We start from the raw sequence: 119,238 nt of genomic DNA on the forward strand, positions 1-119,238 counted from the left end.
AATGGAAAGTGAAGAACAAACGGAGCAAATGGTTCAAGTTTTTCGCCCTAGGTACAATGTATGCGTTTGTCATGCTGTGGGGCGGTCAGGAGGTTGCGTCGTTTTCATTCGTAGTAGCATCGCGGTTGTTGAAAATGTGTCCACCTGCGATAGCGGTAGGCTGGTTGTGTGTGATTTATTTTTTCTGGGAATGCCTTGGCGTGCCGTGTGCATTTATGCACCGAACAGAGCGCACGAACGGGAAGAATTTTTTACGGCGGTTGAGGGGTTTTTAAAAACAGAAAGAAGTGTTGTGTTCCTAGGAGACTTTAATTGTGTCTGTAGAGCTGAAGATAAACGACGAATATCAGTGTGCGTGATAGAAGCGCAGAGTTGTTGAGCGCAATAGTGACCGAGAGAGAACTGGAAGATGTCGGTTACGTAATGACGCGAGAGGGCCAAGTACGGTACACGCATTTTCAAGGTCAGTCGCATGCAAGGTTAGACAGATATATTTGTCGGCGAAGTTGGTACCTCTATGCTCATCCTATGAAACGCAGCACCTTAGTTTTAGTGATCATTGTATGGTCACGGTAATATTGGCGAAAAACGAAAGGCTGCGACGTTTAATTGGTTTCTATGGAAATTTAATGAAAAGCTACTGCAAGATGAAGTATTTGTCACGAAAACCAAAGAATGTCTTACAAATGCCCTTCGTTTAGAAACCAACAACTTCATGTGTGTGTGGGAGCAGTTTAAGTGTGATGTAAAGATGGTTGCCATCGAAAGAGCCTGTGTATTACGTCACAAGGAAAGGCAACAAGAGAAGCAGTTACAAAGTGAGCTGGATTACATGTTAAGCGTAGAAAACGAAGCGCCGGGAAAGTTCAAAAAAGAAATAAGGAGGTGAAAGCAAAGCTCGAATTGATCGACGGAGATAAGTACCGCGGAGCAATGATAAGAGCACGCACTGAACGATTGTGGATAGGCGAAACGCCCACTAAGCGAGTGCTCAGTGAAGAAAAGAAACATGCAGCAAACAAAGAGATAACTGAAATACGGTATCGCAATCACACTACACGTGATCGTGCAGAGATAAATCTTGCCTTTGTTGAGTTTTACACGGAACTTCTGAGCAATAAAATTAACGACCCCAAGCGCTTCAAAGAGGACTTTCTGGCCCTTATGCCAAGATTGGAAGACTCTGAGAGGGAGTTAATAGAAGCAGAAATTACGGTGGCGGAAATTGAAGCAGCTATAGACGGTCTAAGTAACGGCAAGTCACCGGGGCCGGACGGCCTGGGTGCTGCCATATACAAACATTTTAAGACAGGAATGGCAGTAGCATTACATCGAGTTATCACAGAATGCTATGAGAAGGAACAGGCACCTCACTCATTTAGGACTGCTCACGTAGTATTGATACCCAAAACTGATGATCCTGCAAAGTTAATTTCAGTAGAGTCTTATCGGCCCATTAGTCTGACCAACACCGACTATAAAATATACATGAAGGTGTTAGCTACACGGCTCCAAAGTGTTATCACGTCCCTAGTCGGCCCACATCAGACATGTGGTATTAAAGGCAGAACCATCTTCACGAACATACACATAGCCAGAAGTATCCTGGAATGCTGTGACGCAATGCATGACCGCGTGGCCATGATTCAGCTAGATCTGCATAAAGCGTTTGACAAGTTGTACACGAAGTTTTGTTTTTATTGTTGGAGCATGTGAATGTTGGATCTGTTATTACCGAAGGTGTTAAAATGGTGTACATGAGTGTACGGCTAAGTTAGTAATCAATAAAGAATTAACTGCTTCTATTCCAGTGCGCTCGAGCGTGAAACAAGGATGTGCTCTGTCGCCTCTCCTTTTCGCGCTATACTTGGAGCCATTTTGTTACGTATGCTTGCAACCCCTAGTGTAAGAGGGTATTCCTTTTGAGTAGTGAAACCAGAATATTAGCCTATGCTGACGATATTGCCGTGTTCTGCACTGACAAAGAAAGTGTGCAAGAAGTTGTAAGAATAGCTACAGATTTCTGCGCAACGACCGGTAGTGCAATCAGTTGGCCAAAGTGCCTTGGCTTTTGGCATGGCAATTGGCAGAGCACACCTGAGGTTTATTGTAATATGAATTGGAAAATCACGCCGGGAAAGTACCTCGGCGTTCCTTTAGACCATTACCGGAATGCTACTGAGTACTGGTCCGAGGAAAACAAACGCATCAAAAATTGTACCGACAAGTGGGTGGCCGCAATTTCTCGATGTTTGCAAGAGCGTCTGTTTGCAATGTATTTTTGATTGCCAAAGTTTTTATGTTCTGCAAGTGTTAACCATGACCCGAACTTCGGTTCAGAAATGCACCGAGTATTCGCGACCTATATATGGGGATCGCAGTGGGAGCGCACGAGCCGGTGCAATTTATTTCATAAGGTGAAAAATGGTGGCCTAGGGCTATTGCATCTCTTTCTTAAACAGCTGGTGAGCAGATTCGTTTTTGTTCGGGATCAAACTGATATTTTTTTGAGAACTGTGATCCAAGCGCGATTGCAGAATCCCCTACCCGATTTTGTTGTGTCGTCCTTTCTTTTGAAGCTGGACCGCTGAGTCCTTATTTGCGTGAAGTTGTTTCGTCTACACGCCTGCTCAAGGAAAGATTTTCTTATGAATACTTGTCTGATGTCACCAAAAAGAAACTGTATCGTGATCTTCGGGATGTGTTTTTGCCAGTACCATTATATCGAGCTCCGTACAGGCTGGGTCCTGAGCGCGATGTGTTTAAAGCGTGTTAAAAGAATGCCGGTTAGACCCTCAGTCAAAACCTTCTTTTTTCAGGTGCATACCGGCACTCTCCCTGTGTTGCCATGGTTACAAAGTAAAGGGCTCTTTGTACCCTGGTCAGTGAACTGTTAATATGCGGGAAACCAGAAAACGATAGAGCATATTTTCCTCGATTGCCACGATGCTGTATTCTTGTGGGATGTGCTACAACGGACACTAAAAAAAGAATTACCTATTAGCGCATTCGGAATTCGCTTTCTTCCATGTACAGGTACAGGGGAAGTGCCGAGTGACATGCTAATGTTGCTTTGCATGCATAGCGTATGGAAGACAAGAATGGATATCCGACATGCTCATATAGAGGCTCACTCAGCAAGGGACTATTTTGTTGAGAGTATGTTGTACACACGAGACTTGTTCAATGCACAGCCTGAACCTCCAGAGTGGCTACCTGTACTTGATCAATTGGCTTCTGTGAAGCCTTTTTAAAGCATACGCGCTGGCTAAGCTAAGCCAGTGTTTTTATAAAATGTATATATTCTGTATGTGATCATTTTGGTTGTGGTTGTAAAAAGCAATAAAGAAAAAAAAAGGCTCGTTGGTCTAGGGGTATGATTCTCGCTTCGGGTGCGAGAGGTCCCGGGTTCAAATCCCGGACGAGCCCGATAATCTTTTCCCTTTTTGCTGACAGCGCAAATGTAACCATAATGCTTGTTCACTCTCTTCCTCTTTTTTCTGCACACAGTCAAGGCACAACAAAGATATAAATATGCCGCACCCCGCAAATGAAGCCGGCTCGTTGGTCTAGGGGTATGATTCTCGCTTCGGGTGCGAGAGGTCCCGGGTTCAAATCCCGGACGAGCCCGATAATCTTTTCCCTTTTTGCTGACAGCGCAAATGTAACCATAATGCTTGTTCACTCTCTTCCTCTTGTTTCTGCACACAGTCAAGGCACAACAAAGATATAAATATGCCGCACCCCGCAATTGAAGCCGGCTCGTTGGTCTAGGGGTATGATTCTCGCTTCGGGTGCGAGAGGTCCCGGGTTCAAATCCCGGACGAGCCCGATAATCTTTTCCCTTTTTGCTGACAGCCCAAATGTAACCATAATGCTTGTTCACTCTCTTTTTTTCTGCACACAGTCAAGGCACAACAAAGATATAAATATGCCGCACCCCGCAATTGAAGCCGGCTCGTTGGTCTAGGGGTATGATTCTCGCTTCGGGTGCGAGAGGTCCCGGGTTCAAATCCCGGACGAGCCCGATAATCTTTTCCCTTTTTGCTGACAGCGCAAATGTAACCATAATGCTTGTTCACTCTCTTCCTCTTTTTTCTGCACACAGTCAAGGCACAACAAAGATATAAATATGCCGCACCCCGCAAATGAAGCCGGCTCGTTGGTCTAGGGGTATGATTCTCGCTTCGGGTGCGAGAGGTCCCGGGTTCAAATCCCGGACGAGCCCGATAATCTTTTCCCTTTTTGCTGACAGCGCAAATGTAACCATAATGCTTGTTCACTCTCTTCCTCTTTTTCTGCACGCAGTCAAGGCACAACAAAGATATAAATATGCCGCACCCCGCAAATGAAGCCGGCTCGTTGGTATAGGGGTATGATTCTCGCTTCGGGTGCGAGAGGTCCCGGGTTCAAATCCCGGACGAGCCCGATAATCTTTTCCCTTTTTGCTGACAGCGCAAATGTAACCATAATGCTTGTTCACTCTCTTCCTCTTTTTTCTGCACACAGTCAAGGCACAACAAAGATATAAATATGCCGCACCCCGCAAATGAAGCCGGCTCGTTGGTCTAGGGGTATGATTCTCGCTTCGGGTGCGAGAGGTCCCGGGTTCAAATCCCGGACGAGCCCGATAATATTTTCCCTTTTTGCTGACAGCGCAAATGTAACCATAATGCTTGTTCACTCTCTTCCTCTTTTTTCTGCACGCAGTCAAGGCACAACAAAGATATAAATATGCCGCACCCCGCAAATGAAGCCGGCTCGTTGGTATAGGGGTATGATTCTCGCTTCGGGTGCGAGAGGTCCCGGGTTCAAATCCCGGACGAGCACGATAATCTTTTCCCTTTTTGCTGACAGCGCAAATGTAACCATAATGCTTGTTCACTCTCTTCCTCTTTTTTCTGCACACAGTCAAGGCACAACAAAGATATAAATATGCCGCACCCTGCAATTGAAGCCGGCTCGTTGGTCTAGGGGTATGATTCTCGCTTCGGGTGCGAGAGGTCCCGGGTTCAAATCCCGGACGAGCCCGATAATCTTTTGCCTTTTCGCTGACAGCCCAAATGTAACCATAGTTGTTCACTCTCTTCCTTTTTTTTTCTGCACACAGTCAAGGCACAACAAAGATATAAATATGCCGCACCCCGCAGTTGAAGCCGGCTCGTTGGTCTAGGGGTATGATTCTCGCTTCGGGTGCGAGAGGTCCCGGGTTCAAATCCCGGACGAGCCCGATAATCTTTTGCCTTTTCGCTGACAGCCCAAATGTAACCATAATTGTTCACTCTCTTCCTTTTTTTTCTGCACACAGTCAAGGCACAACAAAGATATAAATATGCCGCACCCCGCAATTGAAGCCGGCTCGTTGGTCTAGGGGTATGATTCTCGCTTCGGGTGCGAGAGGTCCCGGGTTCAAATCCCGGACGAGCCCGATAATCTTTTGCCTTTTCGCTGACAGCCCAAATGTAACCATAATGCTTGTTCACTCTCTTCCTTTCTTTTTCTACCCACAGACAAGGCACAACAAAGATATAAATATGCCGCATCCCGCAAATGAAGCCGGCTTTGTTTTCGATTTATATCGAAGCGATGTGCTTAGCGATAACTAAAAACGAAAAAAGTACGTGGCTTCAGCTTGGCGGCAGTGGAAGTTAAGCTGCTGGCATATGCAGATGACATTGCGGTGCGTTGTACGAACAAAGAAAGCGTAGAAGAAATGATAAGTGTTGTGAAACATTTTTGTAGCGTCACAGGGAGCCGCGTAAACTGGGGGAAATCTCTTGGGCTTTGGCACGGAAGGTGGCCTTCAAAGCCGGAACAATTTGCGAATGTGCACTGGACGGAAGCACCGACAAGGTACCTCGGTGTTCCCCTTCAATGTTATAACGGCAGCGAGGAGTATTGGTCGCGTCAAACAAAAGAGACGAAGGAAAAAGCAGACAGGTGGAAAGGCATGAACCTGTCTGTTTTTGCTAGGACTACTGTGTGCAACATGTTTTTTATCACTAAACTGTGGTATGTAATGCAGGTGCTACAGTGTTCAAGGATCAACGTGCAAAGGCTGCACAGAGTGTTCGCAGTTTTTATATGGGGCTCTGAATGGGAAAGGTGCAGACTGACCAATTTGTTCAGGCGCGTGAAGGATGGGGGTCTCGGTTTGGCGCACCTATTTGTGAGACAATTAGTAAATAGATTTTTGTTTTTCCGTGACGTCAAGGATCCGTTTTTGCGTACGGTATGCCAGCTCAGGTTAGGCAGTGCGTTACCAGATCTTGTTGTCACTACGGATAGCCGGCCCGTGACGTAGCGTGGCTATCTCAAGGAAGTGGTAGACAGTGTACGTTTTTTATCTGTTCGTTTTTCGTTGGATTATCTAGCAAGTATTAGAAGAAAAGAATTGTACAAAGATGTATGTGATATGGTTTTGCCAGTACCATTGTGCAGGGCCATATACAGTGGAAGACCGGGACAAAATGTACTGAAGCGGGTGAGAAACATGCAGGTACCTACAGGGGTGAAAACATTTTTCTTCAAGTTACACACAGGAACACTATCAGTAAAGACTTTCACAGAGGAACGGGGCTTTTTTACACCATGAAGGTCACACTGCTTGATATGTAAGAAACCAGAAACAATAGACCATGTTTTTTTGCATTGTTGGGAAGGGGTACATTTTTGGAACATTTTGCAGAGGACAATAAAGACAGGTTTTCCACTGGATCCACATGGGATAAGGTATCTCGCAGTAACGAATGATGAGGGGGTCCCATTTGATGTAGTGATGTTGATCGGTCCGGGTCAAAGTGGTATCCGGCGAATGGCCAGATACCACTTCGACCCGGATGCAAAGCCAGCAGTAATTTATTTCAGGCAAAGCATGTCTGCTTTCATTGAGTGTAGCAAAATACATGAGATCGAGCCAGAATGGTTGACAAGGTTTGAACCTCTGGCAACCCTTAAGTATTTTTAAGAGGACAACATCAGTCCCAATGGGACTGATGGCAATGCTTGTTCTTTTTTATTGTATTATGTGAGTGTGCAATGATTGCCCTGTACAATGTCCAAGCCACGCAATAAAAAAAAAAGAGCAAATGAAGCCGGCTCGTTGGTCTAGGGGTGTGGTTCTCGCTTCGGGTGCGAGATGTCCCGGGTTCAAATCCCGGACGAGCCCAATAATCTTTTGCCTTTTTGCTGACAGCCCATATGTAACCATAATGCTTGTTCACTCTCTTCCTTTTTTTTCTGCTCACAGTCAAGGCACAACAAAGATATAAATATGCCGCACACCTCAAATAAAGCCGGCTCGTTGGTCTAGGGGTATGATTCTCGCTATGGGTGCGAGAGGTCTCGGGTTCAAATCCTGGACGAGCCCGATAATTTTTTCGCTGAAAGCCCAAATGTAACCATAATGCTTGTTCACCCCTTTCTTTTTTCTGCACACAGTCAAGGCCCAACAAAGCAGTGGCGTATCAACTCATTCGTGAGTGGGGGAGGGGGACAGGGGGGGGCTGGCGTCGCTCACTCTGTCCGCCGTCTCTTTCTCTCTCTCTCTCTCTCTATATATATATATATATATATATTGTAGAGAAGCCTTGGGACATGGTAATGGGTTACCCTCTCCAGCGCCTTCTAGTGGGTCATCCTCTTTGGTTGCTTGAAGAAAGAACGCCGCTCGCGCAGGGAGTTCGTGCCTTGCCGTGACTGTCGCCATTACTCATTGTCGTTGAGTGCTGTCTATTAAACACCTTAACAATTTGGTGGAGAGTGCTTTGCTCCCATTCAATGCCCCTGGAGCTCCGATCCCGTACCTTGCCATCTACCATGCCTCAAGACGCCGCCCAGCAAACGCCTCCTCTCGCAACGAGCACATGTCCCGGTGTCCCCCGTATAGGCGACCCACCTATCTTCACTGGCGCCGATAGCACCGACGTGGAGGACTGGCTCGCAATTTACGAGCGCGTCAGCATCCCTAACAAATGGGACGAAGAAGGCAAGTTAAGCAACTTGGTGTTCTACCTCGCGGGCGTAGCAAGCTTGTGGTACAACAACCACGCGTCCGATTTTGCGACTTGGGCCGATTTCAAGACCGCCGTCATCAGCGTTTTTGGCCGCCCAGCAGTTCGTAAGCTGCAAGCCGAACAGCGCTTACGTGAGCGATCTCAGCAGGCCGGTGAATCGTTCACAAGTTATATCGAAGACGTCCTCGACTTGTGTAAGAAGGCCAACGGAACCATGTCTGGGTCTGACAAGATCCGGAACGTAATGAAAGGCATTGACGACGATGCCTTCACCATGCTGCTCGCCAAAAACCCTGGCACAGTGGCCGAGGTCATAACGCTGTGCCAGAGCTACGAGGAGCTCCGCCGGCAGCGTTCGATGACCCGTCGCTCCCCATCACGCGACGCAGAGCTCGCTGGCTTGGCGGCAATATCTGACCAGGCCGCGTTGCTGGCAGAAGTCAAGTCATTCGTGCGCGAGGAAATTGCACGCCAGATCTCCCTCCTCGCCTTTGCCCACCCGCCGCACGTTCAACAGTCGTCGACCACCCTTCTTCCTCCTCTCCGCCGAGCGATTGAGCAGGAAATTGCGGAGGTCATGCCTGAGTACCACCCGCAACCTCCGGCTCCCGCGCCTCAGAGTTACGCTCAAGTTGTCGCCAGGACGCCCCAAGTAGTTCCTGCGGCTGCCCCAATGAGTTACGCCGAAGCCGCCGCTAGACCTCCGTTCTTTGAGGCGGGTGTGCCGGCTACATATGCTGACGCCATCCCTCGGCCCCGACTGCAGCCCACTATGCAGTCATTTCAGCAGCCGACTCGTCAATCACGTACTGCGACATGGGCGGGACCTACCCCGGCGAACCGATGGCGCACCCCCGACAACCGGCCCATCTGCTTTGCTTGCGGTTACGCCGGTCACGTGGCACGTTATTGTCAACGCGTGCAGCCGCCTCGAGTCGCGTCACCTGTCACCAGCCAGTCAAGCCGTGCATTCTACGACCCACCTCCACCTATGTCGCCGACGTCACGCCCACCTCCAGCTACTCGCTGTATCATATCTGATGAAAGCACATGTGCTATCTACAGGCACGATTGCCTCGTGCATACACCTACCTGGCCCTCACCTTTTCTAACCCTTTCCACTTTCAACTATAACTACCAACGCAGAATAAACGATGGGGTTCATTTGCTTCTTGACATCCCCGCTGTCCAGTCTGTTCAGTCGACACGCAAACGAAACATGGTGTCAGAAGTGGGATACAGTCCAGCGTAAGCGAATCGTTTCTGGGATAAGAGAACGCAAGAAGCAACGACATGGAGCACCTGAGGCCGCCCGAACCGCTACGTTTGACAGCTGATGGAGGAAGGAACTGGAAGCGGTTTCGTCAGCAATTCGAGTTTTTTCTGCAAGCGACGGCATGCAAATCCAATCCGAGGTCTGAAGCGGCGAAAACGGCCCTGCTCCTCAGCGTGGCGGGGGACGAGGCCCTGGACGTTTTCAACAATTTTGTGTTCAGCGGCGAAGAAAACAAGGAAGACTTCAACACCGTTATTGCCAAATTCGAAGACTACTGCCTGGAGCAACAAAACGAAATACACGAGCGATACGTTTTCCGTTCCCGCAGTCAAGGTGAGGCGGAGCCTTTTGAGCTGTTTCTACGTGAGCTGAAAAAACAAGCGCAGCACTGCAACTTCGGGACCATGGCGGACGACATGGTGCGAGACCAAGTTGTTTTTGGAACAAACTCGCCAAGGCTTCGAGAAAAGATGCTCAGGGACAAAAGCTTGACCTTGGAAAAAGTTATCGTCCTTTGCAAGGCGGCGGAAACATCAGCTCGTCAAAATGAATTCTGGCAGAAAGGAAAGGAAGAACTCGATATGAACGCTGTCACAGCCAGTAGGAGCACCCCTAGAGGATCCAGGAACGACCTAAGATGCACCCGTTGCAACCGAAGGCATGCCGTCAGACGCTGCCCGGCATACGGCAAAGTATGTTACTCGTGTAACGGCCGAAACCACTTCGCGTCTTGTTGCAGCGAGAAAGAGCGCGTGGATGAAGTGCAACATCAGAGCGACGACTTCGAAGTACTGAATGTCGCCAGCAGCAGCGCAAGCAGAGAACGAGACTGGCGTGTGAACGCCTGCATTGACGGCAAGTACGTCACCTTTAAGGTGGACACAGGATCGCAGGCAAACGTTTTGCCGCTTTCAATGTTTCGCAAGCTCAAGATGACAACCCTGATGCCCAGTAGCGCTGTTCTGAGATCCTACGGTGGCAACATGATCAAGCACATCGGCAAGTTTTCAGCGCTCATCGAGATTGGTGACCGTAAGGCGTGCGCAGAATTTTTTGTGGTAAAGAAGGACCACAGCACGATCTTAGGCTTGGATACCAGCGAGAAGCTTGGAATCGTACGGCGGGCTGTTGACAGCGTGACGACGAACGACACCGAAGAAATTACCAAGGAGTTCCCACGTCTTTTCCATGGAACAGGATGCGCCCCACGTGAATACAAGATTGAGCTGCACAGGGATGCCGTGCCAGTCGTCCAGCCAGCTCGGAGGGTTCCCCTGTCCCTGCGGGAGCCTCTCCGTACTGAACTGGACAGAATGGAAAAGGAAGGCATCATCCAGAAGGTCAGCAGCCCCACAGATTGGGTAAGCCCCCTTGTTATTGTACTAAAGAAGGACGGCAAATTACGAGTATGCATGGACCCAAGACGTATCAACGAAAACATCAAGAGGGAACACTACCAAATGCCGCGCCGAGAGGATATTGAAGCGGACTTGGCAGGCGCAAAGTTTTTTTCACGTCTCGACGCAAATGCGGGATTTCATCAAATCGCATTAGACGAACAATCATCGAAGATATGCACTTTCGCGACGCCTTTCGGCCGTTATCGCTTTCTTCGTCTACCGTTCGGTATAGCGTCGGCTAGCGAAGTATTTCAAAAGGCCCTTAACGAGGTTTTTGATGGTCTTGCCGGTGTACGCGTGTATGTAGACGATGTGTTAATTTGGGGTACGACCAGGGCCGAGCATGATGAAAGGCTGCGCAGAGCATTAGAAGCAGCTGAAAAAGCAGGCCTTACTTTCAATGCGTCCAAATGTCGCTTTGGAGTACAAGAAGTTCTCTTTTTGGGTGACATCATTAGCGACAAGGGTATTAGGCCAAATCCTGATCTTGTTGACGGTCTTTTGAAAATGCCAAGACCTCAGGACAAATTGGCTGTCCAAAGGCTACTGGGAGTAGTTAACTACTTCAGCAAGTACCTACCATCTCTCTCACAGCGTACGTCTACTTTACGTTCCCTCATCAAACAAAGCGTGATCTTTGTTTGGACACCAAACCACGAAAGCGAATGGCAGGCTATATGCCGGGATTTAAGTAATGCGCCATTGCTTGCTATATTTGATCCAAATCTGGGGACAAAGGTAACTGCAGATGCCTCTCAAAGTGGTGTCGGTGCGGCACTTCTGCAATGTCATGGAGACTGCTGGCAGCCGGTAGCCTATGCATCGAGATCTTTAACAGAATCGGAGCAAAGATATTCGCAGATTGAAAAAGAGGCTTTGGCTTTAGTTTTTGGTTGTGAAAAATTCAATCATTTTGTTTATGGCCGCCCCATCATCCTCGAGACTGATCACAGTCCACTGATAAACATATCAAAGAAAGGCATAAGTGATATGCCACCCAGAGTGCAACGATTTTTCTTGAGGTTGATGAAATATGATTACACGCTGACGTATATTCCTGGCAAACAGATGGCCCTTGCTGATATGCTGTCCCGATCACCTGTTCCTGGACTCAAGGCAGCTGCATGCACGAGTGACGTCGAGATCCATGCTGTCACGGTCGTATCAGCACTCGTAAGTGAAACGACAGCTAGAAAACTGGCACAGGAAACAGCTCTCGATCCACACCTTGGCACAGTGCTAAGAAAGCTTGCTAAAGGAGAGCCTGTCGACGGCCCCCTGAAACCAGTGGCCGCCGAGCTATCCTGTAGTAAACGGCGTACTATTGAAAGGCACTAAAGTGGTGATACCGACAAGCATGCGTAGCGACATGTTGAAACGGATACACGCAGGCCATCTTGGCCAGGTAAAGTGCAAAGCTAGAGCAAGACAAATGGTTTATTGGCCGAATATAAACTCAGATATTCAGTCCTTGATTGAAAGATGTCCAACTTGCAAGACATACGCGTATAAGCAGCCATCGGAGCCTTTAATAATGCAACCAACACCAACTCAGCCATGGTACCGTATCGGTGTCGATCTCTTTCAGTACTCGGGAAGACATTATTTGTGCGCATATGACTTGATGTCCAATTTCCCCGAGGTGGAGTTACTGCCCGCTACAACAGCCAGTACTGTCATCGATAGACTGAGTGCAATATTTTCCAGGTACGGCATACCAGCCGAGGTTGCAACTGACAATGGCCCACAGTTTAGCAGCCAAGAGTTTATGATTTTCGCAAAGCGTTACGACTTTAAGCATGTGAAATCAAGCCCGCAGTATCCTCAATCGAACGGGCTTGCAGAAAAGGGTGTACAAATTGTAAAACGTATCCTAAAGAAAACAAAAGCTGCAGGAGAGTGTTTTTGGCTGGGCTTGTTGAATTACAGGGCGAGTCCTGTTGAAGATGGCCGGTCCCCGGGCGAACTCTTGCAAGGAAGGCGGCTGCGCACACCATTGCCGGACTTCAATCCAATGTCGGTAACTCTAGTCAAGAAACACCGGCAGAGAAGTCATCATAGGCGCACCCTACCTGGCCTCTGCGACAATGACGTGGTACGCTTGAATGGGACATCATGGGCAACGAAAGCTAAAGTGGTCGGATCGGCCGGCCCACGATCCTTCTACGTGCGCACAGAGAACAATACCGTGCTGAGGCGCAACCGTCGGCATCTTCTAGCGACGAAGGAGCCATATAGTGTTGATTCATCAGACGACGAAGATATTGCCAACAACCACACCCCATTTCAAGGTGTGGCGTCATCGACCACCGCAGTCTCGCCCGCGGAAGCTCAGCAGCCATCGCCTCAACCACTGAGACGAAGTCGACGACAGACGCGGCCACCAGAGCGTCTGGGTTATGACCAGCAGTTCCAGCAGACAAGCCAGCGGGATTGATTTCTTGAACTGTTTAGAAGGAGGATGTATCATATCTGATGAAAGCACATGTGCTATCTACAGGCACGATTGCCTCGTGCATACACCTACCTGGCCCTCACCTTTTCTAACCCTTTCCACTTTCAACTATAACTACCAACGCAGAATAAACGATGGGGTTCATTTGCTTCTTGACATCCCCGCTGTCCAGTCTGTTCAGTCGACACGCAAACGAAACACTCGCCGCTCTCCGTCTCCCCGACGTCGGTCACTGTCACCCATGCGGCCTCGTTCGGTCGCACGAGAGCAGGAAAACTAGTCGTCGCAGTCCAGGAGGCAAGGGCTGCGACGCTATCGAACTGTGAAAGCCCTCAGCGAAGTCCATCGAATGTAATCGACGTGCTCGTGGACGGTGTTCGCGCATCGGCCCTTATCGATACTGGAGCCGCTGTATCCGTTATGGACGCAAAACTTTGCCGCTTACTTCGAAAAGTGATGACGCCACTTTCTGGGATGTCCCTTCGTACCGCGAGCTCCCAGAGTATTCATCCCACAGCAGTATGCACTGCTCGCGTCGTCATTCAGGACGTTCTGTACGACGTCGAGTTCATCATAATTGCGGCATGCTCTCACGACGTCATCTTGGGATGGGATTTCCTCTCCCGCCACGACGCCGTAATTCGTTGCGCACCAGCCGAAATCGAACTCTCACCGTTCTCACATTTGACACCGACAGACAGTCCATCGGCAATGAGCAAGATCCTCGTCCAAGACGATACGAAAGTGCCTCCAAACTCGTCAACGGCTGTGTCGGTCTACTGCCCCGGTCTCTCCCACACCACTGCACTCCTTTCGCCATCTGCCCGCGTCTGCACTAGGAAAGGGTTGCTGGTACCTTTTGCGATCGTGCGAGTCACTCAGGGCAGCACCACTATTTTTGTTACCAACCCATCCCCGTGCATTGTTACGTTGGTTCGAGGGGAATGTCTCGGCAACGTGGAACCCGTTGAAGACGCACAAGTTCTGGACGCACCCGATGACTCGCACTGTACCAGTTCCCGCACCATCAGTGCTGTTTCCACGTCTGATTCGTCACCTACTGATGTATTTGGTCCCTCCATTGCTGACAACCTTACGTCGGTCCAGCGTTCGCAGCTTCTGTGCTTGTTGGATGAATTCGTCATTCTTTCGATGTCGGGCAAACTTCCCTCGGCCGCACGTCCGCTGTTACGCATCGCATCGACACTGGCGCCCAACCACCACTGCGGCAACGTCCATATCGCGTGTCTCCCACAGAACGCCGGGTAAATAATGAGCAAGTGGACGATATGCTTCGACGCGATGTAATTCGGCCCTCCGACAGCCCATGGGCGTCTCCTGTTGTTCTCGTTACGAAGAAGGACGGTTCTGTGCGGTTCTGTGTGGACTACCGACGGCTCAACAAGGTCACCCGCAAGGATGTTTATCCACTGCCGCGAATCGACGACGCGATTGACAGCCTCCAAGGAGCAGAATTCTTTCATCTCTCGATTTGCGCTCGGGGTACTGGCAAGTACCCATGGCTGATGACGCTCGACCAAAGACAGCCTTTGTCACGCCCGACGGCTTGCACGAGTTCAACGTCATGCCGTTCGGACTGTGTAATGCGCCCGCGACCTTCGAGCGCATGATGGACACCGTTCTGCGTAACTTGAAATGGCACACGTGCTTGTCTTACTTGGACGACGTCGTCGTCTTCGCTCCGGACTTCTCCACGCATCTCCAACGTCTGCGGCATGTTTTGACACGTTTGAGCAACGCCGGCCTCCAACTGAATCTGAAGAAGTGCCGATTTGCGGCACGGCAGCTGACAATCCTCGGCTACGTCGTGTCCAAGGACGGAATCCTCCCGATCCGGCCAAGCTTCTGGCCGTGGCCGAATTTCCCAAACCTACGTCCGTCAAAGAGCTGCGCAGTTTCGTCGGACTGTGTTCATACTTTCGACGCTTCATACGAAACTTTGCCACCATCATATCGCCGCTGACGAAGCTCCTTGGAAGTAACGGACCCCTAAATTCGTGGTCGTCCGAGTGTGACCACGCGTTCGCAAAGCTCCGTCGTTTGTTGACGTCTCCTCCCATCCTACGCCACTACGATCCTACGGCCCCAACGGAGGTACACACGGACGCCAGCGGGTGTAGGCCTCGGCGCTGTCCTTGCGCAACGCAAACCAGGGTTCCCCGAATATGTCGTGGCATACGCAAGCCGTACGCTTACCAGAGCCGAGACCAATTACTCAGTCACGGAAAAAGTGTGCCTGGCGATCATATGGGCCCTTACAAAGTTTCGACCTTATTTGTATGGTCGCCCATTTGATGTCGTCACCGACCATCATGCACTATGCTGGCTGTCGTCATTGAAGGATCCCTCAGGCCGTCTCGCCCGCTGGGCACTTCGCCTGCAGGACTACGACATCCGCGTGCTGTACCGCAACGGACGCCAGCATGCTGACGCCGACGCCCTCTCGCGCTCTCCTTGCCTGACGACAATGCCCCCTGCTCAGTATCTCACATAGCTGTTGCTTCAATCAGCGTTCACACCATCGCTACCGAACAGCGCAAGGATAAATGGATCACCTCGCTGATCGACTTGCTCACTGATCCGACGACAACACCATCCACTCGCGCGTTACGTCGTCAAGCCCACCATTTCGCCGTTCGTGACGACCTCCTGCACCGACGCAATTACAACGCCGACGGCCGCCAATGGCTACTAGTGATACCCCGCAGTCTGCGTTCTGATATATGCGAGGCCTTCCACTCCGACCCCCAATGCGCGCACTCTGGGGTATCCAAAAACTTACCACCGCATTCGACAACGATACTTCTGGCGTGGGATGTACCGCTACGTGCAGAAGTTCGTTCGCTCCTGCCTCGATTGCCAACGCCGAAAACCTGCAACGCACGTGTCGCCAGCAGGTCTACAACCATTACCTTGCCCTAACCGTCCGTTCGGGCGCGTGGGCATTGATTTGTATGGACCACTTCCTCTGAGTTCGGCTGGTAACCGCTGGGCCATCGTCGCTGTTGACCATCTAACGCGATACGCCGAAACCGCCGCCCTCCCAGCGGCTACAGCGCGCGATGTTTGCCTCCTTCCTACTACACCGATTCATACTGCGTCACGGTCCACCCCAAGAGCTTCTCAGCGACCGAGGCCGTGTCTTCTTATCGGAAGTCGTTCTGAAAGCGTGCCATGCTGTTCACCGCAAAACTACTGCCTACCACCCGCAGATGAATGGCCTAACCGAACGCTTTAACCGCACGCTCGGCGACATGCTGTCAATGTACGTCGCCGCCGATCACACCAATTGGGATGCCATTCTGCCCTTCGTCACCTACGCCTATAACACCGCCCCTCAGAGCACTACTGGTTTTTCACCGTTCTTCTTACTGTACGGAAGGCACCCGTCGCACACCATCGACACGATACTTCCATACAAGCCGGATTCATCTGAGTGTGCGCCTATTTCTGACACAGCCAGGCTCGCTCAAGAGTGTCGCGAGCTTGCCAAGACATTTACGACGCAGGAACAAGAGCTGCAGAAGAGCATTCGCGATGGCACCACCACTTCTGAACCCACGTTCCTTCCTGGAGCGCTCGTATGGCTCTCGGTCCCTACCACTGCAAGTGGCCTTTATCAAAACTGCTGCCGAAATACGAAGGCCCATACCGGGTCGTCGAGCGCACATCCCCGGTCAACTACTTGATCGAACCCATCGAACCAGCTTCGGACATGCGCCGTCGAGGGCGCGACATTGTCAACGTGGAGCGCCTAAAGGCCTACTATGACCCACTCATAGTGACGAGCTGTTAGGTCGCCGGACGGCTCCCTTTTCGTACCCGGGGTAATTGTAGAGAAGCCTTGGGACATGGTAATGGGTTACCCTCTCCAGCGCCTTCTAGTGGGTCATCCTCTTTGGTTGCTTGAAGAAAGAACGCCGCTCGCGCAGGGAGTTCGTGCCTTGCCGTGACTGTCGCCATTACTCATTGTCGTTGAGTGCTGTCTATTAAACACCTTAACAATATATATATATATATATATATATATATATATATATATATATATATATATATATAGAGAGAGAGAGAGAGAGAGAGAGAGAGAACTACATTTTCTCTGAATTTGATGTGATTTTTTATATTCATCGAGATGATTAGATCATTTGCTTTTCAAAACTGTTTTCAATCGAGCAAGAATCTGCAAGAACAGATTGTGCAGGCTGGGGCGCCCTATACCGCGACAACACATCAATGTTTAATAACATTTTGGAAATATTACCATAAAGTTTAAGAAGTACAGCCGCATTTGACCTGTTCTTCATCTGAGCATTCCATCTGCAATCTTCACAGCCTCAGCTTGGCGTTGTAAATACGATGAGTACGAAGAACCCGCTATAAATTCTCACTTATTAAACAAAACATGTGGCTGACAAAGCAAGGTACTACGCAGTAGTCTTCAGGATAAGTCTAGTGCCAATTTCTTACTGTTAGAGCCCTCTAATATAAGGTATTGCTAAAGACGAAGACCAAGTTCAGTCGATTAATATTTATGGAAAGCTGATTGAGCTGGTTGTGTATATTTATAAGATTATAAACGACTGTGGATTTATATACTAGGTGTCGTTCCTTGCCCTCCTACTTTTCCCAGCTTGGGTGGAGGCTGGACGAGAACGTGGTGAAGTGGCCCTTTACTCCTCCCCTTCGGCTCCTCCAAGTAAGTATGCCAACATAAGCTATGTAAGCTGAAACTTTGTTTGAAAAAATGTGGGCGATTATAACGTTAAACTACCCCGCATTGTTTCCTTCCGTATAGATCGTTAGCTGTTAATGATCGGTCGAAGTTTTCTGGGTCATGCTCACAACCCCTGCTCGTAACACGACGCAACAAATTACGCGTAAGTGATCCACCGCGTAATTACCACTTACGCATGACTGCGGAAAAAGATAATGATAATAAACTATTTTCAATACGGCGTATTGTTGGTCATTGGTTCTTCGCTCTTCATCAAAAATTTTCGGTGTGACATAAAATCGTCTCCTCGTTACGCAACGTCACAAGTCTGGGAAAGCTCGCGGCGTTGAAATGAAGTGTGTACAATAAGCAGCGCATTACTGTGCTGAAAATAATTTTTTTTTCCGGAATAGCCAGACAGTGTCTCTTTCTGAACGTAATTCAAGAAGGCTGCTTGCCAATCACATTGGCAGCGGCTACTTATAGCAGCGGGTGAGATGGATTCATATAATAGATACTTTCAGTTGTAGTATAACGATGTTGAGGTGTTTTTGCGCGCATACAACTATCTGTGAACTCGTCATTGCTGACAGAGAGGTAGAGAGAGAAATAAACATTATTAGGAAGTTAGGAACAGACAGAATGCTTTGCAGGTGGGCAGCCTCCTTAGTCCAGAAAATCGTAAACACTTATCATCTTTCTGATCAGGTAGATCGATCAAGTTACGAGGCAAACTTGAAAGCTGGGCTTCTCAATGTGCTCGAGTCCACTGCCTTGTTACAAGCCGCCAAGATCGCTGCAGGCTACCATATGATAACCGAGGTGAAGCAGGCTAATCGGAGTCTAAAGTGGGAATCTTTTTTAGCTCTCTTGGCTAGGCACAACTAAAATACTCGACACTTCTACACACTCATCAACTCACAGCTGCTTGGATACGGACCAGTGGCGATGCTATTCATTTTCAAAGAAAGAAACTAAATTTCCTGAAAAAAAGGAGAGCGTTTGATCGGCCTATAAAACGTTTAGTGGCTCCCGCCCATATCTGCGTCGCCAATCACCTAAATTTCAGGCCAGGCACAACAAAATAAAATCATGACAGATTGCGTGTAATGTTATAGAGCCCCAGCTGAGCGATAGCCTCCTCTGCAATGGTCGAGCGCAAGACGCGAAAGCGTCGAATAGGCAGCCCTCACCGCAGAGAGCCTACACTGCGTGGCCATGACACACGGATGACAGTTGTCACAACAGAAACGGGATACAAATGTTATTACATAATTACGCTATTGCTGCGCTCAAGTAAAACTTAGTCTAACTTTTTAGTTTCCCAGTCTGCAGCCGACAATGACCGCTGTCGAAAGTGGGGGGTCTCCGTCCCCCTAACATTTCTCAATGGGAGCGCTAGCGCTCCTCTTGCCCCCCGGTAGATACGCCTATGGCTGAAAAGAAGAAATATTTGGTTCCCGCGAGGCTCAATACTCGAAAGCTAGCATAAAAAGCAAAATAAATATTGAAAGACAATTCACAACCATATCCTTTTCTTTTTTAATGTGGCTGTGAATTGCAGTGAAAAGCCACCAAGCGAATATCACATTCTTCTTCAAATATATAAATGTGAACGCAGGCCTGTTTTGTCAAACTTACTTGGTTCTGTTGTAATTTCACCTTGTAATGTTCCGGTCTTTTTAATTCGAATCCCCATAAGGAGCCAGGTTAGGATTACTTCGTTTATTGTCCGTTTGAAGCGTAGGATAATGCGTTCTTGTATCTAGGATTTTTGCGAAAGCAAGATTGCAGGGGCGTAGCCAAGGGGGGGGGGGGTTGGGGGGGTTCAAACCCCCCCGAAATTTTTCAATTTTGCTTGCGTATATAGGCACGCACACATACAAACGCACGCACGAACATACATTTATACGAAAAATAATAAACTCTCCAGCCACTTTGCTAAAGTTAAACTTTAGAAGGTTTAAAACTGACCCGACGTTTCGGGACCTCAGGGGTGACTGTTCGGCCGGCTCCGAAGCTAGCGAGTTTCTACATACATAAAGTATGGTTGACCCCCCCCCCCCCCGAAAAAAATTTCTGGCTACGCCCCTGCAAGATTGCCAGTTTGTTAGAGCCCATTTTTATCTTTACTGTTACAACTAATATCGGATATAAGGAAGTAATTGATGGTCCCGACGCTACTTCGTTATAACGATGTTCGACTGTATGACATTTAATATGCAGGTATAAGATGTCGCAGATATTATTTCAGGTGTTCGCTGAGGCATACAAGAAAAAAACAACTACGGCCGTCTTTTTGAAGTGCGCACATTGTTTTAATTTTCAAAATTGTGAGCCATTTCATGTGAAGCTGCATCACCAGCGAAGCTGTTTAGCACACATCACAGTGGTGACACAGAATTTTGAGCCGTTGCCAATCATGCACCCTGCCACTAAATCCGAAATGCGTGTGGGACAATTTGTGTGACACACATGTTTTCGTTGACTCACAGGGAAAAAATGGCTCAGGTTTAACTCTTCCAACGTAGTTAGCACGAGCGAAAGGTATGTTTGGCTTGATATTGCGATGACTGTGCACACAGTGTTTCATTAGACTTCTTGTTTTTCGTATCGCTGAACGAAGGCGGCGGCTGCAGTAGTTTTGATGTTGGCACGCTTCCGCGCTTGGTAAGCTTCTGTATAACGTGCAGATATGGCCTCTCTTTGCTCCGATGTTTCAAGCAGGAACTCTGCCTTTACTTGAGATTTCGCAGCCTGCCGTGTAGCTATTACTGAATAATAGGATTCAGCCTGTCGCTTGCGCTGAAGCGCACGCACAGACGGCCCAGACGGCGCGCTATCCATTGCAAGACTGAGCAGTGAGCGACCAATCGCCGACGACGCAGGCGTTAAACCTTCGCCTGGTCACGTGGATGACGACACCAGTGAAGCATCGGGGGGTGCCGCTTCAGCATTGCAAAGATAGCAGAGATGTTTGGCTCGACGAAACTGATAAGATGAAGGAAAGGAGAGGTGGCTGGATTGACCAAGGCCTAGCAATGTTCGCCCACGCTAGTGCTTGTAATTTGTTTTTAGTTGCCAAATATGCGATGTTTTGCAAGTTATGTTCATGGCGACGGTATATATATATATATATATATATATATATATATATATATATATATATATATATATATATATATATATATATATATATATATATATATATATATATATATATATATATATATGGTGTTCAAATTTTGAGCATGTTACTCTGTTAGTCGCACTGACTTCTTTCGTGCGCTTCAAAGTGGCGGATTTTGACATGCTGACATGCATATCAGGCCGCTTGTGCCGCGCTCTTTTTTTTTTTTCACGAGAGCAAAGTGACGATTGCTTGCGCACACTCATTCAGGTGCAATTGGCAAGTGCTCTGCTAGGATTTGTCATGACGTGCTGTCAATGCAGTGGGCAAAGTGTGACTGCGAACATGCGTGAACGGGTTATGTCGTTTCGGTATTGCGCGTGCGTGTTTGTTTCGAATAGTTTGTCTAACCTTACTGAGCAAAAACTTCGGAGGACGCTTGAGCGTCGCCTTCAAGAGTAGAAGGCCATAGCATAATCGGGCACCGTTCGCATCGCTTTCACATTCGATATTCAGGCGTCGCTTCTCGGTGGACACTTCAATCGTGCCGCGAGAAAAGGAACGCTGTGCGCGTAAACAGTGGCCGTTTGAAACTTTCCTAGAATGCATGCCTACTGCAAGTACAGTTCTAAAGTGCTGCTTACGCCATGATTCATCATTTTACGAATTAGCGCAGTACCCACTACGCGTCCGTAAGGCAATACGCGCACCTACTGTATAGCTGCGCACTTGTTGATGCTGTTGCATATTTGCTCCGAACCTCCCATACTTTTAATACCGCATCGCCGTGGCGGAACCAGTGGTGTGGTTTGGGGGGGTTCAAACACCTCCCGGCCCCCACCCCCATTCGGAAATCTTTACATTTTGCATGTGTATATGTCAGGCTCGTAGCCATGAAGTTTTTTTTTTTCTGGGGGGGGGGGGGGGGGGGGGGGGGGGGGGGGCTTCACTATACGAGAAAAACACATATTTTTATTATTTACGGCAAAACAACCCTCTCCATCAAGATTTTGGGGGGAAGGGGGCTAGGCCCCCCACCCCCACCCTCTTGGCTACGGGCCTGGTATATAACGCGTACACATGCAAACACGCACGAGCATACATAAAGTATTTCGGACCCCCCCCCCCCCCCCCCCCCCCCAAACAAAAGTTTCTGGCTGCGCCCACGTCACATTGCCTATGTCTGAGCCTCGTCTGTAATTTACGTCACAAACACAACGAGTCTCCACGCGTAAATCAAAGAACCATGACTCGATTTCTACATGCATCGCACCCAGTCTCATACTTGTGCCTCCATGGCACTTTATGTTTCATTATACGACCATATTTCTTCGGCCTTTCACCCTGAGCATTTGTTCTCGCTTTCCTCACACTCCTAGGCACTTGTATTTTTCAAACCTGGGTCATGAGTGATAGACACGGTGGGAGGAGAACTCATCCAACTATATAAACGTTACTACGGGTGGGACGGCCTGGAAAACTGTTTGAAAATAACGCGCGCGCCGCACCATCTCGGAGGACCTGATTATTTGGTCAGCTTATCCTCAAGAGATGGCAGTGCATGCGCTGTCGTTTTGGCTGCAGCTCCAGTAAATTTTCTACGCCGCGCGTTTATGAAGTTCCGTCCGGACGTACGATTCGATAGGAACGTCGAGGTGAAATTGACGGTGTACAGCGTTCAGATATTCTATGAACTCTTTCAGCACGTCCTCGCAAGTCTACAGCACTCTGAACGCGGCTGGTGCTCACGGCTTCTTCGACGTTGCACGTGACGTCATGGACGCCGCTTCTGAATGTACTGGTACTACACGATGGCGGTTTTGATGACAAACAAATTGCGACAATGTGAGAATGACGTGGCAGGGAGCGTCTCCGTGCGTGCGTAATGAAATAACCTGCATGTGATGTTTTGATAGCATTAATGTGGCATCGCAAGCGTCGCGTCTCCACATGCTGGTGCTCCAACATGGTTGTTTCCGTGACCTCAATGCAAGCCATCTATTAATACGTTTCGAAGACCTTCGTGGTGCTGTGCAGCTATCCGATGCGTTGCCGGCTTCCACTCACCCAAGCAAACATAAAGGAAATCTGAGTTCAACCGCATCACCAAAGCTTTGTCTTAAAAAGATTCCAAGATCAGCTTTAGATCCACAAAATTGACAGTGTTAGGTTGCGACTGTTTGCTTTGAATATTTCCCAGGAAGCCATGATAACATTCCAGAATCAGTAGCAGTAATTCAGCTGCTGGTGGACGAGAGAGTGCTAATCGTGCACGCCATCCACCGTTGTATCACATATCCTACCACGATAAAGTTTCCCGCACTGCATGCGCTAGTCGCAGGGGTGCACATCTGCCTTGCGAAATGTGAAGGCGTCGGCAGTCGTTGTTCTTAACTTCCACCACTGGAGCAAATTTAGGAAGTCTTTGTGGCCCTCTGCAGAATGAACGTAGCTGTGCAGCTTATCCTTTCATTTCTATCGTTCCCGAACGTCGTGACACTATTTTTAGTACCACCTATAAAACTCCTCTTTGAGGGCTTCTGCTTGCAGTTTTCCGCAGTGTATGTTATGCACAGCTTGCACCGCGCTCTTCTTTTCTTCCGTATCATAATGCTCTATGCCTTCCTAACGACGTTGTACTGGTAGAAGGTGACCACTGCATACGCGGGTAGGACTGGCAGGAGGTGGACGAAGCGATTTCGATCTATTTTTGGTGTTCGTTACAGTTTGGTAATAAAGGCGCGAATAAGCTTCTCAACGCTTACTCATTGGATGCCTATGGTTCGAGGTAAAGGGACATCACCCGGCATGGAATTCGTAATTGTCTTTTTTCAAGCCTGATATTTCGCCAAGCGAATATATTTTGCCTCACGCCTTATGCTGTTTGAACCTATGCTATTCCTGCACATTCCAACGGTGTTGTGGCAGTGTCATGTAGCTCTCACACTATACCTGTATAGCGCAGGGGACCCATATACGTGGCCTGTGGGCCTCTCCCTAAAGGCCCGCGGCCCGCACATGACTGTCTTCGTCCCAATTTTTCATTTTCTTTATAAGTATGTTCTTAAGCTACACAGGCATGACAGGTCTAAAGCTTTTTTGTCGTGAGGCATCCCCTGCGGCCACCATGTGTTGATACCTAACCGTGAAACAAAATTCTATATTTCAAAATCGGCGTCCTGATTTTAGTTACGTTGAAGATAGGTATCGATATGTTGTTGGAATCCTGCCGCCAAATACCCTTCAGATAATAATAATAATAATAATAATAATAATAATAATAATAATAATAATAATAATAATAATAATAATAATAATAATATCTGGGGTTTAACGTCCCAAAACCACGGTATGGTTATGAGAGACGCCGTAGTGGAGGGCTCCGGAAATTTCGACCACCTGGGGTTCTTTAACGTGCACCTAAATCTAAGCACACGGGCCTGCTGCCAACACGACCGAAAAACGTAAACGTGCTCAAGTGATATTCTACTGTGTTCTTTGTTCTCTGAGGGCGAATATGGTGCTCTCGCGCACGTGCCATTCAACGGGCGAAAGCCCAGTCTAGACATATCTCCGCGCCTGGGAGCTGGGTCTTTGAAGTGTCAAGTCTGAAGCGTGAGCAAACGCTGCTGGGTTCAGGGCGCCGGAAAAGAAAAAAGAAAATGCTAGGAGGAAAGACGCGATTCGATTTTCAGTGGCCTTGTAAGATGGGGATGTCTATCTCGGCAAGGCTTGACTGCAGCGTCTTTGAGGCGCCGTTTGAATGCGGCCCGACGCTTTGCTCTATGTATAGTCCGGTTAGCTCAGCGCAGCGTGATGGCCTGGACGAAGAAGTTTTTTTTTTTTTTATTATTAAAACGGCACTTTGGACGCCAAGCTCCAGCGCTGCTACCGAATATTGTTCGCACATTGGTAAAATTTCTCTCAGTTGTTTAACAGATTATTGCAGGCGCTGTGCTCTTGGTTGTTAAAACTGCCCCTATGTTTTGTGCCGACCCCTTGCGTCAAGGGGTCTATCCCAGTTGACAGTATAGTATAGCTCCAGAGTGTCATAACCTGGTGGTTGGTATATACAGGAGTTTGATGGGACGCGATGCGCATTCCTCTTGACACTTCATGCAGTCCGCTTAGCACAAGGGAAGAGTCTCGAATGGCTGAAGCTTTCCGAGCGCGATCCGAAGGTTACAGGTTCGGTCCCTGCCGGCGCCAAGTTGTCTTTTCGTTCACTTTACTTTCTTCACATCTATATCACAGTTACTACAATACACTTAAAACAGTACAATTAACGCCCCTTACACCTTCCTTGGCTTCACTGATCTGCTGGTTTTCATTAAGGTTGTGTCAAACAAAGAAACGAGCCCTCAAAATAACCTTCCTTCCTTCATTCTGCGCTTCACATAGTGGCCTTTGTTTATGAGAGACACTGCGTTTGCTGTCACTGGGATTAATGGACCCGTACGGGCGCCGAAAGATAAACTTTTTTTTTGTCACTTCATCAAAATTTACCTTCTTCGCGAGTGTTCGTTTTATTTCACTTAGTTCAGGGAAATGCCAGCGTTGGCGACTCGCATCTTTCGAGGACGAATACGCACCGATGCTGATAGCGAGTAGCTGATGCAAGAACTTGGCGACTGCACTAGATATAACATCGGCCGAATGCGATCGACATGGGCTCAAACTGCACGTGTGGCTGGCGAGAACTGAAGTTCGCGCATTCAAAAACGCCATACCTCTTGCCGCCTCTCCTTTCTCGCCTGCACTGAAAGTAACACCTGGCGACCAGCACAATGTTCCGCGCCAGACACCAACACTGCAGCTTGCGATCGTGTATTCCTCTGCGCTGTCGCGTGCAATTTATTCCTCGCATGCTTCGCGCATGCCCCCATTTACGCCAAAACAAAAAGTACACCGAAGGAGCAGGTAAGGGATGAGGCTTGTAGGCACGTGTGAGAAATCTGCGCCACCCTCAAGCCCGCTGTATTGAAGCAGTGACGGAACTGTGCAGAGGAAAGCACCGAGAGAACTTCGTTGAGATCCGCTGAACTTTGAAAAAAGCCGCAGGAGTCACTTTCGACAAGAACGCGTAGTTATGCAGTATTCTGTACGTGCGCGTAAACATGCATCATTCTCACTTTGCAGACTATTGAACGGTGAAGTGTCAAAAATGTGTTGCTGCCTAATAGAATTTGTTGTTGGCTAGTTGGTACATGCTGTCCTGAGTTAAGACGCAAAACCAACAGAAAAGACTGACAGACAGGGCGCGAACAGGACGCGCTGTCTTTCTTTCCTTCTCGTGTTGTTCTTCGTCTTACACAAGGATGTTGCAAGCGAGTTGCCGCAACGCCGAGTTCCGCGCACTGATTCAGAGGCAAGCAATTCGTCTTGGCGCATACAAATATTGGATGGTTGCGAATTGTGCAGGCTCTGATTCTCACATCAGCTTAATTTAAAATTACCACATTGCAAAGTAAACAAAGAAGAAGCCGCCACATACTGCGCCGACTTAAAGTGACCAATTAACCTTACGGCACTCTTCTACATGCGATGTATCATGGAACATACGAACGAGACAGCAAATTTTTCAAGCTGCCGAACACACTGTATACCATATGGTCTGGCAATGTAATGAGAATCCAGAATCCACAGACAACGCCTATCCAATCACGAACAGAGGGCCAGTGGTAGACACAGCTGAGACGACCAAATCCCGAGGACCAGTTATACAGCTGAAGAACAGGGCTAGGATTAGCTCAAGCTCACGGCTACTTGGGCTGAGGCGGCAGTCCACCTCTCGGGCGTAAACAGTCTGGTGGAGGAAATAAGTTTAATTCTCTCTCTACAATTACAAAATTTTGTTGTACGTCTGATCGTCATTTGGCACAACAAATGACTCAAGCACTAGTGTCCAAGTGCGCGCTGTATTGCTGGGGCACAGTAAATATTGATCTAATTAAGCGCATAGCGCACTTGCGATCATAGCATTGTCAGGTTTCATTTTCTACACAGAAATAATTGACAGTGCGCCTGCCAGGAGACGTGCAGCGATCATATACAGAAAGTACTTTCACTGAATCGCACGTATGGCCAACACACCGGATCGTCTTTCCAACCGTATGTGAGAAAAGGATCAACGTACTCACCGCATGGCGAAAAGCTTTTTGACAAACCGCTGTCAGGCAGCTTCTGGCAGTGAATTCACGTACTCAAATGAATCCATCGCAGCAGATGCCATGGTAGCCGCGACAGCCATCACGTGGGGGGATGTGTTCTGCCAACCAACTCGTAAGGAACTCTAAACTCAGCTAGGGGGCGCTACACGGCAACCAGCGTCATCTATAGCAAAGGGGTCAAAATGAGGTATCCACTGTCATCACCGCCTCACTGAACAACGACAACGCACCCGTCGATTCAGTCGCGTCCAGCGAAGACATCCGGAGGCTCCCGTAGATGCAGGTTTTAATTAAAGACGTGGCATGTATCGGTCGCAAGGCTATTTTAAGAGCATTTCGGACATTAAGAGAGACGTTTTTGTGAGCTTAACCTGAATAAAGAAGAGCAATTGCTCGAGCACGTTTATATATATACGAAATAGGGGTCGACGACACGATGCTATTTTAGTAGGTGCAAAGTGCAAATCGCAGTTCAGTGACCACACTGTTTACGACGCAAATGTTGAGGTAAGTGCGTCATTTTTGAACTTACGTGATCGACGAAACGTACCTTGTTGTAGAGCAGTGGTGTGTGCTCGAAGTTTTCGGCGAAGAAGCTGGCGAGCTTTTTGTGTGCGGAATTCGATCGCTAAGACATTAAGGCAGTCTGTCGTGCGGTTTTAAATACATTATGCGCTCTAGATTGAGGGTCTACATTTACGTTCACGTTGTTTCTTGAGTGGAGGGCAGCATTATAATGCGCAGTGTTAAGTGGCAGACTCCTGCTTGAGCCGAGATTTGTATCAGATGGTAACGACGTCCGACCTTGCGCCATCAGCGCTGGTTTTATTGTAACTTTTGTTGTTTCTGCAGCTCGGTTAGTCGACCCACCAAAGCGGCCGCTGTATATCGGCGGAAACACATGCGCATGCAGGGCCGGAATAAACGCTCGGTGTGAGCCTGTAGCTTTTGCGCTCCTGAATCGACCAAAACGAAGAGAAATCGGCCGCCATCGGGCCTCGCCGGTAGGGCAAGGCATTACTCCATGGGGGTAACCAAGTGTCAAGCCACAGAGGCAACTGGGGTGAGCTTTGATGAATTCGCTTTTAGCCACGTTCACAAAGAGGACTCGGATAGCCCGCTCACACTCTCGAAATGTAAAGCGCCGATCGTCTGCTCGCACCTTCTTTTCATAGAAGACATGCCAAATGAGCACATCCATTAGTTCGTCACTGTCAGTACTTGATAGTTTTGCATAATACAAAAGTCACATTAAGCTGACGCAACCATGGAAAGCGTCACGAGAGGCTCTAGCTCTAAGAAGGCTCTAGCGCTGGAAATTTCGGCGCGAACTAGTTTCAGCATATAGTATGACGCTGGACATATTTTTTGTCTGAGGCGACCGACCAACGGCAAATATTTACGAACAAGGAGCATTGTGAATGCGAACGCAATGTATAGAGCGTTTCACTGTTTACTAACGCAGCCCCTGGACCGCTTCCGGTTTCCTGCGCTGGCGTATGCTAGCAGGATTGGCGGGGGAACAAAAGCCTTGGCGAGTAGCCCGTAGAGTTTCAACACTTTTCTCCCTGTGTCTAGCAAAATATTTGAATTAAATATTCTTCTAAGCTACACACAACACTAAAAGGGTTAGTCTTTAACTATAAGCGCCTTTCTTTTATGTGAAACTGGAAAAAGAGTATTTCCTTATTCTGACAAATCTTAAAAAAACGCTTTACGCTTCGGGGTTGCAGAATAATAAATGAAGTGACCGGAAGTTTCTTGGGGTACACTACGTGCTCCTGCTATCGCAATCTTGAAACCGTCTGTATACTGCGCGTGGTTGCGAAATCATAGTCATGATAAATAAAACACTCCTATACTTCGGTATTCGCCCATCTCGTTGCTCCTTAGCAAAAACTGTGTAACTCAATCATGTACGACCAGTGCCGTAGCCAAGAGGGTTCAACCCTCCCCCTCTTCCCTAATTCGGAAATTTTTCAATTTTGCATATGTATATATACACGCACACATGCAAATACACGCACGATCATCTATGAAGTATGGTTGAACCCCCCCCCCCCTCCAGAGAATAATTTCTGACTACGCTACTTTGTACGGCTAATTTAGGGCGACAGCATTGAGTGTCTCTTCGCTAGAGCGCTAGAGTATTCTTTATTCAAGTGGTACGTTTTTCGCAGGGCTTTACCGGTATTTTCAGAGTGAAACGAAGCTCGAATGTTTAGGTCATCGAAGTTCGTTTCTCGAAGACGACGCCATGTTTTGCCTCTACAAGGTTTTGGTAACATACTCCAGAAAAACAGCGCTAAGAACGGGACTGTAGCTTACAGAAAACATGCACGCGGCACTCGCTGACAACCACTGTTTTTTTTTTTCCCCGTTTTCGTGCGCTTTTTCTACATGCAGCCGGGGGACGAAGGAAACTACAGCGTGCAAGAAAGCCATTGCTCACTGTGCGCGAGAAAGTAACCTCCTCGACTCTATTAAACATACACAAGGAGCGCGATACGCAGACATCTGGTTTTGCTCCCGTATCAATTGCTTCCCATGCCGCTCCAGTGTATACAGTCGTAGCAGCATCGGCCATGGGGTCAGTTGTGAGCGGTGTCTGGGCAGCGTATGACGTATACCTGGGTGACGCGAACTGAAAAGAAGTAGCGCTCCTTCTCGCCTCTGCTGCTGAGGTGACTATACGCGTTCAATCGGGAGCCGTGCCAGTCGACATCAGCTGCATGGCGACAAGCGGGAAGTTCGACGGCAGCTTAAGTATGCGCCCAATTTCTACATCACAGAGGGTTACCTGCGTTTAACACTGCCCCAGTAGGTGACGTACAGGATGGACCACTCTTAGGGGAAATACCTCATCGGTATTCTAGAGCTCGCTACAGCTGGTGTATAGCAAAAATGAAGAAAACTATTATTTCATTTATCTACGTGATCACTATAGCCGTCGTATAAAAGGCACACTTACCCCCGTAAAGTACAGAAGAAATGTTGAAGGCGTGCCGGCTTGAATACTAATGAGACGTCATCGCCCCCTCCACTCCCTCTCTCATGTGGATGGCCCTCACTGTGTTTTCATACCTTTCAAACAAGCGCGGGCATTAACAGGTTCCGTTTGGTGGCACTATACATTGCACTAGAGCAGAGCTTGGGTCTGTCGGGCGCTACAGGGTCAAATGAAAGACAGCTCCACTGGGGGCAATTCCTCTAAACGTCGCATCATGACACAGGACCTACGCGACCGCCCCACGAGGAAAAGTACATGACGCTGACGCGGCAAACAAACAACTCAAGAGGACAAACAGCATGATCCTCCACTGTTAATATATGCACAAGTGGTTAGATGGCAACGCTGCATCAGAAGGTAATTTCGGATGTACGCGTCTGCATACAAGCCGCAGCGGCGGACGTCATCAATTCCCCGCCCATTCCACGGATCACTTGCATCGGCCCTGACCGACCAGAGGTACACACATTGTCCACGATTACCACGAGTACGGAAGCGTTACGACCGCACGAACTGCTTGCGTCGTATACATATACACGACGCGTACGTGGACACCATATTTGAAAGCACGTAAGCGTACGAAGTGGTAGTTTTTCTGCTGATTTTAAATTGCTGTTTTCCGGAATTTTTTTATATTTATTCGTTAATACTCTCAAGGAACTTTAGCGAGAAGCTTTTAAAGTGCTATTGGCCTCGAGGAGTTACGGAGTCGCCCTCTATCGGACGCGCCTCGATTGCGTGCTAGGCAGGATACCGCCGGCGCGCTCCCCATAGGTTTTGCTGTCGGCGCTCTACAAAAACACCTCGCGGAAGGCCTCCAGGGCATTTCTGCAAGTACTTTCGAAATGAACTGTGCTCTTTACTGTCAAAATAATCATTTTCGACGAACTGAAAGCACAAGATAGTCTACAGTCGCTGTCTCTTTGCAGAAAACCGAGCACCCGCTGAACCGGCTTCTTGCGTGAAAGGTAGTCACTTGCTGAGTGCAAACTATGTGAAATATCTCGTTAGAGTAGACTGCCTGTATAACCAAACGGAGCATAACAGAAAGAAGCCCCAAGCCAGCGATCGCACGGGTTCGCGACGACTGACGGTGCCTCTGCACGTATGAGCGTCTGCATGTATGTTCGTACTGATGGTTTCGCTTTTGCTACGAGCGCGTTTTGGCACCGCGCTGTGAACTTTAGGCCGCAAAATATGAGAATTTGTGAGTAAACAAACAACTACTGTTGCGGACGCTATCAGAGCAGTTCAAAAACAATTTCCTTACAACTGCGGCTTCGGTGCGCATGGCAACTTTGTGATCTGCCGTCCCGACGATTCAGTGCTTTTCTTTTTCGGTCTAAATTCGGGTACGTTTCAATGTCATTTGACAAGTTGTCTGGCACTGTGTATTGATCGGTCTTCTCAGCGGGCAAATACCGCTGCTTCTGTTTCTTTATTCAGCACATTCGTTTCGTTCGGTGCTCACACAAAACGTGAGCAAATGCGGTTACCAGTGCAGGCTGACACTGGGCTCCTTTGCGTAAGCGCGGCACTGCGGCACCGAGCCCCATGTTGGAGCCCCATGTTCGTCGCCTTCGGAGGCAGTCACTCTATTACAATGGTTTCAATTGAGTAGAAAATGAGAGAAAACTTCCGAATTTGAAGAGACCGCAGCGCATGTGGGACTTGAAACTCGTTTTCAGAGAACGCGGCAGTGCGCCACAAGCAGCCGACGCGGCCGCGGAGACCACGTGATCCTGCCAAGTACGTCACGCCGACGGTGGCGCCGGCGTTTCCAGTGGTGGGCCTCGAGGCCAATACTAGCCGATGACACGAAAGATGCTACTACAGTAAAACCTCGGTGATACGAATCTCGCGGGGTTACCAAAAATATTCGAACCATCCGAAATTCGTATCACCAGAAAACATGGACAATTAGTATGCGACAATAGAAAGTTTGCATACGTTTTGATTTAGTGTTTCTCAGGGCCCCAGCGATGTCATGAACAGCTCTGAATGCCAATAAAGTTTTTGGACGTCAACGATCATACCTGTTCTCGTAAATATACGGTGCATGCGCGCGTGCGTAATTAATGAACCAGATGTGTCGTGCCCCGTGACCGCTAGCAGCCGCTTCCTAATCTTACTACGCTTTTCTGCATGACACCAGAAAGCTGCGGCGAAAGTGACTTAAGAAGCGCTTTGTACACGAATAGATAGAGGCCAAGCTCCCTCGCCAAAATCGTCGTCTTCGTCTCTTGGGGTCTTCGTCCACGTTTCATGGGACTTGATGACGAACCCGCAGCCCAAGTTTCAGTCTTGTGCCATAAAACGTCTGATTGCGGGGACATGGCTTGCATCGACGTGGGAGGCACTAGTTAACACATTAAAAAGACGCTGCTGCCTCGAGCACAGGAGCACGCGTCAACTCGTCGAAAAAAAAAGCCAACGTCAACGTCATCTGTAATCTAAACGCGAAGGCGCATAAAGGCCTCCAAGATTCGCGTGCACTATCTCGGAGGCAACGACGCACCGCTGATGGTCGCGCAGCGCGCACGCCCGCGCTTGACTGCCGCTTCTTCCGCGACAGCGCGGGCAGCACTTGTTCGTACCTGTGCGCCAGCGTACGTTCGTAGTTCGTATCAAACGTTGCGGGGTGCAAATCGGTTCGCAACAACCGTACTCCAATACATTGCAGTCTAATGGGCCTTGGCCGGGACCACAGAAAAATTCGTATCACCCCGAAATTCGCACGAGCCGTGATCGTATCACCGAGGTTTTACTGTATATTTCTGGTGTTAGATTAATGTTTGACATTTTAATGGTGTCCGACTGATTTCAATAAACTACTCGTGAAAGGGTACGCGCCCTCCTCCGTGCAGCGGCCGAACTACAAAAGTTGGTTGGAAAACAAGACGCTCCCTGCTGTCGCTGGTATCTGACCGCGTCACGGCGAGATGAGTACTGCTTTGTCGCTTCTGTTTCACGAGACGGTAAGGACGTGGCCCTAGAACGCGCACTTGCCGCCACTGGTGAGTCGCTTCTGCTGCCTCAAGGTTAAAAGAAAATACCAAGCTAGTTGGCGCCAATTTGCGACGACTCATTTTGCTCATCATTCTGCGAGTCGGTCCGAAAATTCTGCCCGTCCGTACGTGAGCTGCAAAAAAAAAAAAAAAACAGAAATTGTCGTCCGATACCGAAGATAGCCAAATATCGGGTCATCGGCGATAGAGGTAAAACAAGCTTCCTACTTACCGGACAGTGAGACCGGTATTGAGCCCTTTCCCAATACAGGGATAGAATGCCCAGGTTAAGCCCATTCTGTGCGCTCCTGACAACGGCCGGCAGGTGCGGCGTGATAACGACGTATAGTTACGTACCCCACTTTAGCATCCATAGAATCGTAGTCAGTATACTGGGATCAAACACGTGCAAGATGAAACGCGAGAATCAACTGCAAGACACATGGGGGAAAGAGAAGACTGTGCTCTTATAGCGGGCAGACTTGGCGGTTATGAAATTACAGAAACTGAATTACTTTATGTTGTAATGAGTAATGTAATGAATTACTGCGATCGAATAATTTCAAGAAAATTACTCATTACTTGACCGAATACTTTCGACCAAAATATAGCATATCCGCTTCCCTTACAGCGTAAAAAATTGATCAGAAAGGAAAAAAAAATAAGAAAGACTAGATAATCTCAGTGACAAAGCTCAAACGCGGGCTCACAGCTGGGACGTAACCAGGGGGGAGGGGGTTGAACCCCCCCCCCCCGAAAAAAATTTCTGGCTACGCCCCTGGCTCACAGAAAGGCCGCGTAGCATCCGAACTCAAAGTCTTGAACAAAGTTACTGGAAGGCCACGGCTCTGAGATAGTTATGTGTAATTAAATGTAATTTAAATGTAAATTAATTACTTTTTAGGAGTAATTTTGCCATCTCTGGTGGTGGGAATGAGGAATGGTAGTGACGAGACTACATGAGTTTAATTGCTGACGTTTTACGTGCCGAAACCACGATATGATTATGAGGCATGCCGCAGTGGAGGGCTGCGGGTAATTTTGACAACCTGGGGTTCTCTAACGTGCACTGACATTGCACAGTAAGACTACGTGAGTGTACGCGTATGTATATAAATCTATACTATATATTCAATAACACACGAAAACATTGTACTCTTTCCACAACACGTGTACAAAACAGCCACAGAAACAGCACAAGCCAACGAACCTCGTGCTGTGCATATATTGAGTTATTCCCGTTCAAGGAGCTTCTGTTCAATTTTTTGAAAACGGTAGAACGTTCAAGTAAGGACCTTCAGTTGGAAAATACCTTTTCTTTTCTTTTCTTTGGCGCATGCGAAGAATATTTTTGAAAATGGTCGTTTCTATCATTTGAACACGTCCTCCAAGATTATCAAGAGGAAGTTGCGCTGCAAATTTTGTGTAACTAGTACTTTGCATATTGAGATTAGTAATTCATGCCATGTCTGCCTCTATATGTGTACAAGAGCCATGCAGGCGACAAAAACGAAGCTTGTGGTAGCACACCAAGAAACAGGAGAGAGAGATGGGGGGAGGAGGGAGAGGGAGGCAAAGGAAAGGCAGGGAAGTTAACCAGGTTTTATCCGGTTAAGGGGGAGGAAGAGATTGGCGAAAGGAAGAAGGGATGAGAGGACAACTGATACGCTCGCATGCATAGCAGCGTTCATCGTGCATACCCAGAAGGTTTCAAACCGCGCACTGTCACAGAAACGGGGCGTGTAGAAGAAACCTTGTAGGTGCGCAGTGAAATAACCGTGCTTCTTTGCGGCAGGTGTCATGTCTCCAAGTATTGGGGGCGAAGAGTTGCGGAGTTGCCCTCTATAGGACACGCCTCCCTTGCGTGCTAGGTAGGATAACGCCAGTGCGCTCCTCATGCATGTTTGGCAGTCGGCGCTCTGCTAAAACACCACGCGGATGCCCTGCTGGACATTTATGTGAATACTTTCGAAACCACTGACGTTTTTTTGTGAAGCCTTGGACAAAAAGAAAGTGTATAATTGTGTACAGGCGCTACGTGTTTACAAAATACCTGTTTACAGAGTGGGTGCACATTGTGCGCGGTTGCCGCGATGCGGTATCCCCAAACAAGTCCCTTGCATGAAATGCAGGAACCCTCGAGGGCTAACTATGTGACGTACACTATTACAGTGGTCCGTCTGTATAAAAAAAAAAGTCACAGTTTCGTCGCAACGGCGAAGCAAGGAAGGCGATAGCAACAAATTATAATGTGACACGAAGAAGGGCAAGCAGCTCAGTGCTTGCAACGCGCCGCTCGAGAGCAAAAGAGTGGCGGAAAGAACACACACAGGACGACCACGAACTAATAATGGTCAAAGCTCGACACTTGCAGCGCACTGCTCAAACACAAGGAAGGACACTCGAAAAGAACGCACAGGTACACACAGGACGAGCGTGAACTGTTGCGGTTGTTACTTTGTGTTTGAGCAGCAACCCAACGCTCTTAGACTTCTTTTTCTTTAAAACTGCGGCGCGTGAAGTGACCTCTCCGCGTCTCCTGCCGAGCGGTGGCGTTAGACGCATCGTTTACTCGGCGTTCCACATCGTCAGTGGCTACAGAAAGGGGCCACCTTTTAGTGCGCGTCTGAAGAAAAATGTAGGAGCATTGCTTTAAGTGCGCCCTTCGGGCAATCTCGCGGGTGATACTATACACATACTGAAGCAACTCAGAGCTCTTCGTGCCGTTAGCGTTAAATGGTGTATATAAATAGCTCGCTGTTACTATGCTAAACAGCCGGAGGCGCGTGGCGCTGCGGAGCGAGGGGTCGAAGGTTCGAATCCCGGTGGTGCGCTTCGCGAAAATGATAGGTGTAACCTTAAGAGACAGGAAGAGAGCAGAGTGGGTCAGGGAACAAACGGGGGTTAAGGACATCATAGTTGAAATCAAGAAGAAGAAATGGATATGGGCCGGGCACGTAGCACGTCGGCAGGATAACCGGTGGTCATTAAAAGAGATGGCAAACGCGTGAGGGGGAGACAGAAAATTAGGTGAGTAGATGAGATTAAGAAGTTTGTAGGTATAACGTGGTAGCAAAAAGCACAGGACCGGGTTGATTGGCGGAACATGGGAGAGGCCTTTGCCCTGCAGTGGGCGTAGACAGGCTGATGATGGTGTGCTTCGGGCATCTTTTTCTTCTGATTTAATTTTCTTTGTGGCTTTTATTTATATATACATACATATACATATCCTCGACATGACGGCATCGACAGAGGCGATGGCGACAGCAAAAACCAGCCGAGAGTGTCCATACAATCGCTATCGCAATAATAAATGGGGCGTATTAGAATGAAGCCTCAATTAAGCGATAGTGCGGCCGCAGCACATATGAGCTTTTATAACTGTCAACACAAGTAACCGTTCTAGCGTGGACGTTATCAAAGCTTTTCGAAAATAATTTCTTTAAACAATTTTGCGAAATTGGCGCCTATACGGCGACCAGTGCGCGCCATCAGCAAGATCCCATGTTTCTTTGTTATAAGTTCTTGGACGTTTCATTATCATTATTACTCAAGTGGCGTCGCGCTCTATGCGGTTATTGATCTCCTTAGCGAGCAATTTCCCGCTGCTTCTTTTTTTTTTTTTATCCAGTGCATTCATTGGTTGGGCCTAAGTGAAACGTTATCATAAGCAATGCTTTATTATTTTTATTATTTTTTGGAGCATGACTCCTGCGGATGCATTCTCATTCTAACGAACTTGCCAGTATCTATCATCTGAACATGTATAGAGCAAAGCCTAAGACCGTAGGCTTCGCGACTGCTGTAAGAAAGATAAGCAACCTACGAGGCGAAACATGCGGCATCGTGCAGCGCGAAGGTGAACAATTATCACACAATGTTCGCTGCCCTAGTTCTCTAAACGATGGCAGCAGAAAAGTACTTGCATGAGCTAGGAATCGCAGCGAAAACCAGAGAAGTTATTGCAGCAAGTAGCTGCAAAGCGGAGTATAAACAAGGCGTACAGACTGCAATGGAAAGTTTTAATGCGCAACATTCTCTGGTAAGTTCTCCAGCAATTTTGGTCGCAAGATCGCGTCTGTAACGCAAAAGGCGTGGCACCTCCCCGACAAAAATACATACGGCTGCGTAGAAAACAAATAAGGTTGGGATAAGGCAGCTTGAATCTGGGTGTACATCAGCCTAATTTTGGGGTCGATACGAGGTGGGCCACATATGGGCCAGCTTGCGAGAGAAAGACGTTATTAGCCAGCCAGCGTGCATGCGCGGGCGAGCGTCTCAGTGAGCGCTTTCTGCTTCTCACCGACCATCGCAGCCCCCCACGCCTAAGCAGAAATCTTCCTCGCGGAAGTGCTGGCTGAACGCACGTGTTGTAGCCGATGGCTGTTTACCCGTTCTAAGTTTCACAATCCCAGCTTCAAGCAGCTTCTTACCCTTCGGACACGTGTGAAGGCTGACACCGGGCTCCGTTGCGTACGTCCTGCACTGCGGCGCCCAGTATTAGCCTACCATATAAGACGCCTTCAAAGGCTGCGACTGCATATTGCAGTGCTTTCAAGTGTTGTCAAGCGCACAGCTTTCAAGGCACTTGCATCGACAGAAAATTTTACAGCCCCACTCCCTGCAACTCCCTGGACAGTGGTCTAGCGACAGGCAGCGTTTTCATGTTTTCTCTAAAAAGCACGCCAGGATACTGCGGTGCTGCTCAGTATAGAAACATCGAGGTAAACAGCACACTGTGAGTTACCAGACGTCTCGCAACGCTAGTGTGTTTCCGAACTTGAAGTTGTGCCAGCATTGTTGTAGCGTCTGACTTCACTGGTGTCATCACGCTTGTGACGTATATTTGAATTCTGATGTGTGGGGGTTCTTTTTTGCACTTAATTGATGTATTTAAGTAAACACAACCTCGCCCGACAACATAACCTTCTGCAGCCCGTAGATAGCTTGACATTTACTACCGTTTCCGCTCAGATCAACTACTCAACAATACCGCTATGGTGGGACTCACCCACAGTGATGACTTGGCAGGTGGGTGTGTCCAGATAAGATCGAACACGAGGTCCCGGTCACCATTCCCGATTGTAATGAAATTAACTGCAGGTCTAGGCATTACGCCCAGAACAATGCTTTCGCAGTTAGTTTTGCGAAAAAAAATTTTGTTCGCCTGAAAAAAAATATACAAATTTTGGCCGCAAAAAACGCTTTTCCGCCAATTTCGTGATTTCTGAATTTTGAGCGCACCTAGGAAAAAAACGGTGCACTTCTTCGTCACAATATTTATTCCCCTTAAAGAACAAGTGAAACACAATCTTATGAGGCTATTATTTTCGTTGCTTGTCGAAGCACTTTTGAAGAAAAAAATCACAAACTTGGCAAATCGCACAAAATACCTGTATTTCAGGAATTTACTGCTGCAAGCACGTTAAAGTGAGGATAATAAAAATTGGTACATATTAACTTTGATACTCTCGCTCTCTTTTAAAATAATTTGCGTGGTTTTACCGCGCTCCGTTTTACTCGATAATTGGGCTGAAACGTAAGTGATTTACCAAAAACGCCGAACTTTGAAAATGATTTTCTCAAAAAGGCCATTTTTAATTTTTTTTAAAATCTCTCTGATTGAAGTCAAGGGCGTCATCTACCATTGTGCAGAAAAAACGTTGCATTATTTTGGTTGCTAACAAGTTATAGTGCGTCACATGTGACCATGCCAGCCTAGCGGCCGCGTCGTTCGTTATGTGCTGAAACTCGGATATAAGTTGCTCAAAATACTTGTGCGTGATATAATCACAAATCAGCAGCTCCACACCAACAAATGCGCAGTCCGGTGTCATGGTTCAGCAAGCTTTGTCTTGCGATCAGCCGCTTGACAAACCCGCAGCAGCGGCCGCTCGATACTGCGGGCACTCACGTTACATAAGTGCCGCTTCGACGGCGGATGAGCTCCGCCTGCGCGCGAAAACTACGCTAAGAGGACGAATGAGAGAAGGAATGCATCACTGTGAAAGATAATGGCCGTTAAGTGCCAGCAAATGTCATAGTATGCAACGAAAACACTGCCGGCGATTTCCTAGTGAGCGCCTCCAGTAGTGCGCTCATGTGTTGCTTTCTCTCTTCTGATGGGCTAAAGATAATTAGGTTCATTCTATGAGCAACATATGACACAAAATAAAGCCATTGACATCTAAAGAAAGCTGTCATACGTGCTTCCGATGGTCGAGCAACTCAAACTGCAGTTGTTCATCTCGTGCCAGAACACTTGTGTCAGCCGGCTGTGAAAAGAAGTGTGTCCAAGTCCTTTGCTTCATTAAAGAACCGCTTTTACAATACTGTATTGTTGTGCGTCCACAGATAGAATATTCAACGCAAGTCGAGCGCTTATCACGATATTATGCGGCTTCGGGCATAACAGCAGGGGAAAAAAATACATCGGTGCTGTATTGAAGGCGCTCACTGGGAAATCGCCGGCAGTGTTTTCGTTGCATACTATGACATTTGTTGGCACTTAACGGCCTTTAACTTTCACAGTGATGCATTCCTTATCTCATTCGTCCTCTTAGGACGAATGAAACGGTAAAACGGAGCGCGGTAAAACCACGCAAATTATTTTAAAAGAGAGCGAAAGTATCAAAGTTAATATGTACCAATTTTTATTATCCTCACTTTAACGTGCTTGCAGCAATAAATTCCTGAAATACAGGTATTTTGTGCGATTTGCCAAGTTTGTGATTTTTTTCTTCAAAAGTGCTTCGACAAGCAAGGAAAATAATAGCCTCATAAGATTGTGTTTCACTTTTTCTTTAAGGGGAATAAATATTGTGACGAAGAAGTGCACCGTTTTTTCCCTAGGTGCGCTCAAAATTCAGAAATCGCGAAATTGGCGGAAAAGCGTTTTTTGCGGCCAAAATTTGTATATTTTTTTTCAGGCGAACAAAATTTTTTTTCGCAAAACTAACTGCGAAACCATTGTTCTGGGTGTAATGCCTAGACCTGCAGTTAATTTCATCACAATCGGGAATGGTGACCGGGACCTCGTGTTCGATCTTATCTGGACACACCCAGGTATACATTTTCGTTTCTAACTATGAAGTCGTGAATTACATTCGCAGCCGCGGCAGCCGAGTGTAGATAAAGGCGAAATGCCAAAACACCGGCGAGCTAACGTTTAGCTGCCCGTTAAACAACCGGAAGCAGCAAGACTTTATCCGGTATCCCCCGCTGCGGCGTGCCTCGAATTTGTATCATGGTTTTAGCATGTAAAACCTTGGCATTAAATTAATTAATGTTTTAACAGTCAGGTTCTTAGACGTGGCATCCAGGAGTGCTCGAGGTCGTTTTTTTTTTGTGCCAGTGAGCGTTGCGCAAGCCCTGTCCCGGCCAGTAACGCGCATAGTCCGGGAAGATAAATTGAATAGACCCGTCGTATGTGTGCACAACTCTAATAGGTATCTTTAGTTCCACGCACATAGAAGATTTGCGCCTTTTAAACGTGATAGTTTAAGCATGAGACGCTTATAGTTTCGCGTATGGAACGGGTATACACGGGGAGGGAAGAGTAATTGTACAGGTTCGACGGGACTTAAGATCGCATAAGGAGGCCGGGCAAATCCTCAGCGCTCGTTGCGATCTACCAATTTGTGCAAGCGTCTGTAACTGCGACGCCCTTCCTGATTTTGTTTCTTCTGCTTTTTTTTCTCTGTCCTTGTCCTCGACGCGTCAAGCCTTTATTTCCACACTCCACTGCAGGGTAGCGAAACAAAAACTGGCATCTGATTAATGTCTGCCTGTGTTCTCTTTCGTTGTTTTTTGTTTTGTTTGCTTTTATCTTTGCTAAGGTGTAACTTTTACGTTTCTTCGTTGTAATCGAGGGGTACGATGTCGTCATCATCGTCGTCATCATCATCTGCAAATGCAGCAGCCTCGTTTATTTCTGCTAAATGCTGCCGCGCCATTGGTTGGAAATAGACAAATTGACGAACTTTTTTCGGCTCGATGCCGATCGTTGGAATTAGCAGGGTCAATTAAAACGGGCGAATTAGGTGGAAGTGGGCAACCTAGGCACTTCCACTGGCATGTTACGTATAGACACGGTAACTGTTGGTAGCTGTCTTGTAAGCTTGGTGGAAGCCCGCTAATATGTAAATATCGTTCATGCGCAGTCATTCGAAGTGTCAGCCTGAAACGGTAAAACGGTAGCTCGTTTCCGTACCCTAAAGGGCGCAGAAGCGGCACCTCCCGTCGCCGTCAAATATGAGAGGGTCACCTGACCTGAGCAGAAACGTCACGTATGACGTCAAATGGTAGAGCGGCATGTCTCTGTCGACTCTGGTTCTGGCAAGGCAAAATAGTGACAACCGTATATGGGCACTGCGTAGGTTACTGGATCCCCAGTGACACGGGTCAACCACACTGCAAAATAGCGATACATTGGTGATACATTGGCGAGGGAAAACTCTTCTTCTTCTCTTTCATTCTTTTACATCCCACGTGCAGGGTAGCAAACCGGAGACTGCTTCTGGTTAACCTCCCTGTCTTTCCTTTCTCCCTCTTCTCTCTCTTTTTGGCGGTGGCGTGACGTGTCTATTCAGGTCACGTGATTCCTCGCTGCTCCAAGGTCGCTGCTCTATCACGCCATCGATCTGTCAGTGCAATCTTTGTACATCAGCCGAACGTGTTTCGCAGCGATGGAATTTCCCTCATTCCCTCTGTCTTCTCTATTTCCTTTGATTGGTTATACGAACCCTGCAACAACTTTTTCAAGTAAACGTTAAATGGCTTCATTAAAAGAGCTTATTGCCTCACGAATCGACTGCCGCAAAAATTTTTAGGATCCGTCAAGTACGAGCGGAGTTACAGGGATCTGTCGCACGTTTTTGTACCAGCGAGCGCGCTGAAAGCTACGCAGGGAGGGGGATGGCGAAGGGGCAAGAAGATGCGTCCCTTCGTCAGCGCGCGTCATGACCTTCAGCACTTTTTTTTTTCTTCGAATGCGCGGCTTACATTCAACGTAATCGCGAACGCGATCACGTTGAATGAGGCGGCATTCCGCGGCGGCCACGGTAATTATGCAGCTCAAGATGCTCAAATCGGCCAATGGCCGTGGACTTTGGGTTTATGGCGCGGTCATTTGGCGTTATGACATCATATGTCGAGCGAAGAGGGAAAGATTTCTAGCTGACTTTCGGAATTATTTGTGAATTCCGGGCCGCGTGCTCCACTCTAATATTTGGCCCGCGTGTTCTCAGGAGCCTCGAAAACCGATCGGCAGCGTTTTCTGACCATGCTGAAAAAGTGTTGCAGGGCCCCTCTAATCTCCTTCCTTAAGAGTAGGGTAGTGAATCGGACGCACTTTTGCTTCACCTCCTTGCATTTCCTTCATTTTCTCCTCCTCCTCCATGGATGCGCTCTCTACTGCGATTGACCGTCAGAAATTAATAATAATATTAACGTGCCAAAACCGCGATATGATTATGAGGCACGCCATAGTGGAGGGCTCCGGAAATTTCGACCATCTGGTGTGGTTCAATGTGCACTGACAGAGCACAGTACACGGTCCTCCAGCATTTCGCCTCCATCGAAATGGGACCGCCGCGGCCGGGATCGAACCCGCGACCTTCGGGTCAGCAGCCGAGCACCGTAACCGCTGCACCTCCGCGGCGGACTGCTATGCACTGTCGCGAGCCGCTCTGTAGTGTTATTAGAAACAGGTAGCGAATGCCGGCAGCTCGGCCAATAACGATAAAGTATGATGTCGGCCACCATATACGCGGATGCTTTCAAACACTGCGGTTTGCACAGCCATTACATGGGCCTTGCCATGTAGATTGCCAGGATATTTAGACTCTGGTGTTCGTAGAGGAGAACGCATCGATCGTTGTCCCTTTGTTTTCTCCGCAAGCGGATTCCTCATTTCGGCGCATGTCATCTGCACCCGGCGCCCCGCCGCAGGTATGACCAAGCCACTGGCGTAGCCAACGAGGGGGGGGGGGGGGGGGGGGTTGACTTCAACATTCCCCTCCCCCCGTGAAATTTTTCGATTTTGCATGACGCGTATCTATACATGCGCACATACAAGCGCATGCACGAACATATATAAAAGGTAGTTACTCTCAACCCCCCCCCCCTCTCTGAAAAAATATTTCTCACTTGACCCCGGGCCCATGCGTTCAGGTATCACGATGTAAAAGTCGCATGTCGCCGCTTTTCTTCCTTAGATTCCTGGCACGAATTTTTGAGCGAAGTAAACAGCTGTTACGTACACTCCGTTGGCGTGGATGTGATCTTGTGATGCTGGGAATTAAACTGGAGTTATCATGATGGGCTGTGTACAGGCGGCGTTCGAGCACCGCTCTCAAGTTTACTCCGGTTTCACCTAGACTAGACGAGGCAGCAAGGTGGACGTGCCTGTCGCTCTCTGCACGACGGTGTAACCATGCGTTATGCTGGGCCCCTGGAAACCGCGCCGTGCTTCAGTTGTGACTGTGGCGCGCACGTACACGTAACTTGTTTTCTGAGAGGCGAACAATAAGCCCATTAATGTTACCAAGTACTCGTTATTTAGTCCGTTCCATCTTTCTTCTGAATGATTACGACTTTTCCGAGCGCAAAACTTCCTTCTTTTCTATGTTCAACCTTGCTGATAGACTGGCGAGATAGAACGTCCCGAGGCAACACACGGTCTTCGCCAGCGATTCTCGAATGTGCGCGTGAAGCTTGATGCGCAACCCTTTTCGCATTCTGGCTCCCAACAAAATCTCACGGCCGTGAGAGGGAATCGAACTTCCGACCTTGCTTTCGTCTGCCAAACGCCAAAGCGATTGAACATGTTCGGTGTGGGACAACCGAATGCTTAGTAAATAAGTACTGTACAAAAAAAAAAAAAAAACTGAAAACAACCAAGGTATGTATACGAATCGCGCACAAATAAAAAAAATACGTGGGAAGGAGGTAAAACAGAAATGACAGACAATTGGCAAAATATATTACCTGAATTTCCCAATTAGTATTCAAGCATAATCTTCTAAAAGCTGAGGCTGTGGATATTGGAAGCTAAAAAAATGGCAGGAATACACACGTAAGAACAAAGTGTTACGCTCCTTATTCTTCGGCCAAAATTTTTCTCAGGTTTCTTTGTTGTCCTTCAAGCTTCATCTTTACGGGTTACTGTAGTGACATGGTTTATTTATTTCATTTGTACATATTACAGCCCGTAAGACCGCACAGGGACTGATTAATACGTATGTAAAGCATTGTAGTTCTACAATGAAACACCGCGAGTACGCACAGACAGTGTAATTACAAACAGCGTGGCGCAACAGGGATAACAACGCCAGCACGAAGACAAAAAATAATATATACGCATGGAGTATTGCATCCATGAGACAGCACCGTGAGACAGCTTTAATTCGCATATTAAACTGGGGATGACAAGGTGGGAAGGGGGTTGAGAGAGAGAGCTGTAATTTAGAACATTATAGTGGCGCTGGCGGACGAATGTCAGCTGGCGACGAGAAGTTGCGAGTCAAAGAATTGCGGTAATGGCGAGTGCAAATAAACGGAACGGCTTTCCTTTTCACAGGCTCGAGGAGGTGTATCTTACTCCATTGATGAGAACTTCGAACTGAAAATGCGTATTCTAACAGTAGTCGAATTAATGTTATGAATGGCGCTATAGTTATGTATCTCTCGGAACAAGAAAGAAAGTGTGACGAAGGTAATCAAGCCTATTTATTACAGCGAATCTGTTCAGCTTTTCGTTATGCCGTGGGGCGACGCCAGGAAGCTATTATCATCATGAACCGGCATGCGCTCTCTTCGTTCTCTTCTTTTGTTCGTCCTCTTCTTCGTCTTCTGCTTCGCTACCAGAACACGTGCGCCGATTTGCAATAACTCTGATGGATGAGAGAATGTGTACAGAGAGCTAGACAGAGAGAAAGAAAGAGATAGAAAGAAAGAGAAAGAGAGAAATAGAGAGAAAGAAAGGGATAAAAAGGTAGAAAGACAGTGAAGGAAATAAATGGAGAGAGAAAGAGATAGAAAGAAACAGGCACAATAAAGACACAGAAAAACTTGCAGGACGCTTGAGCTTCGCCTTCAAGAGTAGAACGGGATAGCGTAATCGCGCCCTGTGCGCATCGCCTTCAACAGTGCCGCAAGGAAAGGAATGCTTGTGCGCGTAACATTGGCCGTTTCAAACTATCCTAGAATGCCTACTGCAAGTACAGTTGCGAAGTGCCCACTACGCCATAATTCTTCCTTTTGCAAAGTGGCGAAGTACCCACTACGCGCCCGTAAACTACCACGCGCTCCAGCGCAGCGTCACACTTGGTAATGGTGGGCAGCTTTAAAGGGACGCTAAAGAGAAACAATGAATTGGTTTAGATTGATAAAGTGGGCTCGGAGAACTCTTGTGTAGTTTATTTCACCACCATAGATTTATTATTAAAGGAGAAAACGAAGTTCAAAGTTTCATTCTTAAATTTCGCGCCGAACTTTGTACTTCGTGACGTAAAAGACTTCAAAGAGCATTTAACGTATTTTGGCGCCACTGCCACGACGAAATTCCCACAAACTCGTTATGTCAATTCTCTGGCCCTCTCAGACGACAATGTACTTCGATTTAACTGATTAGGAAGTACGTAGACCCAAGCAGGCACCGTCGAAAATATGTGACGTCATGGCAAATGGTGCGGGAATTTCAAGGTGGCGTCGCCACCTGTATTTTCTTTTTGCGCGTTTTCTCGCTTATTAAGCGTCTTCGCGCAGAAAGCGTGGTGTTTTTGGTATCGTGGAAGACTACTTTACTAATGTGAGAAAAATCGTTTTGCTCTTTAGTGTCCCTTTAAACCACCCACTCGTTGCACAATTCACGCGTTTTGACGTGTGGTGCGATTCTACAATTCTGCCATGCAGTCACATGCGTTAAGGAGACGCCTCCCACTGCATGACATTCTCATAGCGTTTTTTTTTTAAAGAAGCTGCTTCAAGCCGCGGTGTGCCTCCATGGTACAACACCTGCAAGCCACGCAGAAGGTATGGGTTTGATTCTCACTCAATCCGAACATTTTTGTTATTCATTTATTTGCATCTATCTCGAATTTTCGCTCACGGGCAACGCCGATTTTTCGCTCACAACCAACGATGCCGACGCTGACACCGCAATTTCTGCGACACAAGCTCTTTAACATTCCTGCCGGGAGTACTCCTGCCGCACAACTATAATCGTCAACCCCCTCGCGCACTTTCCTCGCGTTATCACCGCGGTCCCGGCACTTCCCGGTCACGAATGATGCGCGTGTACCAGCGTGGCATAGCATTCTTGATAGGAAAGTGACGAGAGCCGGGTTTTCAAGAAAGAAACCGCGAGCAAGCCAGATGACGATTATTGTTTGGCACTCCCCAAATACTCGATTTTTTCTTACAGTGTATACAGCGTGAACTGCACCTATTTTTTTTCTTTGCGGCAGCTACCACTGCCATGTGATTGTGAAGGTCCGTCAACTGATTGCATTCTCTTCGCGAACTGGTTTTTGCTCGCTGCACTCGCTTTGTTCTTCGTTCAGCATATTCCCGACTGAAAATCACCACTTAGCCTCTGTACACACCAAACGGTCTCTATCACAGGTACTTGCTTCGTACCCATCTACATATGGCGCTCCAATGCGCGCACGAGGAATTGACAGCTTGCTAGATTGTTCTCCTCATAACGGCTCATGTGTCAGCGCTTAGTCGTCTTTAACAGCGAGGCAGCAAAAGCCACATCGCGAGTATACACGGTATAGCATCAATAACCACGTCTGAGCAATTGCATCTAGGACGTTGATCCCCATAAATTATTATTATGGGCAATTGCATCTAGCGGCGTATCCTTAATCTGTCTGCGGATAAGGTCGCACGTGGGTATTGCCGGCAACGAAAGGGCGGACCGTCTGGCTTCTCGAACAAATGAGTGCGGCGTTCGGCCTCGAGTTTCCCGTCAACTCGATGATGCTCGTCTGCCGATCCACCACCACTAATAGTTTTAGTTAACGCATCGTTTCCCCCACGTGTTCGTGGGCGTGCATGGTTTGCCTCGCTGGCTCGGAACCACCTTACAGAAGTCTCGTCTTCATATAGTGCGCGTAATGGTGACTTAACGGCTGCACCGACAGCAGCGGGCACTCAGTGAAAACTACGCTTCCTGCGGTTCGTCATAAGCGCCTGGTGATTAATTATTTGACCGTCCTTGCTATAGTACGCAGAGCACTCCACATCACATAGACTATTACCTTTCGCTTGAAACGGCCATGGGCAATGACAAATGACATTGCGTATTCCGCTGGTCGTGCGTCTGGGTGTTTTATAGCACACACAGAGCCCGCTACTACCATTGTAGAATGCGACGGAAGTAGATTCTCGTATATAGCATATCATATTATTCTAATTTAGATGTTAACATGTAGAACATTTGCCGGGCGTTAAACGCTGCCCAACTATAGTCGGTGACAAGCTAAGAATAAAAAGTAAACTGTACCGCTGTCCATTTGTATTATGCGCGTCCAACTACGGTCGCTCTTTACCATGACGTAACGGTCAAGACGATCCAATGAAAAATGCAACATGGCGCCGTTCGCGACGAGAGGCGAAGTACCGCTAGATTCTAGGTGACTCTAGTACCGCTGCACCGAGATCGAGATCCGTCAATTCCAATTTCCTGCGGTGTTTGTTTCTTCCAGAAGAAGCTATTTCCTACTGTTATCCGCACGTACCCAGCATCGTCCTCGCCGGTCATCCGATGCAGTAGAAGCTTGTGACCGTACCGCGTTTGAAGCGCGCCGATGCGGCAGCAGCTCGGAGTACAACGCTTTAGCGCGTTCCGTTGTTTCGGCAGCGTCAAGTTGCAACACGTCGTGTGTTCCCTCCATCGCTCGGATACACCAAGCATATCGCCTAAGGGTCACCACATTGGCGATTGTCGTCGCGTTCATTCGCGTAGCTGAAAGTGAAGTCTGAACGTGCGCGTCTGTGTACGATTTACCGCCCGCAAAAAGCCATGGCATTAGCGTTGCCACATGTCCGCGTGTGTGTATTACTTGGAGCTCTCAACGTGGGAATCTTGGTGATCTATTGTGATATGCGCCTCGTTGTGTACCTATATGAGTGACGTATGTGCGGACGAACCGTGAGAGAAAGGAAGCGACCAACATAACCCGTTAGCGCAACACAATGCGAAAGTAAACAAACCAGGTGTGAAGAATATGCAGTGGTGTGTGATTATAGGAAGATAATTGTGGTCATCATCTGGTGCGCATGTGGTTATGTGACGTGTGCCTATTGGCGCAGTTGCGTCGTCTTAACGGAATTCAGTTCCACCAGCCCATAATGATGTGCTACCTCGAAGTGCCCGTCGCGTAAGTATCGCGCTCGATGCACGAACGCCTTGCAATGAGAAACGCCGTGCGAGGTGATCGTTACCTACAAACCGTGAAATGATGCGCTCGCTATGGCACGTCGATTGCATGGATTGTGATCGTAACTGAAGTGACGCCGCTAAAACTATTATTGAGTGAAAAAAAAAACACATTTTGTTCTTAATGGCGTTGCATCATACTTCACGATATTGTATTTGCAATTATTGTTTTTTGTCTAACGTGCGTTTTTTTAGCGTTTCGCGTGTATAGTGTGCATGTATTACGCAGGGATAATTTGTTTATATTAAACTCGTGAAGCTTATAGTGCATAGACCCTTTTTTTAAGCGCTTATCCCTTCTTGTGAAGCCTCAGCCCCTCGCTATGCTTCACGAACGAATGAGGAGGGGGATCCGGAGAGGTGGGGCTTGACAACGTACGAAAGGAATGTACTTACCGATTGTGTCCACCGAGATTATCTATATAGACATCTATATGTTTTCCTTTTTTCCTTCGAGGATGCACGTGTTTGTTCTGAGTGTATACGTGTGGCCACTTGGCTACTGATTCTTTTTCACTTTTACATTTTTTATTATTTTTTTTTTCGCTCTACCTGCACGGAGGACGATGCTATAAAAGCTCATCGAAGCCTCGTAAATTTTGCTGTGATAAAGATCGGCCTCCGATCAAAACGTGGACAAATAAACTGTCTTTTGAGAAGCGTGTATCCTTTTCCTATTTGTCTTACGGCAACCGATGACAACCTCTTCACAATCTACGTAAATATATATTTACCTTCGCGCAGACACACATATATATAGAAGGTAGGGGCCCCTCTTCTAGCAAAAGTGGGCCCCCCTGCTGTAATGCCCACTGGGGCGACGCAGGTATGTAATAAATAAATAATAAATTAATTAGAAACTTGAACATTCAAGGGCTTCAGGGGTAATGGCAGTCCCAGTGCAAGTTGTCGAAGCGATAAACAATCTCACGTAAAGCTTTTGGTCAATGCCAGTTTAGCCGCGTACATCTCCTTGGCGTGAACGTAACGGCAGCGCATGCAATGGTCCCCACAGTTAAATGCCATGTGTGCTACACGCTTTTATTTCGTTGAAACAAGACGTCGAATGAAGCCTTGGCGTTTTCCTCAAACATGATGACAAGCACGGCGACTAGAGACGCAAATGCGGTATTTACGGCAACACAAGAGTCGAAATTCCCAAAGGCAATCTCAGAGCACTTCGCTAAACTTCGCTTTGAGTCACAGTTGCCATAGTTACAGCAGACAGTGAAGAAAACTTGCGGCGAGAGTTTCGCAAAAACAATTACAAATGACCTTATTAAATGTGATTAATCTCCCTGTTTTGTTCTGTGAAACCGTAAAATAACGATTCCTTTATTTAAGTTTTATGTTATATCTGGCATTCTTTGTTTTAATACCGTAGTAGGCACTGCTCAGAAACATCACCTTTGATATGTACATTACTTCTTCGTATAGACTCCGAGATGAACGCGGCCGGGGGTGCGATTTAAACAACGTATATATCGTTATACTGACGCTGAACTCCATGCTTTCACAATTTATTTTATCTAGCTTTGCTTTCTTTACTTCAATATTATTGGAGTATTGCAAGATAATATTTGTATGCGTGAAAAGTATTGACATTGTCCAGGAACTACTTCGTTTGTAGCGCGGAGGCATGCAAAATATGAGCAATGCGGCCTCGTGGGCGGAGCTTATATTTATTATGAGGCTGTCACCGACTATAGTACATGGAACAAATGCATGTTACATTCTTGTGTATATATTTTTCACCCCCTCCTTTATTTTCTGGAATTTTCGTTACACATTATGTCCCTCTATATTAATATTCTGCCGCCGAATATCCACTAAATTTTCCGCTTTTGACGGAGAAATTTCGACGACGGAGAGATTTAAAGTTTGCAGGTGGTGTGGAGTTGAGACCAAACACACGATCAATAGCCTAACTATGCAGGCATGCACTCAGGAGTCGACTGCCGCAAAAGGTATAACGGATTTCTGGTGGAGAACTTATAGTTGTGCTGTTGGACATAACTATCTGAACTATTACATAGAGGAGAACCGAACTATGCGAACAAAGCTCGCAGATGTCGAAGGGGCCCGATGAAATGATAAGCGTACTGACGAGCGGCGGAGTAATCTAGCGCAATTTCCCTTGATTGACGTCTGTTCCTGCGTTGCCCGCATAATCTCGAAGCACACTGCGTAGAAAAAAGCGACTTGCTCCGCGCGCAAGTCATTCCTTGTTTCCTCCTCCTGGTTCGTCCTAACCAGCGCAGACCCGCGCGAGTGGTCCGCAAAGGAAGTGACAGTTCGACGAAGACGCTGCATGTGTGTCTGTGCTGAAAAGCCTTTGTGCGTCATCTATTGACTTTCCGGGGTGCTCTGCTGGTGACTGAAGCGTCCTCTATGCGCTCTTTTTTTGTGTGTAGTTTCTGCTTACATCCTTTTTGTTTCCACTGGCTTCGCCAACGTTCTCTTTCCTCTCCTTCCTTCCTTCTTAGACTTTTTTTGTTCCATTTGCGCGAGCTTCTTTCCGTCAGAATCATGAACTGTCGGCGCTGAAGGCAAGGACCCTCTGACAAAAAAAAAAAAAAAAGACAGTGCTTGTTGACAGTACCTTTGAATGTAATATACTCATAACATTTTCTGTCACTCCGAGTGACAGAGCATCGAGTAATCTTGAAAGCCGGGGATGGCATCACCATATACGTGTGTCAGGGGCGTAGCCAAGGGGGGGGTTGGGGGTGTTCAAACCCCCCCCCCCCCCGAAATTTTTCATTTTTGCTTGCGTATATCTACACGCGCACATACAAACGCACGCACGAACATACATTGAACCCCCCCCCCCCCCCCCGAAAAAAATTTCTGGCTACGCCCCTGACGTGTGTCATGAGCCGTGGTTAGGGGAAAAAATCAAGTTTCTTTTCTTATTATGACACGAGAACGAAGTGAAAGAGAGAGGTCTGTGGATCGACTTAATCGAGTGCAGTTCTCATGTATTTAGGGTTATCTGCACTATGAGGATTGAGTAGAGAATTTCGTGGCACTTGCATCCCTTCAACTTTTAGCTTGAGAATGTGCGTGGGAAATCCAAAGCCCACAGAGCATGCCGTATGTTGTTGAGTAATGGAATAATTCTAGAATGTAAACAAAAATAAAGTTGCTATTACGCCCCAATTGTGAAGCACCGGTAAGTACTGATGGCGACTTGAAGTATTAGACAGCTACGCGATGTTTCCCAGATCTGTTGGCCGTTTAAATACCACTAAATGTAGCATCCACTTACTAATTAAATTATGATCATGGTGTCACGTACGCACAAGGAAACATGAACAGATCTCACTCGAAGAACGGGAATTCACTCTCCTTGTCATAACGCGGTCGTGATGGAGAACGCCTGACGCGGTAAGCGTAGGGTTCGTGCGGCCTCACGCTTCACCGTGCCTCATTAACTAAATTACCTGACCTGCAACATTAGGTGTGCAAGAACAAAAACGCGCATGAAGGCACCAGCCATCTAATTTCGACGTTAGCATTTTCACCCGCAACGGATCACATCCAAAATGAGGCGCGTGAGCTCATGTGCTCTCGGCCGCGCGGATTGCCATGAGCAGTCAAGGCCTGACTAAAGGAGGGGACGCAGGTTGTCTCTTACAGTGCAGCGTACGGGACCTCCGTTTCCGCTACAAAAAAGCACCATGTCATCATAGTTATACAACGCGGGCACGCAAGAAGGCTCATCAAGCCACCATGCTTGTTGGCTCACCCACGCACCCAGAGCATAAGGCGCGATGGACGCATTTGTTGCGCTTGGAGTTATACGGCATAAAAACGGCTTCGCCGCCGGTGGGGCCCGAACCCGCAACCCTACCGGTGGCAAAGGTGTTTTTTTTTTCTTCCACTTTAAATCCCTTCCATTTATTTCGTAACTGCTACACTATAGTTAAAAATAACAAATAATGTCCCTGTGGTAACCTTGGCTTAATTGTCTGTTCGATTAATTAGGTTATGTCCGCGGCGGTCGCATTTCGATGAAGGCGAAATGGTACATGCCCGTGTACTGCGCAGTGTCAGTGCACGTTAAGGAACACCAGATGGTCGAAATTTCCGGAGCCCTCCACTACGGTGTGCCTCGTTGTCATATCGTGGTTTTGGCACGTAAAACACCGTATATATATGTTATTATTGGGTCGTGTCTAAGAAAGGAAGCGAGCCCCTCGAAATGAGAGTGTTGACATCCTTCTGGAATACGTAAAGTACGCAATGAAAAAAAAAAAAATTAAGGCAGCTTCGCACTAGTAGAGCCAAGCGGGAAGGAAGTGCGGAGCTAGCCGGCCTTTTTTGTTTCTATTTATTTTTCTCTCTCTTTCTTCCTCTCTTTCTTTCTTTTCCTCTATTCTCTCAATTCTTTCTGTCTTTTTTGTGTGTGTTTATTTCTATTTCTTTCTTTCTCTCTATCTAGTTCTTTCCCTTTCTCTCTTTCTATTTCTTCCATTTCTCTCTCTCTCTGTTTCTTTCGTATCTTTCTTTGATTATCTTTCGTTCTTTCTCTTTCCGCCTTTCTTTCTCTCCATGTCTCTCTTCTCATTCTTTCTATGCTATGCTTTACTCTCTCCCCTCCTCCTCACCGTCACTTCCCTTTCCCACCCCATTTCTATACTATACTATGCAAGGCTATGCTACGCTCTGCTAGCGTGCCTGGATAGCCGAGTGGTTACGACGCTGGCCTTCTGATCGTGGGTACGCGGGTTCGAATCCCGCCTCGCTAAGAAAGTTTATTTTTTCGCCCTGAATTTCTTTTCTGTGTGTTTCTCTCTCTGTACTCGTTCTCTCTCCCATCAGAGTTATTGCATCTCACGTTGGTCAAATCGGCGCACGTGTTCTGGGAGCGAAGCAGAACATGATGACGAAGACGAAGAAGAGGACGAGGAGCCCGTTCATGATGATATCCTTTCTGTTCACACGTCATGGAGCAATGCTGGCTTGACCAGTTCCGCTGTGAAAAGGGAGAGACAAAACTAGGAAGCTTGAACAGACGACCAATAACATTACAAAAATTACTTAGACCATGGCCTGAAAAGCATCCTCGGCAACCATACAAGAGCATGCTATGCCGTACGCTATGGTGCACTTGTCGCTGCGTCCGCGTCTTCGAACATGCACCCTTCAGAGCGGCCACCCTGGAAACTCCGCGCGTAGTGTATACACTGCTAGTGTCAGTAAGTCATTTCATTACGTGTAAGAAGGACACCACTTCTACAGTGTTCAGCGGTGGGAACGCGCTACTCGCAGCGGACGGCTAAGATTCTAGCCACCCTAGTATGGCTGCCGGCTCTTTTCGCGCCAGCGGTGGGCGATGGGGGCGCCGAGCTGCGGCATTGTGGTGTGCGATCGGAACGAAAGCTTTAGTCACGTGCTATGACTGAGTTTGATTCACCAGAGATCACCCAGCGCTACACAGTAGAGCAAAAAAAGAAAAAAAAAGAAACGCAGCCGCCACGCGGTTTCATTATCGCATTTAAGTTGCTGAGCATTTCGTAACGAATGAATGAAAACATAGCGTCAAATTTGAGTTGGTGGTTTCTTCGTCTCAGTAGCAAGGGCCCCACTTTCACATGTGGTGAATGTCGCGCCAAAAAAATTAGTTAGCACTGTCGTGACCATACGTGAAAAGCTAATAATATAGTAATTGTTGGCGTTAACTTTTACGTCCCAAAACCACGAAATTATTATGAGGGGCGCCGTAGTGGAGGGCTCCGAAAATTTCGATCACTTGGTGTTCTTTAACGTGCACCTAAATTTCGAGCATTTCACCTCCATCGAAATACGGCCGCCGCGGTCGGGATTCGATCCCGTGACCTTCGGGTCAGCACTCGTGCACCATAACCGCTAGGACACCGTGGCGGGTACTGGAAAAATTATGCAAACCTGAAGAAAGCACTGAACTTCACTTCATTTAGATGCTAACGCAGTGCTGGGTCTGCGTATATATATATATCTTTTTTCACTTGTATGAGGGGGTTCTGAAGGGTTCCTGGCTTTGCCACTTCCCATTTAGAATTGAAACATGAATGTGGTGCCGTATAAAAGCTCGATATCTTGTTAAGCTATTGTGCGAGTATCATATGTCTGATTTTAATAACTATTATTAATTTGAGATAGAAACTGCAGGTGGCATAGGCACGAGCAAGTTCCACGATTGTGGAGTTACGGGGTGCCGTGAAGTTTTTATATCTCCAGGGAACGTCTGCAAAGGACATTCAAACTGCGATGTCGAAAACACTAGAGGAGATGTTTACTTCCCACAACACAGTGAAAATCTGGGTTTTTCGTTTCAAGACAGGGTATTTTACCACAGAAACTGACCATCGCTGTGGGTGTCCCACAACCTCAACAGATCTGGCAACAAGCGACGCTGTACATAAGCCGATTTTTGAATAACCGCCAAAAGGATAGCCCGGTTACTGGACATCTCCCAGGAATGTGTTTGTTTTAACACTAGCAGTAACCTACACATGCGCAAGCTTTCAGCAAAGTGGGTGCTGAAATGTTTGCACAGCTGAACAGATAGACACCAATTAGGGTGTCCAGAGCCGTTTTGGCACCTTTCGATGACACTACGGAATTTTTCGTTAGGTTAGTGACCGAGGACGAAGCCTAGCTCCATATTTGTGATCCTGGCACCAAGAAATAGCCAAACGATTGGCGTCACAGTGGTCCCTAAGACCGACGAAGTTGCACCCAGGAATCGGCCAAAACAGTCGTGGCGTCCATTTTTCTAGGACAAAGGCGGTGTTCTTCTGGTGGGCTACCTGCCCCAGGGCTGTAGTATAACCCGAGGGTACTACGCCAGACTCATCTGCCCATTGAAGGCGGCAGTAAAGACGAAACGCCGGGGAATGCCGACCAAATGAATCCTTTTGTTGCAGCACAATTGTTCGATCATCCGCCCTATTCACTTGAACTGGCCCGTTCTGATGGCCATTTGTTTCCTAATTTGAAGAAACACCTGCAAGATCCTCGTTTTGAAAACGTCGTCGAGGTAAGACATGCTGCAGAAAGCTGGTTTGACGCCCTATATCACAGGGTACTTTTATAGGACTAGAATAACTGAAGCAACGACGTAACAAGGGCATCAGCCTGTGGAGGGAACATGTTGAATAAGCGTGTGGATTCAAAACGCTGACTATTCTTTCCGTGCAAGGTCAGGAACCTTTCGGCACTCCCTCGTAAGCGTTGTTTTCTCGCCCAATGAGCGAAAATAGTTTGCGAAAAAAAACCTAATTATCTTTAACGTAATTTAATGCCGCTTTATAGTGACCCTTCAAATGTGTCACCCGGCGCAATGTTGAGGAGAAATATACGACAGACGTGCATTTCTCCCGCCACAACACCACCACTTTTTTTGTCGATGCCGAAACAGTTGCTTTCTTTTAGCACTGATTTGTTTTAACCTTAGCATGAACTGAAGAATTTTTCCATATGCTTGCGCAGATATTCCGCCAGAGCGCAGAGCTTACGATCCGCATTTAAACACTTAGCTTTCATACGTGAGAAAGCAGCTGTTGCGTGTGCTCATGCAGACTACAATGAGGTGCGCGACAAATAGCTACATATTGTTGGCGTTGCCTTGCATATGTGCAAGGAAACGTCAACTGTTTGCGCTATTTCGCAATACCAAAGCATGCTTGAATCGCACTGCGCCTTTGTCCACACAAGACACAAGCACTCGGTATTTATTTATGCAATACTTTATTTAGGAAACAAAGTTGTGAAGTAGATATATACATGTTTAGACATCTCTGAGTAATATCGGTGGTAGGCATACGTGTGCTTAGGTTAGTGCGCAAAATCGAACTCAGTCAGTTGCACTGCAGATAACAAAAACATACTGGAACAAATTGACTGGACGAAAGTTGTGCCTACAGATCCACCCGGTATGTTAAACACTCACGACGCTACATGCCCTGGGGAGCTGAAAAAAAAAAAAAAAAAGGTACGATACACAGGCGTGCGCCACAAGTGGCATCAATAGGATAACTTCACCTTGGCGTAACAAGATTTTAGTGTCACATCAAGGAAGTGGACGATATATGGTCAACAACGTAACAACATGAAAACACACACACGAATATTCATTCTTGCACATACTAAGCGCGTGACCACATCATGGCGGGCTTGGCCTGCGGACAGCGCACAAAATACAGCACAACAATTTCACATGAGACCAGAGGTGCTTTCTTCGTACCGCTTCTCTGCGATAAATAAGTAGTGAAGAGCAGAAAGTAGGTAGTCAGCCTCGGCAACCATTCGCATACACTTATTTTCTTCTTGATTGCACTTGCTACCAGCAGCCTTCTAGAGACTTCTGGGAAATTATCAATTAAGGCCACTAACACTTCGACTACATTTTCCCTAATGCACGACCTTCGATAAATACGCGAATATAGTCCTACTGCGTGCCACGAACACAACAAGCACAGCTCTTCTGTTTCCTCGGCGAAAGTTTCTCGCGAGTATCACCAGCAAAAAGAACAAATAAATGTCACTTAAAGGTAATGCGAGCGTTCTTCAAGGAAAGAAGGTTGTAGTCGAAAGATCCTGGTTTCGACGATGACATAATAAATCGTAACCAAACTAATTTTACGGCTACGCAAACCCCACGCGTCAGCACGTCTTTAGTCCGGGTACGCAGGTCCAGCAGACGGCATTCACGAGGGCTGCTGCGATGGGCACAAGAGCTATAGGTCTTCACTGGCGGCGTGCTACCCCCTGTGAAAATGCGGTTGAAAGCCGTCCAGCGCAGTGGGGGGGGGGGGGGGGGGGCACGGTGATTCGCACCCCATGCGGCGTGGTGAAGAACGAGGAATATGAGCAGCACAATGGTTGCTTCACAAGGGCCCTCGTGCATGCAGATGCCGCGTGGTGACGTCACGTAGCGTAGAGACAACACCGCGCCGGGCTTGGGTAATCTTTCAGATGGGCCCATGCCGTCGGGGACCGCAGTCGTACGAATGTTCAGCAGTGGTTGCGCGCTGCTGAGCAGTGGCGCACTGCGCTTGAGCGTAGCGAACCGAGGGGCAGACAGAAGAGCGCGGTGTGTTCGGAGCGCGTCTATCTAAATCAGTAGTCGTGCTCGTGGTTGTGGTGGTGCCGTTGCGACGGGTGGCTGCCGTCACCCGTTCGCGCTACTCGCTGGTCGATCATCTCGCGAGTGGGCTTGCGCAGGTCATACGCCCAGCCGATTTTCGCCATGAGGTCGATGAACATCGTCGAGATGTTCAGCTTCCACCCGAGCTCGCTGGTCGAGTAGTCCCACGGGAACGTGTGGTGGTAGTTGTGGAACCCTTCGCCGATGGCCAAGAAGGAGACGATGAAGTTCTCGGCCGGCGAGATGTTTTTGTCGTACGGCTTCTGGCCCCATATGTGAGCGGCACTGTTCACCAGCCAGGTGGAGTTGAGCTGAAACACCCAGCGCAGGATGGCGGCCACGAAGAAGGCGTTCCAGCGGCTCTCGCCCCAGAGCCGATGCGGCACCACGGTCGGCACGAGGAAGCAGAACAGAATCGTCATCGGGATGTGGTACCTGCGTGCAAAGGAAAGAAATCTTAGTGGCTTACGCACTATTCCCTATTGAACTATCCTGCGAAGCGTGGTACACTTGAACTATCGCTAGGAGGCGCAGAAAAGAATGTGGGGCCGGACCCTTCTTTATGGATGCGTGTGTGTGTGTGTTTGTGTGTGCGTGTTTATGTGTGCGTCTATATAAACGCATACAAACTAAAATATCACCAAAATTGGGAGGTGGGTTCACCCCCTCCCTCTGATCTATTTTAGCACCCGAAGCGTCCACGAGCGAAAGCGTTCCTAACTGCTCCCCTCCTCTCTCTCTATCGCCTTTATACCCCTCGCCTTCCCCCCAAGGCGCTTAGCCGTGTCCCCAATATGGGAGACCGAATCAAGCATCTTTTCTTTCCTCTCCTCTAATAAATACCCACTTATTGGCACTTTGATAAGCCAGTGTATTGCACTTGTTATCGGGTCAATGACGCTATCGCTTGTAGATGTGTAAATGTCTGGCGTTACAGGAACGCAAAGTTTCGTTAACGTGAAACATAGACGGTACACGAAATTACACATACACGACTTCGTCTACGCCTGAAAAGTAGTGGTGCCGTTGTAATGATGAGAAGCCAACTAGTCCATGCACCAATATATCCAGAAAAAATGGGAAAGAATATGGTGTCGTGGGTGCCTCGGGCCGCTTTGCCGGACCTTGTCCAAGCTGATTTGGCAACCCACCCACAAGTCACACCGCACCCACTACCGCATTTTCCTGAGGACGCTCAAGGACAGATGCTACGGGAAAAAGAAAGCCTCCGACGTACCACGCGAGCTCTTATACCTCCGTGTGGGTCAGACCTCCCCGGTGGTTTAACCCGCCGAGAGGAGGTTACGTTGCGGAGGCTTCGTGTTGGGGTTGCGCTTACCCCATCCGTGACCACCATTTGGGCGCAAAAGTACCGCGGCCCGTACGGTACATCGTGCCCATTTTGCGACGCCCCAATCAGCGATGTAACTGTCACACACCTATTGTGGACATGCACCGGTCTACAATTAAGCCGTCTCCGTCACCTACGTGCAACACGCCTCAGGCCTGGCCGACCACCCGACCTTGACCGCTGGATTAGTGGACCTCACCACCGCTCGTTACTGGACTTCATACACGAAGCAAATTTATATGTGTATTTCTGAATAAATATTATGCCTAAGGGCAGACTTTCGAAAAAAAAAAAATATGGTGTCGTAAACTAGCCACGAACGACAGCAGCTATGTAAATACCTAATGGTGTGTTTGAAGTCCACATACTTAGATTCATAAATATTAACTGCTTTGGCTTTCATTGCCTTCATCTCACGAATTCTCTCCCCTTATATTTATCCCATTTTACGAAGTGGTAGTTTAGATTTTTAATCACCTATGTCCCATTTTAACGAATGTCATCTCACAAGATGCACGGCTGATTTGTGCACCTGGTTCGAAACGTTCATTTTTTACCCTGCTCACCATCGTACTTAGAATAGTAATCCAAGCCTCTCGATAGGTTATCCTCTACAGCTATTAGGCTTTCTCTCTTTCTTTGCAATGTACGTATAACCAGTAAACTGAGACATGTGGACAAATCGGGATACAGATAATCGGGCCAACTCTTCGGCACGGTATGCCTCGCAGTGTGAGGTGCCCTACGAGGTATTTAGTGCCGAACGGGACAAGGTCAGGCTTGCTACTCTCAGGGGTGCGAAAACGTAGGAGAACCAGAAGCTCACCTGGTCTGGAACTTGACAACAGGGTCGTTGGCAACGTCTGAGCAGTCGATGGCCTTGCCCTTCCTGGTCACCTCGGGATGCTTTCGGCACATAAGCCAGCCAACGTGGGCGAAGAAGAAACCGCGGTTCACGTTGTGTGGGTCGGCATCAGTCTCGGAGTACTTGTGGTGGACGCGGTGGTCGCGCACCCAGTCATAGATGTCGTTCTGTAGAATAAGTAAGAAAAAAAAGTGATAAATATACACACGTAATGGCGGCTGTTGAAAACGGTCATGGTCGATATCGCGCACAAATGCAACACATACAGCAACAACTGCACCCGAAACAGTTCCTATTTCGGGCGCGAGAGGTATGACAAAAGTTGTGGGAGCATGATGTGGTAAGGTACACGTAACGCAATAGGTTACGGCCCTTGGCGCATTACGGCGTTTACACTCGTGATTTTACAAGTAGCGCCACAGCCTCAAAATTTTTATAACAAAAAACGTGGTCCTGATCCTGATCCAAAGCTTGCTTTAAAAACCCCTGTTCGCAGTCGAAGGATGTCTGTTGTGTTTTGGACCACATAAAAATCTGAGAAGACACGCAGTACAAGCTCGTCGTTGCAGTTCAACTGCACAGGACATAGCTCAGTCAGATTACATTTTATGTCGCCACGATCGGAGAATATGCGGTGCAAATGCGAGACTTATCCTGCCACTTAACTTTCAATTTCCTTCACAGAGGAAGCAAAAGCAAGCGGACCGCTGCATTCAACGCGCAAGGTCAGGCTTCGCCTATGGCGGCCTCGGCTGAAGTGTAAATACAAATTCGCCCCCGGGATGGATGTACCACAATGGGCCGTCATCTACTGAGTCCACGTAAAGGTACCATCCACAACACTATATTTAGGCATAAGCATTGGCAATATCCGCAGTGCCCACACGACGCCGTCCTCAATGACCGACCTCCACTTGCTTCTGAAGGAGAAAGCCTGCAAATGACACTCCCGGACGACGCTTCGCACAGCAACTTGCTTCGCTTCGTTGGTGCACGCAACAAACGCTGTCTTCCGCCCTCTTCCTGCTTCGGCTGCGAAAAGCTAGCGCTCTCCGTTGTTTCTACTTGCCTCGGGCGGTATGCCTCAGACCGTGTTGGTCGTGTGACGCCGCGTTCAGCGGATCATGTAAACTTCGCTTTGACCTCATATCGGCGGAACAGAGAGTAAGACAATGACTAGAGTTAATAGGTTTAATTCTTTTTGTCAGGTTTCTGGCGAATTATTCGAAATGAAGTACCAATTCAGGGAGTCTACATGCAAGTGTTCACGTCGCACACCATATATGGTATCGGCTCTTACAAAGCGACAAGTCATGGGGCAAATCTTATACTGCATGGTCTCGCTGTTTAGAAGTTCCCAGGCCACCGAATATGCAACGATAACTGCTGAGGCATTGACTCCTACGACTGGCTTCTCGTGACAAAGAGAATCAGTGTCACCCTCCTAAACTTATCAAGCCTCAATGCACGGTTTGTATTCAGCTTCAATTTCGGAAAAAGGCTAAACGCCTTACAAAACTAAGCAGAAATCCTTCACAAGATCCAGTTCGATACTGGCTTGGTCTGCCTGTTTTTTTATTCATCGTCTGAGCGCTCACTTCTTCTGAAGTTGCCGGTACACGGGCGGCTGCGCTACGGCCTTCAGTAAGAGTAAATATAATCTCTGGCATCTCGCAAAGTGAAAAAACGTAACCGCTTATGCGCCGACACCACAGGTTTCCTCTTTTATAAAAGCGCTACTGCAAAGTCAACGTTCACTTCCTTTGACGGAAACCCGTTGGTTGGAAAATCCTGCCGATTATCAGCATTTTTCCTCCTCTCTACAGGATACACGAGATATATATAAATGGCTCACATTCTCTGCAAAGCCTCCCCCCCCCCCCCCAAGATCGGCGTTATTTCCTCTTTTTTCTCTCCATTCGATAAGAAAACTGGAGACAAGTAACATGACCTAACGGAACGTGCAAAGGCTTCAACGTCCGTTCACGCCGACGCCCTCGACGATAAGCGTCGAGCAAGTTGCGCCAACCACAGCCTTGTCGCGTGAAGCGGGCTGCCGGTTGCCAGTCTCGCAGATCTTTTCGAAGTAAAAAAAAATAAGAGAAAGAGGAAAGAACGGCACACTTTGCTGCATGAAATGGCCTTTCTCTTCCTATAATGTCGCAACAAATTACTCGAAACAAGATGGCCTTCATAGGATCATATTGCCACGCGCGCTAATTTATTCTGATGTGATCAGGCTTCACTCACAAAAACTTACCACCGCTCGGCGCAGGCCGCGTCACTATATGTTTAGGAAGCTTCTCGATTGTTTTAGGCTATTCGGGCAAGATTTCGCGCATGAGTCTATTCTGGAGGCTATTCTGATAAGACTTCGCGCAGTAGTCGAGTCTATTCTGGAGCTAACGCGAACCCCAGCGTTAACGCTAGAATTTTCTATAATTCATGTATAAAAGACTACGCGTTCCGCCGAACACTAGCGCACGTGTTGTGTCCTCCCTTCTCATCCTCGTGTTACTTTGCTCTAAATATCGCTTCACGATCTGCCGACGATTAGATTATCGACCGCCGACGACAGGGCTCGGCACTATCAGTGTACAGCTTGTATTGTATGTACTTTGAGTATTCATTTTCTGCGCTCAAGCTCACCAAATAATAATTTCCGTATTTACCAGTCTTCCTGCAACCTCCTTCACCGTCACAACCCAGCGACAAGCACGAATCATGGGCATCGAGTTATAACAAACCAAATTACGTGTCGTTTGCGTAAGATTTATCGCATAAAATTACAAATAATTATATATATTCCCTACCTGTCCAGCCATACAGTTAAAGAGCATGAGAATGACCCGAAGTGGTAGCTTGGCCTTGTAGGAACGATGGCTCCATAAGCGATGGGCACCAGCGGTCACACTCAGACCAGAGCAAACAATGTAGAAGATGGCTGCAAAAAAAGAAAAGAAAAAAGGACAACAGGATTTAAAACAGAGCTCAGATCATGCGCTCACGTAAGGTGAACAAAGGCAACATATACCAGCAATCAGAGAGCAACGCCCCTCTTGTTCGCTCACTCAAAATACATTCTCGGAAACTCGGTTATGGAAAAGAACCCAATCATGTTTCGCATTTTTGTAGGCTTTTTTTTTTAAATTAGGCGATCATTTCTTCACGCAACATCGTGTGGTCAGAGCACGAATCATTCAAGAATAGCGTGCTTTGGCTCTGATCGCCACTCAGTGTGAGCGGCTCAACCCGAGCAGCATAGACCCTTGCACAGAGTGGCCTGCGGTAAATATGCTCGAAGCCAGTTAATCACGTTTATGCATGAATTTGCGTCCACAATCGACTTGGCCGCAACATGTCACGACGGAAGCCGCAACATGTCACGACGGAAGCCGCGACATCACATGGACGCCTACATGTGACAGACAGCACCCTTCGTCGACTGACTTTGGCATAAAGCCCCCGGCGGGTATCTAGTGGTGGCGAAAGAGTAGAGAAATACTTGCGCGCAGAGGTCTGCTGGCGATGTGCCCGTATATAGGCTGCTGGTTACGGCGTTGCCGCACGGGCCCCTTACGATTCATATGTGTATATGTGAAAGAGACTATCTGTGAAAGGGAGGGCAAACTTTTTCCCACCCCGCCTGGTTTTCCACTACCGCGGGCACATCGGTCAAGGCCGCCTTTCCAATCGCGCGAAGCGCAGGATGAAGGTCGCGGACCATGAAGCCATCTTTCGATTAATTCTTTCCGAAAAACGGATTCCCGAGGAGGAATCTCGCTCGAAAAGCAACGGCAATGTCTTGACCTTGCGACGTCCTGTACCGCTGGAATTCGACCCAGTCATTTTCGTCGCTGGATGGTATACCAACCATTTTGCTATATATACCAAAATCATTTAATTAGACCCCACCTGCTTGCTGCTCATACAAGAGGAAGCTCGCTGAATCGATACTCTTTCTCCATAGTTGAAAGCCTTAAACTGAACGATAGATGGACCAATGGGCAAGGGTAGAGTTAACAGAAAGGACAACGCTAGGATGTTGAAGCAATCTGCTTCCAGCTATGACGCTGCTCTCCGTGACATAATTAGTGCCGGTATGCCGAGCCTGGTGGAAGGCTAACAATAATGTCTGGGATTTAACGTCCCAAAACCACGATATGCTTATGAGTGACGCCGTAGTGGAGGGCTCCGGAAATTTCGACCACCCTGGGTTCTTTAACGTGCACCTAAATCTAAGTACATGGGCCTCAAACATTTCCGCCTCCATCAAAAATGCAGCCGCCGCGGCTGGGATTCGATCCTGCGACCTTCGGGTCAGCAGTCCAGCGCCATAAGCACTAGACCATCGTGGCGGGGCCCTACTACAAAAAGAGCGAGAACTATAAAAAAAATAAAAAAAAGTTTGGTCGGCGTAAAGCGTTAAAACGTGTGGAATGTCAAAACTGACTCGCTAAAGAATTTTCTATTGTCGAAAACGAAACTTGCAAATACCTGTCGTCGGTATCTTCTGAGTATAATAATTTTCTTCCGGAGCTGACAGTACTGCGGTTTCGGGCCTCGGAAAGTGAGTACAAGAGGGGTGCGGGACAGTAGCAAGCGGAAATTCGCGGGCCACGAAAAAAAGGGGGTGATGTCGGAAGGAGGAGGGGTGTGGGGTTTGGCTTGGAGCAACAATAACAAAAGGGTGGCATTCCTCCGCACCCTATTTTTGTCATAGGTGACAGCCTAAAAGCCTAGCGAATGACTTGTTCAAATAGCTCGCGTTGGTGGATAATGGCAGCTTGCTTGCGCTGTCGTTTCCGTCACAGTTCAACAACGATTGCGGGAAAGGCCCGATGGGCGGCAAGAAGCCAAGCTCTTGTATTTCTGGAATGTACTCACTCTCCTATGTGGCAGCATCGACCCGCGGAAGCGCCCATGGACAGTGTACAGCGGAAGTGTCGAAAGGTCAGTGCATTCGACGCGCATCTCGTCATTGTGCATGCGCAAACGTGTTTCGAAGACTCGGGCAGCTTCGACCTGCACCCTGTCGGTGCAACTCTTTGCAGCTTGAGCCATGCATAGGCGGAGCCGTTCAGGGGTGTTTTGTTGAAGGGAGGATGGCTCGTACGTCGTGCGGTAGTGACTGATCCTTCCGTGAGGTTCACATTCTTGGCGCCGCACGGAGGGAAATAAGCTGTAGACACTAAAGGCGCTCTATCGGTTCCGGTTGGGTGACGAGAGCTTTCACTGCTCGACGCAAGCGCAACTTTGAAACCACCTGGAAGACACCTGAACTTCAGAAACCAAAATCGAAAACTAATGGAGTGATCGCCTGCGCTAGCTTGAAATTATATTATATATATATATATATATATATATTGCACTAAACGAGCAAGAGACAGAGAGCGTTAAAACAGTAGAAAAAGGAGATGCACAGTTGAATGGGAAAGGACCCATTGAGTGCTCGATTGTAGTTATCGGTGGCACGCATCTACTATTCTGCGTGGTGAAACGTGATGAATTCCGCCGTTCGCCGCTACAGCGACGGTATGCTGGAAACAAAAGAGTTGTGACGCACATGAAGAAATGAGGGACCTCCAGAGAACGCTCACTAGCGGCGCATCCTTCCTTGTTGTGATGCTCCGCGCTTTACGCAGCGCTCCGGCTGACGCACAGACCAACCGCGGGCGAGCATTCATGCATACTAAGTCTGCTTTCACTGAACACGTCCCACGTGCGGCGTACGTGAGGCCGGCACCGCTTGTTCGCTTTCGCCGTTCTACTTATCGGTTGGGTTGATTTTTGCTTTTCCGGCGCTCCGTGTTTACTATACAGAGACTTACACACGTAGTAGATGCTAAGATCCCCCCCCCCCCCACACACACACACACGCAAAAAGGACAAGGAATGGGTAACCCGTACGTACTCCACGTCGACCTGATGCACCAATATTTGAGTGTCAAGCTTACCGCTTATAACAGTAAGGAAGTAGTTACATGGATAGGAGTCCTCGGGAAAATTCAGCAATCAAAATATCAATCACCTTGTGCACTCTAGGCTTGCTCTATGCCTGCACATAGTACTGTTCACGTTTGAATAAAATGGTTAGATTATACAAATATCTTACGCAATCAGCCTTTCTTTTACTACTACTTAGCTGAAAAAAAAAAACATACTGTGAAAGAATGTTTAACGCATTCGATATGCGATAGGCATGCACTTGGGATTAACAGTGCTGCTTCTTAGCTACCTTTCGTGTGTATCCTTTCCTCAGTACAGTCTATCGCGTGTTTCTGCTAGGTCGCTTTAAATTTGTGAGCATGCTTTAATGTACCTTGTGAATTAAAATTAAAAAAAAAAAAACGGACTACCGAAATTTACCTAAGGGATCATGCTTGCTACTGAGTTTGCAGTTCAAAGAACAACAATAAAACGATGTTTTCTCATTACCGGATTATAATTCAGATTCAATGTTCTAGAATAGCATTCCCGTTGTACCTTTCGCACCGTCATACTGATGAAACTCCATACGAACGTCATTTGTGCGCGGATAACGTATACCGCGCATGCGGAAGTCGCACTTGCTAGGAACTGTAGCGCTAAGACGGAGAGGTAACTCCTCTGGGTAAAAACGATCCGGTGAGAATGCATTTAAAATGAACGCTCAACTAGGTGCATGTCTTATACACGCAACCCCCCCCCCCCCTCTTTGTTTTTTTTTTTGTTGTTAGTCACTAATGCTTTGAGCAATGTTTGAAGTTGGTCCTAAAATAACTACTTCAAGAGCGTTCGCTCTATTCAGCCCGGCTATAGTGCTCAGAAGTATAACGTTAAAAGCAGTATTATTCGCTTTGAGATAACGGATGTTATGGCACGCCTATCGCGTGTGCTTTCCTCTTCGTTAACCTAGAAAGAAGCCGGCAGCGCACAACGTGCAAGAGGACATTGACGATCATTTGAAGTGTTAGCACGCCCACGAACGTAACACGGAACGGTTGGTCGTTGACGACACACGCAGAGACGATAAACGCGCGCCCATCTTTGACAAATAACGCGCATTCAAGGCAAGCCCCGCGGACAAGTATCAACCAAGCAACAAGCGAAAGTATGGCCTTGTAAAAAAAAAGAGAATGATCCGTGTCTTTATTCCTCATCGTTAAATTTTCCGCCTATATTCGATCAGGGAGGGGAAAGATCAGGCAATTTTGGCAAGACGATCATATGGCGGGGCACTTACATCATATAGCGTCGTGACAAAAACGTCAGAGACGCAATACACTTCAAGGACGACGTAAACACCAATATCTCTCACTATGCCGCGGAATAGGTAGGGGGTGTTGTAAAAAAAATAACATATTCTATATGTTCGCTTGTTACACCCCCCCCCCTTATACACAAAGATAGATGAAATGTACAGTGCAGCTGATAAAAACAAATTTCTCGATTGTTGATTCTCGATCTGCGGGACACAAACTTTCACCCGATGGTGGGGAGGTCGTGCCCCGCAGGAATGTCAAAATAATTCATCTGCAGAGCCACACTAGCTATTTCGAAGGGAGCTGCACTTATTGGCCTAAAGTATGGTCTGCAGTATGTCGTTTGTCTTTCTCTGCCTCTTGTGCAGTAGCGCTGGTGAAGTGCGCCATCCACGACAGCGTATCGCTGGAGTCTGGAATTTCGATCTTCGGGAATGAATTTTCCTTTGCGCTTTACAACGGCGTTCAACCATTACAACGGCCGGAAATTCAGGAAGAGAGAAGAAGAGCCGATGGGTGCGACAGGAAACATATGCCCGTACCAGAAGGTATAAGTTATCTAATTCTGTAAGCTGCTGCAGCATTACTGGGTGGAGCTCTTGGTGGAGTCCTATAGAGAAGTCCCCATCCCAGACGCGCTCTTGGTAAGAAGGCAGGAAGCCGATGCAAATCGCGGGGATTACCTCGCTATGTCAGAGGGACGCGACACGACCCGTTCCCACCATCCGTGGGACGAGTGGTCGAGTCTATCACAAAACGGAGCCGCCGAAAGCGGCAAACGCTGTCTTTGACGCTGTCGCGATGCCTAGGAATGACTTGCATCTGACAAACGAGGCGGAAACAAGGTGTCGACATTTTCTCCTTTCCGAGTGAACGCTTGCTCTTCGCGCGCTGTAGCGTCAACGCCCGTTTACGGCAGAGACCCGTCGTAGGAGGGAAAGAATAAACCGAGAGTAAGGTTGAAGTGCGCGGGTCACCTGACCGGGCATTTGCACTCTCAGAGGAAAGTATCGGCGATGTGGGATTGAGGACGACGGCGCTGCGTAATTTCCCTGTGTACTTGCCACTAGCTTCGACAGAAATAGCGCGGAAACCGAATACGTTCGCTCGCTGGATTTTTAAGCCCGTGGCAAAAAAGATGCGGAACTGAGGAGCGACATCGAACGAGCAGAGGATCAAACGATTCGCCTTAAGTTTATAGTAATTTTTGGAAAAACATACCGCTTGAAAACTTCACTGACAGCATGCACATGTTCGTTTAGAGGGTCATACTATACCACAGGTACAGCTTAGAGGTGCATTTGCTTTACTTCCGTCGTGTTGATGGTCTGTTGATATTGTAAGTCTCACATACCGACAGCGCGAATATGGCGAGTCACCGTAGTTCGAGGCTTACCAAATAATTTTACCACCCAGCGTATATTTGGCGTGCAGTAGTATCCCATTACAATAAGAAAAACAAAAGAGTTTGTGACTTTTCGGTGTGCCCTGACTTGCTACGTATATGACTCCTTAAAGAGACACCTTAACTCCCTTTTGGGTGCCACGAATCGCCGGCGACAGTGCAATGATCTCCAAAGAGAGTTCACGTGTCTCTTTAAAGAGAGTCATATACGTGGCAAGTCAGGACTAGCGAAAAAGAAGTCAAAGGACTTTTCTTTTCCTTGCGGGTACCTCAGCGCTCGTCAGTATTCGGCCGCAAGTATCCTGTTGCTTTAAGAAAGCGGCTAAAAATGGAACCTGCGACATCGTACTCAGCGTACATCGCTCTTTCAGCAGGATGACTGAGGTGAGAGGCCCAGCCGCGTTTACGCTAGGTCATCCTCAATCCGCAGTGCAACTGATGGCAGCGCTTGAAATTTAGTGCTAGCATCGTTGAACACTGGAGATTGGGAAGAGTTTCTTCGGTTAGCTCGTTCTCTGCATGCAAGTAAGCGGTAATTCTCTCAATTTGCGAATGTTTAAACGTAGCTTGTGACTTATCGTTAATCTGTAGGAAGGGCGCTTTGGGCCCGCTCTAATTTCATGGTGGCCATAAGAGTGGCTCGAACAAGAATTGCCAAACGGTATCCGAGCGGCATAACGTAGCAGCACTTCTGTGGTTTCTCCGATTGCTCTCACCTCTCACCATAGCGGAGGTTAACGATAGCAGATTAATAATAATAATAATAATAATAATAATAATAATAATAATAATAATAATAATAATAATAATAATAATAATAATCTCTGGGGTTTAACGTCCCAAAACCACGATATGATTATGAGGGACGCCGTAGGGGAGGGCTCCGGAAATTTCGACCACCTGGGGTTCTTTAACGTGCACATAAATCTAGGTACACGGGCGTCAAATATTTTCGCCTCCATCGAAAATGCAGCCGTCGTGGCCGGGATTCAATCCCACGACCTTCGGGTCAGCAGTTGAGCGCCATAACCAGTAGACCACCGTGGCGGGGCGATAGCAGATTAGTTAGTTAAGCAATTCAGCAATAGCGAATGGAAAGCCTGTAAGTCTCATTCTTTAACTAGGCTGAAAGATTCTTCTAGAACGTTTGAGCTTCCGTAACAATTAAATACACATTTTTGGAAAACAGTAAGGTCAAATTAAAAAGACAGCTCCAATTGTCGCGAAAGCTGACGATACGTCAGATACAACTGTAGACATGACAACGCCGTGATGGCAATGTGTTCCGTACCTAACTCGGTCACGCCATCACTGGGATTTTGCATACGCCCTTTCTAGCATATATATACATATTTTCTCTGAATTGTAAGGCGCTGCTAAATTGCTCTTCTTGCAATAACACGGTAGAAACGGTGCGACTGCAGGAGCTCCGCAAACAGCGAGTGTACGGTTTTCATGGCCGTCGTTTTCACGGTGCTTCATCGTGCGTATGCGTGAAGCGTATACGGCGGCCTCGAGGGTTTTTGAAGGACGTTTGCATGCGCAAAAGTGCGCGCCTGAAGTAAGAGGGATGTTTCAGCGACCTTACACACACACACGTGACCGACACCAACTGCAAACATTGCGGTTTGATCTCCCCGCGTGGCAAGGGCAACAAAATAACTAAATGTAACACGACACAAAGCGTAGTTGTCGTATATAGAAATTTCGAGGCTTTTGAAAAGGGGGGCGCGTTTACACAGTGCCTCCATGGAGGTCGTCATGGAGACTGAGCAAAATTTAACTCTGGCCTGTCGTGAGCCGCGTTTCCAGCACCTAAGGTCGTCCTAGTTGGCGTTGCGGTAATTGGCGCATTACTTTCGCGCTCTCGCAACCATTAAATCTCTTGTCTGCTGTACTTTCCACTTGTGTGGTGCAATAAATTATTCAGAGCTATCGCTTGTGATGTAACTAAAGGGCTTGTGATGTAACTAAAGGGCATCGTACAGGCAATGAATATACAGTACGGACGACGGCGCAGAGGTCTGCTGAGGCAAGCAGGCTTCTGCGAGCTGCCGTCCTCAGCGTGAAGCACAACGAGTTGCAGTGGCATATAAGATCGTCCCAACGGACGAATTAGTGTACGTACGCATCGAAGGCATCGCGGCGCTTAAGACCCGGATGGACGTAGTCGACAGAAGTTGCAATGCATAAAACGCTACCATCTCTAAAGTGCAGAGCTACGCGCGCACACGACACAAACTTGCATGAGTGCTTAAACATTGGGGTAGTGCAACGCTCACGAAGAAATTAAAAACGGAGGAGAAAAAACAAACCAACAAACAAAAACAAAAAGAATAAAACAGGACATATGTTGCTTAATGAGGTGCTTAATACATCAACACTCATGTAATGGGAAATGCCATACGACTGTTTCACCATTCGAAAGTTGGCAACGGCGTGGCTCAGTTGAATGAAAGAGGAATGATGGCGCATTACCTAAAGGCTAATTTTGAGTCAGCTTAAAAGAATGGTGAAATTAACTTACTAAAGTGAAGTGTCATCCACTTGGCATGGAATGCCGCCACGTAGAGACCGTACAGGGCCATCACGTGGATGACGAGGATCTTGAAGACGTTCATCCAGATGATCTCCATGGGCTGCGGCTTCGTTGGCATCTGCTCCATTATCTCTTCTTCATTGGTGGTGGCCGGCTCGAGGTCCACCTTGGAGCGAGCCTCGGTCGCCACGATGGTTGCAGTCTCGGTCCGGGGAGCCATGGCTGTTTGCGCAAAATGAATCCTGCGCCAAAGAGCGGCAAACAATCAGCTGGTATGCGACGGTCGGCGTGCGCAGGACAGCGTATCAAATTCGAAGCTAGCTGCGCATAAACGTGACCTACAAGTCCGAATGGAAGCACAGAAGCATTCCCACTGGCGTTATCGGAAACATTTGCGAAGGCGCTGCTTTCCTAGATTCGATAAAACCTCTGCTTTACAGAAGCTGTGCAATCACGTATGCGCCTCATATAATCTGTCGAGCGAGACCTTGAGTGTTTCGAGCGTGTATGTAACCGGTGCACATCACACCGTTATTCTCAAGTAGTATAGCACGACATGCCCCAGTAGCCAATCAGGCAACTACACTTTTCAAAAATGAGCAGTCTCTGACTCGTAGGGTTTCTGCCCATGTCGTGTCATAACATTTACAGAAAGCTGCCGCTATCCTGCCTTTAAATGTTTCAGTGGGTAGTTGGGCGGGGCTGTAACGCCTCCGCAAGGACGCAAACGCGAACCGCAGACACTAGGGCACGCACACGGGAGCAGATCGTGCTAACGATGATCACCGGCTGTCGTCGAATGGAAGGCCACCGATCGACCTCACGGGATGCCCATTGAAGAGGAAAGAGTGCTAATCATTTCTGGCCTTCGCCGTATGCGTCGGCAGTTCATATATTGCTGATCTATCCGTGACGCCCCTAACGCGAAAGGTCCGAGGGGACTTCTTTTCTGCGCTCCCCTATACTTGTAACCGACCCGAACGTCGCGCTGTCTATATTCGTTGCGGATGGACGCTGCCTGTCCTGCGAGCGTAATTAACCGTGCCGGCGGCCTTGGTGGGGCAGCGAACCGCCGGTCATTGCGGACTCGATAGCTTCCGCGCAGAAAAACGAAGCAAGCGCAAAAGGTGTTTCTTTTGTTGACCGGATGCTTTACAGAGCCCGCAGATAAAGTGCGACAGTCTATGATTGGTGCAGACGCGGGCACCTGACAACTTGAGTCTGACTGTCTTCGCTCCCGGCTACAGCAGCGCAGTATTGTTTGATGACTCGCGTTTTACTTAGACACGTACCTATGTTCTGAACAGTTCGGTTGCGGCTGCTCATAGCTTATTCACAAATGCACCGCGTGCTTGTTTCCCGAAAACGTTGGAGATGTATAGCGCTAGTGCAGCCAAGTTCTCCATTGTGCAAAGTCGAGGTTCCACTGCCTCGTGACGAACCCTTAAGAATGGGCGCATCGCCGTTCTGAAAGAATCTTAATATGTAGCAGTGGATATTAAGAAAATATTGTCGGTAAATAATTACCCAAATTTTGCGCTGCAGTGGTGAGAGAAGTCGATGCCAAACAGTCGTCAAATTTGGCAAAGTTGATGCCGGTGAATTAGACTACTGCACTCAAATTTCGAGAAATGTCGTGGAGTGCCCTCTGAAACGGTTCAGCTGCATAACATTCATCGGGGAAGAGTGTCATTGCTTGCGTAAAATGATACTGGTGAAAGTGCGACACGCGCCGTTTTATTTTCCTAAGTCTGCTAGCTGCCTTTCGCGTTTTCGGATATCGCCATTAATTTTGCTTTTCTCGTTACGCAAGCGTGAAACACCTGTTGCCGGAAATCCAAATTTCATACATCGTCCGGATATGCCGAAAGCAAGGAACAGAGAGTGTAGAGCTTGCGAGAGTCGAGTTTTACGTTAACGGATATAAGCCGAAACACGCAGTGGGTTGCGTACGCGAGCTTTTGCAACGCATATAATCCACACGAAATCGAAAGTTGCATCGTTGAGGGTCGCACGATTCCTCGTTTCGCCAATATCGCCGAGTCGCTGTGCGAGGGAGCGCGATTTCGAAGAGCGATTCAATACACGCGTCCCCCCCACGGTCACGGGCGCGCTGCAGCGGCCGATCGGATACGAGACCTCGATAAGGCCGTATAAATACCGGGCAGGTATATACTGCTTTGCTGCACTTCGACGGCGTTTGGCATCAGTGTTTTCCCTTCGCCCTTGTTTTCTTACCTCACCGCGTACACGCAACCAACCCGTCTGCGGCAGCTTTCCGAACACACTTCCTGACTCGATTATATACTGGTCCCTGCGCATCCGTCTCGCGGGAGATGTCAGCTCGCGATAAGGCACCGATCGTGACGTTGTATAGGGGGGGGGGGGCGACGAGCAGTTTCGTCACGCAGTGCCCCGCATAGCCGTCAGCTGATCTGAGTGAACTTAACCTCACTGTATATAGCGAGGTTTGACATTTGAACTGGCGTCCTTTTAAACACCTCTCCGTCAGCTTCACCCCTGTTTGACAAAGTACAAATTTCGTCTATGTGCTTCAGCCAGACCACGGCTTTGTGGTGCGCATTGGTGGTATTCCTGAAGGCACCCGACAATTCAGTGCCGAGACGAAAACTCCTTCAACCACACCACCACCTCGGACTCGCATGCAATGCAAGAGTATATAAGCATGAAGTTATAGGAGCTGATTTTTTCTGTTTTTATGGATTCGCGGCGGCGAGCAGCACGATTTCACCACTTTGAGGCTAGCGATGAATGCGTGCTGGCGCAGCTGCAATTTTTCTACCTCCTACAGTTTCTTGATAAACAATATTCCGAAATAATATCTCACAAGCTTGCAGAGAAACTGACTTTTACGCTGGAGTGAAACGCTAATGAAACGACAAATAATCGCAAGTAATGCATATAGGCGAGCTCAATGTTCGTGGAATCGTTGCTCGTACTACCGGCACAAAATTAGACAAAACAGAGCACCCCAAACGATTGACCACAGATTTACCAAGTGCAAACACGAAGCGCTGATGCACTTATTTTGAACAGTGGCTTCATTTTCTGTACTGTTTGATCTTGCACAAGTAACATGAACCACGAAACAGTTTTTGTTAGAGATCGGTTGTTTTCGTTGTTCTCATTTTAATGAATGAGGGGGACGCTGCCCGTGTTGGGCTCTACCAAGCGCACATAAAATAGAGCGATATAAGAGGACGGACATACGAGTAGGAAAGTACAAACAGTACGGCGATAATATGAGTTTCTGCGATAATATTGAGACGCCAATTTCACGCAAGATCATGATGCTGTTGCCTGCAAACACTGGAAATAACTTGGTTCTCCTAACAAAATGCTTCAGTTAACTCTTCAACACGAGTCCTGCATTTAAGAATTGGTTTAGAAATAAGGAAATTAGGCACGACACTTTAGTTTGACCAAATAGCACAGCAGAGGCTCCCTTACGTTAAAATAAGAGGAGAAGTCAGCGCCCTTGGGCTGCTTCGTCAAAGAAAAGTATTGAAAAGAACACAGAACCGTATTGCATTCACCGGGCTGTTGCTTTCGCAGATTGCCCCAGTAGGTCTCGCGTGAAGACCACGAGTCAGCGAATGACATTCCCACGACTTAACGAAAGAGCACACACGAATGCAGTGTACATGCCAGAATAAGTCAAACCTTGTTCACTGCATTGTGCATCAGTAACAAACAGCACCCGCTTACCGATAGACCGGTGTCAGCAGCTGAAGATACTAGCCGCACGTGGGGCTAATGAGGAAACAGTACTATTATATATATATAAATATATATAATATATACTGCGCGCGAAGACGGCTCGAAGTGAGTCGCGCACTGTAGAAGCTTGTAGGTGTTCCTCTCAGGCGTTTGGGCAAGGGTAAATCCTCAAGTCTCGACGACAGGCCGAGGCGAGCATCACAAGCGACAGTCACTGGTGGGGGCAGGCACACGTGCGGCGACGTGCAAACGCCGGGGCTGCGCTCAGAAGTCGCAAGCAGTCCGAGGGTACACAAGCTCGCCGACGACGCCGAAGGGTTTGCACTTCTGTCCGTGCTATAGAGGCGGTACTCGGGCTGTCTCGTGGGGGGTTATTGGAAGACCAGGAGCTGACTGCCTTTCTTAAATACCGTTTCCCGACGACAAGCGACGAGAAAAAGGGCAAGAACCAACAGAGAGAAAAAGTAAAGCAAAAGCCACAGGCTAGAACCCTTCCCCCCCACACCGCCCCTTCTTGAGTGACAAAACGGAAGGAAAGCGGACAGGTAAGGGTGAAGGAAAAAAGCGGAGGGAAAGAGAAAGAGCAGTACGGTGACTAACATCAGTAAAAGGAGGTGTGGAAGGAGGGATCGCGCGTACGTCTGTGCGGGGCTTTCAGATCCGAGAGAGGAGCATGACGGATTTTTGTTTGCCTTTGGTTTCCAGCTCTCTCCTCCTCGCGGTTGATCGAAAGCGAGAAAGAAAATCATCCGCACGCGCTGCGAAGGGCTTTCGATCGGAGAGGACTTCTGTCGAGACGAGCCTGGTCGCTGCTTGTTTCGTGGGAAAGGGGCGGAGGAGGTTATCGCATATCGGCGACGCCGCCAGCGCTAGCTAGGCCCGTTTGCGGCCGCTCGCCGAAGGACCTTCACCGTGCTCCCACCCCCACCTATACGGTGGCTGCTGCTTCCCCCTCAGCAAAAGCTCACCGGCGCGAGCGACGCTTTCGCGTGCGTTGAGAGAGAAAGAGGAGGAGGGATTACGGAGTGTCCAGAGGCATTTTGCTCCGCTAGCATTCATCTCGGCTTTTGAAGCTTTCTTGCCTTATTTCATAAATGCCAGAATCGGGAAAAAAAAAATCGTTCCCGATTGTTCGTAAGGTATTCACCAAATCATCATTACAACGTTCTGTTTCATTTATATATTTTTGCTTCTGCGTGCATGAATGGGCTCGCGCCGTTTGCGAAGAGAAAGCGTCTACGCGCGCGCGAGTGAGGAGGAGTGTGCGCACGCTTTTTTTCCTTTTTCTTGTTTTTTACTCTCTCACATTTCTTTCATTGCGCGGCGAGGGCTGGTTTGAGTGGCAGAGAAGCCGAACTTCGGGGAGTGGTCGGAAACATCTCGCGAGAAGAGTGTCGTCGGGCGCCCTCTCCAAGACGCGGAAAGTCCCGTCGTCGACGTCGCGTTCGCGTCGTCGGGCCGATGGGAACGCAGCGTCAGACAGAATTGGCCCTCGGTTGCAGCACGGCCGTCTCGCCAGAAAGCCGACGTGTCAACTCGGGCATTCCTCGCTTCTCCTAAGGAACGCGCGCAGGCCAACGTACTACGTGGTCACCTGCGGGTGTTGTTTACCGCGTTGTCCGCGGCGTAAGCTGTAGTCACCGCCTCTCCCGGTAACTTGGGTCTTCCCTACGAATTACAAGAGTTAAGGCGACGAATGGGTGTGAAAGCTGCGTAGTGCCAAGTGTTCTTGGAGGTGGCTTGGGACTGCGGGGTTTCGGGTTCGAACGAATTGCTGTGTTTACGTTCCCAGTTTAGACAATGCGCTAGAGGCGGGAAAGCCGCTATGCTTCACTGTAGAGAACTTACTGTACGTACTTGCCCGCCTAAAAGTGATTCAGTTCGTCCTACACCACTGTCACGCACTCGCTTTTATCGACCGCTGCAATCAAATACTATTAAATTTCGAGATATTCATTGATTGAATTTCACAACCTTGCGCATAAGAGCAAGTTACGCACATACGAATTCAAACGGCCTTTGGTTTTTATGATCCTTGAACGCGTGCGTATTACTGCGGCGTTAGACGAACGTAAATTATTGTGATTTCTCTTGTGCGCCGTCTTGGATTCTAGATGCGCGGCAATGAACTTGAAGGAGTGAAGAAAACGTGATGTACGTCGCCATGGAGATGACGCCGAATGATTCCCGAACGGGTTGACCGCCTTTTCTCTCCCGATCTAGTTTACGCAAATACCGCCGCTCACCTTGGTTTCTGCAGTTTATCTCGCGAGCCAGCGTGAGTGGATACTTCCAGTGGATCTCCTAAAAGCACACGTCCACTGCTGACTCATAGGTAGGCAAAAAATGATTGTTGATTCCTCTTTCATGGGACTCTCGTTCTTATCACGAAAGTGAAACGTGCCTCCATAGAAATAGTTGCGGCTGTGTTGGACTATATATTGAAAGCGTTGCGCTTCCCACTGGCTCGTGTCTCGCTGGCCCAACGCAGTCATGAAAACCCCTGTGCGCGGGACGTTGGCCGTTGTAAGCTATCCATAGGGCGCCTACTGCAAGTACAGTTGCGAAGTACCCACTGCGCCATATTCACCGTTTCGCCAAGCTGAGAAGTACCCACTACGCGTCTGTAAGACCATTCTCGCACCTACGTAGCCGCGCGATTTGTTCATGCTCTGTCTGATTATGAGTCATGGAGTCACCCCTTTGTAATGAATGGGTGGGAAGCTTTAAGCTACCCACTCGTCACATTTCACATGGAGTGTGGAGCGACGCCTGGCGCGATTCAGCGCTCCTGCCCCGAAATACTGCATCCGTCAACGTGACTCCTCACCCGACATGATGCCCATGTAGGTTTTTTTTTAAAGCAGTTTCAAGCAGTGATGTTGCTCTGCGTTACAAATCTGTACCGGCACGCAGAATGCATGCGCTCGATTCCCAGGTCGGGTATTTCAGTAAACTACTTTTCCGAATTTCTGATCTACCCACGTGCCCTTCTATTGAGGTCACATTCGGGACGGAAAAGACGCGCTTGCTTCAATTCTTGGTGGACACCGGCATAAAACGCTTTCGTGTTAATAAGCGAATTCCATGCAGGATCGCAGCGTATTTAGATTCACTTGTAGTGAGGCTCACCAATAGCAGACCTAGTCACGTTCACTTGGACTCGCACGCACCAGAAGAAAACCCAGTTGGCCATACGCACACTCGCGAAATCAGACGACGGACGTTTGTGGCTCAACCGTACTTCGGATAATCTGCTCACTGAAAGGCCATTCAGTTGCGGTACTCGAGCAGCGATATTTCAGAATCGAACAAGAATATTCGAGAAAAGCGACCTTCAAATATAGAATTAAATACCAAATATTTCCGCTTTCTAAACGACCTGCAATAGAAGTGTTCTGTGGAGCCTGCTTGGAAATAAAAATAAATCAAATTAAGTAATTCAATCCGCATGATGTCGTTAACGGGATTTAAGGTCAAGTAAGAAACTCATACATTTAATCTCATGAACCATGACAATCACCGCAATCAAAGAGGCACTACGCGTGATCAGATTAACGTAGTAAAGTGCAGTGCTCTTTGAAGGAGCTAAGCGCGATACTGAAGTATATCGTTTTATTGGCCGCGAGATCGAGCAGAGTCGGCGCCTAGCGGCGAGCGGACGAAGCCCTGTGGTGGGGATGGCTCCTTGCGTCGTCTGCTAGCCACACCGTGTTCGCACGTGTGCGTACATCATGCACGTCCTCAAATTACAGCTTATTCCGTTGTGCTAGCACAGTATCAAAAGCTTGTACGTATGCCTACATGATATACATAAGCATTTCGCCTTACGAGACTTGTATGCACTCTAATAAGCGAGTGCATGCACGTGTCGGTATGGCGCTAGATCAAACCATCGTACCGCACATTCGCACAAAATCATTTCAATGTGGGTACCACTTTGTCGTTCAAGCACATCACATAGTGCATTTGCGTCGTCCTAAACGAAAAGAAAAAGTACTAAATGTCGAGGTGTGAATGCAGATTTTTAGCGACACCATCTCGTGAAGTGTTGGCGATTTTGAAATCCTTGTGGTCCCGCAGAGCATGAACTAGCGTCGGTAGAGGCCGGTTAGCGGTAAAAAAAGGCCTGAAGCCACGCATTTCTATAGCGGCACGCGTATTCATGCAAACAGAAAAGCGGAGTGCACAATGTTCTACTTCATCTAATTACGCAGAAATACAGGCTCTCCTTTTTTGTAGCCACTAGAGCAAGAAGTAAATACTTAATTGGCTCAGTCGCGCAACACTATTTATATTGTGGTATATAGGGAAAACAATTTAAACACGTGCAAATAAAGCAAGAAAAAACATCGAGCACAGTGCAAAACACGAATGTGACCGAAGGCCACCACCGCAATGATTTGCAGATTGCGCTTCACTCACACCTAATAGGAACGTTCGGTCGCTTTAGTGCATTAATTTGTCAGTGGAGGGCGTATACATCACAAATAGGCTGCATGCAGTCAACGCGCTTTATTCCCGACAATCGACTCAAACCGCCTACGGCGAAGCGCCGCTGCGTACGTTTGTATACGCGCCGCCGACCGCCTATCCACACAAACGCGGCGACGGGGCTGCCACATATAGTCCGATCTCGCGGCGAATAGAAACGACGTTGCCTCAGTCGAAACAGCGAATCAGCAAGTTGCCAAAGGCGAGAAATACCATTTAGCGACTCTGGAAACTACTTCGCAGAGATTACCACAGCGCGTTCGCTCAGTAACTGGTTCATACATTCGCTCAACCACTCTAGCTTTCATTGAGAAAAATTGTGTGTCGATTGCACATGACGATGTCTTATGTTTGAATGAAACGGCGTCCGACAACCGTGGGCAGTGCAAATGCAATATAATAGCAAAACATTGCAAATTTGTATTTTATATATATATATATATATATATATATATATATATATATATATATATATATATATATATATATATATATATATATATAGAGAGAGAGAGAGAGAGAGAGAGAGAGAGAGAGACGCGCAGGACACGGCGTCAAGCGCACCAGAACTCCGTCGCTATCATTGCATCAAAGTGAACTTGAGTTCATCGATTCACTGTGGTTGCGATGAAATTGCGTTTATTCCAAGATGTTATCTTTATCTTGCGCTGTGGCAGGCACTGTTGCACCTTAAATCAGAAAGAATAACACTACACATACGAAGAGTGTAACGCAACTCACGCGTTGCTTCCTGTGCGCGTCCCGTGTTTTTTTTTTCCTCGCTAACTTGACGTGCAACAGTGCTTACATAAACGCAACAAAGATGAAGCTACACCAACAAGACATATTTAACAGTTTGCTTAATTTAGTCATACTACTACCTGCTTATGTAATACAGATTCATCGCGAGTGCGACGCCTTATCCTTGCGCCCTTTTTATGCACTCTTTTTTGCGCTACTTTCCATCATGTCGACACCCCACCTACTCCAGCGGAGCACCTTGCTGAAAACGTCGCACTGGCGCAATTCGCTTCCGCCAGTCGTGCTCGTTACACACGTGCGCTGGTTAGTTTTCCTCCAAAACACGATGCTATGTAGCCCATACGACTGCTAGCAGTTTTAAGCCTCATGACCCGGTACACTCCGCAACTTGGATTCCCAAAACTGACGCTTTCAATGCCTATCAGCTGCAGGCATACGCACTTTGGCAGCCCAAAACAAACTGGCGGCTAAATGGCCAGTGGACCGGGTGCGAGGGTATGCGTACGGCTGGCCTGGTTTTGAGGCTGGTGGGCTCTGGTTTATGGGTAATGAGGCATGATGATTACGCAGACAGCACGCCGGAAACAGGGATTACACTGAGAAACACATTCTTAAAAAAAGATGAAAACTTGATATCCGAATGCGCAGTAATTCCGTGCCGATGTTGCGAGCGATCCCACTGCACATTCGAACTCTGCGCTGATGGAGTGGCCATTTTTATGTCGCCGACATCAGCACGAAGGGCTCCACGCTGTTACATTGAATGCCATGTATAGCTCCGCCTGTGCACACACGCTCATGAAAACGGTCGTGACACCGGCAGCGTTGGCGGCCACGGCCATTATCGCGACATCAATGCGCGAAGTCGTGATGGCTTTCCCCATGTATTCTTAGCCGCGATTACATGAACACGAAAGTATTGTGCTGTTTTCTTTCTTTTTTGGTGCGTCACACCATCACTTATGCCAAAGGGTTCTAATGTGGCGCAGTCCTCTTAATTAGAAACAAGCCGGAACCTGTTTCTGGCGAATTGCGTTCCGCCGCTGAGTGGAGCTAAGAACCACGCAGTGAAACCCGCTTTCAACTCTTGCTTTAGTGCGATACGCTATGGTGTTTGCGTGCACCGTTTGAGACCGCATCTCTTCTCGACCTGACCAGAAGAAGTAAGTCTACAAGGGAACTATGATTTATGTTCCGACTCGCTTCCCTGTACATATATATGCATATATACCCCATCAAATCTATCTCTTTCTCTCTCCTCCTCTCCCTGTCCTTCACACGTCTCCTCCCACGCCAACTGCCGTTCAGTTGACAGCTCCTCTCGCTAGGCAGTTATAAAGCGGCAAACGGTAACATATTTTGTTCATCCCCTCCGTATTGTGTGTATATTTTAACAAATAAACAACCACTTACCTACTATCATTACTCCTGTAATATCAATGCCATTCGTATTCCTAGCGTAGTATACACTTTCACCATTCCGAGATAGGCTGGATATTTCTAGATTCTACTGCGTTGGCAGAATTGTGAGAAACGAACGAGGTCCAGCCGATTATGTATTGTACGTAAGGCAATGGATTATGTGCTCGTGAAGGAAGACGTAGAGGCGTGCTCGCTGACCCGCCTTCATGTTCTTGTTTTTAGGCATATACCAACCCTATGAAGCATTTCAAGAAATTCGAAGCCTCATCACTTCGCCTCCAATACTATACGATATTTCGATCCGTCGGCACCAAGCCACCGTCTGAGACACATACGGACGCTAGAGGCGTCAGGTTAGGCGCTATTCTTTACCAACACAAGTGTGTCTTCGAAGAGTGGGTTGTTGTGTATGCCAGCGGCACCCTTTCTAAAGCCGAGACAAACACTCAGTTACAGAAATAAAACGTATGTCTGGTATTTATGCGAATGGTCTGGAAATTTCGCCCTCACCGGTACGGGCGTCCATGTGACATATTGTGACCGACCACCAGCATGCGCTATGCTGGCTATCTTCACTAATAGATCCAACTAGTCGGGTCGCTTGTTGACATTACACCTGCAATAATTTGAAACCCGCGTTATTTATAGCTCAGGTCGAAAGCGTTCAGACGCAGGCGTCGTATTTCGTTCATTCCTGCCTTCCAAGTATGTCTGCTCGTTTCTCTGCAATGATGGTGTGAGCCCTCAACATCTTCGATATGCCGTCCGAGCACACAAGGATCCCTGGGTTTCTTCGCTTCTGCACTGCCTAACCGGACCGGCCTAATCATGGTGCCTATAGAGCAGTAAAAAAAAAAAAAATCTGCTGAGTGCCTCATAGAACTGCTGGACACGTTTTCAGACCAGGGCTGTTGCGGACAAGTCATTGTGCAAGCGTTCCGGCTCAGTATCATCTTCCACTTTTTTGCCTGCGCCTAGATCGCCAGGATTGCTCCTTGTTTGGTGGGGATTGATCGTACTGAATGATGTGGATACAGTGCTGAAGGAAGAAGACAAAGACAGCGAAGCGTGCTCGCTGGTCGGCCTCCATATTGTCCTTTTTTAGGCCTTTAGATGCCAAACTGCGTTAAGTGGCTCCTGTAACATATCCCCGTTCTTTTATGTATACATGTCGCGTACTTCTTCCCATATGAACTAACCTGTCCTCCCCTGCAAACAGTACTTGTGCAAAGGATAAAATGATGCAGGAGATGATGCACAGGTGCCCCAGAAACTAAAAGGAACGCGCGAGTGGTGGCCGAATCACATCTCCGAGGGCTAGCGGCGGCAGCGCGTACTACATGACAAGCGCAAACATCATTTGCGGCGGTCATGCGATACGTTTTTTTACAACTGCCTAATCGTCGGCCCCAGAGAAGAAGCGCTTCTTCCAACCGTCGGTGATAGGGGCGGTTTCCGAGCTCGCAGCAACTCTTTATCAACGCCAAGCAGCTCTTGCGGGAAGCATTTGCTTGATACACGCGCGGCGCCTGTCACTGTCCGATGTTTGTTAGCGCTGTGATTTCCGTGGTGGCCATGCCGCAGTTCGGCGATCTGAAAGAGCGATCGACTTTCATCACGTCCGGCCAACTAACACGTTTTATTCATAAAAAAAAGGAGGGGGGGGGCAGAAATTGTGACATATTTTGAAGATAACCAAGGTAAATTAACCTAAAGGCAAGAATATTTGTTTACGCGAACGAGCTAAAGTCAGCGGCGTGTCATTGCTCCATGCAGAGCTATTATACTCACCATGCGTGAATGAATGAATGAAATCACGTTTATTCCACTTTCAAATCACATGCGGGAATGAACAGATTGAAACAGGCTATCTACGTAACCAGGTATCTGGTGCAGATGGCCACATTGATATTTTTAACGGTTCGGCAAGTGTGGTCGAGTGTTGCCGTGTTCATATTCATTCGTGCTAGGTTTGCTTTCATGGCTCTCCAAAAGTTCTCAGTAATCTTGAGGTCAGAGCCCTTTGGAGTTCAATCTAACACCAGGACCGCGAGCTCCTCCAGCATCACCTGGACGACCCTGACGAAAGTGGAGTAGCCATTCTAAGAGCAGCCGGTGCCAACCTCTCTTTTAATGTTATAATAACAAAAATGAACGTTGGGACTTGCGATGTCCATTCATGAGGTTAAATCTCGCGTGCAAAAAATAAGGCGAATGCATACATCGAGTTCAGTTGTACACGATCTACATAATCGCTTAAATCCAATCATGTGCGTTTGCCCCATAAAATGTTTCTACGCTGGATATGAGGTTGCATTCCAGTGGAGAAAAGTAATCGCAACGTTTTTTTTTCCCAGCTCCCGTAAAGTACGGCCTGAACAGCCACCGCGGTGGTTTTGAGGTTTTGCTTAACTTGCAGACCACCGATTCGATCGATTTCTATTCTCGGCGCTTGCGTTTGAGCTCTCAGAGAAAGCACAGAAATAATTCAAACACGCTATTTCATGCAGCAGCACAAGAAAACTGGGCACGGGTTGGCCGGGACGTCACCACATCGGAACGCGTTTTGGCGAGGATATCGGTGGAATTCGATTTCGTCGCTATTCAGGCGCATCGCGACTTCTTGGTAGTTAAGCTGCCGCCGTCGCTGAAGCGAATCGCATTGTGCGAAGGCGTGCCGGCGACAGCATTGGCAGACGGAATCAACGACATCATACATCTGCGTCAATGTGGTCACGTCAGCCGAGCATACAAAAAACAAAAACAAAAAAAAAACTTGAGAGCGACGGACGAGGCAATTAAGAATGCGCAAGGTACTGCTCGGGACGCACGGGCACGGAAACAAATGCACGCATCTCAATTAAAAAAATATGTAGGTAATCCCGTAATGCCGTATTGAAAACGCCAGCAGTAGCTTTCATACCAGTGCCATAGATAAGCGTGGTATTAAATAAAGTATACCTTTTGCTCACACTGTCGCTCTATATTGATTTGATGATTATGGAAATAATTGTGGATTTCGTCAGGGTTTTCCGCAACATTTGATTGTCAAATGAACAGATAAATGGCACCAAGGAAATCACGCGCACGCATACATAAAAAAACCAGCACTTAATTATTTTTTTATTTGGACATCTTACCATGGCACATAACATTCTGTGTGTCTAATTCTTATATCGAGTGCTCTCTTCAGTAAAATGAGGTAAGCAACTGTTGTAAACGCGTTAAAGCAACTGATGCAACAGCCTTGCCATTTTTTTAATATAGCGCGAGCGTATGCACGGCGTGTCAATGCCTTAAAACGGCTGCAGAATACACGAGATGAACGACAGTTTTACGCAAGACGACTCGCTGCCCGAATGCTGCCTTCTACACTGTTCATTTCGGGAGTGCAGACGTACTTAGCTTTGTTATCACCGACGCTAAAACATTTGGAAGGCCAGCTTATTCGTAATCATTGCATGTGCACTTTTTTATGCGATAGCTCACGCGTGCTCATTTATATTTTTATTCGTGCCCTTTCTCAGGTACAAGCTCGGGTTGCAGCAATACAAAGAAGAAATAGATATTACACACCATCTTAATGCACTGCATCTATTCTACAGCGCGTTGGCTCTAACTAGCTTGTAATCCATATTATTACTTCAGGGTAGAATTTAGAATAACTATCGACGCTAAAGCAACAGTCGATATGCCTGTACCATTCGCGTCTTTTTTGATATTTGAATCTGAGCTTATTTTTCCACAAGTACACAGCATACGTAAACAACGAGGATGGCAGGATAAAAGCTGAATAATGGCAGCTTGGCGAGTCCCACCTCTCCTACTGCGCTAAGAAGCTAGCAGTAGTTATTTTCACTCCATCTATTCGCATGTAACCTTTGCCGCTCGCGCATCCTCCTGGTTCGACCAGCGCATCAGTCGATGTTAGCACCGGAAAATGCTTTGTGCATTTGCCCATGCCGTCGCTCACCTCGTCGTGTAATAACAGCGTGCTCGGTCGATGCTCGCACGCTGTTATTACAAAAATTGCAAGAGTGTATAATAAAAGAAAGATAAGTAACCGAGTATTTAAAGGGGCCCTGCAACACTTTTCGAGCATGCTCAAAAAGCGCTGCCGATCGGTAGTGGAGGCTCCCGAGAACACGCGAGCCAAATATTATAGCGATGCGCACGGCCTGGAATTTACAATAAATTCTCAAAGTCAGCTGAAAATCGCTCCCTCTTCTCTCGACAAATGATGTATTAGTCCGCAAAATATGACGCGATTGTCGGCAGTTCCACCATTGGCTGATGTTATAATCACGATAACACCCTCATTATTACTTTCGTTGTTAATTTTGAGTTCAATAAGTAGATAATATGTATGTTTATATTATGTTATCGCGTTAAAAACACCGATCAAACATTAATATTAGCACTTCCGGTCTCACCGACAGCTCGTCTGCTCGTAGTTGCGTGGTTCCGTTTTCTTCGCCATGCGCAGTGCCGAAAACGTGAATATTTCTGTGCTTTTGACCATCGCCGGTTGCCGTTGAGAGTGGCAGCCGTTCGAGTGTTGCCTCGTCAGCTGAGAACTGAATCGTCGGCACGTTCTCACGACCGACCGAGGCACGGGCGCAGCGTGTCTCCGATAACAATGCTGGCGTCCGTAATGGCGGCGCTTCGGGGTCGTCTGCCAGTGCCGTCTTACGAGGCGGTGTATCGGAGTATGGGCCGAAACCGATCTCAGCTGTCATTCGTTCCAAACGAGAGCGCAGGTTTGCTTCCATGGTTGGCAGAGCGATGAAAACACTACGGCGTTCGAGGTGCACACCCAACATTACCAAACCGACGCGCAGTTTTCAAGCACGCGCGATACACAGAGTGATCGACTCCGCTCGACGAGAACGACGCAAGCCGACCGGAAGTGGCGGCACAGACCACGTGGTTGCGCCCAGACGTCAGAGAGAAAAAAATGAAGAAAGAAACTCCGCCGGCGCTCTTGGGCGGAGCCTCGCCTCTCTGCGCTCCCCCCGTCGACTCGCTGCCTAGGCAGTTCCGCGCGCTCGCGGCGTTGAGTTGAGGGTGAAAGCTGCGGAACGTGATCTCTATAATTTGGTAACACCACTTAGACTTGACGGATTCGAAAAATTTTTGCGGCATATGACTCGTGAAGAGTCATACGTCAATAATGAGACTATTCCAATATAACTAAGAAAGGTGTTGCAGGGCCCCTTTAAGAAAGAAAAAAAAATAAAGAACAGCTGCCGTTGTAGCGCAATGTACCAACTTAATTCATTTTTGCATTTCACCAGCACTTGGATGTAGTTTAGCACCAGTGGACAACAACAGAATGGAGACGTACAGGCAACATCATGCGCCATGTAAGTACACAGGCGTCCACTGTTAAAGGGAACATCGGAGCGTGTGGCGGCAGCTCGGCGCCACCGCCGGCCAGCGGCTGCAACGAGATTCGCGCAGACGCAGTGAGCGCCGTGCCCGGTGCTCTTTCGTCGCGTCAGCTGTTCGCTTCGCGACGATTCGCAGCGCGGAAGCAGAGGGCAGCAGACGACGAAAGAGCACGACTAACAGCACGCACTGCGCCTGCGCGAAACTCGTTGCAGCCGCTGGCCGGCGGTGGCGCCGAGCTGCCGCCACACGCTCCGATGTTCCCTTTAACAGTGGACGCCTGTGTACATACTGTCGCACACCGCATGCCTGTATATAGGCACTACGGCTAACTGCGGCACTTACCTGCAAACTACAGTAAGCAATTACGACCCTAAAACGTATTTGGAAAATAGACGCTCACTAAACAAAAGTAGTGGTCTAATAACGCACTTCAATCAAATCAAGTAGGCCTAATAATTTTGGAATACATACAGACCTCGAATGAGTATATCTGTATGATTTCCTGCTTCTGAAACCGTACAAATATATTTACAAAAATCCACACATTAAGAAGACTGCAAAACAACACCAATTCTTCAAAACATGCAGTCCTATGGGTGGAAAATTCGTTCGGCTGAAATGGTATCAAGTGTACAGGCGCCCCAAACGTAAAACGGAGCATGCAAGCTGTGGCCAAACTACGCGAAACTGCGTGCCAGCGCGCTCTACCAGAGAAGTGGTTCTTTATTTATAAACGGAGATGATGGTACTATCTTCTGGCACATTTCCGTTTATAAATAAAGAACGTCCTCTCTGATAGAGCGCGCTGGCACGCAGTTTTGCGTACTTTGGCCACAGCTCGCGTGCTACGTTTTACTTTTGGGGCACCTGTATGCGGTCACAATCAGACTTTTGTAGAATGACTGCGCGGCTGGTAGCGCACACGGGCACAATGAAATAGCGTGTGGCATGATCATGCGTGATATCACTGCGGCGTAGGCCGCGAATTTTTTTATTATTCCTTTTTTTTGCGTAAGACGGTGTTAGCGTTTCAGGTCCAAGGTATAGATATGACCAAGCAAAAGACGACGGCCACCCCCTCCGACTGGCCTATGATTAGGAACACTGCAAAATCTGAGACTTCAGAATTCCAGATTTGTTTGGAGAGCGCACTCGAAGGGAAGCCGCATCGACCGCCTGTATTCCTGGCCATAACCGAAGGTACGAGTAAGAAGTTTGTAGTACATCGCATGGAGACTGAACATCAACGCTGTCTTACGTCCGTGCGCAGTGCGCCAAATTATGCAACATGCTGAGCCTAACCATCGGCAAGCATAGGCGGGTGCAGGCGAAATGGCGCCCGCATTCGCAGACTGAACAAGTGGATCGAGCTCGCAACAAAAACGAAAAGAAAAAAAAAATGAAACCGATACCGTCCACACAGAGAATGTCAATGACCTTCACCGTGGTCGCAATGACCAGAGGTGATGGTGTGTGCTGCACAGCACCTCAGATCAAGCTGCCGTAAGAATGAAAAAAAAAAGAAAAAAAAAGCCCAACTTGCCTCACCGAGTATTTGTAGGGGCAATGCTGTTCCGATGGTATCCGCAGTGCAAAATTGAAGAAAACGCGACGAAGAACGATGCGACGGCCAGATGTTCTTCCAGGTTATTTTACGTATCTGTTGCGAACCTTCTGGGGGCTGCCGGTAAACTTTTCGACCGGAAGCGGACAAAGAATGCCCCCTGCAGTAGCTGACTCCTTTCCGGGATTTCATCCGCCCCCTTCTTTTTAAAAATTTCTTTTCCTGTTCGCCAATCGGAAGCGCAAGGGGCGGTAACTGACGAACTCCGGGTTCCTGTAGCCGCTGGCACACTGGCCTCGTCGCGCTCCCTGTCCCGTCTTGATCGCACGCATGACTTCTGGAAGGAAGCTTGCATTTTGAAAGAAAATCCTGCATAGACTGCAAACTTTTGCGGATAATCGTGTTTTTTTTGTTCGAATCTTGCGGCGTCCTTGGTGGCACTACCAAGAAAGCATCCGCGTTTTATTATCACGCACCCCCTCCCGGCATGTATCTTCTTTTTCTTTGTGTGTGTGTGTGTGTGTGCGCGCGCGCGCATATCTGCGAGACGTTTGTTTCAAGTGTCCGACGCTTGTCAACTGGCACATTCCATTGCGCGCGCTATCTCATACGTAAATAAGGAAACGAACTTCGCTATCACACGAGGCAGAATATATGAGTCTCTCACATGTGGAGGCAGTTACTGAACGAGTTCACAATATAACAGCAACACTTTCGTATTCGTTTTCTGTCGAAATTGTCGCCCTCGGAATTACGTTTTCTTTCTTGCTAGCTAGAGGGCAGGTTGTGTGCACGTCCGCCCTGCACTCACCCAGCAGAAGGTGCAGCCAAGCCTTTGCAAAATGGTCGCGCAACAGCGGATGCTTCGAGTAGACAAACGATCGATTGCCGCCAGCTTGTCGCGTTGGGTTGACGACGTTCAACGAGCTGTTCTCGCTGTCAGCAATACCTACGGCTTGCTTATAAGACAATACGAAGAAGCACGAAATTTTTTTACTTATTTAGGAGTCATAATATGCATGTAACGAGCTTCTCTTCTTCGTCTTGGTTCTCAACGACTGTTGCCCATTCTGTCGAGTGTCATTCCGCTAAAGGAACCTTCCTTTTTGTCGAAAATCATTAGTTTTTTATTATTATTACACCACTGAAGATGGTTAGTATTCAATGCCTCTGTTTGTGAAGCTGCGAAGCTACGAAGACGTGGCCGGCTCGAAAAAGGTGCCAGACCTTTCGTTTGACCTGGGCGAAATGCAACAACATTTAGGGGCACGTTAAAGAACCCAGTGGTCAAAATTACTGCGACGTCCCCCACTACGGAGTGCCTCAGTCATTTCGAGGGTTTGGCCCGTAAAACCCAAGAATTTAATTTTAGGCAACACGATCATTAATAATGATGTTTCTCCAGTTATGTTTTATTGCTGGCTTTAAGAGGCATGTTGGGTATTCCACAATAAAAGTCAGCCGGCATTCAAAGCATAACACTCTGCTCAAAAGTATGTGCCACGTACTGGTGGTTCCAGTAAACAAGTCCTCTCTGTCGGAAAATCTACGGAAAGTTGTGAGCTGGAACAGCTGTGCCTTCTGCAGCGCACTTTGAATACACCTTCATGATGCGTCAGAGAGTGGCGAAAGAGGCGCGGCTCTCTGAATGTACACCCTTGCACTTTTTAAAATAATGCAGCACGAGCGCTGACTCCTGGACATGGTAACGCCTAACATAGGCGAGAAGTAACGAGATTTTCTGCATGGTGCGTAGAGAGCAAACTCATTGTGCGAGCGCTGTCTGCTACGTTGTTCGCTTGGAGATGCATGCACAATATCAGCCTCAACTGTGCTACCGTTTGTTCAGAAAGCCGGTGTGATGCTGATCGTCGTATCGCTGATCTCGTTGCTTCCCGCCAATATTAGAAACTACCCTATCCTGGGGTGGACGCTCGTGCGATATCATTAAAAAATTGCAAGGCTGTACGTACATGAGCAGCAAAACAGCATGATGATTGAGCCCCTGCAGCACTCGTTAAGGTGATTTTGATTGATTGCATATGTCATAATGATTTCTTTTTCCGGTGCCCATGGTTCAGTACAAAAAAAAATTAAATAAGAATAAGCTGGTGCTCGTCTCCGCGCTACCGATACCAAGGGTGGGTCAGGCGAGAGTTGACCAAGACTTTCGGTAGGTCAAGCCGAAAGCTAGGTGCGCCCTCCCGTAACCCACTCTTTTCCGTTGACACTGGGCGCTCCTCCGCGTTTGAAAACGGATAAGGTTGGACCTCTGCAATCGTTTCTAAAACGACCTACTTAATGAATTTTAGAAATAAAGTACGCAGGTGTGTCTAGGCGCCCAAAGCACCTCGGCCCGCTTGAGTTCGCTATATGCCCCTCGCGTTATTGCTTCTTACTATTCGTACAATAGAAAAACGTGTTAGCGCTAAAATATGGCGCCGGCTACTCCTTGGCTCTTCAATACGCGCGAAATACAACGTATACACGTCTATATTATACAAAGACGCCAGAAAAAAAGAAGAAAAAAAAAAGCGGCACATACCACACACAGATACGTAACGTACCACTACGTTCTTCAGTTTCCTCGGCGATTTGCGTGTGACGCTAAGTTTAGGTGCTAGGTATCGGTTAAGCAAAAAATTAAAAATAAAATCAAAGATCTACTACAACCATCCCCACAGCATCGTCTCGCACATACCACGTGATAGCCGCTCCACTGACTTTAGTGACGTGCGTCAAGATGCCACGTTTTTATTAGGCGCGCGCTTTGAAATCGCAGCAATAAGTTATGGTAGTACATGTAATATAATAATATCTGGGGTTTAACGTCCCAAAACCACGATATGATTATGAGAGACGCCGTAGTGGAGGGCTCCGGAAATTTCGACCACCTGGGGTTCTTTAACGTGCACCTAAATCTAAGTACACGGGCCTCAAACATTTTCGCCTCCATCGAAAATGCAGCCGCCGCGGCCGGGATTCGATCCCGCGACCTTCGGGTCAGTAGTCGAGCGCCATAACCACTAGACCACCGTGGCGGGACTATGGTAGCACATGTAAGCGAAATGACTTCATCCACCCGTCATTAGCACGATGCTACAAAAGCTTTCCCGGTTGACGAAAAACTTGTCCTGGTTCGAGTTTCCAACCCGCACCAGCGCCTTTCACGTGTCGTGACTCTGAACTAACTAGGAAGACAGCAGATTGCAACTTGAGACCCGCCACGGTGGTCTATACCTGGCGACAACTTTCTGTGGCAGCACAGCCAAGGCTACGGAACCGAAGCACACACCTTTCTTACTACGCTGCTGCATGTAGTCCGGGAACGTTAACTTTTGTAGACTACGTAGCATAAACGAAAACATAAAAAGAAAAGAAATAGGTATTGTGTTCAAGACTTTTCGCATTTTAAGCAAGAAGGCTTATCCCGTGAAGAATTTTCGTTTTTTGTTGTTTCTGGCTTTCTGGTGTCGATTTCACGTTTTCCTGCGCCCGTAGACAATCGCCCGCAAACGGACTACTTGGCGTAGTAACACATGTGCAGAAGCTCCGCCCTCGTAGCTTTGACTGTGCTGCCACAGAAAGTTGTCGCCAGGTATAGTGGTTAAGGTGCTCAACTGCAGACGCGAAGGTCGTGGGATCGAATCCCGGCCGTTTAGCCCCTCATCGGGTAGCTTTCTTTCTGAGAAATACGTGTGGATCTTCTTTGTAGCTTCGCGAAACAAACTAGTGGATGACAGGATTTCCCTTTCATGAACCTTTTTTACTTCATCTTGCGCACTTCCCAAGTACTGATTCAGGGGCGTAGCCAGAAATTTTTTTCGGGGGGGGGGGGGGGGTTCAACCATACTTATGTATGTTCGTGCGTGCGTTTGTATGAGTGCGTGTATATATACACAAGCAAAACTGAAAATTTTTTTTTGGGGGGGGGGGGGGGGTTGGACCCCCCCCCCCCCCCTTGGCTACGCCCCTGTACTGATTTGCGAAATGATGGCATTCATTTGCAGCGTATAGTATACTAATTAAAGGCGCGCTTGGTGTTTGCTGGGGTGGCAGCTTCATCTTGGGTAACCAGTCAAAAGAGACAGACAAAGAGAGAAATCGTAAGAAGCATCGGGACAGGCCCTGTCTCGTTGCTTCTTACCGTATTTGTCCTTGTCTGCCTTGCGCTGCTACACAAGCTGCAGCTTAACCAACTCAACCGAATGCCACTTCTGCTAAACTTTGTTAAGAGTCGGTAGTGGTCTATCTGCGCAATAAATAGCTATAAAAATTTGCGCTACAACTTCTTTCATGTTTGCGCGGGGTGAAGAATTCACATTTCTGGACAAGGGCGTAGCCAGACATTTATTTTGGGGGAGAACCTTCCGAGTTTTCCCTCTGGCTACGCGAATGTTTCCGGAGCATATTAAAAATACCAAACACATGTAGTGTCGGCATCGTCATAGGAATGGAGGCACCACCATAACCACCGTAGCAACAAGTAAAAACCGTACCTGCTAAATGTCCATGTAAGGGACCCTTGAATCTGCAATACAAAAAAGAATAATAAAGTCACGGGATTTTACATGACACAACGTACCACAAAGTGAATATGACGCACACAATTGCGGGGGACCCAATGATACGTGCATGTTGTGCAGTGTTGCGTGACAGTATTGCACGTCATGCATTGCGTGTTTTCCGCTGAACAGAATTAAATAATGCTTATGGAAATGACATCATTCGGCGAGTCGGTGTTGATTACATGAATGCGCGTACACTATTTGTGTTTGTCCAGCTATTTCTTATTTTCTTGCTTGCGTGACCAAGGAGCAAATGTTGAATTCGAAGCCGGCCGTGAAATTCGTATCGTCTTGCCGCAACTCATGTGCCATCGGGTTCTCGCAGTGTGCCGCGAAATACGCTGGCCTTGCAGCTATCAGATCCTCGAAACCTGTCTTCACCTCGAGTCGTACTAAACTAACTGGGATGCCAGTGCTTTCCCTGGCATATTTTGTTGCACCGAAAACGAAGCCGTTCTTAGGGTTTGTTCCAAGTGACGGGACTTCATTACACCTCGATTCGTACAGCGACGTATCCAACGATGAAGGTTAACATTTTCCTTGAAAAAAAAATAAAGAATGAGGGAAAGAAAGATCAAATCCCGCATGTTAATCTTGCAGGTATATTTCCTTGTCAAGGGATTGACAGGGTCTTGAAATGACGCATGTAGGGCCGCATTGGTCCACATGCCTCCTGGTGATGATGACTTGATTGAAATTTGGGATGCGCTTTGACATGACCTGCAATGCAGCGCTAGGTAGCTGTCAGAGGCGATCTTTGAGGCAGCGTGCGCTGTGCCCCACGTAAGAGCGGCCGTAGCTCAGAGGAATATTACAGACGACTCCCACGATGCAGCTAGTGAAGGATGCTCGTTGTATTTAGTCGCATCCGTTCTTTTTCGTTTTTTTAGAGAAGGTTACCACGAGTGATCCGTATGCACAAGGCGTTAAAAGTTTGCCTCGAACTGAGAAAACTACCTCACATTGTCTTAGCCTTTTCACTAAACACCTCTACCTAAACTGCGAGATTGGCTAGGTGGTGCGAAGTTGAGACTTCGCAGATATCTAATTATCGCGAAATAAGGCGCGAGGCGAGACAAAGAGGCAGACAGGTCACCGCGCCAAACTTGAACTGAAAATTTACTTCGGTAATGCAAACAACTCGTGGGATGCGCAGAGCCCCGACGCAAAGTAGCAACTTTCATTCTCATTCGCCCTGCCCACCCTTTTTTTATTGCATTTGCTACCACATTGACGCAACAGCTATCTGAATAGTTCAATGCGCAGATTGCTTTCCGTATAGGAGCATACTTTATTGTTGAGAGCCAGCGACGGGATACTTACATACCTATCACGCGTTTTTTTTATGTATTTTTTTAACACAAGACGCATCGCATATTTCTTTGTCAGCCTGTCTCTAGATCCGCCTGAACATAGGAGTACTGTGAAACTACGCGGTACACGAGCAGCTGCAGCAGTGAACAGCCAGGTGCCCACTAGCGCCACTAAAGCACTCACTGCTGCCTGGTGTTCTATTACACGGTCATTCAAATAACGACCCACTTGACCAATATGGCACATGCCGCAAGGCACGAATAACAAATAAACCACGGCGATAGAACAGCCAGCAAAAAAGCGTGGCATGCCGTCTAACACAGGCTCGTGCGCGTTTGCGATTCTTCGACCACGTGATACATTCTGGGCAGTTCTTGTGCCGCGCTGAAAATAACTGCACAACGCCACTCTTCCGTGCTGCCTTCTTGAGACGTTGTGCATATGTGGCATTGGTACAGGGCGCACCAGAGGTCGTTGCTCAAAGCAGCCTGTGGACTCTCGAGGCTGTTTCACCTCACAAAAAAAGGCTTTTAGCTACAGACACAATCGTGCCTTCGGGAAAATCGCTGCTGTGCAGTAGACTGACCTGGTACACTACAGGCTACTCGTTGCGCAGAAGATTGCTGCAAGTCGACTTGAATCAATTGTAACGGTAATTCCCCTTTTCAATATCTTAGAAACGAATTATAATTGATAACAGTTTTTTTTTTACTTAGGCGATAATAGGTCGAGCAGAGTGGAGCTTCATTAAACGTAATGAGGAGATTTAAGTACTGCAAGCCCAACTCTACTGACATGTCATGTGTAGTGCTCGACTGCTGACCCGAAGGTCGCGGGATCGAATCCCGGCCGCAGCGGTCGCATTTTCTATGGAGGCGAAAATACTTGAGGCCCGTGTACTTATATCTAGGTGCACTTAAAGAACCCCAGGAGGTCAAAATTTCCGGAGCCCTCTACTACGGCGTCCCTCTTAATCATATGGTGGTTTTGGGACGTTAAACCCCAACAATTATTATTATGTAATGGGTAACCCTTATCCGTGCACAAACATAGAAAGCGCCAAGCACATTGTTCGCAATATATTCTCTTTATTCATTCCTAAACCCCCTCGGTAAAATAAGAAAATAATCGAAGTATATAAATTCCTCTTTTATTTGCAACAGAAGTATTGTCAGCACAGCCATCCATTTACCTGTCAAAAGTGGAATAAAACAAGCCACCTAAAACAGGCACGATAGTGAGCTAATCCTTTTGTAAAGGGTTTCACTGTTGCATTCGACCAGTGTAGAAGAAAGGTAGCACCTAAACATACAGAAAGATATACATCAACAGACGCAACGAAGCATTCTGGTAGGCGACAGGTCCGAAATCTTCTATATGTTCCCTTACATCACTAAACAGCTGAGCTTGCGGAATAGAATAGAATCGAACGACTATTCTTAAACGACTGTTCTTAAGCGATGAACCGCTCCGCACTTTTTCATGCTCTGACTCGTTGCTGAATTCGAGTTGCATGCGTGGAAGGCATCATCGTTAACAGCTAAAATGCTGAGGTGCTTTTAGTAATACTGGAATTAACGTAGAAGAGAAGAAAATAAACTGGGAAGCAGTTCGTTGCTTTTTCTGTCTGCACTCGGTCAGTGTTCCGCAGCTCTGAAGCTGAAAAATGACAATACATTGCCTCACTCTTGCCAGGTGTGGGGCTATGACTGCCCCACACCTGGCAAGAGGGGGCTATGACTGCTTGAGGTTTTAGGAGCAAGTTGTGTGAAATGGCCTTCGCGCTCGGGCTTCTTCTCTGGGCGGGGGGTCCTTCGGGTTTGACTGCAAGGTTCATGACAGACCTATCTCTAGATGATGCACGCCTGAACCGTAAGTATATAAATCAGTACCATGAAATAAGTGTTAAAAACGGCGAGATTCATAGTGACATGACACGGTTATAGCGAGCATCGCTCATAGCAGTCGTTATACTAAAAAAAAAAAAAATGGCGAAGCTTGCGTTAAGCCGCGCAAGGCATGAAACAGCGAAACTGGACGATTCTAAAGACTAATCTGGTTGCTTCGAAGTTGTTTCCAGGCGTTAGCTATGTGATGCAGGTTGCTTAAAGGTTGCTTCTAGGTTGTTGCTAGGCTTTAGCTAGGTGATGCTAGGTTGTTTCTACGATGATTCTTAGCGCAGAGAGGTGAGTTAACGCACACACAGTCACAGACACGACACGGATGTCCAAACTCGAGAGACAGAAACTCGCGCTGAAACCAAGCGTTCTCACCTCTCATAGATCTACGGGCACGTAGTCGTTGGCGTAGGACTTCTATCGCTTCGGGGTTTCACGCAACCGCCGTTGCCTTTTCCGTTCCCTAGTATTCTCTAGTTGTACGTACTCGGGGTCTTCGGCTCACTTCCGTCGCTTCGCAGCCATTTGTTGGGCTAACTGTTGCCTTCCTCATTTTTAGTGGACCAGTGGTGAGTAGTGGGATTTACCCAATGTATGTGGCGCATACCTGTTTCTTCGTAGCCATTTGTTGGGCTAACTGTTGCCTTCTTTTATTGCGATATCAACTACATGGACACTCTCGGCGGATTTTTGCAGTCGCCGTCGCCGTCATGTTCCCTATATGTATATGTAGTTATATAACATAAAATGCACAAAGAAATATAAATCAGAAGAAAGAAATTCAAAAGCGCGCGACCAGGGATTCGAACCTGCGACCCCTCGCTCTGCAGCGCGCTACCTTAAAGAATTACGCCATGCTTCATTCGTTCTGAAGGATACTAACGCGAGAATACAAACGCAGGCGGCGTTGGGTGAAAGGCATGGTGCGCCTAACGTGGCGAAATTAAAATTATGCAAAACGCGAGCCGGCGCTGCGTTTGCGTCGTATCGCTGGCGACCCACGCTAGTTTTCCATTTTGCGGTTGTAACGCCGCGCTACTTGTGGCCAGTGGGTTAGGGAAAAAGAAGAGCGTCCCGTGGCTCGTGGTGGCACGAACTAGTGGGAACGCTTTGGCACTTGTAGGCTTATGCCACAGGAGGGAACAAACGAGACGGCTGAAGTAGAATCACAGTATATATCTTACACCGTGACGAGAATCCTGCGGTGAGAATCCTGACGAGAATTACAGCGCAAACGTACAAGACACCCACGAAGAAAAGAAACGTACGACACCAGCGCTGACTAACAAGTGCTTTATTCTTTCATGCGACAATGCATATATAAGCCCAAGGCAACCTTACCGCACATGCGCATGCAACGATAGCTCTAAACCAAAACGTGTAATAAGGATGATAGGGTTGTTATATACGCGAAAACATGAAATCATATTCAGATGGGTGAAGGGACAAAGAAGTAAAGAATAAGCAAGAAGGGCAAAGAAGTGCATTTGCGCTGTAACTTTAGCCTCAGGGATATGTACCAAATAAACCCAAATGAAGTTTTATTTTGGTGATCAGAATCGACGCCAGCAGGGAACTCGATCCGTGGCTTCACGTGCCACTACCAAGCGCCGTCTTTATTTTGTTCTCTTGAGGTCGCGCGCTCTTCGGTATTGTTTGCCGCCCAAAGGAGGGCACTACAGGGTCTTGGGAGAACGCGAGTGCAAGAGTCCGAGAGTGACTTGTTTTCTGCGCATGCGCCCTAGCAGCTCGCAAATTTTGTAGGTCCCCAATTCTAAAACTCTCTAGTGTTTCGCCGGAGTTGGGATGTGCGCCTCCGACTTGTACTTTGACGTACAGGGCGTGGTCGACCGTGCTCGCGCGCTTACCTCTTGAGGGGGAGTTTTGTGCGTCTTGTGCTTTCACCGCAAAGTTTGCGTTGAAGCTACAGACCGCACGAAGGTCACTTTGCTCGCAGCAGCGGCCGCGTTTGCGAAAGGAGTGAGCTGCTAGCTAGGAGAGCTAGGAAGTAGTGGCGAGTTGCAGTAACAACTGGGACAGTTCGCGCTCGTCCTGTGTATACCTGTGCGTTATTTTCGTGCGTCCTTCTTTGTGTTTGAGCAGCGCGCTGCAAGTGTCGAGTTGGGACAGTTGCTAGTTCGCACTCGCTTTGTGTGTTTTCTTTTCCTGCGTCTTTTGTGCTTGAGCAGTGCGCAGCAAGTTTCTAGCTGCTTGCCGTGATTCCTGTGGCATTCCAATTTCTTGCTATCTCATTCATTGCTTCGCCCTTGTGGCGATAGCTGTGACTTTTTAAGTGAGCCGGTGGTGAGTAATGGGATTTACCCAATTTCTGTGGCACACACCAGTTTATGATGATGATAGTTTTTTGTATGAGGATAGTTTTGTATGATGATAGTTTTTTTTTGTGATTTGCTAAACAGCTTCGCTGTTAAACAAGACTGATCTCGCGTTTCAGTCTGTCAGGCCTCCATATGGCAACTTCGTTCGTTGAACGCATGTGTCAACTTGCGACAGCCCTGCCATCGCTCCAAATTTGCTCTTATTGGGGCCAAGGTTGCACGGGCCGGTGTGATATGCCGATCAAGTTCTGGGCAACCAACCAGCCTCCCCCGTCGACTATCGACTGCGGCAATCTTTCACCTGTGCGCTGCTCGAGCAGATGAGAGCGATGATCGAGTGCGGGCGCTCGGTCGTTAACGTGACATTTGGCGCGCCGTATCTTTCATTCACTCACACCCTGCGGGTATCTCCTGTTCCTTTTTTTATACCGATCAAGTACGCCAGTTTTCCGAGAAAGCTGGAATGTATGTACAGTCAGCGTCAAAAGTTTGGAGACCACGACACACAAGAAAAAGCTGAACATTCCCACTGCTTCGGCGGGCAGTATTGAATTTATATTTTTGGCCTCTTCTGAAGCACGTTCTAAAACGTGCACAGTACAGCTTGACCGAATAGTCACAAATTGCTGAGAAATTTTAAGTTTTCTCAGACCTAGTGGTCTCTAATCTTTTGACGCCGACTGTACATGTTAGCGCTGCCAAACAGGCTTACGGCTTCCTTCTAATTCACATTACACCTATTCACACTGACACGGCCATTTCAACATGTTATCTCGTTTATTATGTGGATAATTGATGTAATTACGTAACATGGTTACTCCGTAAGAGATATTATTGCATTAATATAAACGAGGAATAGACGGCACCTCACGTAGGAGCAGTCGTCATTCCGCATGACAGAAGAAGGCTATTATTGATGAACGCTTATTCAGTATTACGCAATTTGTCTAATATCACACCCTCATAGTCCTACTGCTGGAGGAAAAGTGATGCGAGGTAAATGAATCATGAGCGCTTAAATTAACCTGGCGTGCTTGTCTGACCACAGATAGCACTCTGTGCCGATTAGCGACTTGGGGATGGGGAGTCAATCTCTACGATGGTCATTTGGCGTTATTATAGAAAAGGAGAGGGGGGGGGGTGCGGCTCACTTACGAGAGAGAAGAGATCGAATAGAATGATTACAAGGCTCTTTTGGAGAGGCAAGCAGGCATTACACTATAAATGGTCAGCGACAACTTCTAGTTATAATTGGCTTATCTGTCTAATATCCTGGCCAACCGATCTCGCTATTCTCCTTCTCTTTTTATGAAAAGTAATAATCAAGGAACAGCTTACGCGCGAAAACGCGTGTCCCCACTCTGAGACGTGCCTTTTCTTGTGACGCAACCCATGATTCACCCAGTGGTCAAGAGGAAAAGACTGACACGATCCCGACTAATTAGCTGTACCTAATGCATGCGTATCCTTCTCCTCCTCCCCCCCACCCTCCCTTCTGCATCACATATGTACTTTCTTTACGTAGCGCCATTCTTGTTTATTCTTTTTGTAGCTTATATGACGAAATACTAGGTGAAGTCTCATTAGAAGAGCGCCCATTGCTCTCCTCGCTATAAAAAAAAATCGAGAATAAAAAATACAGACTCCGTTGTACAGTACGGCGGACTGCGAACATGACTGTTTTCCGACGGCGACGCTGCATAGCGTTCATATTTCGGCGAAAAGGCCGCCACAACAGCAGCCATAACGACCCTTCCATTATTTTTATAGCTATAGAGAACGAAAACACGAGTTTCTTTTTTGATCTTTTGCAAACAAGTTGAGGAAAGCTGACGCTTTCAGTCATTTTGATGTTCTCGCAATCACGCAGTCGTCGCGTCAGAGCTCATTATGGCAAGTGCGTAATGAGCCAGTTATGTGACAGTCAACGGTCAAAGCCTCTGATGACATATACCGCTATATGCGTCAAAATTCGTTTGGTATATTCCGTACCTACACATCATCAAAGCCGCGTTTTACCATACTTTCGTTTTGTTAATCTTTAGTTGCATACGTCATTCTTTCATACTGGGCGTTATTTCTTTCAGCACCTGCCGCGTTGTTGTCTTCCTCTTTTTGAAGTGTTTCACTGTGCCAAGAGACGGAAAAAAAATGCAGAAAGCTAAGTACTTTCACAATAACGCATAAAATTTCTTTGTGAACTTTTATATATATATATATATATATATATATATATATATATATATATATATATATATATATATATATATATATATATATATATATGCACTCGACGACTGGGACGCGATTGTATATAATCAGAAACAAAGATTACCGCACTAAACGTGCTGTGAGCTCGGCATTCGAATACGGCGGTAACATCACGGATGCTTCTAACATCCCTATTGAAGTTTCGTTCTGTGCGTCGGACGCACGGAACGTTTCACACGTTCATTTCACACGTCCAGAATCATCAGAATATCAACAATATGCGCTTTTAAAACTTCTGCACTTTCTTCCTAGAAGAGGGTATGCTGTGATCAGTAGAAAACTTCACTGACAATTATTAGTAAGCCGAGGCTGACGAATTACAAAGGCCTATTCTTTTACCACTTTCACTTTTCTTCGAGATAGATAGATAGATAGATAGATAGATAGATAGATAGATAGATAGATAGATAGATAGATAGATAGATAGATAGATAGATAGATAGATAGATAGATAGATAGATAGATGCTGGATGACACAGTGTATCCTGTGGTGGTGCCAATGTGAACTGAGAACGGCTGAAGTGCTATTACTTTGCTGAACGGTCGTATTAACCTATGTAGCTAGGTTGGTAGTAGTGCAATAAAAAAAATTGTTTTTGTCATATGGCGCTAATCCCACGTCATACTACGCAGTTACCACGCTGGGTTTATCCTGCAGCGACCATGTAACACAGGCTGCAGCTGGCCAGTCGCCGGCTTCAAAGAATCACTTTTATTTCTTCACTCGAACGATTATACTACCATTTGAGGCCATTGCGGATGCAAGGAGAACAACCAGCGCCTCGTTTGCCCTGCTGTTTCCTTTACTGCGGCAATGGGCCTCGTTGTGCGCAGAGAAACAAGGAGGAAGAGTCGGCTGTCCCTGACGAACCATTACATTACTGATTGCGAAGAAAAAATACAGAGTGTTCTCTGAATCAGCTGAGCCGAATGCACGTCCCACAAGGTTTCGCCGCAGGATCACGACGCCTCGTGGATGGCACGTCGTCATGCAGGAAGTATTTGCTGGGTTCGTCACTGAGGGCGATTTCTCCCACCGCTTTAAAGATTGTGGGGATTCGGCTGCATATAATCTTACCTTTTCGGTTACCAACGTGTGCGGTTACTAAACTAGCATCTGCGAATGATTAAAACGAGCCTCCTTATATATACACTTATCGAAAACGCAGAGGATTATCGCCGAGAGATTGTCGTCTAGCTCTTTTTTTTTTTTTTTCAGATGCAATCGTTCAGCTTCGGGATAACTGCTGCACAAGCAGGGAGAAAGGTATAAGTCGGGCAGATACTTACATGAACGGTTGCGGGATCAGGTTATCGTGGCGAGTACACATTTTCTTTCGGTGATGGCTGGGCTTTTCAAATAAGCAGGTCAGGTTACTAGGTATGACCTGTGCTGAAGTGTGCGAACATAGCGACATTCAGACAATTTCTGCGGCATGAGTCGCATTGTTGTAATGACTTCTTGCAAAAAGAAGTTATCTGAAAGGAAAAGCTCTGTGTGCCCCAGCCCGTGCATGATCTTGGCGTATACGTACGCAGCGTTCCATCTGTCAGCACAGTCAGATTATGTAGTCAATTTCATGGCTTCGTTGTCGTAATCACTGAAGTAACGGCCAGCTACTCTGTTTGCCCTGGGAGGCAGTTACGGGCATTCGTTTGAGTAGCCCCTAAATGTATACGGCTGAACTCCTCCCTAGCGCTGAAAACGCCAGGGCTTATGTATAGTGTAAGTAGCATTTTCTAATAAAGTCTTTGACTTTCCCTCGGCTTGCGCCTGAAAGTAGTTGTACGCTCACCTTTATTATATTTATTACTATTTTACCAACTTAGCGCCTTAGTTAGGGCATTATGTCTTTTACTGATGCAGCAATTAAAACCACGGACGTGACTCTTGCATCCGCCCATTACGTGACGTCAACACGTAGTCGCCAGCTTGCCTCCTCATGGATAGCTTGGCCCTCGGCATATGCCGCGATGAAAATGAAACTTTTGCCAGCCGTCGCCACTGTGGAACCCAAGCTAATGTGCCTGCACAAATGTGCAGTTGGGAGGCCGGCGCGGAATATTCCTGCGTTACCCGACAGATTTGTCCGATGGCAGCTTATACGGTGTTTTGTACGCGAAGCAGAATACAAGAGCGGTGGTGCCTATGCGTGAATTTTGGTGGACAAACAAACTGCATGCATTTTCACACGCGCTTGTGCTTGACTATAGGGCTTGTGTCCGTGTGTGCTAAAAAGAAAAATATATATATATATACGAAAGTCTCTTGCGGCAAAGGGAGTAGCCGCATCAATTATGATCTGTCACTACATACGTTAATTTTCAGTAGAAAAACAAAGACAGAGATGATAACTAGAAAGGAAAAGTCTGCTTTGCTACCCCTGCATTTCGGAACGGGTGCTGCAGAAATATAAGAAAGGGAAATGCACACAGATATACATAGCACACGCACACGCACACACGATCCAAGCCGATCACACCCGATCGTCGCACATAAACGTCATAGTAATACCACTGGGGGTGAGACCACTGGGGGCGCTGGTGCCAGATCCCTTTACCACCTTTACTACCACCGGTAAAAATGCGCGCTGATGCCAGTGGTGACACCTGGCAAAGGTATGCCACGGCATGGCGATACCACTACGCCAGCTTTTTTTTTTTTTTTGCTTGCTCTGTTCTTTTTCTTCTTTTTTTTTTTTCAAACTGAGGTTCATCTTGTGCAGACAGTGTACAACTTCCTGCCCCCGGAAGCTCTGCCTCCTGTTGAACTGTTCTAATGCGTTTCAATTATCGACGTTAGGCCCGAATGAGATTTTAAAATGAATCAGTGAACTGGGCTCTTAAAAACCTAGTTTACCGATTGCTTCAAGTGACCTCTATCTAGTGCGCAGAAGATTCCTAGAGTGCGCAGCCTATTAGGAACTGCTGCTTTCATAAGATTAGAGTGAGCGGATGGCTCACTGCTGATGGCTGTTGCCAACGAGGAGGTCAAAGAGAAAGGCGAGGACATTGCCATGAATCTTAAAATAATGAAAAACTTATTTCCCTCTAATGAGCACATTTGAATCATTACTGGTAAAATATTTCACCTATCTACGAGCGTTACACGCATGCGTACTTTGAAAGCATGCGTGAATTTTCTATTTGCCGACAGGAAAATATCGCGAAACAAAACAAAACAAAAATTGCTTAGCACAATTGTATGTATACACACATGCAGATTTCAGGTCTTCAATGACTGTATCAATAGTATCTTAAACAAAAAAGCAAAATAAAGACATTCCAGTTGACATCAGTGCATCTATTCCATCTGAATCTGGTTAACCTCCCTGCCTTTCACTTAACCTTTCTCTCTGTCTCCCTCTCTTTCCATCTGAAAAGAACGCATCGTGAGGCACATTATAAATTATGTAGGTCTTCAATCTCGGCAGAAAAAGAAACGTTACCTAATATCTGGTACTGCTAGAAAATTTTGCTGATAACATCAGAGTATAAGGAAGCAGTAATTAGCAGAAAGTTGTTTTAGGCGCTTGAACACAAGCCTGGTCCCTCACGGTTGCAACATGTCACACTCACTAACAATGGCTCTCAAAAGGATGTCCAACCTGTGCGTTTCTCACTAAAAACGCAGTCAAGGAACTGCATGAGCTTTTATCTAAGCACTTCGCAAGGTTCGACAGATCTTTCGGTTCCCAAGATCTGAAGGAGGCTCTCTTTATATTGGCAGAGAAGGCTTTCTTTTCTTAAGAGCAGTATGTTAGGTTCAATCGCAGATAGTACGTATTCATTAAATAAAAAACTGCCTTAGTAGACACAGGTTGTTACCTATTGAAGTAAGCAGTCAAGCGCTGCAAAGAACACAGCTCACTAATGTCGTTTGGTCAGACATTTCTGGAGGCACTCCATGCAATGCTACGACGAAGACACCTTTCGCGTTGTTCGGAATATATTTTTCTAGCGCGTCCCTTGTTCATTGCTGTCAGCCCACGGGCTGGGATCTGGTGTTGTAATCTGAACCTTACTTAGCACCCTCCTCGAGTACCTTGGTGAAGCCTTCTGGGAAACTTTCACCACTTCACCACTCACCACCTTGTAAACCTGCAGCTATACAAACGTCCTTCTTTCGGGACTCCCCAACCTGTCCCAAAAACAGAACCGACACGGTTTCCTGAAGGACGCGTTTGAAGTACCTTAGCTATTTCTCAGCTGGCAAGTCCGTGTCGTGTGTGAAGGCAAAGACCTTTAGCCATTCGGCAAAATCGAGAAGCTTGCACCACGGCTGAGATCGAAACATCACACTCACCCACTCGTCATTTTGCCGTGACGGTGTGGCGGTGCCCAGGAAGGCCCGGCGAATCCTTGCAGGAAAAATTCTTTTCCCGTCTCGCAGGAATTGGTACACCACATCTCTGCAGCCCCCTCGATGATGTCCAACATGTTCGCTTCGAGAAGAACCGAATACAACAAAGAAACGAAAAGGCGAGTCTTCAGGAGAAAAATACTGCAGGAGACTAAAAGTAGTCAGCCCAGAAGCAAAGAAGGTTTTAAAGAACTGTGAGCAGAGCGATCGACGGGGCTTCGATAAGCGCATAGATAAGAGCCCCCTGCTTCGTTTTTTTTTAGTGCGCAGACGCAAAAGCAAGATATACGTTCGAGAGAGTTCTTAGTGAGTGAAGCGTGCGGCAACTTCAGTGGAGTAGGTTTTTGTTAAAGTTTCTGAAACATGCTTCACATTCGTAATCCCTTTGTTAAACTCGGCCCCGCCACGGTGGTCTAGTGGTTATGGCGCTCGACTGCTGACCCGAAGGTCGCGGGATCGAATCCCGGCCGCGGCGGCTGCATTTTCGATGGAGGCGAAAATGTTTGAGGCCCGTGTACTTAGATTTAGGTGCACGTTAAAGAACCCCAGGTGGTCGAAATTTCCGGAGCCCTCCACTACGGCGTCTCTCATAATCATATCGTGGTTTTGGGACGTTAAACCCCAGATATTATTATTATTATTTGTTAAACTCGGATGGAATCAGAAAATTCTTCTAACGGAACAAGAACATAGGTTACGCATTCTCTGCTGCCACTGGAGACCTACATGTTTTATGATGTGCCTGACAACGCATTATTTTTAGCTGCAAGGAATTGTACTATAGTTTACGGGTGGGGTTACAGTACTAATAATATGACCATTGGAAATCCGAAAAAAAAACACACTTTTATTTGACAAGCCGTCGATTTTATTGAAGGAAGACATACGTACAGGGACGTATTGTTACTTCAAACATTGTCGTGCTGGAAATGGTTTGATGCCTGCTTTCGAGGTACGCATGTTTGCAAAGTTTTTAAATATGTGAATAATTATTAATTGCGATTGACCGAGTGCGTTTTAAAAAAGGTTCTCTGAGTTTGGCAATTATTTAAACAATAATTGACCCCGTGAAGAACCTTTCTTTTTTGCTTTTGAAATCGCTGTTGATAACACCCGGTAGTTTATAAATTTAGGCAAGGCTTGCTGCTGCTATTCAGCGCGAGCAATAAAAACGCTTTCGCCATGCAACGACTCCGCTCACTTCTAACTTGCGACAAGCGTCATTGCCACACGTGGCACTGGGGGTCAGCACTCGAGAGATAATGCATTTACAAGGAGAGTACAACGTAAGTTCTATCAATCAGTCAACTAGGCGTCAAAAACGGGCAATGTTTGTTTAGTCCTAAAGTAAGTGGCGAATTTCTGCGCCGGAGGGCGCCCCAGCAAGTGAGGCAAAAACCAGTGAGTGAAGCAGCCAGAGGCAGGAAGTTGTGCCCATAGGTACCCCCAAGGTCAGTGAGAATAAGCGCATTTGTTTGAGAGGGTAGCTCAGGCGAGGCGTCCTTATACTAGGACGCCTTGAGCTCGGGCCACGTCCTGGGCCCTCGTGAACAGCCTTAGCTGATCGTCGAGGTTGGCACTACACTCTTAATCAGGTCCCGCTTAATGTGCTAGATATAGCAAAAAAAAAACTGGACATTTTTCGTCTAGTTTCCTGGATATAGCCAGCACGTAGCCAGGACCTGATTAAGAGTGTAGCCAACGCTCTATACCAAAGCTCGTTGGTGTGGTGAGGGTTGGGGGATTTTAATGGGTGCTTTAATACCTGTGGTGTTCTGCGCTCCCGAAGTGCCAGTCCAACTGTGTCAACACATCATAGGCAGCCAGTGGTACAGCCAGCGGTCCAGCGGTACAGCCAGCGGTTTTAACCAGCGGTATACAGGCTAAAAATTGGAGCAGGCCTAGCTTACGTGCAGTACGCCACTCCGGTAGTGTATGAAACCTCCATGACTTGTGGAAATTTCCATGTGGGACAAACTGGCCGGCGCTCAGTTAATAGTTAAACCAGGGAGACCACTCATAACTTGGAAGACGAAATTGACAGCACATCTTTCAGCAAAGATCTTGCTCTCGTCAGCTCTGACACGATTTTAGGATGCGACGTTCCTTTTCAGAAGGAAGGAGAAAGCCAGAGGTGAACTTTTAAAATAGTTTTACATCAAATAAAAGAATAATAATGTATGCGTGAAGTGCTGCATTGCTGCATTGAAAAAGCTGAACATTTTATTTCTTATTCATTCAAATCGTCTTGTCGGCTTTGGTAAACGCCCCCTGCGGTTTGTTCGTTGTAGCTGGTGCACGTGTGCATCGAGAAAGTACATAAAGTATATCTTGCTGCCTTTCGAGCAAAGTTGCAAGAGGGGCCTCTGGCGTGTGTTTCTGTATCTTCTTCTGTGTATCCTTGCGCTATATGATGACCTCGTTGAAGCGTTGATCAGGGGCTGAGGCTTTCCTTCTTCGCCCGGCATTTTTATCGACAGATGTCTGAACATACCCGGGACAGCATGGCCGTGTTTGGATTTCGACCACTCCGGGAGATGCTGTTACGGCGACAAAAAGCAAGCAGGAGGTATCTCTTTTACCAAACAAACCCCCAGCGAAACAGTTTGTTTCATATATCTGTTTCGTCATCGCATCATTTACACGACATCTGAAGAATCAACGGGCAAGGCTGTTTCCGTGGAATTGACAGAGCCGTCGACACGCAGTACACCTTGGCGCGGTGCTGTAACACTATCTATGGATCAGGCGCAATATAAATATCAGACACACTGCCATTTTGGTAGTTAGTAACTCATCATCATCAACATCACTAACCTTTCCTATGTCCATAATTTAAACTTTTTTAACGCGCACAAAAGACAAGGACAAGCAAGAGACACACGAGCGCTTATGGATCCATACCAACTTGCCCAGTTATCTGTCTTACTGAAATACTTTCCTATGTCCTCTGCAGGACGAAGGCCTCTCCCAATGACCTCCAACCCACCCTGTCCTGCTGGGGTCGATTCCATTTTGTGCCTACATTTTTTTTTTTATTTCATTGCTCCACCTAACCCATGGCCATCCCCGTACGCGCTTCCAATCTCGGGGTAGCCATTCCCATGTTCTGACTATCTCGTGTAGCAAAACGCCATGGTTGTATACTTGCCGTTTCAGTGACGGAGGTAAGTTACCGGTCTTGAGTTTAAAATGCCTGCCGTATGCGCACCAACCCATCTTTATTCTTCGGTGCATCTTCTCAACATGAGTGGGGTGCCCTGTTAATATTTGGCCTAGATCGACACACTGTTCTACTGATTCAAGGGGACGGTTGTTTATCACGAGTTGTCGCTCTAACCAAACTAATTTCGGCGCTAAAAAAACACATCAATGACTATCTCAACAATGGACAGATCGCTGGCAACTCCTGTGTCATGCGTCGAAAAATAAAAGTCGAGGGAGTTGGCTTCCCCCGAGCTTTTTGAGCCACAAAGAGCCATAAAAGGGGCTGCAACCGTGGCCTCATATATGGCAATAAGTGAAACGTCTTTCAGCCGACTTGTGGTAGAACGAGATAAACATGACCCTCTGGGTTTTATTGAATTGTGCTCAGTGCACTAGAATATTCTTGCTCGTGTATGGGCACGAAACAGTGGTAGGGAAACGGTTGATTGTACTGAATAACGAATGTAGTTGGGGTACACGTGCTGGGGAATTTACTGCAACTAGTTCGAAAAAAACTTGATAGCAAAAAAAAAGAAAAGAAAAAAAAAGGGGACATGACAAAGCGTTATCGCGCTTTTGCCTAGCGCTTTGTTTGTTCCAAGTTTGTATTTTTTCTTTGAAGTTTTTCGAGCTACTAAATACGTCACAGGTTTATTAGGCCCATGACCCACAATTTCTCAATCTGACTAAGACGGGCTTTACCGCCGACCCATGTGCTCCTTTAGAACCTGCCATGGCAGCGGCGGAAGAGATGAAGGAGAGTACTGCAGGACGCTGACAGCAGCAACACGTGACTGAATTTGGCCCGCGGCGCCTGCGCAGTCCTCAAAATCCCACGGACTTCGCGAGCGGCGTGCTTTCATTTCGCAACAGGCCGCGACCACCGGCGTCCTCGCGTGCGTTCCCAGTAGAGTGTGGAGAGAAGAGGCAGCTTTTCCAGAGTCACTCACACGGAGGCTGAAAGAGCAGCCACGAGGTAGCGAACCGATTGGGCAATCCCCGAAGTGTGAACCCGCTGGGCTGTGAGTGGGCCGACTGAACAGGCCACCGAAGAATACAAAGAGCCGTGAAATAATTTAATTGCTGCGGCAGCGCGCGTGATCATCGGCACGCACATACGTACATCATTGGTTCTTAGATTAAACGGAAAAAGATTGCAATGATGTTCATTCATAAAGGCAACGTTCAGTATTCGTTCTCAAATCAGTGAAACAATATCAGGATTTCAGCTGTTTTTGTTTTTTTGGCGGTTGTTAAATACTGTTTGTCGGTGTACTGCCACCACCATGTCCAGAAGTAATATATTTTAAAAAATGAACAGCATGCCAAGTGTTTCGACGAAAATCGTGGCAGTAAATAAATCTGACAGTAGAGAGCATGCCGTTTTGTTTTGCTGTTAACATCACATTTTTCACTGCCACCATCTTCGAGCTTGTGTTTGCTACAATCGCCATATACTTTTTATGAATGAATCGAGCAACTCAACCCAGAAAATAATAATAAAAGTTTAGAAAATAATACTATTATATAGTCGGACAAATAACCTGTGTATTTAGTGACTGTGTTTTCTCATCTTTGCCTTTAATGCAAATGATGAGAAGTTAATTACTTTTTCTGTTACGCTCTCAAATAAAACTTGACACAGATTCGGAGCGGTGTGTAAGCACTGGTTACTATTTAGCAAAAAAAGATGCAATGATCATTTCCTTATTTACTTAAAAGTTCGAAAGAAACTCCATTGTTGCATACTCTCTAGACTACATTTACATAATTCACTTTTTAATTAAACTTGTTTTTGCAGTGGTTTATATAGAATAAGAATATTTACTAATTATAAACTGCAGATAGTAATTGTTCGTTGAGAGAGAACTGTTTATTGAAAAGCAGAGGATCTAGCCGGCGTATGGAAATCGCTGACTTGCTACTCTGCGTGGGGAAGGGGATTGGGGGCTGAAAGACAGGAAAAGAGAGAGAGAAAATGACGTAAAATGTTAAGATAGTATAATAAAAAAAAAACAGACGGAGTTTTTTCTCTTGGGTGGGGACGTGCGCTGGCAGTGTCTCTCATTGCGTGGTTTCAACGTGCAACTAAATTTTGTCGAGCTGACCGATACTGTCTAAATGTGTGAATAAAACTTTCATCGCGCGCCTCTGTTTTGTGAGGCAGGCTAAAGGGCCCAAGACACAGGTCAAATGATAAAGTTCTTTGGGTTATTGCATTGCATGCAAGAACATTGCATGCATGAACACTGCATGCATGCAATGTACTTATATATAGCATCTGTTGTAGATTATTGTACACATTTTGTATGTATTCGACCGCTTTATAGCCGGAGTTCTCTAATTACCTGCGTTCACTTCACGGCATATTAGAGGAATCGAGCATTAATGCCGAGATATGCGACAAGAGATTACGGCTTGGATGTATTTGGCGTCAAAATATCGTTAGCTCATAAATGCTGACCTATGCAGCCCAATCAAATGCAACCTCGCTGGGGACGCCAATGTACATCGTAGTAGATTTCGACTTGTCTTAGTTACAGTGTTTTTGCTGTATGGTCTTATTTTTATGCACTCATAGGCTTCTATTTCACATTTAGAAAATCACGGTAGTGATATTTTCTTAAGGACAGAGGTATAAAACCTAAATTACTTGTATAACACATTTGAGATTTACGCACAATACCCGACACTGCAGGTGATGTTCCGATGAAAGAAAAAAACTCGTGCTCTTTTATTCCTAGCGAAATTAACCTTCAGCAGAATGCATTTCCATCGCGGTGGCACTAATGATACTAATACTAACAACATGATAAACGAGATAAACGAGCAATGTCTCATTCACATATTTCGGTTTGCCGGTGTGTACACCGTAAGCAAGAAATAAAAAAAAAGTTTTCCATTAAAGTGCAGCTAAATTGACGGGGTTTAATAATCGTGGCTTCATTTCGCGTCAGTGTTCCCATTATTGCTAGGTCTTTATTGCAAGCGCTGCCGTGTTCCACGGGTTATACGTTTGATGCTAGATATATCACAGTTCGTCAGCTATGGTGAATGAATCGTTTTTGCCTCCTTTCTTGTAATGCAGGCAGCCACATTATAAAATTGAGCGTGTGCTCGTGACGACACATTACGTGGTATGTGTAGGAAATCGAGGTGACTCACTGCCCATAGTAAATTCAAACTTTTCTGCGTGTCTCTGCAGAAATAAAAACGTTCATTCATAAAAATTGCGGCGTAAGTCCATACTACAGCAATTAGATTGCAGTATCTGACCGACTGTTGTTCTCAATTTAAGTTTAAATGACTTTCAGTGCCACACTTGATCTAACATTCATCTCTTTGCAGAAGACTGGGTCATCTTTCTTCCGCTTACTAACGTCAGAGACTGCAAATCTTCAGTGAGGTATTACCACGAACGGTGGAACATGGCTCATATATCGTTGAACACGAGCAAAACATTATTTGTTTCATTTTCATTTCAGGCAAAAGTACGAATAAAGACAATGTTTCATTGTTTGCTCCCCAGTCATTACAGTACTACGTAACATTATCATGCTATATAAGATGATCAAACTGCGTTTTTGGCTGGTTGCTCAGCAGCTAGCGTCTTAATTGCTGTTCCATCCTTACGAAATTTAGCTTGTCTAACACTATAGGGCGTCTAAATCTAGAGTGCGCATGGGGAATGTGAGATCACCGCCAATGTATATAGCTAATCTACGGGTACTGAATTTATTCTGAAGCGCGCAGTAAGGTTAATTGAATTTAATAATATATGCGTTTTTACGTGATAAAAGCACGATATAATTATGATGCGCACCGTAGTGGAGGGCTTCGGAAATTTCGACCATCTGGTGTTCTTCAGCGTGCACTGACATAACACAGTACACAGGCATCTAGCATTTCGTCTCCATCGAAATGCGACCGCCGCGGCCGGGATCGAACGCGTGGCCTTCGGGTCAGCAGCCGAGCACCGTAACCACTATACGACCGAGGCGGACAAGTTAGCTGACTTTCATTTTTTTTTCGCTCCAATCTTACTACCTATCCAGGGATAAACTTTCGAATTTGGAATCCAGACACAAGAAATCTACCGGCTTTGTGTCTTTTATAGGCCCTATTACGAGCAGGTCGCCAGCGTGTTCACTTTAAACGTCTTGTCGAAGCTATTTTATATACTTAGGCCTCTGAAAAACGGCATTTGAAGTATCATTACATAAATAAATAAAGTAGACTCAAAGTTTATGGATGAGCTGCCGCCTGCGGTAGCTAGGATGTTCTACGTGCGCCTGCATAGCCGGGAAACGCGGCACTGAATAACACTCCCAGAGAAAACATCTATTACACACGCAAAAATACCTACGAAAGTGAATTGGAAAACGGCGTCGGGGTAATTAAAGTGGTAAAAGCATCGCACACTGAGTGACGCTATGGCGCAAGTTCGAATTGCATCAGCGGCAGGTAGTTTTTTCGTCCCCTTTCGTTTTTCTTTAGCCTTCTGCATATAAATAAATATACCGTCTTTGGCTTCATTGAATTCACCGTGGCTTTCAAAGTTTCAAAGTTTCAAGGACCAACAGTATTTTTTTTTAAATCAGGGTGATAACTGGCAGTACAAAACCTCTTTGTAAGGGTTGTTTATATGATCTTCGACAGACGCGGTTCCCCCGACAAATTATAGTCATGAACAGGGGCGTAGGCAGAAATTTTTTTCGGGGGGGGGCACCTCCTTGATCTGTAGTGGGGACGAGCAGGCAGATGTGGTCGAGTGTCATTTTCTGCTCTGTATGCTATGGCAAAAAAAAATTTCGGGGGGGGGGACGGGCCCGGTGTGCCCTAACGTGGCTACGCCCCTGGTCATGAAATATGTTTAAAACAAAATTTTTTCGCTATAAAGATTATGGCATATACGTATATTTTAAATTTAACGCTAAGACGATTGCATCTGAAGACAACTCGACGTTTCAAACTAGAAGTTCAGGAATAAAGACATGCAATTATCGTGGCAGAAGTTTTGCTAAATACGCATTCGATCATTGGAACTGTTCGTGAAAAGTGTGGTCGCCAAAGCAGAAAACCGCGCGTCGCGTTATTCATACGATTATCATTATACTCAAGTTCGACCACCGTGTATATATATATATATATATATATATATATATATATATATATATATATATATATATATATATATATATATATATATATATATATATATATATGTTTGTATTTAATTATTCATTTGCGTACTTACCTATTTATTCATATTCCTATCGCTAACTGTCACAGCCGTTCATATCGAGCGCTGCTGATGCGCACATCTTCCAAGGAATATTTTTTCGAGTAACTGGAAGGGCTTTGTTGTTGCGACGTTAAAAAAACACTTGTCAATTTTGGCGCTTCTCAGAAACTCTACCGGTTGGCTGCGGCCTCGAAAAACATCTTCGTCCTTGCTGCGTGGAGGGCAAGGCGAAAATCAAGACGATAAAAAAGAAGGCGTTGTCGTAGGTACTTCTGAGTAGCTTTATTTCGTGCAGGCAGCACACGCGGGCATCGCACAATGCACAGGAAGGCCGTTTCTGAGGCCGGGTTCAAGCGATAAAGGAAGCCTTTCGCCCGAAAACAGCGTTTCTCTTATAGTCTATTGCATTTACCATCCAAGATAGCTTCCTGTGTGCGATGGCAGATGCGCAGAGTGAATTTCGGAAGGCGTTACTAAACTCAGATGTGACGGCACCTCCGCACACACTGAGCTTCTGCTGACACCTCCGGTTAGTCAATAGAAAGACACGTGTCTGACGGGACCTGCCTGCATAATTCAGCTTGACAGTGCTGGAGTGGGCGAACTGTGCCTGATTTTTTAAAGTGTCAAAATATCAGAATGGGGCAGTGGGCTCACTGCCGTATCCCTGCGCCGCGCCGCCATGGCCCTCTCCGCGTCGACAGCCTGGGCGCCCGCCAGGGGCGCTGCCGCCAGTTTCTCCTGAAAACTTCTCTTGCGGGGTGCGAAGCGCATCCCCTGGCCGGGGTTACGCTGGTTACGATGTAGTTCCGGGGGGATCAACAAACGCGGAGTTGAAGGCGGTAAGAGGGCCACCACAATGACACTTAAAAGAGACCACAAAAAAAAAAAAAATGGAGGGAGGAGGGGGTCGAGCATTTTATTCTTCTTTTAAGCTGATTCCCCCAGCTGCAGCGCATGTTCACGCCATTCATTCGTTTGAAGGACCTTTGTCGATCGGCACCACGCGTGCCGCTTTGCTGCACTTACGTATGCTTGTTTTTCTGAAGGATCGGCATTTGTGTCTGTCCGCAAACTGCAACTGTCTCAAAGACGGTCCGCCGCTGCATCTGGACGGGAGGGACGCGCTACAGCCTCCGGCGGTCGTGCACATAGGGCATGCAGCGTACGTGTAGAGAAATTGCCGGGGCAGCGTTTGACAACAAAAACAGCTGGACCCAACGAAGCTAGGAGTGACCGCGTGCGGTAACAATAAAAGCAAAAAAAAAAAAGAACAGGAGGGTGGTGACAGCAAAACCATACTCGTGTACAGAAAAAGGAGATGTAGGGGAGACTGAAGTAGCTGTCATTAGGAAGCGGGAGACCCGTAGGGATTGGGCTCCTTTTGGGATGCTCCAGTGCCTGTTAGATCAACGTCGTCGTCGGCTGTTTATTGGTCGTGACCATTTCTGCATTGTTAATCATGGCAAGCATTTGCGCATACATAGGCAGACATAGGCAGAGAGACGCTGAGTTGTGATTTTGTATACTTGAAAAAAAAAAAAAAAAACTGGAGAAGAGATTTGTAGACTTTAGTCTCGCGGATATAAATGTGGTCATAGTTAACTGTTAAACGAGACTGGCAGTTCATGCAAGGTCAAGCGCTGTCATTCGGAGCAGCTGCTTTGTGCGCAGCATTTGAATCATCGGCGTTGATTCCACTCTACAAAGTGTCGTCCTCTTGTGATCCTCGTTGTTGCCATCATCATCGTCGTCGTCACCCTGCTGTCCCCGTTGTCGCGTCACCAACTGCTTTGAGCAACAAGTGGTGCAATGAATGACAGTGTCTTTTCTTTACCACGGGTTATATTCTATCTGTTATCAAGACACTCTAGTGTTTTGTTGTTGAGCCCAAGGTTGGCGATTGTGAGAACCGGCCACGTTGCGCGTATTCCTACCACACACGCCACACGAAGGCTCTGGTTCACAAAGGTGCACGTACAAAGAATCAATCAATCAATCAATCAATCAATCAATCAATCAATCAATCAATCAATCAATCAATCAATCAATCAATCAATCAATCAATCAATCAATCAGTCATGAAGCAGAGTTGGTCCTGATTATTCTGCCAGTTTCTCGGATGCAGAGCCCGAAGCAATAAGTGGATCACGCTGTCGATTTTTAGAGGTAGGCATTCCTCAGGGCTCAGTGTTCGGTGCGGCGCCCAGTGCTACTGAACATTTATATCAATTGTCTTAATGAAACTGTCATATGTGCCCGTTTTATTACTTGGTGATGATATTACTTTAGTTCTATTCGATCTGCCTTCAGCCTTCTTCTAAAAAGCAACTTTGAATCGTTTTTAGACATGGTTATTATTTGTCACAAAACAATGCACATCTCTATTGCGAATAAATTACGAAAGCTGGATAATAATTGAAGAAAAGTTCTTATTAGTCGGGCATAACTTCAACTTGTCGCCCATCCTAGATGTCTAAACTCACATCCTTAACCTCAAAAATGCTTAATCTTTCAAAACCTAAATTATAACACTACACAACTTCATTACCATTAACCGCTTCTAGAATATACATTAGACCCTTGCTTGTATATTATAGTATTGCTTGAGGCTCCATCACAGATGTAGGTAGACTAAAATTTTAAGCTAACTGCTCGCTTTATTTACATACGTTTGGAATGACGTGATTTTCCAAGTTGTCAAGCCACATGACTTTTTCTAGGCTTCGCATGAATTTTTTTTTACTTTTCTGCAAAAATAAAACAATACATTCATTCATTCATTCATTCTGTCATTCATTCATTAACGGCCTGTTCGTCCAGAACAACTGTACCACCATCGGTTCTTGACTACCAAGGAAAAATCGATGGCATCGCCACACGTGCAAGTTTCTTCCCACGCTCCTTTCTACCTGGCTCATTAGCGACGGTAAGGTTGCGACAGCGCCCGCATAATGCGCGGCTTTTCGCAGTGGCATTATGGGTTTGGAATCGAGCGATGATCACTCTAGCAATTTGATATCAATAATCGATGGTTGCAAGTAGAGGCTCCACTGGCCTTGGCCATGACCGCTCTTTGTCATCAATTATCCACAATTGCGTATTGGCGGCTGCGAGGACCCATATGCGGCGTTCCCAGCATGACATGTCGTAGTCGAAGTATTAGAAGAAAGTGGTAGTAATTAGACAGGTCACTGCAAGAGTCAAGGGGCGCACATCGTACATGTATATGGAAGGTTGCATGTACAAGTTATAATATGCGTGTACGTTCGTGGAGCACTACTGCGGGTGGCGTTGTGTTCTTGCACGACACAAATATTAATGACAGCATTGCACCACGTTTCCGATTTGTTTGCATTCGTTCAGTGCTCCTCAAGTTTCAATGTGTTCGTGTGCTGTAGTGAGGAACTCCGGATTAGTGTTGACTACCTGCAAATCTTTAACGTGCACCTAAACCTCAATGCTCATGATTATACGTAACGTGGCTATAGGCCTCGTGCGCTGCTGTTTCAAATCGGATATGCAGCGCCACTGCGGCGGCTGCTGGCAAAATGTCCCTGTTCCCTCCGTACCGCCGCGCTTGGCCGCAGCAGGTTGGCAATGACCCCTAGCAGCGCAAGCGTGTGTACGCGCCGAAAAAAGTCGACTTCTATCTGCTCTTGCGAGTTCGCATGTCATAAGAGCTACAAGAACACGGCCGGGAAACTGCCGAATGTGCAATTTTATCATTTTCCATGGAATTCGTACGAGGCTGATCGGCAAAAACGTTGGATCGCAGCCGTTCGGCGCGCCCGATAAGCAAACTGGTCCTGTCTTGGCACAGTTTCTTTCAATTTCTATCCAAGTCACTGGCTATTGACACCCTTCCTCGCCCTTACTCCCGAATCTTTTTAAAATTTTGCATGTGTATGTATATTATCATACACGCACACATTGAAACGCGCACGGACGAAGATACATAAAGTATGATTTAACCCCCACCGAAAAAAAAAGTTCTGCCTGCGCTACTGCCCCAGGTAATATTGACACATTGTTGGTTCCCTTGATCCTCTTATTTACTGTTCGCCCGAACGGAGATTTGTGGCAACGATTGCGGCGCAAGACACTCCTCTGCAGTGCCCAATTTGTCGGCTGTGCACGACTGTATCTGAGGGGCCTCAGGATCGGCTTCATGATCGCACGACCTAGACAAAAAACACAGTTGCACATGTTCAAAAATATAATTTAGCAAAGTGTTTGATGTACCAACAACGCTAGAAAACTAAAAGACGGGAACTTCATGCGGTCTCTATCTTTTTATCGTTGCTAATATGTCATTTCAACTATCCCCGCTTTCTGCTAATGCGCGCCGGTCAGAGGACAAGCGACGCGCGAGGCTGCCGATAAAAAGTATTCTCTATCGTACGCCAAGAAAAAAGTTTACTCGCTTCTAAACGCTCGTCGCACTCCACGCTTTTTATTTGTGCGACGCATTTTCCGAATATTTTCGACGAACCGACGGCACTTGGAGTTCTTACCTCACGCAGTAAGCGTGATTAGCGGCGTACAAGTCGCCACGCCGAAGCGAACTACTTTGTTTGAAGTATTCCTGAACGTTTGCTATGCGTCCGTAGCCGCAAAAAAGCAAGCAGGGCTTGTTTTGCGTTCACATTTTCACGCATCGACGTTCGCCACACACAACTTCGAGGTACGCGCCGGGAGGAGAACAGGGACAAAATGCGCGAAGTGGCCGCATTGGCGCTGCGCACTCGGGAGAGCGGTGGCGCCATCAACTGAGCGCACGAGGACTATACCGGTCTACTTTTCTTGTACGCTCTCAGAGAAAGAAGCGCGTATAAGCTGTTCATATAGCCATACAAGAGGCGCATTCACAAACCGTATCCCAAACAATCATGTTGGTGGACAGTCCACTGCAGGAGCAATTCTGCATTTTCTGTCGAAAGTCAGACGTGCGCGAACTAGCGAAAATAAACGCAAATCTTCCATTTAAGCTTGGAAGAAGAAACAGAATTTTGTTTCGGAGGTACAAAGCTATGCAGCCATGCGGTGCCATTAACACTTGAACCAAGTTACGTACCAGCGCAAACAGGCACCATTAAACGCCGCTCAAGTGTTTCGCTGGCGTGGCGCAGACTGAATGCGACGATATCGAAACCACTAACACCTGGTTTGACGCAATGATTAGTGTTTTCTTTTTTTTTAGAGCGAAGCTGTTACTTGTACGTTGGCTGAAAATCTTTCGGGCTGTCGTCCGTTGTGCTCCGTCAGCACAATATATATAGGCCGATCCGTCACCCGGTATTCTCCCCCTTCCCGGTGGAGGGGTAGAATTCGCAGTTTAAGCCCACTGTGCGCGTATTTAAAGGGACACTAAAGGCAAATATTAAGTTGACGTTGATTGTTAAAATAGCGGTCCAGAAACCTCGTAGTGCTGCTTTTATGCCAAAGAAGTGCTTATTTTGAAAT

General features: G+C 47.2%; 2 protein-coding genes and 11 non-coding genes across 15 annotated transcripts; 12 read left to right on the plus strand and 1 right to left on the minus strand.

Moving 5' to 3' along the window:
- The first annotated feature begins 3,357 nt into the window (after positions 1-3,357).
- On the plus strand, positions 3,358-3,429 carry Trnap-cgg (transfer RNA proline (anticodon CGG)). The gene has a single exon. It is a non-coding gene; the product is annotated as a tRNA-Pro (tRNA).
- Positions 3,430-3,558: 129 nt separating this feature from the next.
- Trnap-cgg (transfer RNA proline (anticodon CGG)) lies at positions 3,559-3,630 on the plus strand. Its single transcript has one exon. It is a non-coding gene; the product is annotated as a tRNA-Pro (tRNA).
- A 129-nt stretch (positions 3,631-3,759) lies between these two features.
- Trnap-cgg (transfer RNA proline (anticodon CGG)) lies at positions 3,760-3,831 on the plus strand. Its single transcript has one exon. It is a non-coding gene; the product is annotated as a tRNA-Pro (tRNA).
- Positions 3,832-3,955: 124 nt separating this feature from the next.
- Trnap-cgg (transfer RNA proline (anticodon CGG)) lies at positions 3,956-4,027 on the plus strand. Its single transcript has one exon. It is a non-coding gene; the product is annotated as a tRNA-Pro (tRNA).
- Positions 4,028-4,156: 129 nt separating this feature from the next.
- Positions 4,157-4,228, plus strand: Trnap-cgg (transfer RNA proline (anticodon CGG)). The gene has a single exon. It is a non-coding gene; the product is annotated as a tRNA-Pro (tRNA).
- Positions 4,229-4,356: 128 nt separating this feature from the next.
- On the plus strand, positions 4,357-4,428 carry Trnap-cgg (transfer RNA proline (anticodon CGG)). Its single transcript has one exon. It is a non-coding gene; the product is annotated as a tRNA-Pro (tRNA).
- A 129-nt stretch (positions 4,429-4,557) lies between these two features.
- Trnap-cgg (transfer RNA proline (anticodon CGG)) lies at positions 4,558-4,629 on the plus strand. Its single transcript has one exon. It is a non-coding gene; the product is annotated as a tRNA-Pro (tRNA).
- A 129-nt stretch (positions 4,630-4,758) lies between these two features.
- Trnap-cgg (transfer RNA proline (anticodon CGG)) lies at positions 4,759-4,831 on the plus strand. Its single transcript has one exon. It is a non-coding gene; the product is annotated as a tRNA-Pro (tRNA).
- Positions 4,832-4,959: 128 nt separating this feature from the next.
- On the plus strand, positions 4,960-5,031 carry Trnap-cgg (transfer RNA proline (anticodon CGG)). Its single transcript has one exon. It is a non-coding gene; the product is annotated as a tRNA-Pro (tRNA).
- Positions 5,032-5,158: 127 nt separating this feature from the next.
- Trnap-cgg (transfer RNA proline (anticodon CGG)) lies at positions 5,159-5,230 on the plus strand. Its single transcript has one exon. It is a non-coding gene; the product is annotated as a tRNA-Pro (tRNA).
- Positions 5,231-5,356: 126 nt separating this feature from the next.
- On the plus strand, positions 5,357-5,428 carry Trnap-cgg (transfer RNA proline (anticodon CGG)). The gene has a single exon. It is a non-coding gene; the product is annotated as a tRNA-Pro (tRNA).
- A 3,876-nt stretch (positions 5,429-9,304) lies between these two features.
- Positions 9,305-13,304, plus strand: LOC119394544 (uncharacterized protein K02A2.6-like). Of its 2 annotated transcripts, XM_037661874.2 has the most exons (3): positions 9,305-10,652; positions 11,760-11,864; positions 12,621-13,304. In XM_037661874.2, the coding sequence occupies exons 1-3, from the start codon at positions 9,309-9,311 to the stop codon at positions 12,633-12,635; spliced, it is 1,464 nt and encodes a 487-aa protein (XP_037517802.1). In that variant the 5' UTR covers positions 9,305-9,308; the 3' UTR covers positions 12,636-13,304. The 2 variants fall into 2 exon arrangements, with proteins under 2 accessions (XP_037517802.1, XP_037517798.1); XM_037661870.2 differs by having other exon boundaries at positions 11,760-13,304.
- Positions 13,305-56,370: 43,066 nt separating this feature from the next.
- Positions 56,371-88,761, minus strand: LOC119394559 (acyl-CoA desaturase 1). Of its 2 annotated transcripts, none has more exons than XM_037661895.2 (5): positions 88,552-88,761; positions 71,179-71,432; positions 62,816-62,946; positions 59,964-60,169; positions 56,371-58,221 (listed from the first exon to the last, which is right to left on the minus strand). In XM_037661895.2, exons 2-5 carry the CDS (start codon positions 71,408-71,410, stop codon positions 57,759-57,761), a joined length of 1,032 nt encoding a protein of 343 aa, XP_037517823.1. In that variant the 5' UTR covers positions 71,411-71,432; positions 88,552-88,761; the 3' UTR covers positions 56,371-57,758. The 2 variants fall into 2 exon arrangements, with proteins under 2 accessions (XP_037517823.1, XP_037517814.1); XM_037661886.2 differs by lacking the exon at positions 88,552-88,761 and adding an exon at positions 74,920-75,292.
- Between the last annotated feature and the right edge of the window lie 30,477 nt (positions 88,762-119,238).

Source organism: Rhipicephalus sanguineus, chromosome 1 (genome assembly GCF_013339695.2).
Source record: "Rhipicephalus sanguineus isolate Rsan-2018 chromosome 1, BIME_Rsan_1.4, whole genome shotgun sequence".
NCBI lineage: Eukaryota > Metazoa > Arthropoda > Arachnida > Ixodida > Ixodidae > Rhipicephalus > Rhipicephalus sanguineus.

Bases quoted from the DNA above. Each gene is read 5' to 3' on its own strand.
- LOC119394544 (XM_037661870.2), top strand. From the start codon at position 9,309: ATGGAGCACCTGAGGCCGCCCGAACCGCTACGTTTGACAGCTGATGGA. The intron at 10,653-11,759 runs GTAAGCCCCCTT...CCTGGCAAACAG, and splicing joins TCAGCAGCCCCACAGATTGG to ATGGCCCTTGCTGATATGCT.
- LOC119394559 (XM_037661895.2), bottom strand. From the start codon at position 71,410: ATGGCTCCCCGGACCGAGACTGCAACCATCGTGGCGACCGAGGCTCGC. The intron at 62,947-71,178 runs GTAAGTTAATTT...CTTTTTTTGCAG, and splicing joins GTGGATGACACTTCACTTTA to CCATCTTCTACATTGTTTGC. The intron at 58,222-59,963 runs GTGAGCTTCTGG...CTTTGCACGCAG, and splicing joins GTTGTCAAGTTCCAGACCAG to GTACCACATCCCGATGACGA.